Genomic DNA, 144,179 nt, shown 5'->3' on the forward strand with positions numbered 1-144,179 from the left:
TCCCAACTTCCACTCCATCTTCCCAACAATCCATTAACTTCATAGTTGCCCACAATGATCGCTGAAAAAATATGCTTTCCTTCAAAGCCATTGAGTGGTTTTCCATTACAATTAGGTTAAAATATACATCTTTAATCAGCTTAAAATGCCCTGCAGGGATTGGCTCCTGTCGGTTGCTCCAGTCTCCTGCTTTGACTCTTTTCACCTTACAGCACTATTTTTATTTTTCAGGTCCTTGGAGCTCTTTCTCAACTCAAGCCACATACTGTTCCCTCTCTTAGGGGTACTCTTCCCTCCCTATTGTCTATGCCTGACTAACTCCTACTCATTCTTCGTGTTCAATATTACTCCTTCTGATTTGTCTTCCCACAGTTTCCCCAATCTAAATGGTATTTCTCTTTTTGCACTTTTCATTTTTCCTAATAATATGAACACCAAGTATTAATAATCATTTGTCTACTTAGTTACTTAACATTTGTCTCTGCCAGTAGACCAGAAGCTCCATGAGAGGTTCTAGTCACTTAGTGGAAAGGAAATATTATCCAGGATAGAACACCAGGTAAACTTCTAAAGTGTTGAAAGCATTTCATATCTTGATTTGGGTGGTGGTTACGTGATTGTATATATTTTTACATGTGCACAAGCATATGAATTTGTAAAAACGAAGATTTCTGAAGTTTATCATATATGCATGTTATTCTTAACGTTTTATACTACTTTTTTATTCTTTAATTAAAAAGTTGAATGAATTAAATCAAAGATACACATTTAAAAATTTTCATAGTAAGTATCAGATTATCTTTCAAAAGCTGTAACAATTTAGGTTTCCACCAACAGTATATGAAGGTACTCTTTTATCCCCATGCCCTCATCAATAAACTCTTTCCACCAATATGACAAGCAAAAGATTGTATCTCACTGATGTTTAAATTTGCTTCCTTGATTATTAGTAAAACTGAAAATTTTTAATCCATCTTGGATTTATTTTAATGCATGATATAAGAATTAATTTATTTTGCCAATCCTGTTGTCTGAGCGCCATTTATTGAATAATTTTTCCCTTCCTCTTTGGTTTGTTATGCCATTAATCTTTATCATATTTTTGTGATGTCAATGGCCTTTATAATATAATAAATTCTTGTATGTAGTAGGATCTGTGTCTGAGATATCTATTCTCCTCTATTCATTTGTCTCTTTATTGTTGCACCAGTGCCATGCTGATTAAATTAACATAACTTAAAAACAATCATCCTCATTAATCTTCTTTTTCAAATGTAAAAAGGATCCTGATACTCTAAATGATGTCTAAAATGGTTTTGTCAAGTCAAAAATTACCGACTGAGATTTTGATTTGAAATTCACCTTAGGTAGGTTTCCTTGGGGATACAGACATTATGATGGAGATCTGCATGCAGGTAGTTTATTGAGAATGCTTGTGGGAATAACACCTGTGAGGGAGGGAAGGCTGCAGAGGAGAAGTCCAGCTATGATGAAGTTACAACAGAGGCTCCAGACGATCCCATCAGAGGCTATAGGGCTAGGATGATTCTTCCGGATTGACCAGAATTAAAACAAAGGGGCTACATTAACCAGGCAATAGATACAGGTTGAGGGAGGTCTAATGCGCAAAGTCCAAGGCCAGTTCTTAGAGAAGGACTCAGCTATGAGCTGTCAGGCGTCAACACTCAACCTCTGGAAGTGAGAGTCTTGATCCTGAATGGGGGTATGGGCGGTGCACCCACAGCGTCCACTGCACAAGCTTCACAATACTGCTTCCTTTTCCAGGGAAATGATTAGCCTTTCCTTTTATTCAATTTTTTTACATCTTAAATAACTTTTTGAGGCTAAAAATACAAAAGAAGACAATTGGAAAAATTGACTAACTTTTCTGTACAATGACTGCTAGTCAAAAAATAAACTCAGTAGACTGGAATAATGAGCCCAAATCAACAAGGGAACTTAACAGAAATAAACAACCATCTTTTATTCAACATTAGCTAAAAGTATAACGTGGCCATTAAAAAAGACCAATTCTTTCCTTTGCTTCACTTAGGTTTTCTAAACTCTTTGCATCCCCCTTGGGTGACGAAGTAAACGTTAAGAGCTTCCTCTCTTTCTTTTTCCTGCTAAGTCTGCTTCTTTTGATGTAGCTAACAACAAACACCCAGCATTTGCCTGCACAAATATCTGCTGAACATCTCTTTCATCTCAGTATATTCATTATCTTTCTCCCTCCAACCCAGTCCTTCCTTGTGTTTTCTTGGGGCATCTCCAACTGTTCTCCCTCATAGCCTAGTTTCAGTTTGTGGTCAGGATTTACCACGTCTACCTGCCTCTTGTTTTTATTCTCAATGATACGGACAAAGTTCACATCAATGTCATTTGTTGCCCGGACAAATGTTGTAAATTTCTAATTGATTTCTATATCTGCAATTATTCCTGTCTATAACCAATTATGTCAGCGACAACACCATCATCGCCACCTACGCTCAAACTCATTGATGATTTGCTATCATTCGTAGAACAATAAAATCTAAGTGTGTTAATATGGAATTCAAAGCTCTGTGCACTCTTGACCTCACCTAGAATTTTGTTCTACAGCCCCGCTTTATTGTACCACTTGCATTCTCATTCTTCTTGTTGGTACTCCTTTTCTATGTATCGTTATCCATTTATAAATATAATTCTCCCTCTGTCCCTCTCTAAAGACAGTATATTTATCTTCAAGACAGCTCAAATGCTACCTCAGGGAAGTAGTCTTACATTTCCACAGCAGAAATTAATTGTGCATCCTTCTATTTTCCATAGTGGTTTGTTTATGCCACTTTTAACATGCATATTGCTTTATTTATGTTTATAAATATATTTATAATATATTTTATGTGTGTGTGTTTTCCTAACTAGACTGTGTTTTAGAAGGCAGATGTTTATTCATCTCTGTATGCTTCACAAAGCCTAGCCTAGTACGAATCTTCACTGTGCAAAATATATGATTGTGGAATATAATTCTGACATTTAAAACAACAGGGATGCAGTTCTTTCATTCATTTGGTCCTCACTGGACTGCTTCTAGAGCTAAATTGTCCAATATGGTCACCACTAGCAAAATGAGGCTATTTAAATGAATCAAAATGATATGAAATGAAAAATTCAGTTCCTCGGGCATACCAGCCACATTTCACACACACTACAGGCACATGTGACGAATGGCTATTGGACTGCACGGCTATGGAACATTTCCACCATCACAGAGACAGAGTGCTGTTGGACAGCACTGCTCCAGCACGTATGCAACAGAAAGCTTTCAGCTGTAAGTAACAGAATATACAACTTGTCTTAATTTGGGTTCCTCGAAAACAGACCCTAGACAAGGTCTTAGACACATGTGATTTATTTAGAAGGTGATCCCAAGGTCAAGGAAAGCAAATTTGAGGGGGAAAAAAAAGTGAGACAGGAGGCCTCCCTGGTGGCGCAGTGGTTAAGAATCCGCCTGCCAATGCAGGGGACACGGGTTCGAGCCCTGGTCCGGGAAGATCCCACGTGCCCCGGAGCAACTAAGCCCGTGTGCCACAACTACTGAGCCTGCGCTCTAGAGCCTGTGAGCCACAGCTACTGAAGCCCACGCACCTACAGCCTGTGCTCCGCAACAAGAGAAGCCACCGCAATGAGAAGCCCTCGCACCGCAACGAAGAGCAGCCCCCGCTCGCAGCAACTAAAGAAAGCCCACACGCAGCAATGGAAGACCCAACGCAGCCAATAAATAAATAAATAAATAAAATAAATCTATAAAAGAAAAAAGTGAGACAAGGAAGGGAGACAACCCAGCAAAAGGTGAGTTAATAAGTGGGTTTCTGCTGTGGGCAACTTGGAGTCTGTTGGAGCCCTTCGAGAAACCGTGTGGAATGCATTTCAGAGATGGGCCACCAGAGTGGGGGGAGACTTAACACCCCAGCTCCACTAAATCCCATTCCCTATTGATTGAGGCTCAGGGGGAAGGGACTTAAATTCCTCCTCACCTACCACGTTTAGCACAGGACCTTCAAGAAGAGAAGAGGTTCAGGCACCTGAGGTGGAAAACTATCAGAGTGCTGGCTACGAGCAGATCATCTCAGGTGGGCAAAAGGGATGGGCAGGGGCTTCAAAAGACAGTGCTACACTCCTAAATAGGGCTTAGGCAATAACTAAAATGGATTGCCCTACATAAAAATGGCTGCAAAATGGAAAAATGAACTCTTGTTAATTCAGTGGCTTCATGATAAAGGAGCCCTGGGTTGGTGGTTCTACAATAATCTTGGCTTTCCTCCTAGCATCATTTCAGGTCGTCTGCAGCACATCCAAACATCACCCCACGGGTGGGAAGGGGTGAAGCCCGGTCTCGGATCTTTTCTAAAGAGTGAAGAGAACTTTTCTAAAGGCTCTCCTGAAGACTTCCTCTTGTATGTTAGTGGCCAAGATTGCATCACATGAAGGTGGCAGGGTAATAAAATTGTCATGATTGACTTACACTAATCAATATTCACTTCTTGGGTCTGGGGGCGGGGCTGCCTTTCTTGAGCAACTACTACTACACCCTCCAATATCTGAACAAAATAGGCCTCTTCTGGCAAACAGAAGGCGCAATTGGAATGGAGATGTGTATGGGCTAGGTGAGCAGGAGTCTGTCACAGGTATAGGCACCAAGTTTTGAGAAGGATATTAACAAACTCAAAGGAATCTAGAAGAAAAGGACCAGGATTTCCAGGGCTGGAAAATGCATCATATTTTGAGTAGAAAATGGAACGAGGTAAATCCAGATCTTGATGTCATTAAACAACCGAATTAACCAACCCTTGAATTTTCCTCTGTAATATACAGAATAGAAAACTTAAAGGGTATTATGATAACTATCATTATTGAAGAAATACCATTGGATAGTAGATCAAGTTTAATTCTGATGTACCAGGGGATATAGCTTGAATCAGTGTGGGAGTTGTATATTTTTTTCATATATTTTACAGTCTTTTCCCTTTAGCAATTAGAGCTGTTCATAATAATATGATAAAGTAGTAATATCCTCACCAATATTTAAATTGAGCAAAAGTTGAGTGATATTAACAATTTACATTCCAATAATGCTTTATGTTTCTAAGTATAATTTCATTTGACTACTCTTAAAATGCTATAAGGTGGTAGTGTGTAGATACTATTACTTCTATTTTCCTATGGAAGGAATGAAGTTCAGCAAGCTTAATGATTGCTCAAATCGTGCAGCTAATAAATGGCATAGATGTGACACACTCAGATTTTCTGACTCAGAAATATTGACAATTTCTAAAACTTTATAACTGTTAGGCTATTTAAAAAGTCTTATGTAATTAAAAATAATTTCGTAATAGACCTGGATTTGACTCTCGTTCTGCTTTATTTCTTATAACTAGCATTATTTTCCCAGGAATGCCCATCATTAACCACTCCATTTCTCTCTTCCCTTGATAACTTAAACTTACATTTCTTATAGCCCCTGCTGCTATACTTTCATGTCTTACAGATTCTGCCTGTCTTCTCCTTTAGCTGAAGATGCTTTATTTGGTATTACTCATTATGTAGATTTTTCCCCCTTTCCCAGTATTCTATGGGGTCCAGTTTGTGAACAGATAAAAACACAGCTAGAGGAAGTGCCCTTGTTTCTCTCCTTGATCAATCTGAATTTTCTTTCTTTCATGGAGTGGTCTGGTTTATTTCATGATTTGTTGGAACATAATAAACTCTCTCTTTCCCTTCCTTTGTATGACATATGAAGGATTAGAACTGCTGTTCCAGTTACCCTGTCCTCTGTTCTTAACTTCCTTACTGGGTGGAGGTCAGTGCCTCTGTACAGCCAGCACTCATTGAGTTCTCTTCAAATCAATTAGGGAAGTCTAATCTGAGTTGTGGGATCTTTTGATTTAGTTGTGGATGTTGCTTTATGGCTCTAATTTTTATATTAGTGCAAACATACTATTTCTCTAGTTCTGGAGTTGGAATTTTTTAACAATCACCAGAGCTTCAAACTTTGCAGGATTTGAAGCAGCTATAGGTACAGGAAAAAAAAAACTTCCCATCTCCAATATCCTTGATGCAGGGGTTCCTTCAACTTCTTACAGGGGTTACTTTTGAGCTAAGAAGAGTGATTGTTATACTGTACTGGTGATTTTGATATGTGTTATTTGGGGACTAATCCAAAGAGTACCTAAGAATCTTTAACTCCAGGTATTTAGCAAAAAACACATGAAAAGATATAGATTAAGTAAATGACTTTCCAATTACTGCAGTGATGCTTGCTTGTTTCTTAATGTTCACTTTGATCTGCTATTTTCTACTAACTGGTGCTTTATTTTACAGTAGCAGTAACAAAAATAATAGTAAATAACAATAACAGTTACTGAGAGTTTACTATGTCTGAGGCATGATTCTAAACATTTTACATGTATTAGCACAAAAACTTGGTCAACAGCGTACCATTGGTATCCTCATTTTACATATTTGAAAACTGAGGCACAGAAAGATTAAGTAATTGTCCTAAGTCACACAGCTCTAATGGTGAAGCCAAGAGTGCCAGTCAGCCAATCTAGCTCCAGAAAACCGTACACTTATTCACTATACTATTATATTATTATTATTAAATGTACTCACCATGTTGGAATTTTTAGAGGTATGGCAGAAAAGCACAAAAGAAACTTGTGTCTTAGACTGTATTAATGCGTTTTTTATTCCCTTCAAACAAACTCCTGCTGTTTCAACTTGCATGTTTATGCATTGGCCAACTTTATTTCATTTTTATTAATTTCTACACTTTGCTACCTACCTAAAGTGTGTATGTGTATATGTACATATATATAAAATAAATTGTTAAAGGAGATATTCTTGAATAAGTCCTCTGTTTAGACCTCTAAAATCTTTGAGGTTAGAGAGTGTGCCTTGTGAATTTTCTGAAAGGTTGACTTGACCTGTCTTTGAAGGAAGCCCAAACCAGGAAGTAAAAGAGAGTGAGAGGAACAAAAGGAGGATTCTCAGTAGTTGTACGGACAATGAAAGCAAGTGAATAAGTGAGATAAACGGTTTAAAACACAAGTACTAAAAAAAAATAGTTTACATAGTACAAATATTCTTATCTAGGGAGAAAAAATTGGGAATGTTAGGAAATAAAAGCTAGTCTAACGGGATTAGAAATTTAGGATTAATTTTTATAAATCAGAGAAAAAAGAAAAATTAAATTTCTACAAAGAGCTATAGATATATGCAGGAAAGAAATTGGAATCATTACTACGGAGCTTCAGAAAAATGAAGGAGAAAGGAAGGAAAAGTCAAGGAGATGGATAGGAAAAAAATGTGACAAAGCAGTGAAAAAAAAAACAAGAAAGAAAAATATTGAGGGTGCCATATGATCCAGCAATCCCACTACTGGGCATATACCCAGAGAAAACCGTAATTCAAAAAGACACATGCACCCCAATGTTCATTGCAGCACTATTTACAATAGCCAGGTCATGGAAGCAACCTAAACGCCCATCGACAGACGAATGGATAAAGAAGAGGTGGTACATATATACAATGGAATATTACTCAGCCATAAAAAGGAACGAAATTGAGTCATTTGTTGAGACGTGGATGGATCTAGAGACTGTCATACAGAGTGAAGTAAGTCAGAAAGAGAAAAACAAATATCGTATATTAACACATGTATGTGGAACCTAGAAAAATGGTACAGATGAACCAGTTTGCAGGGCAGAAGTTGAGACACAGATGTAGAGAACAAACGTATGGACACCAAGGGGGGAAAACCGCGGTGGGGTTAGGATGGTGGTGTGCTGAATTGGGCGATTGGGGTTGACATGTATACAATGATGTGTATAAAACTGATGACTGATTAAAAAATAATAATAATAATAAAAAAATTGAGGGTGCAATATTTACAAAGACATTCCCGTGATTTTTGATGACTAAAAGCCACAGATATGTAAAATGTGAGAGAAAGGCAGAGTTGAGTCATTCCCACAGCTGGCTGCTGAAGGAAAGGCTGCAATGTTTCTTTATTATGACAATTGACCGGCCAGATAAATGATGATTCAGTAAGTTACAGGTGTGGGAAATGGAGTGGAAACGTACAAGGGACTCAGCAAACTGTAAACCTGCATTGGCTTTATCAGTGGACTCGTGTTGAGTCCATCTACTTGATGAACATCCTTAACAGCCAGCAAATATAAATGACTTATGGGAATAATATTTCAAGGACTAATGACACAGCTATATCTAGTATTCTTCTAAGATCTGGCTTATTAAATATTAAATATCAAAGCTGTAAATTATAGTAGCAGCTTTATATAACTAAATTAAATTCAAACAAAACCTAATTTCCTTAATCATTGGCTGTAATCCTCCAGGAACATATGCTATTAACTCAACTACAAATGGCACTGAAATTGTATGACTTCAGTTAAGTTATTTGATATCAAATTCTAATCCAGGGCACACTGCTCTGTAAATCTCCTATAGGGATTTTAATACTTCTACAATTATATTGGCTTTTTACAGAGTAATCTTTTCATACTCTTATTTCTCAGTCCTTTATCCCATTTCTTTTTATTTTTTCTCTTTTTTTCTCTCAGAGCATATTCTAGGTCAATTTTTCAAAACAAACTTCTGTGGAATTAAAAAAAATTATCCCAAATGATCACCAGAGTTAATATAACCTAAGATTCTGCACAGAGAAATAATTAAACTTAACTTGGAGTATTTATAGATCCAATTAACTGTCTATGGCCATGTATGTTGGGGCAAACCCAAAATAGTAAAAAAAAAAAAAAAAAAAAAGTGATCCATATAATTCGGCTCATTGTCTCCATGGCCAAATGTTTACCTTGGAGTTTGCTCAGTGATGAAGTGCATTGTGTCTACTGTAATTACGAACAAATGGCTTAAGTGAATTTATTTTGTGCTCTTCTTGGACAAATGTTACCCATTTTTTGAATAGTCCATTATGGTCACAGACTAAATAATATATGATTAAGAATCTAAAATTGCTTAAAGTAAAAGATTTTGAGAAGGAGAGAAGAATTAGTTCATACTATGGGGATGTACACAGCAGTACACAGATGAGAATCCTGGCAAAAGTAGATGTCTGGGAGGTTTGGGCTTCTGTTCATAAGCAGTGATGTGATGCATGGGGCGATTGGTCTTGATAGACACTTAGAAGAAGGAGAGTAATTAGTTCAGGTTTTAACCCTAGATGTCAGCCTTCCTCAGCGTGAGGATGGGGCAGTCCAGGACTGCCTTGAATCCAACAAGATGGTAATTCAAGATAGTGGGCGTCAGCAAGAGGAGATGGTTGCCTTCCCAGAGAGCAAGAGGTCATAACTATTCCCCTCTGCATCTAAAGGCTGAAAATTCTTAAATGTTATTTTCTCCAGCTCAGACTTTCCCAGCCTTAAGGTTTTTCCAGACTCATTTTTGCTTGCCTATCTATATCTTCACTTGGATGCCTAATAGGAAGATCAACATGAAGTCGGCTCCTCTGACAGTCAGGGTCTCGTCATGGGATATCTGGCATCCTTGAAGGTTAACTTTTGTCTAAGCAGGCAAGTTTAATGAGAAAACAGTTTACAGAGGTATGGGTAGAACTAATGGAGCCAATAGATGATGCTGAAGCACCCAAGGATTGGTAACATTGGGAAGCTGTTATCTCCTTTAAGCCTGCATGTAGGGACAAGGGCAAGGAGCCCAGAGAAAGATTTGAGCCACAGAACAGAGTCTATTTGATTGAAGCAGTAATCCCAGAAGGCAGTCACTGGCAGAAATGAGGTTAGACAGGAAGGGATAAGAAGGAATAAATTCTCCTATTTTTCTTTTCTCCTGTCTCCTGCTGTTACCTCACATATATACCCATCTATGGAATACACACATTATCTATCTATCTATTGGGGTGGCCAAAAAGTTCGCCTGGGTGGCCTATAGGGTGACCTATCTATCACTTGGGTTTTTCTGTAACATCTTATGGAAAAACCTGAACGAACTTTTTGGGCAACGCAATACCTATCTATCTATCTATCTACCTATCTATCTACCTATCTATCTATATTGATCTCTTATCCATATAAATCATCAAGACAAATTCCTCATTCATATATATTTATATAAGCATATATATATGTATGTATAAGTCAACTTTGGTCTATATTTTAAGTAAACATAAGAATCAATGTCTGTACTGGTTACTGTAGATATCTAGGCTGGTTGATCTTTACATGCGGCAACTGGCTTTGAACTCTTACTTCTAATAGGGTCCCTCCAATGCCTAACAGCGGAGTCCCCAAAGGCTGAGTCCTCAACCCTCAACTCTTTCTCCTTATGTTCTATTCTCAGAATTCAACTACTGCCTTTATGCTACTGTGGGCTCTGACCTCAAGGCAAGTCATAATTCATAGGAACAGTATTTGATTAGGAGTGCAGAATTTAAAATGAGGTCTCTCTTTTGCTATGAAAAGGTGTAGAATTAAAAATTAAATAGACTCACTTTTGCCCTTTCTTGATGAAAACTGAAGCAACCCAGACAAAACAAACAAAAAAGAGAAAGGGAGCAGGTGGTCCCTCAAGCTAGCAGTGAACGTCTAAATTACATTCTTAACACCAGCCTTGGTTTGCTCTGGAATCAGGAGTAAGTCTTGATCGAGTGTGGTTTAAGTCACATGTAACTCAAATGTTCCCAGGTCTCTCCAGCTTGTGGCTCTCCAGCTGATAGTAAAGTCACCAAAGGAGTCTTTCCTCAAGTCTCTGAGGGCCGATGGCTGTCAGGCATGACGGATACTCCCTCCGCCCTGTCTGGGGGTCAGTGCTCTTGAGACAGACGATCATCTCCACAAGTGCCAGGACTGCACTCAGAGCTTCACTGCCACTTGCCTCGGACTCTCTGGTCCTCTTCTTTCAGACAGCAGGAAAACGCCTTTCCTTTCTCACCCCTGTGCTTACAGGGCATGTCCCATGGTGGAGTGGCTTGGCTCCCTCGTGACAGCCGGTTGTAATCCTCACCCAAAGCATATAGGTGACTCAGGGCTGCAGGACTTACCCAACAGCCTCACGGAACCCAGGACCTCTCCTTCCTCCCCTCCTTGGGCTGCTCACCTGAGTCTGACCCACAGAGGCAGAATCCTTCATCCAGCTTGGTAAGCGATTTCTCTCAGGGGCCCTCCTACGCTTTGTCTCCGAATTTAAACTCACGACCTCCAACCCCAAGCCGCATCAGGCTACATCCCTGCTGTGGATGAAATTCAAGTCCTTTGAGACTTACGGGTCCCACAGAAGCCTGGAGCGTGGCTAGGTCTACGAGTTTGGAATGTACAGAGTTGGGGGTGACTGTGGAAAAGAAAGAATGAACAGCCTCTTTCTCTCTGAAGTCAGGAGAGCAAGTTTCAGCAGCTCTGTACAGCGTGGGGCTGGGAGGGGGTGGGGCAGAGGCAGGGGGATAGAGAGGGAGTTGGAGGTGTGCGGGAAAGGGAACATGCTGGCACATTCCGTGCCAGCGTGTCTAAGCCTCAGCTCTGCCCTCAGGATTCCTTGATAGGTTTCTGTGGCCAGCCACGCCGACGTTTCATTCCTTGTAATCACTTTTTAGCTTATTCCATTAAGGATATTTTCATCTGTGACTAAATTTTTCAGCTCTTAGTAGTTTGAGAAAATGGTAAAACTTGTCTTGAATGCCCTTGATTCAAAATTGGATTTGGTTGATTCATAAGAGACTATTTTTGAAACTTAATCTTGAGTTTCTTATAAAAAGTACCACTGTCTATTAACCTACTCCCGACTGTTTCATCATTCATCACTCATTTTACCAACCCATCTCAGGGAATTTGTTGTTGCTGTTAGAAGGGCATCAATTTGATAGGAGTTAGTAACTTAGCAGGAGCTGTGTTGAGATACGATTTTTCTTAAGGCTCTATGGGAAACAAAGGCAGCATTGGTATAATTGTTGGATCTTGGGCTTGTTAAAAAATTCCTTTTTTTCCCCCCTACATTGGGGACTTTTTAAAAATGCAGCAGTAAGAATTGCAGTCAATTTCATGCTCAATACAAAATGTTATGAACTGAAAAGTTCTAGAGGTTTCAAAGAAAAGGAACACACGGCACGTTTTAAAGGCATAAAGCTTACCTATTCCATTAGGTAACTTGGAGAGTATACCTTCAGCCATTGCTGCAAAGTCTCCACAATTTCCTGAAGAAAGTTACTCCTCTTCAAACCACAACTGCTGTTCAATAAAAAGAAAAGATGCCGTAGTCATGGTATTTGCGCAATATTTCTGCATTATCAACTTCTGACTCAGAAAGGAAAACAAAAAACAAGAAACCCTTTAGTTTCCCCAAGGAAAGTCTGTACCAATCTATTAAATGAATCTATCATTGCGCCTACTGGAGAGTTTAGAAATAGTGTCAGAGAAAAATTGTTCTGCTTTTATTTACAGCTTCATAGGTCATCTCCAAAAGCTATGAAGGCAGTACAGTGAAAAACTGAAACAGTGAGGGATGCCGTAGACCCCACTCTGCTTGGCTTTTCTTTAGGACTTACAGCATAAAGGTGGTATATTAACATTGAAAATATTTCAAGAGCTCTCTTCAACTTTGTCAAAAAAGTAGTTTTGCCCAAAGAATGAAAACCAACTCCTTACAAATATAGGAGCCTTGCAACAAATTAGGGTCCTAGAAGTTGTGTGATTAAAAAACACACACATACACAGAGACACCAGACACTGTGTTTGTTAGTCTAGTTTATCTTCTAGGCATGCGTCGATTGCAAACTCCTTAGACCTAAATCAAATCTTCTACAACTCAGCAGGTAGCACAATGTCAAGACATCAGGATAACCAGGCCGTGGCACCTGCTAGCCCTGCCGACAGCCAAAGATGACAAGTGAAAAAGCGTACACTCTCCCCAGTGAGGGAGGAGTAACCTCCAGGTAAGCCTATATGTATAGTTGGGTTTCTGCTAGAACCTCCAAATAAACTTTTTAAAATCAATGTTTTTTGTCATTACAACCCTAAAGATTCAGAGGAAGAAGTCCCCTAGCCCCACCCTGGAACCTAGGTCACTCGCTAGAATACTACCTGCATCTTTTCCCCATTGTGTCGCAAAGGCTCAGCATATGGTAAGCTTTCCATAAAATGGACTGACCTTCTCCTCTCTTTCCCAGTCATCCCCCTACTATTAGCAACTTTGCCATGCTGCCCCTGAAACAGCATGGGAAGATTCAGAAATTTATAATTTATAATCCAGCCCTCAAAATATCAGGAAGGGTATTTTGGGTCTACGCCCAGCCTAGAAGTTTAACAGAATGGATTAGCACATGCAGACAATTATTGGACTGATATACTTTTTTTTTTTTTTAAACATCTTTATTGAAGTATAATTGCTTTACAATGGTGTGTTCGTTTCTGCTTTATAACAAAGTGAATCAGTTATACATATACATATGTTCCCATATCTCTTCCCTCTTGCATCTCCCTCCCTCCCACCCTCCCCATCCCACCCCTCTAGGTGGACATAAAGCACCGAGCTGATCTCCCTGTGCTATGCGGCTGCTTCCCACTAGCTATCTATTTTACATTTGGTAGTGTATATATGTCCATGACACTCTCTCACCCTGTCACATCTCACCCCTCCCCCTCCCCATGGACTGATATACTTTGAATAAATTCCCTCTTCTGTGATAGTAACAAACGTCCTCAGGTAGGGCTGTGGTCATTACAGTAGTCAGCTCAGGACAAGATACCACATACTGGGTGGTTTAAACAACAGCCATTTATATTCTCATAGTTCTGGAGGCTGAAAGTCTAAGATCAAGGTGTCTGCAGGGTTGGTTTCTAGCGAGGCCTCTCTTCCTGGCTTGTGGATGGACACCTTCTTGCTACGTCCTCATATGGGCTTTCCTCTGTGCATGCACAGATTGAGCGAGAGACCGCTGGTGTCTCTTCCTCTTCTTATAAGGACACCTGTTCTATCAGATTAAGGCCCTACCCTTATGACCTCATTTAACCCTAATCACCTTCTTAAAAGCCCTATTTTCAAACACAGTTACGTTGGAGCTTAGGGCTTCAGTATACAAATTTTGAGGGAACACAATTCAGTCCATAACATTCCACCCTCGTAGTACTTAAGTTATGACATATCAGTGAGAAGAGTAAATATCACTCAAGGGTTTTCCGTCCTCTTCTGGCAAAAGGCTTAGTGTGTTTTGGCTGTACACAGGACAATTGTGTCATGTTACGTATAAGGATGACATTGTTATTTACCTTATTTGGAGATTAAATATGGTTTAAGGAGAAGTATATAGATGACAAGTTGACAAGAGGTGGACTTGTGATGATTAATTTTGTGTGTCAACTTGATTGGACCATGGGGTGTCCAGATACTTGGTCAAACATTATTCTGGGTTTTTCTGTGCAGGTGTTTTGGGTTCAGATAACATTTAAATTGGCAGACTGAGTACAGCAGACTGCCCTCCATAATGTGGATGAGCCTCATCTAAGCAGTTGAAGGCATGCATAGAACAAAAGGCTGACACTTCTACAAAAAAGAGAGAATTCTCCTGCTTGAGAGCCTTCAGAGTGGAACCTCTGTTCTTCCCGGTTCTACAGCAGGCTGCCATTCTTCAGACCCCAACTGGGACACGGACTCTGCAGATTTTGGACGTGCCAGCCTCCATAAGCACATGAGTCAATTCTTTATAAGTAATACATACATACACACATAATACGTACATACATAAATCCTTTTTTTCCTGGAGAACTCTGACTAATAGTCATTCATGCATTTCAAAGGCTGGCTATCGCCCACTTGTCACTTAATCATGTATACACACATTTATTGTAAATGTTTCCCGTGTAGTCATGTTCAGCTTTTGTTGTTGCAAAATTTAGGAATCAGACAATCCTAGTCAGAGTTCCCACAGTTCTATGACTCCTAATTTGAGTCAGAAATTTGAGTGGTTACAAAATATTCAGATGACTGCAAAATATTTCCTTAATTCTCTAACTTACCAGCTGCATGAACTACGATGAATTATCTGCTCTGGAATCCAGTTCCTCATTTGGCAATGGGGATAAAAATACATCCCCTTTCTATACTGTGAGATCACTTTAGAATCTCATGGGATGACTCGTAAAAGCTCTTCTAAAGCTACAAAGTGTCATCACATCACTGGGTGTATTACTATTACTGCATGACACGCATATGCATTTGTAACTGTGGGTTTATTTTGAATTAAAAATTCCCAAACCTTAGGAAACAGGTCTTATCTCTTATCATGACAAACACCTTAGGTTAAATGAAGGATGGTTACCAGGTGTCTCATGTGCTGCTACCCTCCCTGCCCACTGCCCTGGCCAGCATCCAAAGTCTACCGGGGATGCACTTTACCACTGAGCTTGGGAAGAGCTTTAGAATTCTTCTAATGCCTTGTATTCCTGGCAGCCACTACCAGTGGACCTGAGTAGGCACACAGGTGGATACCTTGTTGTCATCTCTGAATTAGTTATTAATTAATCAATTCTGTGGGCCCTATGGACCTGCCAAAGGAATGTCTAGATTACTGTTAATTTATAAAATGCAACATAGATCTATGGAAGAGTGAGGAACATGTGTCCAACCTTAATTGCTGCATTTAGCAGCCATCAACTTTGCAGCTGTGTCCCACAGCCTCTGTGACCTTTGTGTTCGTTATATAGACATGTCTGCTCTCCTCTGCAAATTTCTTTACGAATTCTGCAGGTCGTGGGAGCTGTCTTTGTAGAAGAGAGTTTTTTGAAAGGGAACAAGAAATCAGAGACACTGTGGCAAGAGAAGAAAATAGGCTAAGTTATCCACCTTCCTCACCAACCCTTACTCGCCTTCCTCCCCAACTAGAGGCACAACTAGTCCTTCTGGGGCTATTTTCCCAATTCTTCTTCAGATTACACAGAAAAAAGCAGAGTTCTCTGATTAAAGTTAGCCTAAGGTTTTATGTTTCTTTTTTCACTGAGTCATACAAAAGACACAAAACACATTCAGCTCAATCAAAATCTAACCAATCATATAGCGTTATTAAACATAGCGTCGACCGAAAGAAAATATGAACTCCTTGCCCAGGAAAGATGAATGCCAAGAACAGAGTAATTTTCTGGCTTTGTCTTTCATATCTATAAATTTTATTTTTGTGCAAGTCACTACGTTCCTGAATAGCTGTTGATGTTAAACATTGGGGGAAACTTACAAATGGGCAGTGAAATGCATTAGGGATTACCAGACCTTAGCTAGCCACACTCCGTGAGAACCTTACTCACATCTGTTTTTGACCTCCAGAGTACATAAAACACTTTCTTTTCTCTTCTCTTATTCAATCTCCTTATTTTTGTGGCCAAGTATATATTGGATGCAAAAACTTTTCAGACCAAAACTTGGCATGTGAACTCTTGATTTGGCTGCAGTTGGGTTACTACCAATTTGCAAAATAAAGTATGAATAATAATCCAAGCTGTAAGAGTGCAAGTAAAGTAAATCTTTACCATCTTATCAGGGAATATAAATCATTCTGGCACATACGTCAACCTTAATTTCTGTGTAAAAGTTCCAGATGTAGTTATGATTCTATTTTATAAACATAACCAACTTGTTAGGAATAATGAGAGCGAAAGACCCCATGGATCTCATGAATGGCCCTTCCTCATGAACACAATCTGAGCCCAGAGCCTTGGAATTCGATTGAGTTCACTTGACAATGTTGCCTCTATACAGGTTTTCCTGGTCTCTTTGTTCCTGTCCCTTACTCAATTAAACGCCTTTTCCCTCTACTTATTTTCTGCCATGTATATGCCTCCTCTTGACCTACAAACAATAGATTAGCCTTCTGGGGTGCAATCAGGGCCAAAAAGATAATTTTTTTTAGAACACATATCTGCAGTAATGACTTAGGATACCAACCTCCACTACTTTTTGTATTTCAAAGTAGGCTTCAACATGAAACTCTTGCTATGGGTTTTCAAACCTAAGCTCTTGGTCATATCAGACTCCCACTGCAGCTCTGCCTGCCTGGCACCTGGGCATCACCACCTCTCTGTCCACTGTGTGCAGGTCTTGCGTAGACTGGTCAGACCACCTAGGATTCTCAGCCACAGTCAAAGTTGGCTCTCCTTTATTAGGTACCACTTACTGTGGTCCAGGTGCATTACCTTCTCCAGTGCCCCAACAGCCTGTTAGAGCAGAACTCTTAGAATGAGGAAAGGGAGGCCTAGATTCACGTACTTGCCTGTAGTTACATAGTTAGGTCACTTGGTACCTAAGCCCTTCACCGGGAGCTGCTTCTTTCCCGGCCATATTAGAAGCATCAATTCTGACCATTCCTCCCATTTCTGCAATCCTTGGTCATTGAACTAAAGGTATCGCCACTCCATCTCCTCTCCTTGGTGTTTTTTTTTATCCCCTACTGTTCTTCAATTCTGTACCCCTGAACAATCCCAACACCCCAGGTGCATTCTCCTGGCACCCCATCGAGCTTCTGCCTTCAGCTAAGTGTCACCCTCTGTCAAAGTCAATGTCATCTGGGTTGAAGGTCTTCTGCCTCTCTTAACCCTCCATACATCTCCTTTCTTTACTCAGAAGCTTGACACATGGATTGGTTTTCTTTTCTAACAAATTTAGTTTTAAGAGACTGTGACTTTCTCTTATCCTTACAGGAACATCGGCTTTCATGTCACCTTTATTTTCTTCCAGTCTGCTGACTTCTTCCTTTCCCTGTTTGCCCTGCCCGTGACCTTTACAGCTGAGGTCCGAACAGCAAATATTCACCATCCTTGGTTCTCTTAGATCCCCACACTCTGCTCACCCTGTCTGGGAAAACTGAACCCCAGATGAAGGCTACAACCTACTTTCTCTGTACCCTCTCTACAGCTGGACAGCTGAAGGCTGCCAGAGGAAGCTGCATATTCCTGCATGTTGGTGCTAATGCTAGCTTGGAATGTTCATTAACCCTTTACTTGCCTTTGACTAGAGTCCACTCTCTTCTCCCTCAGATACAGGCCCAAGGCTTTACCACACTCCTAAAGATCCCCACCCAGCGCCCTCCCCTCAAGGTCAGCACGCGGCCTCACGCCCTACTTCACTGTGACGACACGTCCTCGACCCTGATCTCTGTCAACTTCCCGTCTCCTTTCAGATTTTGCCTTATCTAAATCCACATGCTTCTTTCCTTCCTTGCAACCTCAGAGGACAAGAGGTCTCTTCTCTTCTCCCTTCCCCCTCTCTCTCCATCTGGCTAACTCCTCCCTCCTCTGTTAAGGCATCTCAGATGGTCACTCTTCCAAGCCGGGCTCCGGCGAGCTGGTCCCACAGTTGGGTCAGGTGACTCCCATCTACCCTCGTGCTTCTGACGTGCTAGTGGAAAGCTGCTTAGGTGTTTGCTGCCTGGACCAGGCTGGGAGGTCCCCAAGGTCAAAGACCTGACCCTGCTCACCTTTAAATCCTCAATATAGTGCAGGCCTGTCACCTAAAAGGGACACAGTTTTACTGATATGTTTTTGTTATCAACTTCCTTCCTTAACTGAGCTGGATGTGTTTCCGTAACAGTCTAGACAAAAAAACCCAAAACAAAACAATCCCCCCCCCCCCCAAAAAAAATCCCACCAGACTAACAGACTCAATAAGGATGTCCTATGCTTTTACATCTCATTTCTATTAAAAAGAAAGATTTTATAGATAATGCAGTATATAACATATATTGTGTGTATATATATATATATATTTATACATATACACATACATATTCATAATTTTTCTAGTACTTTATGTGCAATAAAAAGTATCTTTTGTTTTCCATTCTTAACTCTATTATAAACTTTAAATAAGTCACCGGCCCATTCTGGGCCTCAGTTTGCAAAGTGAGGAGGCCGGACTTGGTAAGCTCAGTGAACTCTTCAGTAATGAGATGATTGTTTGATGACAATGATAATCAAGCAGTGACTCTAGGCCTGGGCGACAGCAGAAAAATAATTGACTCTGCTATTCTAAAAGTATTTTCAAATTATCACATAATAATTCCCTTACCTGACATTTCTAAAGTGAGCTTTTGAATTTATAAGCTGCTTTCAAATTAAATGAAATAATCAGAGAAATTCTTACATTAGTATATCAATTTCCTTTTTGAAAATACACTTTTAAATTTTATAATAATTTTAGATTTATATAAAGTTTGCAAAGATAGTGCAGACAGTTCCTGTATACCCCTCATCTGGTTTCCCTCTTGTTAAAATCTTACATTACTACCAACCAAACTCTAGACCTCATTTGGACTTCACTAGTTTTCCACCGTCCTTTTTCTGTTCCAGGATCTCAATGAGGACACCACATTCATTCATCATGTCTCATTAATTTCCTCTGGGCTGTGAGAGTTTCTCAGTCTTTGCTTGTTTGTCATGACCTTGATGGTTTCGAGAAGTACTGGTAGGGTATCCTGCAAAATGTCCCTCAATTTGAGTTTGTCTGATGTTTTTCTCATGGTTAGACTGGGGTTATGGGTTTTGGGGAGGAAGACCACAGAGATACAGTGCTATTCTCATCGCATCATATCAAGGGAATGTATACCAACATGACTTGTCACTGTAATGTGAACCTTAACCTCAGTGTCCTTTTATTGGGCAATTTCATATTCGTTACCTCATGTGACTCTTTTAAGGATCACGGCGTATGCAAGCCTGGCATCCCCAGCTCCATTTTACAAAGGAAGACCCTGAGTTGGGGGTTGGAGCCAAGGCATTATGACTGTCACCCTATCAATCTCTCCCTAGCCCCCTGACAATCTCTTCTAAGTCACACCTAAAAGAAGCATTTATAGGAAGCATCTTACGATGCTTTCCTGTATACGCTCATTTTAGTGCTCCTGTGGTTAAGAATTTTCATGATTAAATGCTACATGGTATCTTCACGACTATAGCTATAATCCTAGGCTTATTTGGACAAATCCAAATTGGATCAACATGTCCAATCAACCAATCAAGTAACCAACTAATCATTATTTAAATTCACATTTGGAATGAACTTTTTTCGAACGGATTACTTGGTGTTTGCTAGTCATACTTTATTTTCTGAAAGATTCAAGCCTTCTTACCAGACCCCAAAAATCTTTAAAAGAAAGTTGTTTCTTCATCTGTGAAATAGGCTTGTGATTTACAAAGAGATACAATATTTTGGGTGTGTATTTCAATATGATAGGAAGGGGGCCTGATAACTGTCCCTCTGGAGACACTCGTAACAATAATAATCATTGGTATTATAATGATAGCAATAATAATAATAGCTAACATATTTAGCTCTTACTGTGAGGCAGAACCTGTGCTAAATGATAATCTCATTTCATCCTCAAAATCTATGGGTTAAGTGCTACTTAACGCATAGATTTATATCCTCATTTTGCAAATGAGAAAACTGAGGCTCAGAGAGATAAAGAAACACCAAAGTTTACACAGGTCATATTCTTGAAGCATTTACTTTGCTAGGGCTGCCATAATAAAATACCACAGACTGGCTTAAAGAACAGATATTTGGGACTTCCCTGGTGGTCCAGGGGTTAAGACTCCATGCTCCCAATGCAGGGGGCCCGGGTTTAATCCCTGGTCAGGGAACTAGATCCCACATGCCGCAACTAAAATATCCCGCATGCCTCAATTAAGATCCTGCATGTGGAAACGAAGATCTCACATGCCCCAACTAAGACCTGGCACAGCCAAATAAATTTAAAAATATAAAAATAAAAAATAAAAATAAAAAAGAACAGATATTTACTTTCTCACAGTCCTAGATCCCAGAGAGCAGTTTGCTTCTGTCTGAGGCCTCTCTCCTCGGCTTGCAGACGGCCGCCTTCTCGCTGAATCCTCACATGGCCTTTCCTCTGTGCATGTGCACTCCTGCCGTCTCTGTGAACCCAAATTTCCTCTTTTTATAAGGACACCATTCAAATTGGATTAGGACCCACCTTAATGGCTGCATTTTAATTTAATCACCTCTTTAAAGATCTTATCTTGAAATCCACTTACATTCTGAGTTACAGTACTAGGGGTTGGGACTTTAACATATGGATACTGGGAGAACATAATTCAGCCCATAACAGCAATTGTGACTCAAACCCAAGCTGCATGACTCCCAAGCCAAAATCTTAACTATTTAGCTATCCTGGGAGATGAATCTTACACCTTCAGGGTAGCAAAACCACCAGCATTTTTAGACTTACTTATCATCACAGCCAATCATGCAGTGTTTCCACTGATCTGTGATCTCCCTCCATGTGATAGAATGAAGCACTGAGCTCATACCAATAACATTTACTACTTTATGATTTACCCCATCATTTACAAGCAGCTGGCCTTAGAAGAGGACTCAGCTATGATACCAGCTGGGGAATAACATATTTCTGTTTTGGGGTGTTGCTTATTCAGCCCTCACTCGTATCTTCATTTATTTATTCAACAAATATTTACTGAGTGTTTGCTATAAGTTGGGCATTTTTCTAAGCACTTTAGAAATATCAGTCAATTTAATCCTCATAATAGATGAAGGTATTATCATTATTCTTATCTTACAGATGAGAAACCAAGGCTCAAAGAGGTTAAGCAACTTGCCAATCACGTAAGAGGTGGTGACAAGGCTTGAAGAAGGCAACTTGAAGGCAGCCTCACTCCAGACCCTTTGCCTACACTTCAGATTTCTCTTCCTTGCTAGCTGTTCAAGTGTCTGAAGATTGATAATTACCTCTGACTTTTCCTTTTTTTAAAATAAGAGTAATTATTACAGTTATTAGTAACTTAGCAAAGATCTGTTTTTCCTCTACTATTATATATAATGTGAAATAGTTGCAATTAGAGTTCCTATTTAATCCTTATGTTTCAGAACAGTAAATAAATCTGTGAGTTTTCTGGTTCAAATTTGTGATCTAGCAGCTAAGACTTCACCTTTGAAATAAAAGAAAAGATTTTTAAAGCCAGAAAGGATGCAATTAAAACAGTGCTAGAAAGCATGGGGGGACAGACCAAGTATTTTGAAGAATTTCAGGAAGATAGAATACAGATAGGATAGGGTCAATGGAGAAAGTAGAGCAGAAGAAAACAGCCTAAGAGAAAAGAGGTGAGCACAGATCTTTCCATGAGAGCTCCTAAGAAGCTGAAGTCATACCAGCAAGTGTAAAGAGTAGCTGTGCTCAAGGTATTTATTCAATAACTATATTCAGACCGTCTATATGGGGGACCATCGCTACTCCTTACCTAGAGCCCTCAATGATCTCGAGTTAAAATCTGAGAAATGTTCTTTAAATAAAGAGGGGGGTGGGCTGGGTGAGACTCCTAGTAAGGGTGTAAAGCGAATCAGAACACTCTTGGGGGTGGATTTGGCTCTTGCAGCAGCCAGGGCTGGGGGATGGGGTAGAGGAGAGAAGTCAAGGCAGCTCTACCAAGGCCTGAGTGAGACGCACTGAGCACTAGCTCTCAGAGGCTCAGGGGAACCCTCCTTACCCTGACACCACTGCCTGCTTCTGTGTGTGTGCGTGTGTGTGTCAGAGTGATGTCTGAATAGGATCAAAATGGGGCTATGGGAGAAATGAACATTATTAGGAGGTTGTGGCTTCTGAGACCAACCTGAAACGTTGATGGCTCTGGATGCAGACATGACTTTGGATTGCATCACTATTGGGAAGCCATAGGTGGGACCATAATTGCATGCACACTATTTGGATAGTATCAGGCAGGGACATCTCTAGCACTGTAGGTGGAGGAGATTTTTTTAATTGCTCAATGCTTTTTTCTTTTTTAAAGATTATTGGACTATTGGTTTGAAGGTTTCAAAATATTTTTCACAGCTTCCAGTTTTCTAAAACGGGTTTAGGAGACAATTAAAAAGAACTAACCTTAAAGTTCTCGTTAATGACAGTTTTGTTTTTCAGATCCAGAGACAACAGAACCTATACTGAATCTAAACCTTCAAAACAGAGAAAAGCAAAGATGTGGGGAAGATGTCAGATTGACCTCCTTTCTTTTTTGCTCACCTCTTCCCCTGGAGAGCCCTTCTCAGGAGACCTGAGAAAGAGAAAAGCAACCCCCTAAAGCAGGCAACTGGTCTGGCACTGTCAGCCAGGTCTCGGTCTCCTCCTGGTGAGCACAAAAATTTCACAGCACGTCCACATCAAGCAAGGCCACTCTGTGAGCGTGATGGATCAAGACGAAAGTAGGACCACTCTACAATCATGTCTGAACACAGACAAAACATGAACATTGTGCAAACCACAAAGATGACCAAACATCCCCCACCTACCTAAATTACCTTTAAGACACTCAACTGTAGAATTATTAACCCTACTTCCCGATAGCATCCCATTTAGAGTGAAGCCCCACCTTCTTCAGCCCTCTTTAAAATCACCTAACACAAGCCCAGTCCTTTCTAGTAAGTCTTCTCTAAACTTTCTGACAGCTTCTTAGTGAGACACCCCACAGTTCTCCATGGAGTGTGTACTCCCTCCCTAAAAACGTAATAAAACCAACTTGTTCAGCAATAGACGTGTTCCTGGTGGTGTCGGATTTTGACAGGTCTTAGGAATGTCATGTTTCTCTCTGCGCTTTTATTATTACTTGTCTCAGATCATCAAAGAGAAGCTCCCTTGGACTAAGTTTCCTGGTCCAGGCAGTAATTGCCAAGGGTTACCAAGCTCTTAGGACCTGCCAGGAGCTTTATATGAACTTACTCATTTTACACTCACAATGGCCCTACGAGTTGAGAGGCTCAGTACCCCGTTTATAGATGAGGAAACTGAGGTACAAAGGTTACATACAACTAAGTGGCTGAGGCAGGAGTCCAGGACAGCCAGTTGACCCAGTGCTAGGGCTCCAATGTCCACACCACGCTGCTTCCCGCTGTACAGAATCACTGCTGTACAGTCACTGGTCACTGTGCCATCAGCCTACACTGAAGGGCACTATAATAAACAGCCCCAGGATATCACTGCTAGGTTTCCTGTAAGATATGGAAGAATGCAGACCCACAGGAAAAAAAAAATCTCCTTAATCACAGTACCAGAAATAACTGAGTTTCTTTTAAGTAACCGGATTTTTTTCACCTAACGAAGACAGTAATTGTATAATTCAGAGATTTCAACCTAATTTAAGACAGGTATGGGATGATTTTAAACTGCATAAACCTAAGCAAGAAAGATATTCTCTTTGAGTTTTACTTTCAATTTTACTAATGTGGTCAAGAGAGCATTCCTGCTTGGTAGTAAGGGGACTAGCATTCTTTTTTTTTTTGGCCGCATCACGAGGCATGGCGGATCTCAGTTCCCTCATCAGGGATGGGACAGAGCCCCCTGCAGTGGAAGCGCAGAGTCTTAACCACTGGACCGCCAGGAAAGTCCCAGGACTAGCATTTCTTTATTTTCCCAGAAAGAGGGAAGTTGAGGCACAGAGGCTTGGGAGGTAATAATTAATATCTAGCAAGATCTCAATAACTTAGCTTCATTTTATTCTATTTATTTTTGGTAATTACCTTCCATTTATAGCCTACTACACTGATTTTCCATTTACAAGTGATAAAAAGATTTCTTTAGAAATTATTTCAGTAAAAATTTGAGTTGGTTTAAGGAAAAATGTTAATAGTGGTACAGGTGGTAGGAGACCAAACAAGGAAACAAAAATCATGAAGGTGCTTTGGGAAACGCTGACTTCAGTTTCCTCCTTGCCTTGGAGGCTGGCAAGTCGGAGTTTACTTCATGAGTCACTGATGTCAAGGGTACAGTTCCCTGCTCCATGAATTTCTCCATGTAACCTAAACCCAGCTTTATCTTCTGTCTCCTCCTCACTGTTCCCTCTGCCCTCGTCTTGCCACCCTGCTTCCTTTCAGAAAAAATAGTGTGGGCGGGGGGGGAGACATAATAAAGACTATCTCTTTGCTTTAATAACACCTTGTCCAAACAGTGGAAGTGGCCCGGGCTACCCGTCCGCTAAGGGAGGGGCAGGGAGCTCTGGGAAAGCCCAGGGCACCTCATTTCCTCTAGTCCTGGGAAGTTTTAATTCTTCAAACTGGGCTGGAACCGTATTTCTAAACCTGCCTGCGCAGCAGATTCTCCGGCTCTCCTGCATCCCATCTCAGAGTCACCATGAGAGCCTGTTCCTGCAAGAAGTGTGAGTGAATTAAAGCACTTCAGTGGAAAAGTAAGGGAACCCCCCATCCCCCGACGTCCCCCTCCCCCTTTCTGGCTATGCAGCCCCTCGACCTTCAGTCCGCCTCTCTCTTCCCAATTCCTCGGAGCGGCGAGGTTCTCGAGGACCCCACGGAGGCCGGGCAGCGGGGGTCGAGGGCAGGGACGGAGAGACGCCTCCCCACTCCCCGGATTGGACGGGGGATGGGCAAGCGCGGGAGAATACGGCCTGGAAGCCCGAGCGGCGCAGCCCCAGACTCCCCGGAAAGCCCGAAAAGCTGGGTGCAGCATCTCCTCTCTTGCAAGAGTTCTCAGGAAGTTTGGGGGAGGGGCGCTCCGCTCGCTCCTGTTCGCAGGAGGGCGAGGGAGGGCGACAGCAGCGGCAGGTCTCGGAGCCGTCACGTCCCGCCCTCGGGCGGGCTCGGGTGCTCCCGGCGGCGGGGTCTGCGGGGCGCGGGCGCGGGGCGCGGGCAGAGCGCGCCGGGCGGCATGGAGGGACTGGTCCTGCTCAACGCCCTGGCCACCCGGCTGCTCTTCGTGCTGCACTCGCTGGTTGGAGTGTGGCGAGTGACCGAGGTGAAGAAGGAGCCGTGGTACTGGCTGCTGGCGCTGCTCAACCTCTTGCTTTTTCTGGAGACGGCGCTGACCCTCAAATTCAAGCGCGGCAGAGGCTACAAATGGTGAGCGCCCCCTGGGTGAGGGAGGGCACGCCGAGTCCCCGGGTGCTGTCCCCTGCGGCACTCTCAGGCGGCCCAAGAGCCCGTCGCCCCGACGATTCTTTACTGGGATGCGGACCCCCTTTGTCCTCGCTGGGAGCGTCGAAGGAGCGCGGGATGCTTGGGCGTCGCTGGGATACAACGGAGTGCCCGAGGGTCCCAGGGCAACACGGGGAAGGCTCCAGTTGCAGCCACGCGCCACCCAACCCCAGGTCTGGCAACTTGAAAGATGGGAAGAAAGAAGGGAAGCGCTTGCATGCTCTGCAGAAAGTGCTCCAAAGCGGGAGAGTAGTGGGGCGAGGGGGGTGTCATGTGCTATGAGTTCTGAATTTGGGGGGTGGGTGTGCACGGCTTAGCCTGAGTGCATGCAGTTATGGGAATGCCCTTCGCCGGGCATCAGCGACTTGTGTGAGGGCTTGCGCACATCGGGCAGCGCTTTCCGGGGTGAGAAGCCACTCGCAGCACGTCTGTGGTTTCAGCCGCTTCGCCGCACACCAGCCCCGGCATGGCACTAGCTTCAGGTGTCCTCCGGGCTTGGTTGCTTCCGAGCCTTGGTTAATGGTCAGCCCATCTTGTCAAAGATGGGTTACGATGCTGGTGAAGGTACTAGCAGGCAGTGGTTCAGCCTTCACCTCAACGTGCCAAACTGCAGACTCTGCCGTGATGTTTTATTTCCTCGCCAAAGACTTGGATGGCAATCAAAGAATTGAGAAAAAGATTCCCTGCCATTTACAAAGAGACTCTACCTCTATGGCTCCACTCCCAGGAAATTTTCATCCCAAACTTATCCGAGTTAGGCCTCTTTCTGTATTATTTTCTAAAACAATGAGTCTGTGTTTTCATATATGCCATATTTAAGAAGAATACCTACTGCTGTGAGATAGAGGAAAATACTGTTAGCCAATTCAAGAATTATATACATGATGGCATATTAAGAAAAAATAAAAGAAAAAACCCCTCTGGACAGTTTTACATATTAAACTACAAAAGGCTGTGTATTTCACGACAATCCAAGGGCGAGAATGTGTTGTTTCTTAAAATCATGTGAGTCTTGCTTAAATTTTCCACTGTTGAAAAATTTGTAGAATTATCAATGAAGAAATTATTCAAGTAGAATCTTAATTTAATACAACAAGGATTGGAGGAATGTCACTGCCCCTCCCCCCATTAACAGCTTATTAAGCAAGAGAGATCTGAGGTACTTTCCAGTATGCCTTTCGGAAATCTCAAAGAAGAATAGTATTAGTTCCCCAAATAAGTGTTAGGGTTAAAGAAACAAAAGGGAGAAAAGTGTTCACCCAGCAAGCAGATCACATGAGATTGATGTAGTTTTTACTGAGTAGCTTTAACATGCTAGGGTAAAAAATATCTTCAGTAACATGAGGATGAAGTCTGAGGCTTAAATATGTTCCATGGAAAGTAGTCCTGCCACCAGCCATCATCAGAGCTTCTGGGAGAAATGTCAACCTCAGAAGAGGGACCAGCTCACCTGGCCCTGAAATATCCTCCTTCTTCTCCAAGAGTGAGGGCTTAGCTCACATTAAGTCAAAATTGCATGCCAGTTGTGTAGAAATACTGTAGGCAATGGAACCTTCATGTCCGTATCACCATTGACTGCTGATTGACTCAGATTGACATGTAACTTAAAACTGAGAGAGGAAAAAAGGTTAGACCAAAGACTGGTGATGGTCAATATGGCAAATTAAACAGGAAACTGGGGACATGTTTGTATATAGAGCATGGATTCAAAATCAGACAGATAATGGAGTAAAAATCTGGGCTTTCCTACTTACTTGCTGTGAGGCACTGAATAAGTTACTTAACCTTTTTGAGTCTCAGTTTCCACATCTATAAATACTTATCTCATAGGTTGTTGTGAATTAAATGAAATAATATATGTTGATGATCAATGAATACAAAAGAAATGGTCTTCTCTAGATACTAGAGTTTTTCCTATTTTTCTTCTTAATAAAAAATATTCTGTGTCCAGTGGACATATTTTCTGTCTGTAAAAGTCAAAAAACTTTACTTGAGAGACTGGCCAATAAACCATTGGTTCAGAGCCAAAAAGCAGAAAATAATTCTCATCTTTATTTCAGAACAGGCCCATGATGTATATTGTATTTTATAGCACTAATTGAAAAAAATTTTTGCTGGCTCAATATCAAGACTATATTTGAGAGTTAGCAACAAAAAAAAAAAATCCTTGATAGACTTGGCTATTATAAAATTTCAGGAACAAATGAGTCTTTGTAAAATGATCTAAACAGAAATGTGATTAGTAATTCTTTGTTCTACTGATGTTACCAAATAAAACCGAGTCTACAAATATCGTCATTTTCGTGATGGACAAAGGTCACATGCTGTTCTTTCATAAGTTTGAGAAAAAAATCAGAAAGTGGAATGCTAAAAATGTATAGAAAATTATCCCGGATATAACATGGTGACACTTAAAAAGGGTTTGATTTGGGACATACTTCATTTCTGGATTGAAGTTTTCTGAGTAAGGCAAAGCATAATTTTTTGTTGTTCTTGAACATCAAAAAAAGTTGTCATTAGAAAATCAAGGCTGATGGAATAAAAAAAAGATAAAGTAAAAATGATGGCAGTATCTGTACCTCTAAGTAGGAAAATGTTACTACAGAGATCTTTGTGTAGATCTACATAATATAAAGATATATGTATCTTTTTTTTTGGCTGAGTTGGGTCTTTGTTGCTGCGCATGGGCTTTCTCTAGTTGCGGCGAGCGGGGGCTACTCTTCGTTGTGGTGGGCGGGTTTCTCATTGTGGTGGCTTCTCTTGTTGCAGAGCACGGGCTCTAGGTGTGCGGGCTTCAGTAGTTGCAGCATACGGACTCAGTAGTTGCAGCATGCAGGCCCTAGAGTGCATGGGCTTCAGTAGTTGTGGAGCATGGGCTCTAGAGCACAGGCTCAGTAGTTGTGGCGCACGGGCTTAGTTGCTCCGTGGCATGTGGGATCTTCCTGGACCAGGGATCAAACCAGTGTCCCCTGCATTGGCAGGTGGATTCTTAACCACTGTACCACCAAGGAAGTTCCTATATATGTATCTTTCGATCCATTGGTCTTACATTTTTGACTCTACTCTATAGAATCAAAAGTACCCATATGCAAAGTCACACATACAAAAATACTAATTTTCATCTTGTTAGTGGAAAATAAAGCTAAAAGCAACCTGATTATTCACCAATAGATTGGTTGAAAAATTGTAATATACCCATACTATAGAATATTTTGCTGGTATTAAAAATAATGAGCTAGATTTTATCTATTGACTTTGAGGGATGTCCATGATATGTTGTCAGGAGAATAAAGTTACAGACTTATGTATATTATGGCCTCAATTTAAAAAAAAACAGACTTGTCAAAGAACCACCCTTTGTATCAATTGAATACATTGTCTATTTACTAGTCAAGAAGAAGAAGGAGGGGGGAGAGGAGGAGGAGGAGAGGGAGGTGGGGAGGAAGGAGAAGAGAATGAGAAGAAGAAGAAGAAAAAAAAGGAGACGAGAAAGAAGAAGGAGGAGGAGGAGGAAGAGGGACAACCCTCTCACACTGAAAATCAATCAATCAATCAATCAATCAAGGCCTGAATGGTGGACTAAACTCTGTTTACACATGAAGTGAAAATTTCTTTTCTGGAACATCAGATCCATGAAACTCCTTTAGACTGCTCCGGGCTAGTTTGAACATTGTTCTTTTTATTAAAATTTGCACCTGGCCCCAAATAAATCAAATCTATAGAAATCACGGTGCAATAAACAGAGCTATAGAGGAAAATGTGAAAAAAATTTCTTGAAACGTAGCAAACATATTACACGTGTCCAAAGAATGTTTCTTTAGCTATTCTTTGGATAGGAAAAATGGAACTAGAGCTGCTGAGCTCAGCGGTCCAGGGACAGGCAACATTACGTCAACACTAAGAACTTGCCAGTTGGAGGAGCTTAATTTGTTGGAATCCTATAGGATAAAGAGGGTAAGCCAACGACACATTCCTTGTGAAGTCCAACAGATGTGTGCTGGTGGAATTTGGCCCTTTTCCCCTAGTATTTATTAATTTCATCTGCTATTCACTTACATTTCATTAAGATGAAAATTAGTATCACTGCTTTATTTTTTCTTGATTTTGTTTTCTATTGTCTGGGCAACAGCCCAAAGGATCTGTGAATTACCATTTAGGTACAGTCAAACAGAAGATAAGATTTCCAGTGGCTTTCTAGCTAATGCTGATAAAATATTCCTCAGGAGATAGAAAAACGATCAAGATTGTGACAAGTTTGAAGGCTGTTCACTTAAAAGCAGGTGGTATCTGAGAATAAGTAGAAATCTAAGTTGAAGTTATCGATAAAACTGTAGAATTGTAAGCACTGAGTTTTCTTCATCAAAATTTCAAGAATACAAGGTCAATATCATTGAGTTAATAAAACACCTCACTTATATGGTCACTTTTCTGCATTGTCTCTTTCCCTTTTCTTTTTTTTTTTTTTTAATAAATTTATTTATTTATTTTTGGCTGTGTTGGGTCTTCATTGCTGCACGCAGGCTTTCTCTAGTTGCGGCGAGCGGGGGGCTACTCTTCGTTGCGGTGCGCAGGCTTCTCATTGTGGTGGCTTCTCTTGTTGTGGAGCACGGGCTCTAGGCGCACGGGCTCAGTAGTTGTGGCTCCCGGGCTCTAGAGCGCAGGCTCAGTAGTTGTGGCACACGGGCTTAGTTGCTCCGCAGCATGTGGGATCTTCCCGGAACAGGGCTCGAACCCGTGTCCCCTGCATTGGCAGGCGGATTCTTAACCACTGCATCACCAGGGAAGTCCCCTCCCTTCTCTTTTATTAAGTTGAATCAGACAACTACTTGTTGACCTGCCTACTAAGTAAGCATGACACATGCTAGACACTGTGAAGAAACAGAAAACAGACACATTTGAGATTTTAAAATAAAACGTAGCATTTCAATGAAGTGTTCAAATGTGTGGGAATAAGAATAATTCTGAATATTTAGCATTTTGTGATGTTCGGGCTCTTTCAAGTGTTTTACAGAACTTCCCACTTGATCCTGACGGCAGCTGTAGTTATTTTCTGTTTCTGTTTTCTCCCATTTTTAGGTGAGGAAGCTGAGGCACAGAGCTGTTAAACCATTTTAAGATCATTGAGTTGGTGATTGGGAAAGCAGGGATGTTAAGACTCTAACAATTTAGAGGAGAAAAGGCTGTGAGGAGGAGTGATGGGGCAGGGTGGGGACGTGGGCAGGGGATGGTGAGTGGGGAGGGAGAGGGGGCTTTACAGCACTTGAGCTGGAGCAGGAAAAGCAGATATGAGAGAGAAGAGTGCCAAGGCTGGGTAAGTAAAGGACATCCTGAGGGAGGTGAGTGTGGGGCAACGATAACAGATTTCTCTGGAGGAAACACAGAGCCTTATCATTCTTCATTCAGCAGAAATACCTGGAACATCTCAAGTGTGTTAGATGTTTTTTTTTAGTGCCAAGAATACGGAGGTGAGTAAAGCAGGTAAAATCCTGCCCTGAAAGAACTCGTATCTTAGTCAAGGGACTCAGAAAATAAAGGAGTAAATAATAAACAAGTGTGCTGAGGGGCAACTGGATAAAGGCAGTCAAAAGGTACAAACTTCCAGTTATAAGATAAGTAAGTACGAGGGATGTAATGTACAACATGATTAATATGATTAACACTGCTGTATGTTATATATGAACATTACTGAGAGTAAATCCTAAGAATTCTCATCACAAGGAAAAAATATTTCTTCCTATTTCTTTTATTTTGTATCTGTATGAGATGGAGGTTCACTAAATTTACTGTGATAATCATTTCATGATGTATGTAAGTCAAATCATTAATGCTGTACACCTTAAACTCACACAGTGCTGTATGTCAATTGCACCTCAGTGAAACTGGAAGAAAAAAACCAGGTGTGCTGATGAGTAACAATAAGCAGGTAAACAAATGAGTGATCAGAACTATGAAGGCCTAAGTGGGATGGGTTATAGAGGGATGGAGGACCGGGGGAAGGTTCCACTGGGTGGAAAGAGAGATGTCTAGCTGGGGAGGCGACACGTGAGCTGAGTCTGGTAGAGAGAGAAGGAGCCAGGCAAGGGGAGAGCCAGGGAGACGATGAAAGAAGTGAGAGGAAGAAGAGCTATGCGTGCTTTGGGACACTTCTGACATCCTCCCAGAAGACAGAGAAATACTGACTTTCTCTTCTAGTCTTCATTGTCTCTTCTCCCCATGTTCCCTGCCTCCAAGTGAGAAATTCCTTCTAAATTTTATATTTTACCATATCTCATTTTAGAACATTGAAGTATAGTTGATTTATAATGTTTTAGGCGTACGGCAAAGTGATCCAGTTATACACACATACATACATACATACATACACATATATGTGTATATACATAGTCTTTTTCAGATTCTTTTCCATTATAGGTTATTACAAGATATTGAATAGAGTTCCCTGAACTATACAGTAGGTCCTTGTTGTTTATCTATTTTATACACAATAGTGTGTATCTGTTACCATATCTCATTTGAAACATCATGTGTTTGAAAATGTCTGGCTGGCCCCCAACTAAAAACAGGAAAGATAAATTAAGCATCAAAAGAGATTCCATCCTAAATTGATTGCAAATTCAAACCAATTGTGTAAAAAAACTCAGTGAAATCTGATTTGATTAATCAATTGTATTTAGACGGTTCAACAGCAGAAATGAAAAACCTAGACTTGACAGGTATCATATGAAGTCTGATCTTGAACAAGTTTTGAGCAGTGTAGAAGAGCTCTGTAGGATTATAATGCTGTAGTATTTGATAATATGTATCTTCCTCTACCAAAACTGCTTACAAAAACGCCACAGAGGACGTTGGGAAATAAAAGCACCCTTCTCCTGATCTTGTTGGGTATCAGACAGGATGAAATGAAGGCATTTAGAAGGAGACCCTATGATTTCCATATGGCCAGCGTGGGCACCGGAAATCCTCTCAGCAGATAAACTGTTTCTCTTCTTATTCACATTTGCTGTCCAGATTTCCTGATATCTCTCCTTAACTTTTTAGTTATTCCAATAACACTTTCCACTGTGCACTGGACTTATCAGCACTGCCTGCAGTGTACATCCAGAGCTTTATAATATTCATTACCTTCACATGTGTTTGTGTGTATGCGTTTTCTATCCTGAGCCTTGAGCTCAACGCAAAAGGGTGAATTAAATTTGCATCCTTTTTGTAGGCATACACTGAATGTTACCAGCAAATGACTTTGCTTTTAGTGATCCAAGCCATGGTTTAGGAGGAAGAGTCTTAACCTATCTTGAGTTAGTACTATGCTTCGCTCCCAAGAAGAAGTCATATTTTCTTCCTTTATTTCACAATGAACTTGGGATCAAATCAATAATTATGGCTGCATTTAGAATGGGACCCCCAGGAAATTGAACCATTGAATGATGCACATGTCTTTCTCCACCAGTATGTTCAAGTGAGACATTTAAAAGTGAAAATTAAGGCTATAATATTTTGTAACTTCGTGTACTTGACTGGGAGAAAAAACAAAGTACAAATTAGTGTGGGCAGCTCCTATGAGTCAGTGTATATGTGTATATCCCTACTTCTAAATTTCAAGCATTTCTCCTTCTCATAGCAGTGACATTATTATGCATACAGCATCAGGACGAATCTCAATAGCTTCACTTTTACAACAATGGAAAATTCACCTTTACATAGAGGTTTATTTTCCCCATGTGCATTTCCCTCCCTACTCCGGAAGTTCCTCTAAAGTACCAATATCAGGCGTGTTAGACCTGGAGTGTATAAATCATTTTGTTAAAGAAAACCCGTGGTTTTTAAAAAATAAAATAGTTTTTTTTAATATGCAGGTATGAAAAAATGAACTTTCTTTGAAAGTCACATTAATGATTGTTAACAGTCCACAATTTTAATATAAAATGCCAAGGTGGGCTTCCCTGGTGGCGCAGTGGTTAAGAATCCGCCTGCCAATGCAGGGGACACGGGTTCAAGCCCTGGTCCAGGAAGATCCCACATGCCGCGGAGCAACTAAGCCCGTGCGCCACAACTACTGAGCCTGCGCTCTAGAGCCCGCGAGCCACAACTGCTAAGCCCGCGTGCTACAACTGCTGAAGCCCACACTCCTACAGCCCATGCTCTGCAACAAGAGAAGCCACCGCAACGAGAAGCCTGTGCACCGCAACAAAGAGTAGCTCCCGCTCGCCGCAACTAGAGAAAGCCTGCACGCAGCAACAAAGACCCAATGCAGCCAAAAAATAAATAAATAATTAAATAATTAAAAAAAAAAGCCAAGGTGGGGCTGATTTCATTTATTTTTTCTGAATATAAACTTAACCACCCATAGTTGTTCAGGGAGAGGGGTTATATTTTATCTTTGGGTTGTCTGACCTCCAAGAGGTAGCTGGTGTATGACTGACTTAATGTTGTATGCTTATTAGAATAAAAATTAGTAATTCTTAGAAAGAAAAGAAGTCCTCTCTATGGTGGATGCCTCTGACAGCCTTGGTTGGGTCCTACAAGAGTCCTTTGCTATCTTATTTCCCTGATTGAGCCTCCTATTCCACACACCTATTTTATTATTAGGAATAATAGCCTCTTAATAAATTGGCTGTGCCATTTTCTGACAGTCTGCTAATAATGGGGATGAGGATGATGATGAAAGTGATGGTGATGGTGATAATGCAGGTGGTAACAGTTATTCATTATTGAGTACTGACGATGCTCCTAGCCTGCTTTACATCCGTTATCTCATGTAATCCTCACGATGACCCAATGAATCCGTTTTCATCTTTATTACTATTTTATGATGAGGACGCTGCTGCATAGCAAGGCTAGATCACTTACCTGAGGTCACGACTAGTCATAATAAATCACAAAAACAAGTCCTAGCATATGGTGAGCCCTCACTTTTATCGAGCCAGGCTTTTGAGCTGAATGGATTACCTCGTTCACTCCTCACAATAGCCCTTGTGCTACTATTCTAGCTCCTACTTGCAAAGGAGGAAGCCAAACTCAGAGGAGTATTCCCATGCTCGGATTCAACTCCATCAGCCTGTTTGCTGTGCTCTGCATTCAGTAACCAAAGTGGGTTTTGCCTGTGGACAGTACAACTACATACATTTTTGGGGTCAAGGATTCCCTACAGTAGAGAAAGGGTCAAAGTATTTACTCTGTTTCAAAACTGGGTAGGTAAATCTCAGGTGACTTGCTAATGAGTACTAGGATGGTTTTGCTTAGAATGCAGAAAATTTCAGACTGCACATGGCCATGACTCAGAGACACTTGCACAAGCAGACATCCCTGTAAAATCAAAGCAGATGCAAAAGAAAACGGAAGAGGGGAAAAATTCTAGAGTGTCTTCATTTTTGGTCCTGAAGTGAAGAACCAATCTCTTCCACAGAACAGAAATAAATGCCATTGTCTTTTATAGAGTGAAATAAATTAAAGTATTATACAAATAACATCCATAATGCATTTAATCCTCTGAGAGACCATTAAAATTCCTGTAGTCATTAGTGCTTAAGTTCGCTTGTTCATTAAACAATCATTTATTACAGTGGGTGCTATGATGGTGTTCTTGAAGGAATATAAAACATACGCAGTTATATGAGGACAAGACAAAACAATACTCTGAGAACCAAATAATTTTCCACAAATTAAGTCCAAGAGTGCAGAAAGGCTTCAGAATAAAGATACGGTCTGTATGGTAGACTTGTTGGACATGGAAAATTTCTCAGGTATGTGCTTTATGTCCTAGCCTTTAAAGTGGCTGGTGGTTTTACAAGAGTGGAGAGAAGAGAGAAAGGCTCTTCAGGTTGAGGGAATATCATGATGGTAATACACAGGGTTTCAGTTGGAACCAGTTCATTTATGAAGATGTCACGATTTTCTTTGCCTCAGAAATTCTATGAGAAAAACAGTAATGCAGATCCTAAAATCGATGCATATTTTGTCCCTATAGCTCGTTTAGTCATCCTGAAGCATTTTGCTGAGGTTTGAATGTGAGCAACTTCAATTTTAACAGAGTTTGTTCTTGCTTTAGATACCCTCTTGGAAATTCTTAAGTGAAGTGAAGTATGTAATACTAATTTTGCTAGTGGTTGATATTATAATTTGAGAATGTTACCTTATTGAAAAAACAATCAGCAACAATGAACAAAGAAAGTTATAATTAAGAGCCCTAGTATTCAGCTTCAGAAGTATTCTCCTTTTTACAAAACCCAGATGTGGGCATTCTTCAAGGGCTTTGGAAATCTAAAGACTGATTCCACTGTCATAGGTATTCCTAACCCATTTGAAGTTCCTCCCTGTCTCTTCTGTTCTCGTTATTAGTCTGCTCCTCCATAAGATCCTGGACAAAACAAACCCATCATCTGATCTTGGTACCTACTGAAACATACACACTCCATATTCAACTTTCCATTTGTGGGGAGTTCTCACCAGCTTACGGCCATTTGGTTGTGGCCTCCCCTCCACCTGCTCCTCCCTTATGGGCAGGCACCGGCAACGGGCTCTAGGAGGGAGGTGACAGATTAGTGATTTCCCAGGCGTTTGGGGGTCGTGTGTTCTAGAGGAGCGCTGGGTGCATTTTGAGGGGTGGCAGAGAGGTGGGTGCTATCTGGAGGCTGTCGTATTGGCCACCCTTCCCCCCTGTGCTAACAGAAAGCCCTCCTGAGCAGCCCAGATGGAAACCGTGGCTGTTAAGGCCCACTTCAAGAAACCAGTCTACAAGTAAGGAGGCCAGACAGTCCTTAAGTTGTTAGACACGGTTTAGGGGCTCATGACAGGATATCTTGACCAGTTTCTTGATTTCTATGAAAATAAGCCTATTAATATAAAGTGCTCCAGAAATTTTGAAGACCCTTGAGGCTGTTTAACATGAGATTTTGAAACTTGGGTCTAGTATATCCTGACAACTCCACGCTGCCTTTGTAGAGTAGGAAATACTGAGAAGTGAAATATAAGTAAAATTGCAGTTTGCATCAAAGTAATTTTGGAACATTATTTTTGCTCCATTTAAATATTATCTATCTTCAGATTTATGCGTATAATCATAAGATTAGAGTCCTCAGTGTTTGCAGAGAGAAAAGCTACACAGGGTAGTGGGTGATATTATGGTTAATTTTTCTTGTATTTGCCTACTTCTATTGTTGTATGTTTCTAAAGTGAATAAATGTTACTTTTTCAATAAGAAAACAATAATAAATATCATTTTGGGGAAGAGGAAAATGGAATCCTAATTCTAGACTAATGGTGAGGTGAAGTAAATATCCATTGCAGGGCTAAATTGCTAAATGTCATGACATAATCATTTTGTGAAAAACACTGTCATGTTGAAATGACAACTTTGTATGACAAATGATATTTTATATTTGGATGAACTGAACTGAAAATAAAGCAATGTGTATAGCTCTTTAAGAGCTCAGAGCAGTGTCTAGCATGTAGCAAGACCTACAAACATATTAGTGAACAAATAAGTAGGTAAACAAATAGAGAAAAACATCCTTTAAGATGGTGCTCCTGCTGTGTATTTAGAGAGAATTGGTGTGTTGGCTAAGGGCTGTGAAATAAAAAACAAACAAACAAATAAACAAAAATTTCTGTGGAGAAAAATTATCTTTAGGAAGGCTTGAATTTAGAAAAACTAGCTGAGCAAAGGGAAAGCAATTTGGCATTAAAGTATTAATGTTGGGCATCTTCTATACTGTGATAGGGTAGTGATAATTGGAACTGTAATAACTCTGAGTTTCCAAGGGCAGATAGCTCATCAGTAATCAGGTATTATCAATTTTGTAAAAATATCCCACCTGGACATGTCTTATTCATTTAATCATATATTTATCAGTTTTTGTCAGTCTATGAATAATGTAACATAATTTTATAAACAAGCAACCAGAAACCTGATTTATTTCTGAGATGGCTAGACCCCTCTCTGGTATTAGTGCTCGTGGTTGGCATCTACTTACTTTTGATACAATTAAGACATGAAAACTGGAGTAAAATGATTTGTAGCCCCTAAGAAAGGGCATGCAATTTGGTTAATTACCCAGAAAAAGGTGGGATCAGGCTTAGTTTTTAATTTTTAGAATTCACAGTCTCCTTGGTTCCAAAAATGAATTGCACTGACAATGAACTATCAAGAATATGACAAACCTTCAAAATAATAAGTAACAGCTAAATGTCATCTTGAAATATTAAAATACTTCACAGTGGCAAAAAATACCAAATTCATACAAGAACAGAATAATTAGTTTCCTTCAGAAAAACTTCCGATAAGAATCAATTTATGATGATATTTCAAAAAGAGATATCTAGTCAAACCAGCAACAGAGTGTCAAGAAAGTCGGAATTATAAATCAACTAGGACCTTATGAAATCACTAACTGTTTGGGGGAGTCCACCATGTGCCAAGCGCTGTGGAAGGAGCTGAGGGCATAATGTTGAGCAGACCAGACACAGTTCTGTGCTTGTGCTGGGTTGGCCAAAACGTTCGTTCATTTAGCAAATACGTTGTTCAACAAAGGTCTTCATGAAAATGAAAAATGTCCTTTATTTTTACTTAAAACCGAACGAACTTTTTGGCCAATCCAGTATTACTCAGAATTGCTGGGAGACAATTAGTGACCACAGACACACATGCATATATATACATATACATATATATATAGTTATAAAATTTGAAACTGTATGGGGTGAAAGTGAAGAGTGCTACATATAGGACAAGCGTAACAAGGAGATCTAATTTAGGCTGGAAGGACAAGGAAGGTTTTTCTGTGGAGTCCTATAGAGCTGACATGAATTTTGAGGAGATAATCAGGTGAAAACTGAGGGAAAGAGGTATTTCAAGGGGGAGAAATACACATGTGAAGCCCTGAGTTAGGAACTCACTTAGCTTTTTTCCAGAACTGAAAGAAAACACCATTATAGGAGCACAGTGAGGAAGAATGAGAGCAACAGAGACCAAGAGGCAGGCAGGGCCCTGATGGTACAGCATTTTATAAGTCACGATGAGCAAACAGCCCACGCCAACCATGACTGTGTGACAGTGACTGCCTTAACCTTGAACGTGAAGTTAGACATAATGATGTCCACAGCATTGCAAACAACTTCCCTTGATTCAAGGAGTCTTAAGTAGGTTTGGTTTTGAGAAGCATAGTTTAAAAATGGGATTGATGTTATTTGAAGAAACAATCTTCTAACCAGGTACCCCGTGGGTCAGCTTTAAGTGTAGGTGCTGAATATGTGGCCATGAGTGTATCTGCAGAGCTGAGCTGGGGTGAGGCAGCAACTCACATGTATTGAGCATGTACAGTATCAAGCTCATAACGCTGTCTTATTTAATCCTCACAACCACCCTATGAGGTGGATATTATTATACCCATTTCCATAGACAAGGACATTGAGTCTCAGGAAAGGTAGCGACTTTCCAAAGATGAATGAATGGAAGAGGCAAGATTCAAGTTTGGGTCTCTCAAGTTCATGAAAATTCTACCACAGTGTCACAGTTCCTCAAGGGACACAACAAGAGAAGCATACTTGTTACCAGACCCGCTGAGATGGGAATAAAATGTCCTTGTAGATGCCAGCAGCCTCCATTCACTTCATTTGCTCAATCCTCCCTTTATTTATAAATTCAGGCATTCAAGCATTTAAGTATTTGCTCAATAAACATTAATTAAAGACTTAAAAAGACACCTGAGACCACTGAGGAGGGGAAAAAATGAAGGAGAGGGAAGAGGGAAGGGACATAAAGATATATACGACTCAGGATCTGTCTTCAAGGAACTTATATTAGGAAAGCGAAGTCATATATACACATAACAAGAAAACAGTGGAGAATGTGTTGGGTCACAAGAGAAATACAAGTTAAGATTAATTGCTGCCATTAATTCCTATATTTCAAAATACAGGAAGGATGTTGATGGGTAGAGATGTAAGAGGAGGGCTTTCCAAAACAGGTCGTCATAATTTGAAGGGACGTTTGCTCCAAAAAACCATGTCAGAACCTCTCTTCTCAGACAGACCAAGCTGAAGGGGCAATAGAGCCCTTTGTTCTTAACAGGGACCCATGGTCCAATAAAACATATGCGACATACGGTTGAAATGTCTTCTTCATGTCCCAAATAAAACCTGTCATACATGTTTTAATACTTCTCTAGATGATAGAGAATTTTATTTTCTCCATAATTAAAAAAAAAAGAAATTTCAGTTGTACAACTACTACAGCCTGCTACTGGAGAGAGAGAGAGAGAGAGAGAGAGAGAGGGAGAGAGAGAGGAAGTAGGGAAGGAAGCTCCTGATTCTCATTTGCTATTGACCACTTTGCGGACTAGGCGTTTCGTTGGTAATTCTACCTGGAAGCCTTTGGAAATTCCAGCAAATCCTCTTCGGTGTAGGGTTAAGAGGGTGGGAAATAGGGGGAGACAGACTATGGACTCATATGCTCTTGAGCTGAATATGATTAATTCTCGGGCGTTCCATGTGATTCCCTCTTCCCACCCCCTTTTCACTTACATCAAATAGGTCTGATGAAGAGGGGCTGAAGTGAGGGAAACTATCCAAAACATTTTGTTTTGTTTCATTTTAAATACACAGCAGGTTGAAACTACTGAGTTGCTCAGCTTGATAGGATGTGGTAAAGGAAGAGGAAGGGGAAGGAGAGATAAGATTAGATAAGGGAGGCTTTGAATATCAGATAGGGAATTTAGATTTTCTGTAGTAAGCAGCACAGAAAATCCTGGATTTGGAAGTTTTTTGTTTTCTAATATAACTAGATTCCTAGTTAGAGGAAATATGTTGAAACAGGATAGTATTTTTTTCCAGTTATAGAAATAAATCTTATGCATAGAAGATGTTAAGGGTTACTGTTTTTTTTTATTCTTAACCTCTTTCAAGAGCTGTTATGTTCAGTCTATAGCTTCCCTAGATTATTATTGTAACAGTATTGTTAGGGGAGTTAGTCCCAAAATTAATTCCAAGAGAGTCAACAAAACTGCAGTCCAGCCAACGTCTGATGTATCCAAACAGACATTTACATATTCCGACTGTCCCTCCAACCAGAATTCATTTCCTTTCCCAATTTCACAAAGGAAATATTCTCTCCTGATGTTTCCCTTGATATGGAAGGTCAAAGCATTAAGTGTTCCTTTTCTTTTTGAAAGCATGTTCAACATGGGGGCTTTTGATATCTTGCTGCAGCCCAGCCATCGTCTAAATCAGATTTTAATAATATCATGACCCATACCCCTTTGTTTCAAAATTATTTTTTGCAGGAATTCAAAGGTAGGGTAGTGTCCAGTTAAATACTGATTTTTTTTAACATCTTTATTGGAGTATAATTGCTTTACAATGGTGTGTTAGTTTCTGCTTTATAACAAAAGTGAATCAGCTATACATACTAAGTACTGATTTTTTTAACAGACTCTCTTTCTTTTGCCCTTTCTCCCTTCTTCTCCTCAGAAGTTGAAAGGAGATATTAATGAAAGGGTTAACAGCCTTTAAAAAGTCCATTCTAAAAATTTTCCTGCATTTAGGTTTGTTCACTTTTTCACCCACTGGATTATAAGAGTATGAATTTCGTAGCATTTCATCTCAAACAAATCTATTTTTGAGCAATTAACATTTCTGTTTTTCAGGTCATTTTAAACCATCACATATGTGTACTAACAGTATTTTAATAAAATTATATTGACTTACAATTTTGACTTTAAGATGATTCATAAAGCAAGATTCCAATCTAAATTAAATGCAATCGGAAGAAATAAATTTGGAAAGTATGTAATTTTCATCTTCTTTCAAATTTTTAAGGACATGTTTTCATTGCACAATGTTCCATAATTATACTAGTAGTAGCTACTTGTTATTGAATGCCCAACTCTGCCAGGCGCTGCTTTATAGAAAGTACAGTTGACCCTTGAACAGTATGGGTTGGAACTGTGCAAGTCCACTTATATACATATTATTTTCAATAAATACATACTATAGTACTACATGTCCCATGTTGCTTGAATCTGCGGATGTGGAACTGTGGATACAGAGGACCAACTACAGAGTTATATGTGGATTTTCAACTGTGCAGAAAGTCAGTGATCCTAACCTCCATGTTGTTCAAGGGTCAACTGTGTAATAAAAATTCCTGTGAGATAAATGTGACAGCTGCGGACTGAACTGTGTTCCCCCCAGATTCATATGTTGAAGCCCTAACCCCCAATGTAACTGTATTTAGAGACAGAGCTTTTAGGAAGTCAGTAAGGTTAAATGAGGTTCATAAGGGTAGGGTCCTAAAATAATAAGATTAGTGGCCTCATAAGAAGAGAAGAGAGGGACTTCCCTGGTGGCGCAGTGATTAAGGATCTGCCTGCCAATGCAGGAGACACGGGTTCGAGCCCTGGTCCGGGAAGATTCCACATGCCACGGAGCAACTAAGCCGGTGCACCACAACTACTGAGCCTGCGCTCTAGAGCCCGCGAGCCACAACTACTGAGCCCGCATGCCACAACTACTGAAGCCCACACTCCTACAGCCCATGCTCTGCAACAAGAGAAGCCACTGCCATGAGAAGCCCGCACACCGCAAAGAAGAGTGGCCCCCGCTCATAGCAACTAGAGAAAGCCCGCGTGCAGCAACGAAGACCCAATGCAACCAAAAGATAAATTAAAAAAAAAAAAGAAAGAAGAGGAGAGAGAGAGAAATCTCTTTCTCTCCTTGTGCTGTGTATGCACTTAGAAAAGGACATGTGAGGATCTGGAACTTCTGACCTCCAGAACTGTGAGAAAATAAATTTCTGTTGTTGAAGGCATGCAGTCTGTGGTATTTTGTTATGGCAGCCTAAGCTAATGTATGACTGTTCCCATTTTGTGGATTAGGAAACAAACAGAAGTCAGTGGCAACACTAGCATTTGAACCTGATGTGTCTGACTACAAACAAAAGCACTCTCTTTGAATTGCCCTCTGAATTTTGAGTCTGAAAATAATTAATATAGATAGCTCTTTAAAAAAATACCAAACCCTTCATCTGTTGTTTGTTCGTCTGGGAATACCTTGGAGATACTGTAGGTTCAGTTCCAGACCACTGCAATAAAGCAAGTCACATGAATTTTTTGGTTTCCCGGTGCATTTAAAAGTTATGTTTACACTATACTGTAGTCTTTTAAGTGTGCATTGTTTTAAAAATCAATGCACATATCCTTAATTAAAAAATGCTTCATTGTTAAAAAATGCTAACTATCATCTGAGCCTTCAGTGAGTCTTGGAAGTAACATCAATGATCACTGATCACACATCACCATAACAAATATAATAATAATGAAAAAGTTTGAAAGACACAAAGTGAGCAAATACTGTTGGAGAAATTGCGCTGATAGACTTCCTTCACGCAGAGTAGCCACCAACCTTCACTTTGTAAAAACACAATATCTGTGAAGTGCAATAAAGCAAAGCGTAATAAAATGAGATGTGCCTGTATTTTCATTTGCACTAGGTTTAGCAGAAACACACAAAGCCAGTTGATTTCGTTCAGTCCATATCATCTGATTTTTGTCTTTTTGTACGTTATTATTTGAGCTCTCAGAATTTCAGGTTAATGTTGAAGAATGTAGCCAATCTTCCTGAAAGTACAATGTTCAAAAATCCAAGATTTACTATTGCTGTATTTGCTTTTTGTAAAATGTATTAAATACAAAATATCCAGTTTGGGGCCTGAAACTAATTGGCACTATCCCATTAAACTATATTAAAATTAACATCTATTAATTGGATTAGAAATTCAGTGAGAATGAGAGCTGCTACTGCCTTTTACAGTTACTTTGTTTCTCTATAATCCATATGGCAGGAATCACATAATGCTTTTTCCCCCTTAGAAATAGACACTTGAGATAAAATGATCTGACTCAGTGTGGTCAGGATATGTGCACTTGTTTTCTTTTTAAAAAATTTTGTAAAAGCTGAGCTATCTTTTTTTTCCTCTTTTACAGGTTTTCACCAGCCATATTTTTATATCTGATTAGCATTGTTCCATCATTATGGCTTCTTGAAATGCACCATGAGACCCAGGTATGTCCTTTTGGAAAGTAGGGAAGTGGAACGCTCAGCAATAAAGTACGTTCATATTATAATCCAATTTCTGTCAGAAATGCACTTTTCTAAGGAACTGGAGTTATCAAGATTTGAATAAGTAAGAGGCCTCAGCAAAAAGGAAGTGAATCCATGATCTGTAAAACCCCATGAAAATGTTGCATTCATTTAAGATTTAAGACTATATCATTCATTAACAATTTGGGTTAGAGATCTTGTTCTTAAGACTTCCCCTCCAATATGCTACAGTTCACATGGGGATATACAATTTCGGTTTTAACCCTTGCAGCTTCAACGAGTTATTGTGCTAAGAACGCGCAGGGCTCAGTCATCTAACATCCTATAAAATGACATTTTTAGGAACAACAAAAACAAAAAAGAAACCCCATCATCTGTACTCAGCTATACAAATACAATCAAACTTGGAGGGGCTATTTGAAATAGTCTGTCTTAAAATACAGGCTTTGCAGGTTACAGGAGATTCACTTTTGAGGGTCCTATGAACTGTCTTAGTAAAATAGGAATTTCACCCTAGGGACCCGAAATAAGGGTAAAGGAGAGGAGCCAGGGGACCCACCGTCAGGAAGGGTGGGCTCTCTGTATTAAGACCACACTGACCTAGAAAGCAAACAGTGGCTTCCAATAAGAGTCCCTAAGCTATATTAGGGAGATACAGAGGGAGGTACTGATTTTTAAGTGAGTTGCTTCTTGCCTGGGCAACCCGAGGTAGCAGGCTCTAGGCTGGATTCGGTCATTGATTGTTGTAAATGCTCTTGTACAACACTGGGAGGGCCAGTTGGCGAAGTCCATCGGACTGCAGCCTGGACTTCACATCTTCAGGGTGCAGGTTACAGGTTCATATGTTTTACAGTAGTTATAATATTATTTTAGGACGTTTACTGGTAAAATCTGTGAGACTGTTTCACAGATTTCTTTGCTACAGTTGGTCATTTTATAGCAAAGTTAAGCCTCTGATATATGTTTCAGATATTCAAACCTTATCTGGAAAATGCTCGCCCAAATTTTAGGCACACAGAGGGGAATTTAGTTCTGTAGACTATTTCTGAATTCCACAAGCATGTACCAATGATGTAGGCATGAAGAAAACATCTATCTGTCTGCCTAAATCTCCTGTTTAAAAAACACTGAAGTCAAAGACTCTCTCTATGTTTGTAGCAAAAGTATTTTTGTCACAGTAGATTGGCTGGTTCAAGTGATCATAGCTTTTAAAAACTGTACCATAAGGATTAGGGGACTGTTTCAATTTCCTTACTACTTACTGCTTTCAGAGGTATGAAAATAAGCTCTGGTGATTTGAATCATTTTTTTCCTTCACATCTATTTCTATGACGTGGCTATCATCCACGATAACAATTCATTTCCCCAAATGCTTTTATAATATAAATGCGTTGCACAGTTAACTGATATACAGGTCCAATCCTATTACAACAAATAGCATGCAACCAAAAGCTCTCTTTTTAAGAAAAAAAAGATTTTTGAGCCCTGGGCAGTACCTCTCTAATTTTCATACTACAAAAGAAATTGGACCTTTAGTAGTAATGGATTTGACTCATTTTGACACTGAGAATTAAAACAAATGCCCAGTAATTGAACTGGGCAGGGTGGGCAGAGACAGAAGTAGAAAAAAGTGAGAGGGAGACAAAAAAGTATTGGAATTGCGTTTAAAGAAATAAGAAATGGCAGAATAACGGGAGGTACAGAAAATCTTAGTCCATTCATGTAGGAAATTTTCGTTATGATAATAATCACTTTTTTCATATAGTCCCTTTATTTCGAAGTATTTTCGGATACATTTTCTCATTTATACACCCAGCAACTCTTTAAGTTAGACATGGTATATGGATTTCTATTTTATAGAAGAGGACCCTGAGACTAAGAAGGGTTAAGTAATTTTCCCAAGGCCACACAGCTAATCAACCACAGTTCTGGGGCTTAGAACCTGAGTCTTGACCCCTAGTGCATTAAACCACACTGCCTTTCTCAATTATGTGTTCTATGTTTTACAGGAATTTGTGTCAAAATCATCTGGATTTTTCATGATGGGAAAGGATAATTGAATTTCCTTTCACATTTTCCCTTTACTCTACACCCTAAATGCCCTATGACTTGGCATTAGAAAAACATCCTGACCTATTTCATGAAAACATTTCTCCTAGATGGTCAATTCTGTACCTTCATTTCTGAATCTGGCTGGGTCTACCTGAATGGAAACAAAATGCTTATGACAACAATTATGACCTTAACTCTTAGTCAAGTCTATTTATGAAGTGGCACAATTAAAGCAATGGAAATTTTCTGGTCTTGATGGTGTCACAGCCTGGTTGACCCAACGGAGGATTTTTGAAGCTATTAAAAGTTTTAAGACATACCCAATGAAAAAGTGACTTGTTGGTACCCAGATCATCCACATAACTCACTTATACAATGCTGAATGTAAACAATATTACCATAAAAACAATACAAGTCAGGTTAGGTCTTAGGAGTCAAACCCACTGTTCTTTGCAGTCCTAAGGCAGCTGCCACTTAAAGGAAAGTCGCATCAATTTATAATAAATAGAGTTCTAAGAATAAAGAGGGACTCAGGTCTTTATACCAACGTAACATGAACTACAAAACTATTTGCTATCAAGTTATCTTACGCTGCAGTATAGATGATGATTTTTTAAAAATAACAAGATGTCTATGGATTTTTAGTGATAAGAATGTAAAAAAACATATCAGGGTCACCATTTTTAATATACAATCTGCTTTCATGCCTGTAAAAGAAGTGGTCAAATTTGTTTCCTATTGCACATTAGGTTCTTAGATAGAGTCACAAAACTCCTCTGCAATGAGGATTTGTTGCTTGGTTCAAAGATTTAATTTGTTATCTTTATTATCTTTTCTCAGAGCCTTAGCTGTACAAAAAAAAAAGGGTACAAACAACTGCATTTTTGTTTTTAGAGTTATGGAACATGGCCATTTTTCTTAATTATTCTTGTCATTTCACCTGTAACACTAGTTGTTTTGATGGAAGGGAGGAAAAAAATAGCTTCTTGACAGACTTTCTTTTCTCCTTTTCCAAGTAGCTCATAGAATGATTGATGAAGTATCCAGAATAATTAAGAAAAATACACTTCTCACAGTGTTAGCATTTAAAAAGTAATAATTTCTCTCTAAATCCAAATGTGTGATCGTGTGTGTGTGTGTGTTTGCGTATGTGTTTCAAAAGTATGTTTGCTCTGCAGATGTTTTAAAAAAAATCAACTTTTTTTTTTTTTTTTTTTTACCCATTTGTGAAATAATCATTGGCTACAGTTACATTTTCAAGTGCCACCCCGTTCCTCTCTTACGTACTTTTTTCTTCCTTTCTGTACCTCAGATTCCCAGCATCTGGCTAGATAAAAATCACCTACAGTTCACTTGTAGAAATTTGCATGCAAAATGAAAGAACAAGAAGGGGAAAAAATGCCATTTATTTTAGGGCTATTGCTAAATTTTCTATAAACCTAAACTGACTTCTAAAGTGACACAAGATGTATATGTTGGTGCGTGAATATGTTAATTTATTATTATTTTGGGGGGGTTGTTACAGTGCTTAACAGGCATGATTGAAAGTAATTGAATTATCTATATTAGCAAAATGGTATTTTAGATAAAGAGGCTCTGGACAAGAAACAAAATCTTAGCATGAATGCTTTGACCAGGATCATACATGCTTTCATTGGTTGTTGGTTTGTTTTATAATTGTTCCAGGGTTCAAGGAAGGGATCACAGTGATCAATCCATAAATTCTACGGCTCTCCACAATGAACTCAGAGCATCTACATCCTCATAGACTTGTGGAAAAATAAGACATGTACAGTTGACTCTTTTCTCATATTAACTGAAAAGTGGTTTTCTATCTCAAGCCTATATTCTGATTTTCAGAAATGTTTATGCATACTATAGAAATGTCACATATTTGCTCATAATCTCTTAGACACATTGAAGCCATCTTAAACTCTACCTACTGTGATATTTTTTGACATATTGCCTTTTAAAACACTTCTTAGTATTGCAGTAGCCAATCTGAAGGAATGTCAAAGAACACCAGCACCAAAGAAGACTTCAATCAAACTCTGTTGTCAACTGAACAAACCAACAGAGCGGATGATCTCATTGAGACGGTGAGAGCTTTCTCACTGTATATTAAAGGATCTAGCAGATCACCTTTTCACTTGGTGAGGATAACATACTCTATACCTTTCAGCTCATTCTTTCCTAGGGAAATTTGCCAATTGTTTGGCTCAGGAATTCACAAGATAATTTGTATTCAAACATATTATTAAACATATTTAACTTGCATAATAGGCATATATGTCTTACATACATTAATAAATATATTTAACCTGCAGTATTAAGGAACCTTTAACACTTAGATCAGACAATCTATGTACAAAGAGAGATACATACATTTGTGAAGGAATGATATAATGGAAAGATTGGGATCTGCCCTATATATTTTTTAGGTGTTTATGTTAATAAATCAGGGAAGGTTTCCAGCCAAAATAGAATCACTTGTTTGTTCTTCTCATGCTTGATATTTGGCAAACTAACCATGACCTATTAGAAAATGATATACTGGAGAGACTCAAGGCCAAGGCCCCTACCACTGAACCATGTTGTCAACAATAAGACAGGCTACTGATTCTGTGAGGTTTAATAGAACTACTTCAAGCTTCAATCACAGCTTACCCATATCACTTTGAACAAATCAATCTCACTGTCTCTCAGTTTATCATCTGACAATTGAAAATATTAACCCTGCTAGTATGCTTCCTCCAAGAATTAAATAAAATGTGTGAGAAGTCTCACAGAAGATATACAAAGAAGTGTGCAAATGAAAGGTTATTGATCTTCATTCATGGCTTCAATAAGGTTAGCATCCTGCCTTGTCTTTTATCCTCCCTTAACCTTTACACTTGACATCAGCACGTGATCAAGAGGGGTAAATAAATTTTGCACAAATATAGTTAAGTCACTTGTATACATCAGTTGGAATCACTATCCAATCCACTTGAGATCTACACCCTTGCAGTCTTTAGAAGATCATAACTGATAGGGCCAATAATATACTTTAAAAGTTATTTAGAAGTTAAGTGGGCAAGAGATGGCATCCAGAATACATGAATGGGATGTAAATTTTTCTCGGAGTCCAAGAATAAGGGCAGAATAAAATTTGGTTGCTAGCTTATGAATTTTTGAATAATATGTTAAATGTTCAGAATAAAAATAACCTTATAGTTATTCTCTTTCTTTACTTTTAGGTAATGAATAAACACTATTTTATATTTTCTCCTTTGATATAGTGTTTCATAGCAATAAAAATCGGAAGAGAAGATTTGTACCATGCTAAAAATATTACCCGATTAGTAAATTCCGATTTGAAATCTATAAAAGAAAAATACAGGAATTTTAAAATTTTAATATGGAATTTTTTAAATGTTGCTATGTGTTATACTGGTTACAGAGACTGATGAAATGATAAACTATCTATAAAACACTGCAAAACTGGTTTTTAAAATATCATATAGTACAATGCCCCTAGTAAGCGAAAGGTTTAAATTACTTTCAGTTATAAGGTTGCCCCATTTTAAGGACCACATTAGCTTTTTTTTTTTTTTTTAGAGTGTTCAGTTGAAAAGAGTTTTACTTTCTTTATTAAGTGAAGAATCATTTTCTGAAAATGACCTTCCACAAAAGCTAACTCTTGATTGACAGCCATGGTGAAGAAGGCCTCTCTCTCTAAGGTGGTAGCTCATAATCCTTCTGTCTGTATGACATTTCTGTTAAACAGGCCAAAGTCTTTGTAAATAACTTATCTACAGTATGCGAGAAAGTCTGGACTTTGGGACTCCATCAGACATTCCTGCTAATGCTGATAATTGGAAGATGGCTTCTACCCATTGGAGGCGGGATTACTCGGGATCAACTCTCTCAACTTCTCCTTATGTTTGTGGGGACCGCTGCTGACATACTGGAATTTACAAGTGAGACCCTGGAAGAAGCGAATGTGAGGTAAGAAGGCCCTGCAATGAAAAGACCTTCTTTTCAAGGTCAGACCCACACACCTTTCTTTTTGTTCTATTATTTATATTCTGCATGAATACGGACTTTCAGTAGATCATATATCCAGTGATAGAACCATAGCATTTGCTGCTGTTCAGGTACATGTTAGGTACCAGCCCCCTAACACACACACACACACACATATACATATGTATATATATATATACACATATGCATGTATACATACATGTATATACATATATATGTATATACCATATATATATAAAAACCTTATATATGAATATGTAAAGGATGTTGCTGCTAGACAAAAGGGGCAAATAATATTACCCATGGGTAAGAACAGAGAAGCTCTGCCTGTTTGCCTGACCACAGATTAGGTGAAGCCGTGGTTATCCGAAAACCTTCTGGGGGTGGAATGACCATCCCTAGCTTCTCTTTCACATGCTCAAGTGTCCAGGAATGTAGCCAATCATAAGAGTCTCTTCTAGAGCAGAGCAAAGCTACCATTCCAGGGAAGAACCTAGAGGTGACATGGAGAAATCACTCCTCTAGCCAGTTGGGGAATTTATATTCCCCGACGTGAATGCAGAATGGGGCAGATTAGGTTTTATTTTACTAAATTTTATTTTTAGTCAGTTTTGTTCGAAGTGCCCAAAGGCTATCTGGTGTAGATGCCTATAAATTAAAACTTACTGAGTTGGTACTTTTATTTTTGCCACAAGCAAATAAACTCAGAATTCCTGATCACAGCTGCTTATGGAACTACTTTCCTACCTTTAGGGATTTAAGTCTCAGTGCCTAAATGTACTTTCAGCTTTGGTTGTTTTGCACTATGCTATAAAAACAAATTGCAATGAGGCTGGCTTTTAATTCTACACTTTATGCTGTGTTTCTCAAACAACGAAACATAAAGCTGAGCAAAATACACTAACTTACTGAGTAAACTTAATACCCCAATTGTAGTACAAAGTGTATCTGTAATCATAGCTTACCTTCACATGATCATTTCCTGTTCCATTTCTCCTAAGTTTTCTTATACCGTAAGTAGATGTAGAATTTTAGAAAGAATCCAATCCAAGTTGACCCATTGTCCTCAAAATGTTGACTTTAGCTTTGTAGCTTTAATACCAAATATTTGGTCAGTGCTTCACATTGTATAACACATTTTCAGATACGTTAGAATGCTTACAGTACAATGAGGTTACAAGAAAATCATGAAGAGGGCTTCCCTGGTGGCTCAGTGGTTAAGAATCTGCCTGCCAATGCAGGGGACACGGGTTTGAGCCCTGGTCTGGGAAGATCCCACATGCCGCGGAGCAACTAAGCCCATGCGCCACAACTGCTGAGCCTGCGCTCTAGAGCCCGCGAGCCACAACTACTGAGCCCGTGTGCCACAACTACTGAAGCCCACGTGCCTAGAGCCCATACTCCACAACAAGAGAAGCCACTGCAATGAGAAGCCAGCACACCGCAACCAAGAGTAGCCCCCACTCGCTGAAACTAGGGAAAGCCCACGTGCAGCAACGAAGAACCAATGCAGACAAAAATAAATATAAATAAATAAATAAATAAATAAATTTATTAAAAAAAAAAAAAGAAAATCATGAAGAAATCATGACCGAGCACATAAGAATGATAAATAACTATAGGCACAGTGATATGGACATGACAATATAAGGATGACTAATTCTACCTAAATAGAAGTAGACACATAAATGCCAAGTATCTAGTGAGATGCATGGGAAATAGGGTAGGAGAGGGGGTGCAGGAGGAATATGTTTTGAGGGGCTGGTTATAAAAATGTGAGAAATGCCAAACTCAGCTACCTTAATGGCCTGTTTATGAGGCCCATCCACAAGTGACACCAAGAGGCATTTTATAGATCAGTGTTTCCCAACAGATGTTGAATATTAGATAAGTTAATGATTAAAATATCAATCACCCGGGGGGGAAATACCTTGAAAATTATGAGGGCTCATTCATGCACCAACTCTTGACTGATCATCTAGTGTGGGCCAGGCAGTGTGCTTGTGCTAGTGGAGATTGGGGAGCAAATGGTGAGCAAGTGATGAAATAAAGGACACACAATCCTATCCCAACCCAGGTAATTTCAGTTCAGCAATTTCTTCACCCACCAATACATTAATCTGAGTGTTTTATAAATCTTTTTTTCTCATTTTAAACTTATACCATGTCCTGAGAATAGAACTGAATAAACTCTGCCCAGGTTATTGGTTTAAAGTTTCTTTTCAGGTTTCATGATCTCAGATGAAATCATTTTATTTTTAATATAACTGCATTGTGTCAGTGACCTTCTGTGGTCTCCACTAGACTTCTGCATGTCTCCATCATGACCCAAAGACTCCAAAATCAAGGCCCAGAGAGAACTGAGAGTTTTTAATTCCCTTCTAAGGCCCACCTCCCAAGTTCTGATTTCATCTCAGGCCCCATCTATACTGCAAGAATTAACACTGCAAATTTCCATCTCTTCAAAGGAAATATTAAACCCCTCTCACTGTAGTGTAGCTTTCCTCTTTGGCCTCAAAAAGACAATCATGAAGCATAAATTTAATATACATGTAAAATATGTTTACATGTAATATAGCAAAGGGGGTTACTTCATTATAACCTACTTAGCATCACTTATTATTAAAACATTTTCTTTTCCTTTTAATTTTATTCCATAATTTGAGCTGATAGGTTTAGGAGAAAACCTGCAATAATGTCTACATCACAATGATGTCTACATCTTTCTCCTGCATCCTGGTTAATACCTCAAATCCAGTTTTGTTTTGTTTTGTTTTCTTTTAACCTAAATCAACTTCCTTCCGCATGCCCACATGAAGTTCATCTTCCTAATTCTTATGAATTTACATGCACTTGTGAGATATGGCAAATTTTTTGTAACAGCTTCACTTTACACACCATATAATTCATCTATTGTAATTCTACGGTTCAATGATATTTAATAAATTTATAGATTTGTGTAACTATCACCAGAATCCAGATTCCTTGTGTCTGTTTGCAGTCAATTCTCACTGCCACTGCCAACCCTAGGCAAACCACTGATATGCTTTATGTCTCTATAGAAATTCCTTTTCTAGAAATTTCATGCAAATGGGATTGTAAAGTATGTGGTCTTTGTGTCTGGTCTTTTCACGTAGCGTAATGTTTTTTTGGTTCATTCCCATTGTTGCATGTGTGGGTAGTTAGCTCCTTTTTAATTGCTGAATAGTATCCCATGCATATACCACATTTTATTTATCTATTCAGTAGTCAATATACATGTGTATTTCAATTTTCTTGCTATTGAGAATGATATTGCTATGAACACTCAGTTACAAGCCTTTGTATAGATCTGTTTTCATTTCTCTTGTATAGATACCTAAAAGTAGAATGACTGGGTTTTATGTTAAGAAAACTGCCGAACTGTTTTCCGAAGTGGCTATACCTTTTTATATTCCAATCAGCAATGTGTGAGAGTTCCATTTTCTCAACATCCTCACCAACACATTTTTTTTTTCAGTCTTTTTGATTATAACCATTCTAGTGGGCTCACAGTAGCATCATATTGTGGTTTTAACTTGCAATTCCCTAATGACTAATGACGTGTAGCATCTTTCCATGTGCTGATTAGCTATTCATATATCTTCCTTGGTGAAGTATCTGTTCAAATTTTTGCCCATTTTTCATTGGATTAATTTTTATTGAGTTGTAAGAGTTCTTTACATATTCTGGATACAAGTCTGGTATTAGATACATAATGTAAATATTTTCTCCCAGTATATAATTTTTCATTTTTTTAATGTTGTCATTTGAATAACAATTTTTTTTTTAATTTTGATAAAATCCCATGTATCATTTTTTCTTCTATGTAGTGCTTTGGGAATCATAGATTCTAAGAAGTATTTTCCTCATCAAAAATTAGAAATATTTTCCTCTGTAATGTTTTCACTTAATTTTTGTGTAGCATGAGGTAAGGGTCTAAGTTCATGTTTTGTCTTGTTTCATTTTGTGTTTTGGCATTATCCCAGCAGTATTTCTTGTCCCAGCTAGGACCAACTGTCTCAGCACCATTTGTTGAAAAGACTATCCTTTCCCTATTAAATTGCCTTGGTATCTTTGTCAAAAATCAATTGACCACATATGTAAGGAGTTTTTCTGGACTTTCTATTGTGTTTCATTGCTCTGTGTGTCTATCTTATGCCAGTACTATGTTTTTGAGATTACTGGAATTTTATGGTAAGTTTTGAAGCTGGATACTGTAAGCCCTCTAACATTATTCTTTTTTCAAAAATTGTTCTGATTTTTCTAGATCCTTTGCATTTCCATGTAAGTTTTGTAATTAGCTTGTCAAATTCTACCAAAAAAATCCTGCTGGAGTTTTGATAAGGATTAAATTAAATCTATTAAATCTAAGCATCAATTTGTGAAGAAGTGGCATCTTAATAATATTAAGTCTTTCAATTCATGAACATAAACTATCTCATCTTTTATTCAGATGTTCCTTAATTTCTCACAGCAATGTTTTGTAATTTTCAATGTATAGGTCTTGCACCACTTTTCCTAAATTTATTCCTAAATATTTTTCTTTTTGATAGAATCATTTTCTTAATTTCTTAATATCATTTTCATGTTTTTTATTACCACTGTGTAGAAATACAATTGACTTTTGTGTGACAATCTTGTACCCAGAAACCATGCTAAACTTGTTTATTAGTTCTGTAGACTCCTTAGGGCTTTCTACATATGGGATAATGTCATTTGAAAGCAAAGATATTTTTGATTCTTTCTAATCTGTACACCTTTTATTTCTTTTTCTTGCCTATTGCACCAGCTAGAATTTCTTGTGCAATGTTCAACAGAAGTGTTAAGAGTGGACCTTTCAATCTCAAAGGATAAGCATTCTGTCTTTCACTATTAAGGATGATGTTAGCTGTAGGTTTTGCACAGATATTTTTAATAGATGCCCTTGATCTGTTGGAGGAAATCCCTATCTAGGTTACTGAGAGTTCTTTCTTTTCTCTCTCTTTTTCTATGGACACTGAATGTTGTTAAATGTTTTTCTGTTTTTCTTATGATCATTGTGTTGTGGCTATCTTTTATTCTATTAATATGGTGTATTACATTAATAAATTTTCAGATGTTAAATCAACCTTGACTTCCTGGGATAAATATCACTTGGTTATGGTGTATAATCCTTTCTATATGTTGCTGAATTTGGTTTGCTAACATTTTGTTAATAATTTTTACATCTATACTCATAGAGCATATTGATTTTTAGTAATATTTTCAAATGATATTTTTCCTGGCTTTGATGTCAGGGTAATATCCTTCAATGAATACCTCAGGAAGCATTCCTTCTTTATTTTCTGAAAGACTTTGTATAAGACTGGTGTTAGTTCTCCTTTAAATATTTTATAGAATTCACTTAGGAAGCTATCTAAGCCTAGGTTTTTCTTTATGGGAAGATATTACTAATTCAATATCATTATTTCTTATAAGTCTATTCAGTTATTCTATTTCCTCTTGGGTCAGTTTTGATTATATTTTTCTTTCTAGGAATTCTTACATTTTATCTAATTTTATTTTTTATATAAAGTTGTCCATAATATTATTCCTTTATACTTGTGTCAGTTTCTATAGGGTCACTTATTATGCCCCCTCCCCCTTTTCATTCTGAGTTTGGTCATTTGTGTCTCCTGTATTTTTTCTTAGAATTCTCAATTTAGTCAGTCTTTTAAAATAACTAATTTTCAGTTTCATTGATTTTCTCTATTATTCTGTTTTACATTTCATTGCTTTGTGTTCTGATGTTTAATTTTTCCTTCCTTCTGCTTGCTTTGGATTTAATTTGCACTTCTTTTTTCTAGTTTCCTAAGATGAAAGCTAATTGATTTGAAACCTTTCTTCTTTTCTAATATGGTATTCAGAGTTATAAGTTTCCTTCTAAACACTGCTTTATCTGCATATCATAAGCTTTGATATGTTATCTTTTTGTTTAATACAGTTCAAATTATTTTCCAGTTTCTCCTGTGAGTTCTCCTTTGATCTATGAATTGTTTAGAAGTAAGCTGTTTAATTTCCATATGGGGATTGCCCAAATTTCTCCCTGTTGTTTTCTATTTTAGTTCTGTTGTAGTCTGAGAACATACAAAATTATTTTAACCCTTTTAAAATATTGAGACTGATGGCCTAGCATATGGCCTATCCTCGAGAATATTCCATGTGGGCTTGAAAAGAATGTGTTGTTTGGTTGAGTGTTCTGTAAATGTAAGTTATGTCAAGTTGGCTTATAGGGTTGTTCAAGTCTTCTATACCCTTACTGATTTTCTGTCTAGTTGTTCTATCAATTATTGAGAGTGAGGCATTGAAATCTTCAGCTCTAATTGTTGAATTGTCTATTTCTTTTTTCAGTATTGTCAGTTTTTGCTTCATGTATTTTGAGGCTCTGTTTTTAGATGTGCAAACATTAATTTTTTAAACTTCTTCCTCATGTAGTAACTGTTTTTCATCATGAAATGCCACTTTTTCTCTAGTAATATTTCTTGTCTGAAAGTCTATTTTGTCTCATATGAATCTAGGCACTCTATTTTATGACGACTATTGACATGGGATATCTTTTTCAAACTCTGTATCTTTACATCTAAACTGTATTCCTTATATACCACATATAGTTGGATCTTGCATTTTCCTCTCAGTTAGACAATCTTTGTCTTTTAATTGGAGTGTATATTAATTTCCCAGGGCTGCCATAACAAAATACCACAAACTGAGTGGCTCAATACAACAGAAATTTATACTCTCTTAGTCCTCAAGGCTGAAAGTCCAAATCAATGTACCAGCAGGGTTGGTTTCTGTTAGAGGCTCTGAGGGAGAATCTGTTCCCTCTTGTGGCTGTCTTGTGGCCTCTGGTGGTTGCTGGCAGTTCTGGTGTCCTTCAGCTTGTGGACACATCACTCCCATCTCTGCCTCTGTCTTCACATGGCATTCTCCCCCGTGTGTCTGTCAGTGTCTCCAATTTTTCCCCTTCTTATAGGGACACCAGTCACTGGATTAGGACACAGGTTAATCTATTAAGACCTCATCTTACCTTGACTACTTCTGCAAAGACCCTACTTCCAAATAAGATCACATTCTGAAGTCTACGCAGACATGAATTTGGGGGGACAATTTCCAAGCTTTTGCAATGTGTTTAATCCATTAATATTTAATGTAATTATTGATTTGGTTTGTTTGTTTGTTTATTTATTTATTTATGGCTGCATTGGGTCTTTGTTGCTGTGCGTGGGCTTTCTCTACTTGCAGCAAGTGGGGGCTACTCTTTGCTGTGGTGCATGGGCTTTTCATTGCAGTGGCTTCTCTTATTATGGAGCACGGGCTCTAGGTGCACGTGCTTCAGTAGTTGTGTCATGCAGGCTCAGTAGTTGTGCGGGCTCTAGAGCGCAGGCTCAGTAGTTGTGGCTCACGGGCTTAGTTGCTCCATGGCATGTGGGATCTCCCCAGACCAGGGCTCGAACCCATGTCCCCTGCATTGGCAGGCAGATTCTTAATCACTGAGCCACCAGGGAAGTCCTGATTTGGTTGAATTTATATCTGCCATTTTGCTATTTGTTTTTCTCTATGTCTCATTTCCTTTTTGCTCTTGTGTTAATTATTTACTGCTTTAAAAATATTTTTAATGAACAATTTTAATTCCTCTATTGATTTGTGTATTGTTTTATTACAGTGGTTACTGTAGGGAATACAATATGATTTTAGATCTTCACACTCTATTACAAGTTAATAGCTCCATTCCCTCCCCCTTTTTTGCAATTATTGTCATATACATTACATCTTTATATGTTACAAGCCAAACAGTACAGTTTTATAATTATTGTTTTATAGACTTGTGCTTTTTTTAAGAAATTAAGAGAAGAAAAGATATGACTGTATATTTATATGTTCTCTTATATTTACTTACATATTTGAAGATGCTCTTTATTCCTTCTTGTGGATTTGAGTTACTTTCTGGTGTCATTTTCTTTCAGCCTGAAAGACTTCCTTTATCGTTTCTTCTAAGGCAAATGTGCTAGCAACAAATTCTCCTAATCTTTGTGGAGAAATGTGTGTACTTTTCCTTCATGTTTGGAAAAATAGTTTTGTTGTATGAAGAATTCTTGCTCCATAGTTTTTACTTCAGCATTTTATACGTATCATTCCGCTTTCTTCTGGCCTTCATTATTTCTGATGAGATGTTAGCCATTGTTTTGTCATTACCCTGTACAAATGAGTTGTTTTTCTTTTGCTGTTTTCAAGATTTTCTCTTTCTCTTTGACTTTCAGTAGTCTGTGATGTGTCTAGGTGTGGATCTCTTTGTCTTAAACTTACTACAACTTTGTTGATCTAGGATCTGTAAATTAATGTTTTTCCTCAAATTGAGGAATTTTCAGCCATCATTTCTTCAAACACTTTTTCTGACCCATTGTCTTTTCTTCCTTCTGGGACTGCTATTACAAATAGAAATGCTTAATTGCGTTCCACAGGTCTCTGAGACTCTGTTCATTTTTCTCCTATCTGTTTTACCTACTAGTCTTCAGACTGGATAGTTTTCACTGATTTATTTTCCAGGTCACTGATTCTTCTACTATCTCAAATCCATATGTAGAGTCAAATTGTACAGTTCACCTAGTGAATTTTTCATTTCGGTTCCCATATTTTCAAATCTAGAATTTGTTTAATTCTCTTTTTAGTTTATATTTCTTATTTCAGTTATTTATTTGTTGAGTCCCTGTCATCATATTTTTCTTTAGTTTATGGAACATCATTTTCTTTCATTCTTTGAAAATATTTAAGATAGTTGCTTTGATGTCTTTATCTGCTAAATCCAGTATCTGGACCCCATTAGAGTCAGTTTCTATTGATTAATTGATTGTTGTTGTTTTCTCCTGAGCACGGGTCATGCATTCCTGTTTCTTTGTATGTCTCATACTTTTTTGCTGAAAACTGAACATTTTGTATTATGTTTTGTAGCAATATATTATCCTCAGGCTTCCCCACATGCCTCAGGAGTCTTTTTGTCGTCTTTGTTGTCTCAATAAATCGCCTGAACTTAATCTGAGGACTCTATCTTCCCTTGGATTGCAGTCATTGATGTTTCTGCTCGGACTTGTTTTTTGTTTGTTTTTTTAATTCTTATTTTTGTCTTTAGCATGGCTATTAGGGTCACACCTATAATTACACTGTTTAATGGTCAGCCAATGATTTGAGCAGGGTTTGTGATCAAACACTCTGAGCCCTTTTGACTTCCACCCCCTGCTGATGGATCTGTGTATGAGCTGGATCGCACATTCAAGTTCAGAAAGTTTTCATATATAACCAGTTTTAAATTTCTACTGGGCCTTCTTGGATTGTCCCTGCACATGTCTGGCATACTTGGAGACATTATCTAGCCCTTCTATGGCTCTCTTATTTTTGGACTCTCTCCATTAAATTTTAAGTTAGTCTGCCCCTCACCCACCTGGGACCGCAACCTCAAAGCAGGAAAGCCATGGGCTTTCCCATTCATTTCCAACTAAATGTGTTATTTTTACTGACCACACCTTTAACCATGGATTTCACACTCCACTCCAAATCAAGTCAGCATACTCTGGTCACAAGGGGCCTCTGGTTTTCATTGCTAAGCTCTCCCTGGTAAAACCACCACTCTGACTGACCAAGGCAGCCTTAACACTCCCCTCAGCTTGGTTAAACTTTAAAAAAGTTTATTCCTGAATATAAGCCTCTGCTCCCCCTTTCCTCAGAGCATTTATTTTAGAAAACTTGCAACTGTAAATTCTTTTTATGTCCCTTTGAGATGCAAGTCTTCTCTTAGACTCTTTCCAGCTTTACAGCACAGGAATATCTTTCTCAAGGATGTGAGAGCCATCCCTTTGAAATGTGATCATCAAGAAAGATAACACTCCTATCTCCTAGTCTCTCTGGGACAACAGGAACCTAACTTATATCAGTGCCAATTAGCAAACATAGATGGCCTAATCACATTGACCAACTTTCCTCTCTAACAACCTCTAGTACTGTTCCACTAGCTCACCCCAGTGTTTAAAAACTCTTCTGCTTTTTGTTTCAGTGGGGGTGAATTCAGTCTCTCTCTCCCTTACTGTAGACTTCAATAAAGTCTTCATTGCCTATTTAACTGTCTGGTGCAATTTTTCCTTCAAACAGCAAAGCTGGAGGTTTAAGGGAACATCCCATGGGCAAGAATGCCTTAGACGCTCACTGTTCTTAACTGAAGTTCTACCAGGTTTTCATGAATAAATGTTACTCAATTTGTTATTTGCCTTTGGTTTATTTCCAGAGATCTGAAGTGGTTGTTTTTGACAATTTGTCCAGTGTTATGTATGTTTGCTGGGGAGAGGATTTGCTGACCATTTCATTCTGCTACAGCCACCCTCCAACATTTTAACAAGTCTGAATTTCAGTATAATTGCCAGGAAGAGTTAAGTAGTTACTTACACCTTTGGAGATCACTCTCTGTAGTCTTTTTTTGAACACAGATCATTTACTAAAAAGAAAAAACACACTTGGTAAAATGTTCCCCTAGCATTACTGCTACTTCACTGTGAGTATCTGACCAAACAAAGGAGAGTTTTTCTATGTTTACACTGTGTGTTCTTTTAGTTTAGCTCTTTTTGCTTGATGAAGCATTTCTTCCAGGTTAGCTTAATAGCTCATTTGCTTTCTTTCTTTCCTTTTCTCTCTCTCTCCTTAATTTTTTCGCTCCTCTGAAGAGGTTTGTTGGATGCTTTTTAAAAAGCTAGAGCAACTCTATCCACTGATTATCTCTTATTTATAGGAGTATTTACACTTTCAAAAAGAAACAGTTAAGCAAATTAGCAATGCATGAGAACACACCCTCACACCATGCACAAAAATAAACTCAGACTGGCTTAAAAACTTAAATATAAGACAAGACACCATAAAACTCCTAGAGAACATAGACAAAAAATAAATCTTACCAATGTTTTCTTAGGTCAGTCTCCCAAGGCAACGGAAATAAAAACAAAAATAAACAAATGGGATCTAATCAAACTTACAAGCTTTTTCACAGCAAAGGAAACCATAAACAAAATGAAAAGACAACCTATGGAATGGGAGAAAATATTTGCAAACGATGTGACTGACAAGGGCTTAATTTCCAAAATATACAAACAGCCGATACAACTCAACAACAAAAAAACAACCCAATCAAAAAGTGGGCAGAAGATCTAAATAAACATTTCCCCAAAGAAGACATACAGATGGCCAATATGCACATGAAAAGATGCTCAACATGGCTAATTATTAGAGAAATGCAAATCTAAACTACAATGAGGTACCACCTCACACTGGTCAGAATGGCCATCATTAAAAAGTCTACAAGTAACAAATGCTGGAGAGGGTATGGAGAAAAGGGAACCCTCCTACACTATTGGTGGGAATGTAAGGTGGTGTAGCCACTATGGAAAACAGTCTGGAGGTTCCTCAGAAAACTAAAAACAGAATTACCATATGATCCAGCAATCCCTCTCCTGGGCATGTATCTGGACAAAACTATAAACAAAAAGATACATGCGCCCCTATGTTCATATCAGCACTATTCACAATAGCCAAGACATGGAAACAACCTGAATGTCCAGAGACAGATGAATGGATAAAGAAGATGTGGTACAAATGTACACTGGAATACTACTCAGCCATAAAAAAAGAACAAAATAATGCCATTTGCAGCAACATGGATGCAACTAGAGATTATCATACTAAGTGAAGTAAGTCAGAAAGAGAAACAAATACCATATGGTATCACTTATATGTGGAATCTAAAATATGACACAAATGAACCTATCTATGAAGCAGAAACAGACTCACAGACATAGAGAACAGACTTATGGTTGCCAAGGTGGGGGGGGGGGCGGGGTGGGATGGACAGGGCATTTGGGATTAGTAGATGCAAACTATTATATACAGAATGGATGGACAAAAGGTTCTACTGTACAGCACAGGGAACTATATTCAATGTCCTGGGATAAACCGTAATGGAAAAGAATATAAAAAAGAATGTATATTTATGTATAACTGAGTCATTTTGCTGTACAGCAGAAATTAACACACTTAAAATCAACTACACTTTAATTAAAAAATTAGCAATTTATGACTTTATTTTTACTTTTCACCCAATAGTTGTGGTGTACTGATTTACCAAATGCCAGTCTTTTATCCTCCTAGTTTTCCAAGCAGAGAAGTGATACTCACATCTATAATTATACTTCAAATGATCTTTTGTCTCTGTATGAATAGAGCCCATTGTCTGCTTACATGCTTCTCAGTTGACATTTATGAAGACAGATTACACATGAGAAAATGGGGCAAGACAAGTTGGGGAGACAATTACACAATAGAGACAATGCTGGAGAAATTCACTCTAAAATTCCTTCACAAATTTGGAGTGTTTGTCATTTAAGCTCAGTGACTTATTTATATTCCAGCGTTTAACCTTCCTGGGTAAATTTTACTGTCTGAATTAATAATACAAATTTGTCTGCTCCAAAGATTTTCTGGCCATCTTTTCCAAAGTTATTTTTGATAACTTTAGTAATATGTTTCTCAACACCCACATTCTCCCATATTGTGTGTGTTCAGATAATAATACTTGTGAATGCAAAAGACATATATTTGGTATTAGAGGGTTAGAGTTTGACTTACTTAGGGCTAAGGTCAGTTTATTATTTATCCCTGTTTTGTATAATAATAAAATTAAAACACAAAGAGTTTAAGAAATATGTTCACATAATAAAAATAAAAATACTATTACTACTACTAACAGTAGTAGTGGATAATATTTATTTATCTCTTGCTGTGTTCCAAGCACTGTTCTAAGGGTTTTAGTTGTGATAAGTTATTTAGTCTTTACAACACCACCATGAGGTAGATACTGTCATTACCACGATATTATAAGCTGAACAATGGCAGGCAAAAGAAGTTGCAAAAGTCTCAAGGTTACGTGGTAAAAAATAAGAATACTTAACTTGTGGTAGTCTACCATGCTTAGTCTTTATCCAGTGCTGTTCTAAGAGCTTTATATGTTTAACATATTTAAACAATATATTTAATAAAAATTATCATATAAAATCCAATAGCTATTATTACTGTCATCCTCACATTGAAGGAGGGTAAACTAAAGCACATAGGTATTAAATTACTTGTTCATATTCGTGTAGCTGGTAAATGATTAGTCTGGGACTGGAAACCCACATCCTATCTGTCTGGTGAGGGTTAGAGCTGGTATTTAAACTCTGGCAACCTAGCACCAGAGCTCATGCTTTACCACTTCTTTCTGCTGCCTTGCAGACAAATTGCACATGAGTTTTTCGTAGAATTACTGAAGTTTGAGATGAGAAGAAACTTCAAAAGTGACCATCTATTGAGAAACCTATTTTACATCTGTTACAAAATCCTCTCCAAAATTTTCTCAAGTTTTTGTCCAGACTTTCTTTGAAAACTTTCACTAATAGAGAATATACTAACCCCAGGGGCAACGTGTTCTATTTTGAATTAATATTATTAGAAAGTACTTTCCTCTATTGTGATGAAATTTGGATTCTTACAGGTGCAACTCAAATCCTCTGAACCTGAATTGGCCCTCTGAAGTCATAAGAAATAAGTTTAATTCCTTCTCCGCATGATAACCCTTTAAATGTATGAAATAAAGTTTTAAAGCAATCTTCTCTAGTTTTTAGTTCCTTGAACTATGCCATGTCTAACATGGCTCTGAGTCCTCTCACCACCCTAGTCTCTCTTTTGGACCAAAAATGTTTTCAGTGTTCCTCCTAAAACATGAAGAACAACACATAATATGTCAGATACACTCTGAATATTGTAGAATAGAGCAGGGCTAAAACTTTCCATTTCCTTCATGGAAATACTATCGTGGATAGGTTAAAAAGATGGATGCTGAAATCACTGGCCAAATAGGGATAATAAGTGTACGTACTTTGTCGAGCTGGTATGAGGATTAAGTGTGATCGCAGAGTTAAACACTTAGAAAGCTGCCTGGCACATAGTATGAGCTCAGAAACTGCAGGTAAGATTATTTAAAAATTCAGGCACTTATTGAAGGTCTACTATATATAGACATTGACTTTGCAAAGAGGGAAAAGTTATAGACTGCATTCCCTAAGCATTTTTTTTTTAAGGAATTCCTTTATTTTTTATTATTTATTTATTTATTTATTTATTTTTGGCTGTGTTGGGTCTTCGTTTCTGTACCAGGGCTTTCTCTAGTTGCGGCAAGCGGGGGCCACTCTTCATCGCGGTGTGCGGGCCTCTCACTATCGCGGCCTCTCTAGTTGCGGAGCACAGGCTCCAGACGCGCAGGCTCAGTAGTTGTGGCTCACGGGCCTAGCTGCTCCGCGGCACGTGGGATCTTCCCAGACCAGGGCTCGAACCCGTGTCCCCTGCATTGGCAGGCAGATTCTCAACCACTGCGCCACCAGGGAAGCCCCACTAGGCATTTTCACTTAAAATTCTAGACTTCAAACTTCTCGGGAAGCGACCTACGATTGCATTTGATTTGGGAAAATCATAAATCATGTCACACCGTGGACTCATAATTAGATAACAGGAAGGGAAAATCCTTGAGCCTTTTTAATGGCTGCTGCTGTCAAGTGCTACCTCTTCCATCCTATTCTAGGTCATCCAGTTACATCCTGTCAAGATCTTTGGGGATCCTGATTATGTCTTCTCGGGTATTGGTTTCTCATCCAGCCCCTAATGTCATATGTTCATATGAGAAGCCTTCCATCAATGTCGGCAACCAACTCAGTGATGAAATGTGAAGTAGAACAGAATCAAAGGCAGAGCCTGCAGCGACCCTTGGAGAGCTCCCTTTACAAACCCCTGAGTCATTTACACAGTTAGGAATCCACCTAACTGTACTCACACTCAGAACATTTCTTAATCTTGCTAATAAGAACACTATGGGAGGCTTTTTTTGTGAGCTTTGTTTAAATCCAGTGTCTATTATTATGTATGTATCATTACCTGTTTAGTAATCCTAACTCTATTTTAAAAAAAAGGTGGGGGGGAGAGAGAAAATAATCCTAGCTGAGTGCTGTTGTTCTCAGGTAACCTGTGCTGATTCCTAGTAATTACTGTCTTCTTCAATAAGGGCTCTCAGAAATCTTTCAAATAATCAGTTATATAATCTAACTAGGGATTAATAGTAAATGTGCCTTTATAGTTGAAGATCTACTTCTGCTTCATTTTGAAAGTTAAGACTCCATTTTTTTGTCACCAACCTTGTCTTCACCATTAACTGCCAGGACAGATAATGATGGCTTAGAAATCTCATTTACAAATTCTCTCAGAGTTTGTAAGATCTAATTTTTCAGGGCCTCAATACTCAAAGCATTTAAAGATATCCCTTTCAATCACCTCATTGAGTTTGGTTTCAATTACTCTTCCCTGATGTTTTTCTATCCCTCTCCATTCTGGAAATCCCTCTTGACAGAGAAGTTGGCAACAAAATCTGTTATTATGCCACTAACCTCAAATTGATAATTTCCTTTGGGTTTTTGCTGTAAAAAAGTGACTTTGAGACTTCTTTTGGATCCTTTGCATTTTTGTAACCTCTCTTCTTTCTGACTTTAGTCTTCAAGATCATTTTCCTAGGTCTAGGACATTTGTATTTCTTCCAAGTACAGATCCTTCATTTATTCGTTCAGCAATTCCTTCCACAAATATTTGTTGAGTGACTGTTATATGCCAGGCACTGTTATAGGCACTGGGGAAATCCAATGGTGAATGAAACAATCACATTCTTTGATTTATATCCTAGTGTCCAATGTATATCTTTGATTATTGGATTTATCTCCCTACTTTGTTTTCAACTGAGGATAGCTTTCTTTTACATGCTAAGCTCTTAATTGTTGAGCCCCATCTAGCCCTTTTGAGATGTACTTTTAAGCTAGAGTCTTGGGATCTTGGAACAATTTTCACTTTCCCTCCTTGAAGTTTCTTGAAATCAGTCCTCTGAATTTCCAGGTTAATGTCTAACTTTTGTCCTAGCATTTCCCTCCCATAATGTTTCCATGATTCTGTAAAACTAAATACAGCATTATAGGACCAAGAGGCTTTGCCATAATTCACACAGATGTTGGCACATGTGGAAGTTGGGTTTTAAGTCCCAGAATTTTTTAAACTTCTTTTTCATTATTCCATTTTAATCATGCATGAATTTTTCATGGATATCTTATATTACCAAGATATTCTGACAACTCTCAAGAGGTTTATTAGGATATAGTCAAATATGAGAACAAAAAGAGACAAAATTCTTCTGCATGTGTTCGTATTTTTCATCACTAATTTAAAATTCTGTCTGCATTCTAGGAATAGCCCTGCTCTGGTCTATGCCATCCTTGTTATATGGACCTGGAGCATGCTGCAGTTTCCACTTGACCTGGCAGGTAAGTGTCTGATGTTTGCTCAAAGAAACAGAAAATTACAGCTCTTGATTATGAACTGCAGTGAAGCTAAAGAAACATTTGAGAGGATTATCATTTTTTTTTTATCACTTCGATATCTCAGTGTTAGTTCCAGTTCAGTTTAGAAGAAAACTAGGTTGAAACTTAGGAAAGCCATGATCCACTCTGGTACATGGTGAGCCTGACACAATTAAGTCGATAAGAGCACAGCTTTATGTTCATTTCATACAGTGGTTCCGTCACTGGCAATTTGTAAAAGCTTCTGCAAATTGGTTAACACATCAGCGCCTCAGTTTTTCATCCATGCAATGGGGATGATAATTATTGTAGCGAGGATTGAGGGTCCTTGTGATGACAAAAATAAGACATAGGTTGTAGCGATTGTGCTTCAGCACACTTACTGGCATATAAATGTTATCTCCTGATTTTTTAAGGGGCCATTTTCATTCCTTTGTCAGACCCTTGTATTAGAACTTCAAAGGGAATAAGAGCAGTTTCAGGGCCACATGGGAAATTAGATTTTTCCTCGGTATTGGCTCTTATACTCCCATTGGGCTTATTTTAATAGAGACATAAACCCCCAAGACTTTGCAAGAAGTAAACGGTCTTCTGGGCATTTCATACTGATGATCTAGAGCTGCATTATCCAGTACAGTACCCACGAGTCACATGTGGCTATTTAGATTAAGATTAATTAAAACTAAATAAAATTTAAAGCTCAGTTCCTCAGTCACACTAGCCTGCTCCGTGGCTGCATATGGCTACGGTGTCAGACAGCACAGATACAGAACGTTTTTCCTAACACAGGTGGTTCTATTGGACTGCACTGACCTGGAGTTATCCCATAACTTCTGGGAGCCCTGGAATTTTGATTTGGAAATTCTCCTGGATGCCACTTTACTCTGAAGAAATTCTAGGATTGAATAGTTACGTTTTCCTGAAGTCTGACTCCTTTCTTATGGTACCCTACCTGATGGCCTCAGGGTTAGAATTAATCTTTGTACAGAGATATTTAATTTTTTTCTGCATCATCTTTTTTTGGTCCACTTTGATAGGCCCAGAGGTTTTAGAGGCCATTTTAGACCTCAGCATCCACTTTGCAAAACAAAATTGTCAACAGAAGGAAAGAGTGGCTGTGGCTTTTTGGAAATGCCCCAAACCTAATTACTAGTTAATAATTGCAAACAAATGTATGCCAATCACACACACACACACACACACACACACACACACAGATTTTGTCGTAATGTGCCCCAGAAGGTACTCTATACCATTAATCAGCTGGTGTCCTCTGAGAGAATATTAGGCGCCTTCAGTTTAGATGTCGAATAATACTTTTAGGAGGTCCTCTGGGAGCCATTTCCCGATCCTAACTTCTTAGGAACGGTGACTATTGATCTTATGTTGGTTTTTCTTTTGTCATTCCCTCCGCTGGTCCTCACCCTCCCATATCTTGTGGTTTACCGCCTTGCTTAGCAAATTTTTATTTAAGAAAGAAATTCTGTAAACTTTCAGGGGTGATAATGTTATGCAGCTGTTTGAAAAACAAAGACCAAATGTTCCTTCTGACTAAATCACTATTGTATTTTCCAACAAACGGTACATTATGTGCGCCCATATCAAAGCAGCTTCATAATATTTGCAGGCTCCAGCAGACGAAGGCATTCTTTGTTTGAAAACTCCAAATGGAAGTCTTCATTATTATAAAAGGATTATTTTCTGCCCTTGACCCTGAATTAAATTTACATTTTAGAAATTAAAACAAAAAAGGTTCATTTGTGGATTGGACCTCCTTTTGTTCAACTGGAAAATCAGTAATTATATCCAGCCTTTCTTGTAAACTGTGAAACAAAACCATAAGGAATTAGACAAAATAAAATAACAATGGCATTTATTTGGGCTTTTTTTCCCCACCCCTGTTACAGAAATATGTTTTACGTGACTTCAGTTTGAATTTGAAGATAAGTGCTTGAATTTTCACAACACAATTTACATAGAGGGCCAAGTGAGTCAACCGGTAAATTGGCAGGTACCAAACAGAGGATGCAGACAGCTCTGGGCCACCGACACTCTTGTTTCACCTCCCAAATTTAGCAGCCAGGCAAGTCATGAATTATCCTCAGGGAAAGACAGTGAGAAAGGAGAGGTGCCAGGGGTGTTAGTCTAATGGAAACAAAAACAGTCAGGGAATAGGGGCCCCTCTCCTCAAAGATGTCATTGTTCTCCAGCTTTCAAAGGAGGAAACTGAGGCCCAGGCAGCCTAAGTAACTTGGCCTGCATCTCGCTGTTAGAAAACGAGGAAGCCAGGAGAGGAAGGCAGGCTCCCTGCCTTGAGGCTCAGAGCGCCCTGCTGGGCTGCCTTCGGACTCTGCAGACTTCAGAGACAGACAGGGCGGCCTCCTCTGCCCTTTATCCTTTCTAGCCTGGTTAATTGTGCTTTCCCCAGTGTGAGTGAGGACTTGAAGATGAGCTGATTTTTTTTTTTTACGTGGATGGAAACTAGAGGCTGGCTTTTTCTCATGTGTTTCATTGGACTTCTAACAGATGATCCATTTTGAATATAAAATGACCACGGATGTAAAATGGCAGGGTAGTTTCACTTGTTTCCCTCCAGAATGAAATTACAGAATCACTCCCCATTGTGAACGAGCGTGTGACCCCCATGGTTGATGACTTGTCCCCGCTTCACTCTGTCTTACTTTTCCGCATTTCAGAGAGCTACGGTAACTGGTCTCTCTTGCGTTTGCAGTACAGCATGTTGTGTGCCCTGTGTCTATGACAACAAGGGGGTTCCCCAGCCGGTTCTTTTGCCAATACAGTGCCGACCTGTGGAACATTGGAATCAGCATCTTCATACAAGACGGTCCCTTCCTTGTTGTGCGACTCATACTGATGACCTATTTCAAAGTGATCAACCAGATGCTGGTGTTCTTTGCTGCCAAGAACTTCCTGGTGGTGGTGTTACAGCTCTACCGCCTGGTGGCGTTGGCCTTGGTTGTCCATGCTTCCTTGCGAAGTCAGCAAGAACGCCTGAAAGGAGAGCACAGACGCCCAGGTGTTCCAGCTGAGAGTGGGGTCTCACCTGGGGCCTGGGCAGGTGGTTCGAAGGAGGGCTTGGCTCTTCCTTTACAGGCCTTGCCGGTCACCTGCGACGACTCTCCCCTGACCCCATAGTTAGTCACCGAGAGCAGCGTGCCGCCAGAAGGCTTGACTTTCCAGTTCCTACAGACAGAATCTTCTCTCTCTCTCTCTTTTTTTTTAACCTTGGCATATAATAATTTTCAAAAGAACAACATAAAAAATGATCTTAAACCAAAGCCGAGGAACTTCTTTTTCAACGGAATGAAAAGAACTTTGATTAGTGGCTGTCGCTACAACGTGTGTGTGATGGCATCAGATGCTACAGTTGTTCAACCGCTAAGTGATTTGTTTGTCTTGAACTGTTTGAAAAGCTGTGGACAGGGTTACAGTGACACATGCCCTCAAGACATTTAATGCAGACAAACTGTCCCGGCTGTTACCTGAGAACAGAGAAGCTTTGAACTTTGGCTCTATTGTCAGACTATCTCATCTGATCTTTTCTGCAATGTCCCTCTGACATCAAAAAATGTACATTCAGTGAATGCAGAATAAATGAAGGGAAAAGTGCCTTTAAAATTACCTCACTGTGGGCTGGAAGCAGTGAAAATCTCTGCCCAGCTGCCATAGCATCAAGAGCCCTATTCATCGCTGCACAGACCTTCCCAGGAAAAATCATTTTTCTGGGCTGCTGTAGTCTTCTGTCATGGCGCATATGCTCTTACGGAAGTGTTACTGCTTTGGCTTGGGTGCTGCAAAATTCACAGCAAGCCATTCTGGTTACGGATCTATTGGTTGGGAGGCAGGAAATACTTGTAATGCTAGCAAAGTCACAATTTCCATTCTAAACATGATTTGCAGTATTCGTTAGCATTTTCCTTAACTCCACTTTACCATTTTCTATATTGCCAAGTCGAATTGCGTGGGTTGATGCAAGAAAGCACTGCAGCAGTGACTAAAGGTGTTTCAGGCCCTTTAAGTGTTACCACAGTCGCTGGTGTCTGCCAGCTGTCAAGGTAGCTCCTCTGAACTGCCACATCTGGAGCCGGCCTTTGGTCTCAGGGAAGATGTTGGTGATGGAGACTTGCATTAGCCCTACTCACGGCCAACAGCCCTGGATTAGTGATGGGGATCAGAAAATGCCCCAGCATCGTGGAAATCAGGAAATGCGCTTTTCTTCCCTGCATTACGACCACATTTCCCCAGTATTGAAATAGCCATACGTCCCCTTTATATGCCTCTGTACTTTCCAGATGGAGGCGATTCAGAACCTTTTAAAATGATTTTTTGCTTTTAAAGACACAGTGTGAAAATCTACCTGGCTTTATAGCAGTAATTATGTAAAGCAAACAGCTCCAAAACTGTTCCTTTAGGGTTCAAAGCATAATTCCTCCTTGCTATTATGCTCAGGAAGTGAAAGGGACATTAAAGATAAGGCAGGGTATGACCTTAAATTGGGTGTGACCTACCGACAACCAGTTGGACAATTTCAACTATAAATCTGTGTGAGAGGATATCTGTTCAAACCATTTAATAAAGAGTTGCATAGGCAAACTCTGTTTTTATACAGAAATATTAATATTTTCCAATTAATAGCTTCTCCAGTGCCTGATAATGTTTCTATTTCTTTCTTTTTCTTCCTTGTGCTTCTCATTTTAACAATACGATGATTGTAAAATTACACGTGAAGCTAAAGGAATACATTTATAATTTTTCATAATAATTTTATGAAAGTTAAGATCAGGAAATTATATTTATATAAACAACTTGACAACTTTTAAGGGCATGCTATTTAAAACGCTTAGCAATTGAAAGCAAAATAATAACTGCTATTTATAAAGACGCCTCAGCAGAATCTGTTTTTATGTTGACTGTCTTATGTTGAATGTTTTCCTCCACAACATGTATGTGCTGCTTATTATTGCAGATTTGCTCCTGGGCATACTTTTTATGTTCCAATTTTTTTCTTCCAGCCAAACAAATATTGGGCCTCTAAAAATAGATAAAGTATAAAGTAGTATGGCTGTTACAAGGATATTTTTTAAATGCTTTCACATCCGAGACTGGGCTTGGCTCTGTGAATGAGTTCCTAGTATTTAAGTATTTTGTAATTAGCACTCCTCCAAAGGCCTGGGAAATAGAAAGTTCAGAGTCTAGCTTTACTATAGTGCCAGGAAGGCAAAGAGTGTCCAAGACCATCTCAGCAAGTACTGGTGGCAAAACAGACACGTGCTTTGCAAGGTTTTCCAGGAAAATCTGCTAAGGGCAGCATTTGTTAACCCCACTGCCAGTACTGCCACTCTCTTGGACCCTTTTTATAGCTGAAAAAAAAATCTATATTCATTTAGTTTATTGAAAAATAAAACCTAAGTCCAGGTTGTATGCCTAGGACCCCTGATGAAAGGCTCAAAATCGATTCAGTTAACTGTATGTTTTTATTGTAGATTGCTAAATATTGTAATGTTTGAAAGCCTCCAAGTGTTTGCTATAAAGTGCCCTGGACAGCTGTTACTTCCCAGAGGCTGACATTCTGGGACTGGCTTCTATTTTACCTGTAATAACATAACGGACTTAGATCATCTATAGAATGTGATGCGGGCCATACCTCTCTTCCAGCCTCCACAGACACAGAACACGCATATCCCCAACCACTGAAGAAAGTGGCTTATTTGTGGTTGCTGGTGCTATTGTTATTATTATTGTTACTGTTGTTATTTAATTGCTTGATTAAAGCTCAATCAAATGTGCTTCCTAAAAACCTATTGTTCCATTTGTGAGAAAACACAGTGTGCATGTTTTAGTGATGCTGTGTAGAAACACATCTCATAACCATCTTGTGGGCTTTCTTTACTTATTAGAGGAGTCTCCAAGGACGTGACTTGACACTGCAAGATTAGTGAACCGTCTTTCTCTTTGACTATTCTGTTAATTTTTATTTAAACTGGAACAGGTAACATAAGAAAATGGAAATTTTTATTGGCCAATAACATTCTTTCTAATCTTCCAAAATGAAGATTGTTACACGAATTCATCAATTGGCTCTGTTGTAGTTCCGCTAACATGTAATAGCACTTCAGGCCTTTTAAGACCAAAAAGATGTGGCCAATAACTATCAAGATTCACTATCATAATATTAATTGTTAACTTGTTATTTCATAGACTTTTCAAAGCCCTGGGAAGGCATGCATTTCAGTGCATGTTTTAGGATTTCCGTACAGGTTTCAGAGATCCACACTGACTCTTATTATCTTTGGCATTTGATCTCAATGACTCAATCATCTCTCCTGTTAAAAGAGAGAAAGGATTGCATAGGGCCACTGCCCACCTTCACTCTACTCCAGTGCCAGGAATGTGACATACATGCTGACGTACATCTAGAGCCTCAGAGATGTAAATGAAAAATCAAACCGTCTAGAATGAGAAGAACAGAAGAGACTGTTACTTTTTTTCCCCTAATTTCAGACTTTGCTTTTTACTTAATGGACATCCTGATCCACTCTCAGAAACATCTGATTTGGGGTTAAACTAGGCAGCTGGACGATGTTTATGGCTTTGAGGCTTAAATAACTTTCCATAGGATGGGAGTAACTCTAAACAATGTTTGAATAATCAACTCCTGCAGTCTTATATTTCATGGGCGTCCATCCTCTGAATCTTTCTTACAAAAGTATTGTATAAGAAAATTTTCTCTGAATTATTTATATTTATACTATTTTGCTATGAATGACATTTGTATTATATTATATACATTAAATAGTTTGTGTACAACTTTATCTTAATGTCTGTTTTTTGCCTGCATTTCCTGTCTTTGTTCTCTACTGTAATTCAGTTTATTTATTTTTTAAGCTCTGGTTTAAAAAGAAAACTGATCTACTTAGAATATGACTAAAGTGGCATTTCAAACTAGTGAGGAAAGACTGACCAATTTTATAAATGATGTTGGGATATTCGGCAAACCATCTGGAAAAAATGAAGTTAGATTTTTATCTCATGCAATACATAGAGATAAATTCCAGATGGATCGAAGATCTAAGTGTAAAAGTGAAAACTATAAAATATTAGAAGAAAATATGGAATGTGTCTTTAGCATTTGGGGAGTGGGAAATATCTTCCAAATCAAGATATAAACCCCAGAAGCTATCAAAGAAAAGAATGACAGATTTTCTTATGTAAAGATTTAAAATTTCTAAATGGCAAAAGGTATCAGGAATACACCACTATTATCTACTTTTCTGGAGAAAGGTGTCAGTGCACTCAGACAAGAGAAATGAGAGGTAAAGAAATTAGGAAGGAGGAGCCAAATTTATCATTTACTTCTAGAAGACTGAGTCTTGAATATGCAGGAAAAGCATAGAAAAACCTAAGAAACTATTACAAATAATCTGAAATCACACAATAATCAATAGCTTTTCTATACACAAACCAACATCACATAGAATATATATCTGAATAAGAGATTTCCATTATAATATGAACTAGGATCATAAACTACATAGGAATAAACTGAATAAGAAATGTGCAAGATTCGTGTGAAGAAAACTTTAAAATGATTTTGAGGACCATCAACGAATAATTTAACAAACAGAAAGACATATTCTATTGGGGAGTGGTAAGAAGCCTTGATATTTTAAAAATTATCAATTTTTCCTAAACTGATCTATAAATTTAATACCATCTCCATAATGAATCAATAAGATTTTAATTTTTAATGACTACACAAGCTGATTCTACATATATTATGATTAAATAAGCATGAAAGAATAGCCAGAAAATACTAAAAGGAAGAAAAAAATTAGAGTGCTTTCAGCATATTTAAACATATTAAAGAGCTACAATAAGCAAGAGAATCTGATTCTGTCAAGGAGAAAAATGGAACAGAATAAGGTCAAGAAATAAATTGAAATACATAAGGATTTTGATACATGGTAAATCATGGGGCTGGGGTTGATAGACTATTATAAGTGGTTTCAGGTCTGAAAAATATCAAACTGGATCCCTACTTCAATCCTTGTATCCAAAACATTTCCAGATGGATCAAAGAATTAAACATTAAAAATAAAAAACACAGAGAACTTTGCTTTTACAATTGCAATGGTGAGAATGTTTTCAAAGCAAGATATAAAACTAGTAACCGTAGATGATTCATATATTTCAACTTGTAAAACTAAAAATTTTACATCTCGAAAATACTGTAAGTGAATTCAAAAGTTGAACAACAAACACAGTAAATATTTTTGCAACAAATGTAACAAAGCATTAGTTTTCAGAGCAAACAGTACTTACAAATAAGAAGAAAAAAAATACCCACCGGAAAAAGGAGCAAAAGAGGTTACATATATGATTTACTGCAAAAGATATAGTTAAGAAAATGGAAATCAAACCACAATGAAATACCATTTTTCAAATCCAGACTAAACCACAAGATACCATTTTTCAACTAGCAGGTTGGCAAAGATTCAAAAAACTTTTAGAATGCTGTATTAGAGGGGATCAAGGGAAGCAGGCATACTTATTCATTGGTGGTGAGGATGTAAATTGGAACAATCCTTTGGAAGACAATTTGGCAATATCAGTCAGAATTAAAGATACATTTATCATTTGACCCAGCAATTCAACTTCTAAGAATGTATCCTGCAGATAAATGTGTGCAAAAATATGTATACAAGCCTGTTCAGAGCAGTATTTTCTCAGTATTTTCTACAATAGCAGCATAGTCTCCATCAATAGGGTCATTATTAAATTACGGAACATCTATACTCCATAATACTATGTAGCTTTTAAAGAGACTGAAGTAGGTCCATAAATGCTGTTAAGGAACAATCACTTAGATACTTTATTACATCAAAGTAAAAGAGAAAACCATGAGGTGAGCTCTTTTTATAAATGTTATACGTGCTTTGTCCGATGGCTAGAAATAGAGGAAATGATGCTTGAATTTCCAATGATCATGGACAGCCCCACATTTTTTTTTACCTTAATGCTTTCTATAATTTGAAAGTTTTAAGTATGCATTACTTTTGTAATTTTAAAGACAATTATTAACAAAAAGAAATCTCACCAACTTATAGAGCCTGCTGCTATGTACAGATACTCTGATACCATTTTACAAATAAAGGAAAAGCACACCATTCTTTTTCACCCAAGAAGATAAAGGACTTTGCCATTATAACTAAGGATGCTTTAGATAAATCAAAGGTTTAAAACATATCAAATTCTGCTTGCCTTACAAAGTGTTAAACCTTAGGAAATGAAATAATGAATAGATCTAAAAGAACCTGGAAAAATCAAACTGACCAAAATGATTCACTGGGTCTTGATGAACACCATGGAGACCACTTTACAAGAGGCAGTCTGACACTTTCACACTCCACAGAGTGTGAAAACCATAGAGGAAGACAAACCATAGTGGAATTTCACATTGAATTACATAGTCAAGCTGATTTCCCCAGGAGAGAGAGAGAACTAAAGGAACCCTGAAAGAGAAAACTTCAGAAAGAATCTGTGCATCTGTTTCCCAGTCAATATTTACAGCCCATCTAATTTGTTTATGTAAACTTTTTAGATTTTTGCCAAATATTTACTAAATTTATAATTGATTGTGATAAGTGATCAAATGGATCATATGCAAATCTGATCAAATTAGTGAGGAAAACAAAAATTCCTAAACCAACTATATGTCAGATATCATATAGTCTTTGTATCTAAACTAAGAATTTCGGGCAAGGAAAATTGGATCTGCAAGACAAAATATGTTTTCTCTGTGGAAGGTGTTGTTCAGTTTCTACCAAGTGCGTAGCTGGAGAATTCAGATGGTTGTGGTTCTGGGATCTTGGGGGTTGTTTCTACCTTCTGGCAACGAGTGTTCTTCCCTAGTATTCAAGGGCTCCCATATGACCTGAGTGACAGCTAACAGCTGGGTCAAAAGCTATAATTATTTCATCAGCTCTCTTGGTTTCAACTAACTCCTACCAATACCTAGTTATTGGCCTCTAACGTCAACCTCTTTCCTGGACTCCGTGCCTGGATTTGCATCTCCCTCCGCCCCCCGATATCCTGCAAGCATCGTGCACTCAGTATACATGGAGTACAAGTTGTACCACACTTAACACGCAATATGCCCCCCTCCCTGGGTTCCATATAATGGCTAGTAGCACCACTAGCCTCTCAGGCACCCATGTTAAAACCAGAGATATCCTTGACCCTTGGTTCTTCTTGCTTATCCTTCCTACCTAAGTGATCTCCAAATTCTTTCAGTTATGTTGCTTATCATTCCTTTCCATTTTTAACCTGCCCTCTCTATTTCAACTGCTACCATCCTAATTTAGTGTCTCATCATTTCTTGCCTCACTGACTGCAGTCATTTCCCAACTGGTCATTCAACCTCCTGGTTTAATCCCCCATAATAATATCCCAAACTGAATTCAGAGCTGTTCTAAAATGCACAATTTATCATATGTCTCTTCTATTTAACACTTCGGTGATGCCTTGCTTTCAACAAAACCAAGCATAAAGTCCCAAGGAAATCATTTAAGACCTTTCAGAAGCTGGCCCTAACCTGACTTTTCAGTCTTTTTTCCCATCAATCACTGCACTCATACACACACACACACACACACACACACACACACACACACACACACACACCTGCCACCATAACATACTACTCATGCCCCCCTAAACTTGCCATTATCCTTTACATTGCTATGCATTTGTGCACCATGCTATTTCTTTTTTTCAGTGATGCTCTCCATTGCCAGCACTCCATTACTGACACCTTGGTCCACTCACTCCTCACTTCTCACGGGCAGCCCATTTCCCCATCCCGAGTTCATGGTTAGGGGAGGAAGAAGAATCCCATCAGCCAAGATTATTCTGTACCCTAAGGGCACCCAGGAAAGTGAGCACAGACCTGCTCTGGGAGCAGAGACATCCCCCAGTCCTGGGTCACTGATTTCTGGGGTTTCCTCTGAAGCAGCAGAGCTGATGAGGACACCAGGTACGACAACATGGACGCAGAGCGATGGGATGTGTCACTTGTCATGATTGCGAAGAAGAATCTACAGGAGAAGCGATGGGTCAGTGGTCCCCAGAAGTTTTCCCCTCTTCTTCTCAGATCTGGCTGAACTAGTCAGTTTCTCCTGTATTTACTAATCTAACAGCTTCTATTTATATTGCCTCAGTGATGTCTTCCCCTGCTCCTTATGAAGAGTCCCCCTTCTAGCAGTATTTCTCACCTAGCGATCGCCAACCATGGCAGAAACCCACAAAAGCTTCAGAAGGCTTAGCTCAAAGATCACATTTGCCTGCTTCCCAGATTGAGTGACTCTCCTCCTTTACTGTGTATTTACAGCACTTTGTACTTGTGTCTGTCCCAGTGGTTACAATAATATATGCAATGATTCGTTTATGTGTCTATGAGCTGTCCGAGGAGGGCACTGGCCATGTCTTAGACTCTATTATAATAACCACGCAGATCCAGACACACTGAAAGTTTGTCTGTTCCCAGAACTCACCAAGCTTCTTTCTGTCTTGGGGACTTCGTTCCCTCTGGTGCTTTTTCCTGGGACAACTCCTGCTCCCACCTCCCATTTTCCCAGAGCCGGCTCCTTCTTTTCATGTGGATTCCAGCTTAAGTGCAAGGTCCTCAGAGAGGCCATCACTTTTTCCCTTTGCCAATAATCTCCATCACAACTATCTTTACTTTATTCCTAGCATTTATCATTAGTGGAAATTATCTCTACTTTATATGTTTATTTGTTTACTGTCTATCCTACCTATAATGAAAATGTAAAGGTCAAGGGTACCTATCTTGTTCAGCTCTGTGTCCCAAGCGGGTAGCACATAGTAGCTGTTCAAAAACTATTGTTGAGTACATTATTTTTCTGTGCTTATTTATACCTATAATTTTTTATAAAACTAAACTACATATTTACGTGTATATTCTGCTTTGTTCATTTATTATCATTTCTTGGGGTTTTCCTAATGTTAATTATTCTTTGAGAATATAATGCCCAGCTACTCTTTTGTGTGAATGTAGAAAAAGTTCTAAACACCATTTTTTTAGATTCCACATAAAAGTGATATCACTGTCTTTTTCACAGAGAACTCTACTCAGTACTCTGTAATGAGCTATATGCGAACAGAATCTAAAAGAGTGGATATATGTATATGTATAACTGATTCACTTTGCTGTACAGGAGAAACTAACATAGCATTGTAAACCAACTATACTCCAATAAAATTAATTTTTAAAAAAGACCTCATCACCAAATACCAAGGCTTTCCCAGCCATCCTCCTCCTCAGCACTCTGCTTTGGGTGCCTGGAATCCCTTTTCTTTGTGGCCACCACCATGGTAATATGAAAATCCTCACCTCTTGGTTCTCATCTTCTCTCACTATTGGTTCCTTCTAACCGTGGGTCTGCCTACTCCTTCACTTTCTAAATGTACAAGTTCCATCTCGTCCATCTGGGCTAATCTCTCCCTTTGCAATTCCACTCCCATCAATGATCCCTTACGTCTAGAGCACCAGCTGTTCTCCAAGCGGCTCCTCCACGTTTCCATGGTGATGGTCTCCTGGCACTCCCAGCCCACCATGTCCAAAACTGGATTCAAAACGTGTCCTCTCCCAAATCTGCTCCTTTTCTTGAACGCTCAATGCCTACAAAACCACCGTCCTTCCAGTCGTTTTGGCTCAAGCTAAGTTGTCATCTTTGACTGACTCTACTCATTCACACATTTGCTGAATCTTATTTCATTTTTTTTTGTATACTGAATATAATTTTGTTGCTTTTCTCTGATTACACAAGTCATATGTGTTCAATGCAATGATTTCAAACATATAGAAAAGAGGGTAAAAATTACATGGGATCCCACCTTACTGCAATGTTCATCATTAATAATAATCATTCTTTCATGAATCTTTTACTTCAGATAGAAAAATGATAGACAAATAGATAGATGACAGCTAGCTAGCTAGCTAGCTAGGTAGATAGATGAGTTCATAGAAATAGGATAATATATTAATTAAATCTTTAAAGGTAAAAAAACATCAAAAGAGTTGCAAAAACTGTGGGTTAATCTAAATTTGTATGATGAATAATGTCAGCTCTCAATCCTGTCAGTATTACCTTTATGAAGGCATATATAATATCATGTGGAGAAATGAAGAGTGTCTGTTTTAGGGTTTTTGTGAATTTGAAGCCTGGACCAAATGGTGCCCCTGCGGAAGTTCTGGAATTGGGACCTTGTTTTATTCATCTTTCTATGCTCCATGGAGACTCTCATGGTATATGTAGAATAATATTTTGCTCTATGAATGATCAATGGCCTCAACAAATATCTTTTAATACCTACCACATACAAGCCACTGCTAGCTATGTGAGAGATACACAAATGAATAAGACATTGCCCTTGCTTTTGAGGAAATTTATATCTATGGTTTTTAAAAAAAAATGTTTATAAACTCCATAAACTTCACTCCCTACCACCTGTCTTCAAGCCTGTGAAGAGCTCATTTTGGTTCTCTCTGGGTTTTGTGTAGGACCTGAAGTTTCCAGCCTTGTTCCCAACATACACTTTGACATATAAGAGGGGATGCAAAAAAAAAAAGGAGATCTGAGAGGGCTGATTTAAAAGAAATGAAAGTTGTTTATTTTTTGAAAACACGTTTTGTAGGTGATGGCTCTTGATCACTGTGGGACGGCCACTGTAGGATCCCTCAAACATTGCAAGATCTCATCCTGGACCTGTAATCATTTTGGCTATAATCTGCTGTCTTCTTTTCAAAGGATGCAGCTATTCTGGAGAGGCTTCTGTCTGAACTCAGCCATATTTCTAGGCTCAAAGTGGTGGGACACTGCTCATGTGAAAGCACCGTGGAAGACTTGAAAGCACGATATGGACCTTCAGAATAATCTAAAGTGTGTTCCCAGTACATGTCCAGGACAGAAGATGCTCATTTGTCACATGTGAGGGAGCAGTGAAATTTATTTTTACAGATTCACTGGGCTGAAAGGAAGACTACGTGGGCCCATCACATTCTAGCAATTTCCATCACAGCAAAAACAATCTTAGAAGGAAGACATACTTGATCTCTACTTGAAGATTACAACCTCTTTCATTAACTCTTTGCAAGTACTTTTCAAAAAATTTAAGATTATACTTCAGCAATATATGGCATTAAAGCATTAGAGAAAAAGCTAGGTGAAAATGTCAGTCATATCTAAGAGCAGATGTCCACCATTTCTCTCTGGGGAAGCAGCCCATTAAGCTGTATGCTGCTGAATCAGATGTGACAAAAAAGTTCATTCAGGGCTTCCCTGGTGGCGCAGCGGTTGAGAGTTTGCCTGCCAATGCAGGGGACACGGGTTCGAGCCCTGGTCTGGGAGGATCCCACATGCCGCGGAGCAGCTGGGCCCGTGAGCCACAACTACTGAGCCTGCGTGTCTGGAGCCTGTGCTCCACAACAAGAGGCCACGATAGTGAGAGGCCCGCGCACCATGATGAAGAGTGGCCCCCGCTTGCCACAACTGGAGAAAGCCCTTGCGCAGAAACGAAGACCCAACACAGCCATAAAAATTAATTAATTAATTAATTAAAAACTTAAAAAAAAAAAAAAAAGTTCATTCAGCCCGGTTTATTTTGCCTTGAGAGTCAGAAGCATGAGTGGCAATGGCTGGTCTTTCTGGATCTGCTGTTTCTTCCACTTTCGAGACTGTTGAGTCGGACCTGACTGAGCTCACAGACATCTCAGGTTCTGCTGCACATATGCGCCTCTTCACAGCCTGAGTGCCGGTGATCTATAGCATCCTGGTAATTTGTGTTTTAAAACTGCACACCTACCTGCCCAGATGTAAAATCAGCACCAAGCAGAATCAGCTTCCCCTCGAATCTGTGTGTCCTGTGCTCTTCCACAGAAGACGAAACACCGCAGTGCTGATCTGGGGTGCATGTTATACGGGCCATGACACCTCTGGGGGTGACAGCCACATTCATCAAAGCTCCAGTCCCTCGAAAGGGATAATGTGCAGGAGCTGTGTGAGCAGCTATTAGAGAATTCATCCTTGCCTTATGGCTTTTCTAAAACTTAATAAAAATCCTCTTTTCAATCAGAATCTTCCAAAGAATACAGACCTCATTTCTCCAACTTCTTGGAGAAGCCAAAGCAAACATCAACTACTATAATTTCTATTTTTCAGTTTCAAGGGCCTCAAAGATGCTCTTTCACTTAGTGTCATGCTGTTGATCTCCTTTCAGATTTGCCTACACAAGGATTTTACTCAGGACAGATTCGGCTCTTTATTTGTACTTTGAGTCACATACCTTTGGAGCCTTTGAGCTTGAAGGGATGTTAGATCTCCTTACCTCTTTGAAGGCGAAGAGATGAAAGCTGGAAGAAGAGAAGGGGCGTCCTAGTTTTACTCTAGTGAATGGCACAATCAAGCCCGAAATGACCTGTGCACAAAAGCAAAAAACATACAACAGAACAAAAATTAAACATGTTTAGTTTTCTGCCAATAACATAGTATCTATAATACCCTTAAGATAATCTTCCTTGCTCAACATTTTAGAGTTTATGCAATGCTTTCACATAAATTGTTTTAATCCTCACAACCACTCTGGATGCAAGTTTTTTTTTCTTAAACAAATGAGGAAATGAGCACTCAGGGTGGCCAAAAGACTGGCAAAGATCATGTCTTTGGGTCTGAACAGGGGCTCAAGTCCAAAGGTTCAGATCCCCAGGCAGGAATGCATTATGAAATGATTCTACCCATCAGCGAGCAGCAATTTAAACATCTAAATAGATTTGCTTTTTCCCATTGGTCTGAAATTTTCCAAACTTAGCTTTGACCAGCAAAATTGTCCTGCCGTACCCAGAAGTGGGTCCAAAGCCGCTTCCATAAGATGACAACAATATCTGTCAGAATAATCAGAATGGGATTAAATTACCACTCTATTTCTCTGGGCCTTAAACTGGTTTGTCCCCAACAGTTTCGATCCTCAGGAATATTAAAGTAATTTGACAGCTTCTTCCCAAAGAGAGATTTATATTGTGCAGATTTGTTCAAAGAAAACTCTTGCCATTGTTTCTGTGGTACTGGGATTAATTATGCCAGACTGTTTTCGTTTATTGTCTCCTTTTCTATATTTAATGGAGCTAGGAAAAATAAAACTCATTTTTCTTCCTTCCCACGTTGAAACCCCTACAATATTTTCTTAGGCAAATTAATAAAAGACACCGTTACAGGGAAGATGTGGGCTTCTTCTACAGAAGACCTTCTGAGTTTCCCTGACACAGACTTCTTCCCTTCCCTTCCAAGCTCTTCCTCTTTCATAGAAGCACTTTAAGTCATGGGGGTCAGGAGTCTGCAGCAAGTAAACGTGAAGCGAAAACACTAAGTTTCCTTTTTCTTCTTTCTCTGATTTCTTCATCTGCATAAATTAAAACCTATTCTAGACTGGCTTCTTTGCTTTGGCACGAAAATAAGTTCTTCAAGTGCTCATGAAGTGCCCAGTCACCTCATCCTGGGCCTTCTGCTTCCTTAACTTTTTGTTCCTCAACTTCTCAGGCATATCTCTTGTCAGACCAGTATAATTTTTTTCTGTAAAACCTGAATTGGTAACCTTGGAAAGTCTGAATTGCATCCAAAAGGAATTCATTACTGAGTGGCGGTGACTTTGACTTTCATGAAAATGAATGCTCCGAAACCATCAGCTTTGGAAAATAATTCATTACACTTCTTTTTTTTTTTTTTTTTGGTGGTGGGGTGGATAAAAGTGCCTTTCATAAAAGTACCTCTTGTATGAGTATCCTGTGTGACCTATCTCTTATGAAAGAAAATGTTAGGACAGTCAGCTATTTGGAAACATTGTACATGCAAGCTTTTATGCTGACTTTCACTGAGAACAAGATGAATCATGAATACTTAAAATTATTTCCCCATGGTCCTGCTTAAATCCTAGTTTAACTGTTTCAGAGTATGCACCTGGGGGAAGCCGTATGCAATATGGGTTTGGGAGTTGGCGCTTCCAAGAACTGTCCAGCTCTGTGGCCGGTGGGAATGATGCTCCCTGGAATTTTCATCTCAGTCCCCTCTTGTCTCATTATTTGGGCAGATACATTCAGGTCTCTCTTTCTCTTGAGACCAAAGAATACATACCACTAGCCCGAGTATTTTGTAGGTTGGCAAAAGTTATGAGATTTTTCCTTAACTTAGAAAAATTACATAAAAGAACAGAGTAAAAGATTCATACATCGAAGACCCAGATTTTTAAAATTTAATATTATAGCATATCTGCTTCAGAAATTTTTCATATTAAATACATAAATAAAATAGGAATTAAGGAAAAATCTGCTTTGTACATCTACTCAATGGTATTCTTTCTCCCTCCCTAGAGGCACACACTCCCATCAATTTGGGATATATTCTCCCAGACCATGTTTTTACATCTTTACTACCCACCTTTAAACATTTTATACTATTTGAGGCAGACGATTCTGTTTGCCCACCTCATCATTGTCATTCCCCTCTTCCCTTCTATCAGGACCCTGCTCTTGTTCAGGAAGCAGTGAGCGAGAAGTCTATTCATTCACCCCTCCCAGGCTCTGGTGCAGCTAAAGAGTGGAGGGGTGGGTAGGGAACGATGTGACCTAGATTTGACCAAGGAGGTAGAAGCAGAAGTTCAGAAGATGAGGCTTCTGTAAAAACCATCATTTTCTTGGTAAGAGGGGGTATATTCAGATTAGGTTCAGATTCATCTTCTACCCTTTGTCTCTATGGACCTGACGCATGGATGCATTGTGTGGTGTGGAAGCTCTCAGCTTGTCGAGGATGAAAGAGAGAAAGATAGAATGAGCTTTGGGGAAGGAACCCTGGTTGCAGGTTTGAGGACCCCTAAAAACAATTTTCAAGCTCTCCACCAGAGATGGACTAATTAAACATATTCACATGTTATATACCCTGTCCCCTTTCTGGACCACCAGACCTGGTTAATTGTACAAGTGGCCCATCCCTCGCTTTGTGGGACCTGACTGATGGCTTCTTGGAGCCACCTTCATCTGGATTACCTTCAGCTGAACTCTTACAGGACAAAATTATAAACCTCTATTTGCTTAAGCCACTGTCATTAAATTTCTTCGAATGCGACCAAACACAATCCTAACTGCTGATATATTGTTGTTTTTTTTTTTCAGTCTCCACACCGTTTATTTCTCCGTCCCGGTGGGTGGGGTCGCTGGGGCGGGGCGGGCAGAAAACCGCGCGCAGGCTGCAGGCCGCGGGCAGGGGAGTCCGGGGCGCGACACTCAGGCGAAGGTGGAGCCGTTCCAGCCCACGTTGGCCGCGTTCACGTCGTAGTAGTTGATGTAGATCCTGCCCGGGCTGACTGACGCGCAGGCGTCACAGCAGCTTGCTGTCTGTCGAGCGGTTCTGCGCGCCGCCGACCTTGCCGATGCTGTGCAGGCTGGAGAGCGCGCACGGCTCGCTGCAGCCCCCGAAGGCCGTGAGCTGGTCCGGCACCACGTGCACCGCGATGTACGGCGCGGGCTCGCCCGTGGCCTGCGCCAGCTGCTGGGTGAGCTCGGAGAGGAGCCCGTCCGGCACAGAGGCGCGGGGCACGTTGGTGTTCACCAGGAATATCGGCATGACGGCGAGGGACGGCGAGGACAGGGGTACAGGAACCAACCGACTCCTGATACATTGTTTTCAAGATTTTTTAAATGGTGGTATCCTAACAAGCTGTTTTACAACTTGTTTTTTTCTTACTCAAATTATGTTTGACCTCTATCCACTCTGATACATATCTAGTTCACTTACTTTTAAATTTATTTCCTCGATTCATTTCTTTTTGATGGCCCTTTAGATTGTCTCTAACTTTTCACCATTACCAAAATATTGTTCTGCGCAGCCCCGCAGGCTCACACACACAAGAGTTTCTCTAGGATGTGTGCTAGATGTGGACTCTGACAGATCTTTCTGAGATTCTTAATTTGGGTCTAAGTTACTTTTTGAAAATAGAACTATTTGTACATTTAGAGGCAAGTGGGCAGTGGCAGTCTCCAGGGCTCTTTAAACTACACCATGTCACATTTCCTAATTTTCTTACCATATTTGTTAGGCTTCTGACAAATTGAAAACTAAAATCTGGGGGGGAAATGCAGAAACAGCAGCAACTAAGTAAGAAAGATTTTTGATTTCCACCAGTTCTCTAACCATTCCTTCTGTTATTCCCTTTTTGGCCATGAAACTCTATACCAGGAGTTTTCAACCACGGTACTATGGACATTTAGGGCTAGGTCACTTTTTGCTGTGGGACCTGTCCTGTGTATTCTGGGATGTTTAGCAGCCTCTCTGGCCTCTACTCACTAGATGCCATGAGCACACCCCCTCCAGTTGCGACAACCAAAATGACTCCAGACATTGCCGAATGCACCCTGAACATGATACAAATTAAAACTGATATTTACTATCAAAGTTATTTAGCATTAGGGAGTGGGGGGGGTCAAAATCACCCAGTTGAGAACCACCGCTCTACAGTCGCTAATCTTATGGTATTTAGGACCAATATGAACAGAGAATCCCACGGAGGCATTGGCAGACCATGTGATTTTTTTTGAAATGGCCATTTTAAGCCCATTTAAGAAGGCTACTATGGATTCAGTTTCAGTAAACCAATATTTCCAACACTTAAGTTGGGGAAATTAATTTTGGATATTTATAAAACCTTTGTAAAATAAAAATATAAGAAATAATAACAATAATAATAATAGCATTTATACTGTATTAGGAATTTTCCTAAACATGTTACTGTGCCTGCTTGTTTAATCCTCACAACCTAGCTGTGATATAGGTACTATTTTATACCCCTTTCACAGATGAAAACACTGAGGTACAAGAAGGTTAAGACTTGTTCTTCATAGAGATTCTTTTTAATTCTCACAATAAGCCTTCAAGGTACACACAATTACTGCCATTTTGCAGATGAATAAATTGAAACAGAGATTAACAAACCTATTAAGCAACTATCCCACAGTATTAAACTCTGAGGTAATATTCAATGTGGATTAATGTGTTTATACCCATGAACATGGTATAAATGAAAATTGATATTTACTATCAGAGTTATTTATTATTCAGCATTAGAGATATGAATCCCTTAAGATGAATTTAATTACCTCTTTTGTAAATACAGAAAAATTAGATTTTATAATTTGTAATAGAAAATTATATTTATGTCTAAGTTTAAAATTTTCAACTTTCTCCTTGTTTCTCTTCCTCCCTAAGCCCCACATTCTTTTCAGTAAGGATTTAGGTAAGGCAGCTAACCAGATGTATAAAGCTAACTAAACATAATAAAACGTGTTATAGTAACATAAAGTGAATTCAGAAATCACGAGAAAACACTTCCTATATGGACTTATACACTGCTATGGGAAGGCTACAAATGAGAATTCTGCTCTCTCACTGCCATTATGAAAAGGGAAATGTGGTCAATTACGTCGTTCCCAGGGCCCATTAAATAAAAAACAAACCCATTACTCAGAAGTACCACAGTGGTTGGTACTAAGATCAGACAGGAATTTCTCCCATTGCACCTGACAAAGTTACACCGTACGCAGTGTTAGGAACAGCATCCTCTACAGCATGCAAACAATAAATGCAGTGAGGAGTTTCATAAGTCTGGGTGGGCTGCAAGCCCAATTCAGGGAAAGCGTGATTATCACTTGTGAGTTGTCCTTTTTATCCTGACTGCAATTGGATTCTCTGATGAACATTTCGGAAGTCATCAAAATATCATCAAACTATACATGAATTTTAAACATCACCCTGATCTTATTGGTTTTTGCTGATTCTTTGGGCTCTCCATTAATCTCCATTTGACACTGCCTTTATAAATCAACAGACAGATTTACATATTTTAAAATATACTTTCTTTTTTAGATTTTCAAAAATTCCTGGTTGTACCTGTTCTCCAAAACTACTGTAGTGAGCCACCGTAGGGTCACTGTGGTTTATGCTACTAACTTAATAGTGAGTTATGTAACTTTATTCCCCCAGCCTGCTCAGTTGCTTATATTCTGTAAGGCTCAGGGCACTTTATAAATTAATAATTTTTAAAAAGCCCACAATAATATTTGCACAGGTCTATTAGCAACCAGAACAATGGTGAGGATTATAATGGTTTTTCTTGCATTACATCTTTAAAAGAAGATTCAGCAGAGTAGGTCAAAGTGAAAATAGCTGAAACTTCTAGTTCCTATTGTAATTCAGAAAGTACTGATATTTATTATTATTATTAATAATATTATTATCATCATTATCATTACAAATAGTGAAGGTAGGGATGAATAAATAAAGCCTGCCCTAGGGGCAGCCTGAAGCTATCCAGCAAGTTACTGTGCTTCAGAATTATGAGAATTTTTATCCATCATCAATAAAAAATGAGCATAGCAGTTATTATGGCAGTTTCCACAGTCAAGACTGTTTCTGCTATTACATCTCTTAGTAAAAGGGGTAATGCGCTCTCCATTATACGATGTCAACTCATCCACCTTTCTGCCATTAAAGTATAGTGTACAACCTTTTACGTGGATTCTTCCGTAGTGAAGTCACATTTCCATGCAATTGGGGCAAGGACACAATGGGGCTAAATTAACTGGGGGCAGAAAGTAAAGTAAATTACATTTTTTATAAACCAATAGGGGTACTGAGCTGCCTCCATTCTTTATTTCGAAAGGAATGAAGTTGAAATAAATTTGATAAAATAAATATTTTACAGAGCAGGCCTACGTTCACCAGTGGTGGAATTACGCCAGACCAGTGCCCTCGATGCTCCACTGGGCACACTCCCCGGCAACACAAAAGAAGCACGTACTTCTCTACCCCTACGCTCTCCAGCACCATGGATACGAATAGCAGCCTGCGCAGCTGCCTGGCGTTGCGGCCATCTTTCCAGCAACATGGTAGTTGGCGTTGGGCTCTCAGAATACCAGAGTTCCCATCCCTATATGCTAATTTTTTCTCCCCCAAGCCCTTTTTATTTTATTTTGTCTTTTTTTTAAATTATTTATTTGTTTATTTAGGCTGCGCCAGGTCACAGTTGTGGCACGCGGGATCTTTGTTGCGGCATGCGGACTCTTATTTGCAGCATGCACACGGGATCCAGTTCCCCGACCAGGGATCGAAGCCAGGCCCCCTGCATTGGGAGCGCGGAGTCTTACCCACTGGACTACCAGGGAAGTCCCTATTTTGTCTTTCTTTTTTAAGCCTAACTACTCTTGCTTATGATTATCAAAGGGATATAGTAGTTTCATGGGTAACTCGCTAAAGAGTATGTGTGGAGAAGCCTGAGAAGCACAAGATTTGGAAGAGAAGACCCCACTTCAAGTCCAGCCTCTACTTTCCTTTGATGTTTTAATTTGGGAAAATGCCTTTCCCACTTCTTAACAGATATTTTTAAGGATATATGACCAGCTCAAAATGATTGCCACTTCTCTGGGAAACTATGTCCATCCTGTCTGCATACTCCTCACCCACCACGAACTAGACCTTACCCATCAGATTTTCTCCCCCAACAGGGTTGATAAAACGTAAGCTATGGAAAGCTTCATTCTGTCATGTGGACAAAAGAGCAGAAAAAGTTAATCTGCAGGTAGCAAATAATGTGATAGAAAGGAAGAGAAGAGGCAATACAGGAAAGGGAGACTGAGTCTTGTGTATTCTTAAGCCATCCTAGGAAAGAAGCCAGAGTCACCTTGGCAGTGTTCCCATCCCACCACCTCCACTGAGACCCTACTTGACATCTGGCTGCACATCTACACTCTGGTTCTGTGAGACCCCCTAAGTCATGACACTTGGAGCGCTTTCTATTGTTTTTTTAGATTTTTGTGGGTCTTTGTTCCCTGCAACCGCAAGAATTCTAAAGACACTCTTGAAGTCTTGGTTTTTCTTTTTCTACCACAGAAATAAGAATTCCTGACCCACTATTATCATGGGCTCACTGGGAGGGGCAAGTGAGTTGATGGACAAGGACGTTCTTTGTTAATCATTTTCAAGCTCATTCATTTTCTCAACACATGTTTACCTGGCATCTGCTATGTCCAATGCTCTGGATGTGAGTATAAAGCACAGAGAAAAAGAAATTATTACCAAATAGAATTTATGTTCTAAGGGAGGGAAATAGACAATAATTTTTTTTTTATAAAGCTAGTAAATATATTGTATGACAGATAATAAAAGGAAGTAAAAATGTAGTGTAAAGGTGGCAGGGAGTGATGGAGGTGAAGGAGTTGTTATTTTAGGTGGACTGGTTAAAGAAAGCCTCAATAATGCAATAACACCTGAGACATGATGCAAATTAGGGAGTGAGATAGGGGGACGTCTGGAGAACAGCATTCTAACAGAGGGAAGGTCAATGCAAAAGCTCCGAGGCAGGAGTGGGCATGTTGTGTTTGAGGAACAGGAAGAAGACAAGAGTGACACCACAGAAAAGGAGATCCTCCAGTGGCTGATATCCTATGGTAACAACTTTGAATTTTACTGTGGATGAGATGGAAAGCTATTGGAAGCTTTTGAGCAGAGATAAGATGTGATTTGACTTCCATTTGAAAAGGAATATTGAGATGTTGTGTTAAGAATAGACAATAGAGGGGAAAGGTAAAGCCAGGAAACCTGCTGGGCAGCCAATGAGTGGTCCAGGTGAGAGATTTTGGTGGCTTGGGTAAGAATGGTGGCTGTAGAGGGACAAGGAAGTGCCGGATTCTCATTTAATTTGAAGGTAGAAGCTATCAGGGTTGCTGATGGTTTAGAGATGGTTTTGAGAGAAGACAGGAGTAGAGAAAGAGTAAAGATTTTGGGTCAGAGAGAAAGATGAAGCTGTTGTTGATGAGATGGCAGATGGTTGCAGGATCATAAGTTATTGAAGTAGGGAAAATGAAAAGTTTCATTTTTGGATATGGGAAATTTCAAACGACTGTTAGACATGCAAGTAGAAAAATCAAGTAAGAATTTGTATATGCAAGTTTGGAGGTCAGGAGAGAGCTCAAGACTAGAGATCTGGTTTATGTTCCTGCCTTTCTATTCCCCTTTCCCCTCCATAGAAACATCCCACTTGGACCTGCTAGAAGATTGATATTTTCAGTCAGTGGGATTAAGAAGTAAGGCGATTACAGACAGTATGATACTTTAAGATCAAAGTGTTTGTAAGGGAAGCAAGAGAATTTTTTAAAGCCCCAGTTGACTTTCTTGGCTTTCTGTAATTAATTTGGGTCAACATATCTTTTATCTTTGAATAAAATACCATCAGCAGCAAAACATATCTATAAATATATTTATTGGAAACACTGGGGATTCCGAGTCAGAAAACAAATATAGAGATCACTATAATAATAATTAACAAATTATTCTTTGATGTGTGAACTGTTGGATGAGCATGTCAGTCATTGAACATTTATCAAGCACTGACTCTGTGCTGCTGAGAACAGCCTAAGAGTGTAAGTAACACTAATAAAACTCAGTCCCTGCCTTAAGGGGCTTAGAGCAGAAAGCCTGAAATCTGGCATAATCCCAAGGTCAACTCACAGCAAACGGTAAATTTGCAAAATTTGTCTTTGGTCCTCTTCTACCACCGTATTCAGAATTTAACTTATGCTATAGCACATCCACTTTCCAAACCAATCTGTAAACCAGAGAGATTGTATCCCACCGTATACCCTGGAAATACATGCAAATAAAAAGAACCCATATTTGAGATGTGAAATAAAGCTGAGAACCACGAAGGCAACACAGTTTGGTGTAAAGAGCGCAAGGATAGAGCCAACTTCTTAATCCTACTCAGCATGTCACTTACCAACTGGGGCATATACGATAAATTCATTGATATGGAACACTTCAATGCCTCACTTATGTGAGAGAGCAATTATTCTCCACTAAAGCCTTCAGGATTTCTATCTCCAATCTTTCAAACCTTCTTCATTGTTTTACATAGCTTTGTTTTTTAATCCTCATTTTAGTGGGGTTTACCTACCCAACTCCAAAATATTTTATTGTGTAATTATCACACATGGCACTCATGAGCCCAGTAAACATTAATTGGGCACCTACTGTGCTACAAACTGGTGACACGAAGAATGAGATGCACAACTTCTTTTCAAGCAGAGAGGAAAAAACCACATAAACATAATGCATTACAAAAACTGCAAAGGTGGATCTTTGCATGAGATATTACGAGAGCCCAGAAAAAGGCACTTATCAACCCAAGAAGGTCAGCAAAGCCTTGCTCGGGGAGTTTTGTTTTTATTTTATTTTTATTTTTTGGCAGCGCCACACAGCATGTGGGATGCGGGATGTTAGTTCCCCGACCAGGGATCGAACCCACGGCCCCTGCAGTGGACGTGAGGAATCTTAACCACCGGACCTCCAGGGAAGTCCCTAACCTTGCTTAGGGAGATTTAGAATTCAAGTGGGAGTTCACCAGGCCAAGGGACAAGCAGGCCGTGGTTAGGAAGAGAGACCATTCCTGCAGGTGGAGAAATAAGACCCAACAATGAGTCAGTTGCATGAGATTAAGTGCTGTTGGAATATAAACTTCAAGACAGAGTCATGAGAGCTGCAACTGGAGGGCAAAGTTAGGGTCAGATCATGGGGGCGTCTGATGTCCAAACTTAATTCTGCTTTTGCTAGGGAGCCATTCTTCCCTAAGCTAGCTCAAATCCTTCTCTCTTTTTTTGGAGATAGGGGAGGTGTAGGTGGGCTGAGCATGTTAAACAACTGAGAATGAAATAAATGACTTCATACAACTGTAGAGGTTTCTTCTTTTACGTTTTTCTGATGCCTGGGGAGAAATGATGCAAAAGGCAGGAAAATAAATATTATGGAGATTAATTAATTAGAATATTGCTTGCTATGTTTAAAATTCATCAGAAATAATGATACAGGCTACAAGCATCTTTTAAATGATTATTACCGATTACAATCAGAAAGCATAATTATTAAGTCAATGACCTCTGGGGTCCCTTATAACAGTTGTAAGATTCCAAAATTACGACCTTGTTTTTTAGCTTGTGTCTGCAGAATTGCCAGAGGGGAAGTATCTCTAAAGAAGGAATTAAGAACTCAGTCTCAGCTTGTGGTGCAATATCTCTGTTCTCAGAGCTCACTTCATAGCAAACAATGAGGATATTTACCAAGGGTTTCTCAGAAATGATTTCAGATTTCAAGAAAGTGCATTATAGGAACTCAAGAGATTAGCCAGATAGAAGATTATAAGAAAGATACAAATGATATAAAAATATTAATTTAAGTAATATAGCAAACTAAGCTTACTATAAGCTTAGTTTATAAGCTTATAGTAAGCTTACTATCCTTATATAAGGATATAGATGTAAATATACAAACTATACCTCATTAGTGCTTTTTATGACATGTGTCTGACGCTACGACTAAAAATATTATCCACTAATACACATATTTTTGATCCAGTACACTTTCATTTTAAAAATCATTCCCCAAATCCTATAATTACTGAGAATGCTGACCAGTGCTATTTGAAAATTCTTTGTAATCCAGGTTACTTATCATCATGTTGGATAAAAATAGGCAAATGACATCTGCTCCCTTTTAAGAAATAGAGGTCCTGGCTTCATCTAACCTAATTAACTGGTTAGAGTAGCCATCCATAAGAACAGAAGCTAGCACTTCAGGGCCCATTAGCATCACCCCATGAAGCTGTTCTCCTTAGCTGGCTGATTTCTCTCTTTCCAAGCCTAAGGATCCTGACCCTGAATTTGTGGTAGGTCCCATTCAAGTTTCCTTTTACCTTTAATTCTGTAAGTGACTAGAGCAGGATGCTAATGAGGTTAAACAATGGGCTGAAGTCCTAGGCAGAGGTTTTTTGTCATTATTGTTCTTTGAGTTCATACCTTGACCCAGTCAGTTCCACCAAAATTAAGATGACAGGCAGTCAGTTGTGTTTATATCAATATGTTCTCTTCTAGAAAGCACACTCTAACTTAAAAAAAAAAAATCAAACACTGAATTTTAAACATTTGTTTCATAGAACACTAATTCTCAAAAAAAAGAAAGTATTCCTTAAAAAGCAAAGGAAGGGAGGCTCCAAGGCTAACACTTACATGTTTCATGTTGACCTTGCATTTCAAGGTCAACACTTGAAGTGTTGCATGGATGGCTCGCTCAGGAAGACTCCCAACTATGAGCACATTAAAGGTTCTGAGACTTTCAGCAGTAAAGAAACTGTTTCCCTTCATTTAAACAGAATTATCAAGCCTATCTGATCAAGGAAGGTTTGTTTTTCTTGTAAAATATGTTAATATTTCATGGAATTCCACAATGTCGTAAATGAGAGATATTAAATCAGAATTTTGGAGTCCGCAGTGTTCAAAATTTATTCATTTTATACATCTACAACAATTCCCATTTGACAGATAATTTGAGGGTCACAGATATCATTCCAAGGTTGCCTGGCTCTTAAGGCCAGAACTGTTAAGTGGCAATAAGGTTTCCTTATTTCCATTCCAAATCATCTCATTGTTACCAAGAATTCTTGGTTACTTGCCTGAAGATATTCTCCACTAATTTATCTGGGGGCATAACACACATCCTACCAGACTTGGAGTAGGAGCATATTTATAATTTTCAATCTAATAACAAATTTCCAAACATGTGCAAAATGGAGCAGAGTCTACATTTTTACCACATGTACAGTTCCAAAACTACAGCAATAAGAGGTAAAATATAATACTAGGCATTACAACTGTCATAATAAGGCTCACCAAGATAAACTCTTAAAGAGATAAGAAATAGAAGAAAAGGAAAATGGTAAACAAGACTGAATCCATGAGTCCACATTCAGGTTGTAGCAGCTACTGATGGGAAATTAAGAGTTCTAGATGATATTAGGACCAAAGCCAGACTCACTACCTGAAAATAGGGGCCAGGGTGTTCTCCTGCTCATGAAAAAATAAAGCTGGGAGAAAAAAAAACCCCCAACTACTGCTGACTTGCTACCTGGAACTAGGGCATTGTAGAGATGAGGGAAGGCAATGACACAGTCTGAAATGAAAGAATAATTAATAATTCCTATTTGCCAAGAGCAAAAATCTATAAAACATAAAATAAATATATATAAATAAAACATAAGTACATTAATACATTCATAAATAAAACAAGCCCGGGGAAGATGAAACAGACTGAATCACAGACTCTGGAAGTGAAAAATACAGTCATTGAAATTAAAGAAAAAAACGCAATACTCATTAGGTGAAACAATTCTAAAGGTGAAGCAACATGGTAGAAAAGAGAGAATTAATGAATTATACGATTATACTGAAGAATTAACAAAGAATTCATCACAAAGAGCAAAATAAATTTCTAAGGGATAAGGAAAAGCATCAAAGAAATATGGATGAGTGATTTGAGAGGCTCCAGAATCAGAGAACAGAAGATATGGTGAACGAACAATATCTGAACAGATATAACTGGCAATTTCCCAAAAGTGAAGAAAGACAAAAATGTTCATAACAAATTACTGAATTCTGAGGAGTGTGCAAGATAAACCATAAAACTAGAACTGAAACATTGAAGACATTCAAAATAATCCTAAAAGCTGGAATCAAAACCTTATCTGAAGAAAAATGGCACTTAGTCAGGAGATTTCTCCTTAGCAATAAGAAACCCCAAAAGACAATGGATTTATTTAAGGTGCTGAGGCCAATACCTGTGACCTAGAATTTTATACCTAGTTAAACTAAAACAATGAAAGCAAAACGAAGACATTTTCAAATATACAAATACTAAGATTGTTAACTACCACAGATACTCAGCTTAAAAAAATTAGATTGTCATCAAGCAGAGAAGTGAACTCAGACATTGATAAAATATGTCACTAAATTTAATTATTTATTGACTGCAAAAACAATTTACTGTTTTATACGTTTTTAGAAATGTGAAATGTAACTGAAAATAATGAGATGACAGACTAAAATGATTAGTTCATAGCTGTAGTATGATAGGTTCTGTGTTATGTATGAGAGAAGGGAAAAAATGTTGTGCAGCTGTAGAATTTGCTAGAAAATAAAATTAACCTTATATGTTTTTAAAAATTCCAGAATACCTGGTGAAATAATAATATAATTGAGCTTCTAGGCCTTGAGGAGAAAACAAAGTAGATTAAAATTTTTATTAATTCAAAAGAAAATAGTAGAAGGACTTCCCTGGTGGTCCAGTGGGTAAGACTCCACACTCCCAATGCAGGGGCCCGGGTTCGATACCTGGTCAGTGAACTAGATCCCACATGCCGCAACTAAGAGTCCGCATACCACAACTAAGAAGTCCATATGCCGCAACTAAGAAGCCTACATGCCGCAACTAAGAATCCGCATGCCTCAACTAAAGATCCCGCATGCCTCAATGAAGATCCCGTGTGCCGTAACTAAGACATGGCACAGCCTAAATAAATAAAATAGGAGAAAAAAGGAACAAAGGAAAAGAATGTGAACAGAAAATACATAATGAGATGATAAGAATAAGACTAAACAGATGAATAAATATAATAAATGTAATAGATTTAACATTTAACAAAGCTAACAATGAACAAAAGACTATGATTTATTAATTAGGTTTAGAAAACAAAATCCATCTAAGACAAAACTACCCTGAGAAATTTAAAATATAAATATGGGTATCTCATAAATTATAAATCATACTGTGTCATCCTACCTTTTTTTTTAACTTAACCTTATGTTTTTGGTATTTATTAATCTTGATATGTGTAGCTGTAGTTCATTTTTCTAGAAAGTTTTATACTTAATCAAAGTTTTCAATTTTTTAAAACTTTATAGTGTTCTCTTATGATTTTAAAAACTGATATATCTGTGGTTGTGTTTCCTTAGTTCATGATATTTAAAAATATTTTTGTTTTTCTTGATCACCTGGAAGTGTCACTATTTTACTAGTTCACTAAACAAACATATTTAGTTTTGTTGATCTTTTCTTTTGCTTCTTTGACTCATTTTACATTAATTTCTTATCTTACTTTTGAAATGTTCTTCTCCCTAATTAAGAGTTTGTTTTTTGTTACTTTTCTAGCTTCTTGCATTGAAAGCGAAACTCAGTTATTTTCAAATATTCTTGTTTTTTTAACTAAAGGCATTTAAGCCTATGAATTTATTCAAATTATAATCTTAGATATTATACATTTTATTTTTTAATACTTTTATTTTTCAACTCAAAATATTTTTAAATTTCTATTAGAAATTTAGAAGAACCATCTTAAATTTCTAAATTTTCTAATATTAATTATCAATTTGTTGTTGAATTATTCAATTTTATATTAGAGAGTGTGGAATGTATGAACTCAATTTTAATAAATGTTTACTGTGTACTTGAATGAAAGTATACTTGCTATTTCTTTGATGTAAAGTTCTTTCTCTCTCTCTCTGTCTTCCCCACCCAACCCCTGCCCTGCTATTTGTAAATGTCTCATTCAAAACATCTATATCTATCTTAACTACTTTACTGTTGGCTGTTTGACCTATGTAGTTTCTTACAAGCTTGAGTTTAAATATCTCATCGTGATTGTGAACAATCTGTCAGTTTCTGCTTTATACAAGATGACATTTTTAGTAGCACACAAACTCATGATTCCTATGTATCCCTTATGAATTATTCTTTTTTTATTACTTTTTGTTCTTACTAAGTCCTTCTTGCCTTAAGTTCTGTTTTATCTGATACTAATAATTCCCTGCCTGTTAACTTCTGATTAATGTTTATTTGACATCTTATATAAATATAAACTTATATACACAAATATAAATTTGAAAGTGCACAGAAAAACATCATATATTGTTTATGGATCCACACATATACAGAAATAGTCAAAAACAGTCAGAGAGAATGCTGTTGCTGATAATAGCAGACTAGCAATTTAGATAAATACACCCATAAGGAAAATCTGTATGTATGTTTGCATGTATTCTGGAAGAGGCAGTTGAGAAGCTGTGGGTGAAAGAAAAAAATCAAAAGGAAAAGTAGAATTTTTAATGTATTTTGAATTGATGATATTGAAAAGACTACATATCAAAGCTTGTTTGCTGCAGCTAAAGTCATGTCATAGGGACATTTTTAGCATTAAATATGTTTATCAGAAAAGAAGAAAAACTAAACAACCATGAGCTAAGCACTCATCTCAAGAATTTAGGAAAGTAAATTAAATTCATAGAAAGCACAGGAAAGGAAATAATAAAAGCAGAAACTTTAATGAAACTAGAAAAAAGGAAAACACTCTTCAAATCATTATTTGAGGCCAAGAAAACTGTGATTTTTGAAAAAAAAAAACTAAGACATCAAAAGAGAAAAATTACAGGCCAATTTTACTTAAGAAGATAGATGCAAAAATACTGAGTAAAATATCAGCAAATAGAATCTAGCAATTTATAAATGGAGTAGCACAACACAATGAAACTGAGTTATTCTAGGAATGAAGGTCGTTTAACATGAGAATGTTAGAAGTGAAGTCACCACATGTATAGCCTAAAAAAGAAGATAGTATGATCATCTCAGCTGATGCAGAAAATTTATTTAATAACATTTATTATTTGTGGTAGGCTGAACGTACATATCTTACTCCCCAGAACCTATGAATACAATGCCTTAAATTGTAAAAGGGACCTTGTAGATGTAATTAGTTTAAGGATCTTAATATGGGCATATTATCCTGGATTATCAGGATTGGGCCAATGTAATCACAAGAATCCTTACAAAAGGGGGGCAGGAAGGTCAGTGTCAGAGAAAAAAATGTGACAACAAAAACAGAAGTTGGCATAATGCAAGGTAATGAACAAAGGAGTGTGGACAACCTCTGGATCCTGAAAAAGGCAAGGAAACATATTCTCTCATAGAGCCTTGAAAAGCAATGCACCCCTGCTGACTCATTTTTGGGCTTCTGACCTCCAGGACTGTAAGATAATACATCTGTACTGTTTTAAGCCACTAAGTTTACGGCAATTTGTTACAACAGCAATAGGAAACTAATATATTATCATTTATGGTTAAGAAACCTTAGCAATCAGGAAAAGCAGGGAATTTTTTTAATCTTAAGGGAAACTACAAAAAATACAGTGTGAACATCATCCTTAAAGGTGGAATGTTGGAAGATTTCTCTCTGAAATCAGAAATGAGACAAGGATGCCCAATATGACTTTTTCTATTAAACATTGTACTGGACGTCCTACCCAATGCCATAAGGCAAGAAAAATAAATGATAAAAGGATTGTAAAGAAAGAAAACCACCATCATTTGCACATCTCATGATTATATATTTTAAGATCCAAAAGAATCTGTAATAAATTTTAGAATAAAAAAGTTAATTTAATTTAGCAAACTGAGGAAACAAGTCTCCTTGAAGATCTGGCTAATCCCAAAGTCATTACAGTAAAAGCAACAGATGAGTCTGGAACATTTTGTTATGTTGAAAAGACAAAAGTGCTCCCAAAATGAAGAAGACATGTCAAAATTATACAGAACCAACTTGAAGACACTCCCCACTGGCCATACTAGGGGCAAATTTACCCTCAAAATGAATAATGACAGTCATTACCATTGAATAAAATAATAATCCTTGACTCCATGCTGAAAGGAAATAAACAAATATATAAAGGAGAATTGAAAGTTTTTTTAACAGTACAATGATTATATAATTAATTCAGGCAAGAATCATAAATGAATGTTTAAATTATTGGGTGAATATTTGGAAAGAAACAGAATATTTACTTAATCTCAAAGTATCTCTCCTTAGTTAACTTAATTAAAAATAGAAATAAATGGTAAAGAGAAATAAATGGTAAGCGTAAAGTGGACCACAGCTGGCGGACACCATCTTAGTCAAGTGATCAGAGGTAACATCACTAAAATGGAAAAAACTTACAGTATGTGCCTTCTGATGTAATACACTGGGAAGGAGAGATTAGATAGATAGATAGATAGATAGATAATACATAAATACTTATGTCTGTCTCTGTGTGTGTGTCTGGGAAATACTAAAAACTGGTAAATCTGGGTGAAGAGTAAATGGGAATTATTTGTACTAATTTAATGAAATATGTGAAATATTTGTACATGGAAAATTTGGAAAAATTTAGAAAAATTAAAGACCTAAATAAATGAAGAAGTATAACATAATCGTGAATTAGAATACTCAATACTGTAAAATTTTAAATTATCTTCAAGTATACCAATTTGTTCCATACATTTCCAAACAAAATTCTAGCAGATTTTTTCTGTGGAAATTAATAGGGATAGTCTAAAATGTACATATAAATACAAGTGCTGAGAATAACCAAAACACTCATGAAGAGTGAGTTCTCTCATCCTTTTCTCTTCTACAAGAAGCAATAAATGTGAGGGAAATTTCTCCATCAGGTATCAAGGCTACAAGATTACAAGGTATAAAGCTACAATAGCTAACTAAACAGTCTGGTATTAATACAAAGATGGACAAATGGTTCATAATAAAGAAAGCAAATCCTCTTGTCTATGATTTATGTTAAACACACACTGAATAGCATTGGGTAAATAATGGCCTTTTTATTAAATGTTTCTGAATCAACTGGATATCCATATGGGGGAAAAAAATGAAACTATACCCCTACCACACCCTGTATACAAAAATCAATTCTAAGTAGTTTGAAGAACTTAATGTGAAAGGAAAAGCAATAAAGGTTCTAGAAGAAAACATGGGAGAATATCTTCATGACTATGGGGTGGGGAAATATTTCTTAAATGAGATTTTTAAAAGGCATATCCATAAGGGAAAATACTATAAGATATACACATTAAAATTAAGAACTTCTATTTATCAAATGAAAAATTATATGAATGAAAAGGCAAGTTGGGAATATATATCTAACATACATAAATCGACAAACAGCTCAGGCACATAACAGAGAGTTCCTACAAACTAATAAGAGAAAAAACAAACAACTCAGTTGAACACTGGGCAAGATGCTTGAATAGGCACTTCACCCGAATGGGCCAATAAACATAGAAGAAAAATGTTTAATCTCATTCATCATCAGGAAAATGCAAATAAAAATCCTGGTAACACTTTATATTTATCAAAATGGCTAAAAGTTAAAAGGCTGATAATGCCAAGCTTTGCAAGGATGCAGAGTGATGGCAACTCTCAAACCCTGCTGGTGGGAGTGTGATCATTAGAGTCACTTTGGAAACTATTTGGTATCATTCATTAATTCTACAATTTCCTTCTTTGATATATGGCCAATAAAAATCTATGGAGATGAACGTCCATAGCAATATTTATTTGTATTTGGAAACTAGGCACAATCCAAATGGCATTAGCAATAGAGTGATTAAATCAATTCTGGTATACTAATACAACTGAATACTATACAGCAATGAAAATGAACAATTAAAGCCACATGCAAGAACAAGATGAATCTCACAAACACCACTTTGAGCAAAAGAAACCAAGGTGAAGGAGATATACATTTTGATTCCTAATATATCAAGTTCAAAACCAGGTAAAACTGATCTATGGTTGTAGAAGAAAGAATACTGGTTACTTTTTGAGAAGGGTAGGGGGATAGTGGTTATAGGAGGTACAAGTTTGGGTGGGGAGGGGCTTGAAAATGTTCTATTTTCTAAACTAGTGTTTGCATGAGCCTTTTTACTTTATGAAAGTTAATTGAGCTGTACACTTAACATTTATATACTTCTTCTTTAACATGTATTTAAAATTCAACTAACGAGTAAAAATTGTTTTAACGCATGGGAATAACAAATAGCAAAATCATAACAGTGGTTACTTCTGGAGAAAGAGGGTGGAAATTAAGACTTGGGAGGGGTTGATGGTGGGGCTGGGAAGAGTTCAACTCTATGTTTTATTTCATTTTAAAAGAATATATATATATAATGCAAACATAGCAAAGAATTAAGATGTAATTAAGCTGAGAGTTTGTTACATAGCTGTTTGTTATCCTACCATTAATCTGTATATATTTCTGTAAATTCAAAATCCTTCCCACACCAACAAAAACCAATCAGTGAGGTTATCCTAAGTAGTATGTTGGTCGATGCAAGAGACACTTCCAGGATCATGCCATGATGATCTCCAAATTGCTCTCAGAGTCTAAAAGTGTAGCATTTCACAGTGTTCTTTATTAAGCCTTGGGAGAAACTTCTCCCTGGCGTGAGTACTGGGAATGTTAGGGTTTTCCTTCCTTTGAGGGAAATAATAGACATCTGGAATTATCATATAATTGGTTTATTTTAACTTTTGTATTATTAATTAGAAACCTCAGAGCCAAGTTTGGGGTCCGTTCCTTATAGAATGAGTTTTTAGTATTAATCTAAATCTTAGACTAATTTTACATATTTTAACATTAATTACTGTTTGTCCCTATCTACTTTTAAATTTAATCTTGAATCACTTGTTAAAGCCCTCCTGGAATTTGACAAGTTAAAAATTATTAAACACAGGGTTGAATTTGACCCAATAATTTTTTTTTTGGCACGTACTTTAAATTTATTAATTTATGTATTTATTTTTGGGTGTGTTGGGTCTTCGTTTCTGTGCGAGGGCTTTCTCTCTAGTTGCAGCGAGCGGGGGCCACTCTTCATCGCGGCGCGCGGGGCCTCTCACTATCGCGGCCTCTCTTGTTGCGGAGCACAGGCTCCAGACGCGCAGGCTCAGTAGTTGTGGCTCACGGGCCCAGTTGCTCCGCGGCATGTGGGATCTTCCCAGACCAGGGCTCGAACCCGTGTCCCCTGCATTGGCAGGCAGACTCTCAACCACTGCGCCACCAGGGAAGCCCCGACCCAATAATTTTTTAAATGTCCTTTTCATCATGTATCTTCTGTGTTTGTATCCATGAAGAGATTTGCAGGACAGAAGAACTGGTTGAAGAGCAAGTGGCTCAAATGATATACGATTCTGTAGCCTAATATACTATTCTGTTCTCTGTAGGGAAATGTGAAATCTTGGTGACTTTTCCTAGGATAAACACCTTTATGAACTCTTCATGGGACCCACAAGCCCTTCCACATGGAGAAAATTTACATATTCACATGTAGTTCATAGGGAAGGCAAAACTAGTTTTGTGACTCTCTTTGCTGAATATCTTGTATTGATGTCATATTTGCAGTTTTATTACATTTGTGTTATATTTTATTTTGTTAAGATTATTTTATTTTAGTTTATAATTAAAAGATACTCTGGTTTATCCTGTTCCCCCATATCCCTTTCATCTACATACACACATGCAAACACACACACATGTGTGCGCACACACACACATCTTTTAAATGATCATGGATGATTTGTAAACTACTTCTCACCCCATTTTCCATTTCAGTCTCATTAAAACTTCCAAAGTCCACCCTTGAGTTCAAGCTTTCTCAAAAGATCAGTGCAGACTTAACTTACCATTGGGTTTTGTTGATCCATCCTTCAGGAAGCTAATTTAAATCTCTCCCCACTAGGTAATATGGAAAGTCACTACCCTATGTCAATATTTGCTTTAAGTTCTTTCCCACTTGATGGAGTTCATGAAACATGTAAAGCATTTTCCTGGCTCTTCAAGAGTGGGTTATATATGTATGTAAAAATAGAAAGGAAACGAGTGTAAACTTTTCCAAAAGGACTTTCTGAAATAAATGATCATTTTACTATTTTTCTCAGATAAAATTAGTCACTTGAAAGAAATACAACACTCATATTTAATGCAAAGTATTGAGATGAGAGAATGAAATATATCTATACTTATAATTCATCATAACATTTTATATTCAATTTTCACTTCGCCAAAATGCATCCATCACTGTATTTAGAAAAATAGGGGAATTCTTAATTCTTCACGAATGTTAGTCTGAAGGGGAGGAATTCCCTCTGGCTGCAGTTTTATTTCAATACAAGTTGTATCTTCAATTCTCTGATGCGGGCAAATACCCCGAAGAAAACGTTTAAATGTTACAACGTCCTCTTACTATTTAAAATATAAGAAGTAACTTCCTAGACTTAGAAACACAGCTACAATAGCAACCTCCCACCTCTGAGCCCATCAACTGTAAGTTCTGACTGTAGGATGACGGGAGTTGGCCAGTGAAAGAATAACATTTCTGAGAGTTCATTTTACCCTTGACTCACTTGTGCATGAAATGATAGCATCTTTTGGGGGCTGGCCTCAATGCCTCTCTCTGTAAATTACTTACCACGTCATCAGTCTTGATTCAACAGACTATAATATATAGGTGCTCTTTTATTGGCAAGAACTTAGGACATTTTTACAATGGAAAATAATGCTCCCCAGCAGGAAAACTTGAAAGAATTAAGAGTTATGGGACTTCAAGGAGAAACCGACCACTACATCTCTTGAAAATTCCCTTCCCATATCTTCTTTTCTAGATCTCCCAAGTACCGCCTTCTAATTCTTCTGCCAAAGAAGACTAAAGTTGTAAAAAGAATTTCAACTCAACCTTCTTTGATTCAATTCACATAATTAATTTAACAGTAGCTCAAGGTTTCTTCTTTTCCTTAAACCACTCTTTTTTTCCTAATTGCCTGATTTTCTAATAGGAACTGGAATCTTTTCTGTCCTCTCAGAGCCTGATTTAATCTACATCATAACACTGGGAGACCAGAAAACTGGATTGCATATTAAGCTTATTCTATTCTATTTTAAAGCTTCTTGAATTTGGTTCCTCTTGGATATTAAATTTCTTTAGTAGCTGAGAAACCATGGAAATGATAGTACAGAATGCTTTGATATAATCAAGAAGGATTTGTGTCTCCATCTTTAGCCATTATAAAGCATTTCTCTCTGAAATAAAACTGTATTATCTGGAGCACAATTCTGAGTTTTTAAAAAAATTTAATTGCTGTGTTTAGTTTAGATGTTGTTTAAAAGGTTCAAAATAAAAAGTGGGCTCAACCGTTAAGGAAACTGTGGCATAAACCCAGGTACACACACACACACACACACACATACACACACACAGGCAAATCCAAATAGAGGTTTGACGAACAGCCATTTAGTGCAAATGAACTCTTAATAAGGTATAAATATGAATTCAGTTTGGAAAGAAAAAACAGTAGTGTGGTTCCCAAAGGAAAATCTTCACTATTGGAAAAAGATCATCATGTAAGAGTCACACTGCTACCCAAGGTGCTTAGCCTCAGCCTCTATTTTCCTTTTTTGTTTTTCCTCTTGCCAAGAAGGGAAAAGAAAACAAGCAGACACCAAGTAAGAAATAAACAAGGCTGGGGAACGTAAAATCGTAAGAGAAATGAAGAAAGGTAGAATCCCCAAAACCGGAAAATGAGACAAGATGTTAAGGCAAATATGAGTTACTCAATATCTCCATGCTAGCAAGCTCAACTTCAGGCAATACACTGCCTGGAGCTATGAATAAAATGTGTGACTCTAAAGAAGATAAAGTTAAAACTTTTCATTTCATACATGAAAAACAAGGCTGAATTTACTAAAAAGGCACCAATGACAGAAAACTCTTTCACAGGTCCAATCAGTTTATTACAAGAGAAAACTGGGAGTCAGAGGAATTCAGTGACATGTCCAAGTTTATATATCTTGCTGATGATGGGACCAGCACTAGAACTAACATCTCCTGGAATTTCCACTGGCACCCTTAATACTGAATACCTCAAAGGTTGTGTGTGTCTTTAAAATTTTCATTAATTTGCACTCATTCCACATCTATTTGCTCAGCATTTCCTGTGTGCCAGGAACTACGTCCAGTCCTAAGGACACAAAACAGAGAAGTAGTATACAAAAGGTACAGTCTTTGTACTCAGGGGGCTTATAGTTTTGGAAGGAAAGCAACATCGGGCCATTAATTATGAAATGAATTAGAGCTGAAATGAGTGCTATAAAGAAGTGGAGGATAATACAAAAATTCTGGAAGTATCAGCTATTTATTTAGGACTTTTAGTTCTACTGCTCTGCCAAAATCTCTCATGAAGGTCATTAAGACATATTTCTTTCCTCATTTTACCTGAACTCTCTTCAATTTCTGACGTTGCTAACAGTTTCTTCCTTCTTGAAGCTCCCTGCTCCCTTGACAGGACCTTTGTTTTGGGTGGCGTTTCATCTGCCTTCCAAACAAAGTAATACAAGGGGTTTTGGGATGCAGGCCGAGTTAGAGAATTACTGCAGGAGAGGCTTGTGGTTGCAAACCTTGGACAACACAGGAGCTAAAACACAGCTCTGGGGCTGAGGCTTCAATGGAGTCAAATGGTTGGCATAAACAACTTGGGGAACATGAGTATAGGCCAGGTGGACCCAGTGGGAATTTTCCCAAAGAGCTTCATTTTTCTAGAATTATCTAAAAATGCATATAATTTTTCTTATAGTACAAGAATTCCCAAAGCAAAAGTGAATGTAAAATAACCAGTTAATTAAGGGATGTGATTTGCATTACATAGACTGCTATTAGACATGAAAAGAGGATAATTTAATACTAAAATTATTAAACATATATATTTCCATTTCCCCCTAAATCAGATTGCCCTGCAGCCCTTCTGCCATTATAGTTACAAGAAAGAAGGGCAAATAACACCTCATGAAAGAATAAGATATGATGTAATGGAAATCCCTTCCAGTTATGGAAGGAGAAAAAGAGGCAAAGGAAGGATAACAAGTCTAGGGGAAATGTCCTATCCTTTTCGGAGTTGAAACAACCTACCAGGTGAGAAGAGTAGAAATACCCGACAGGCTATGTGTGCGTGTATTTGTATGTAGGGCGGATGGGAGCGTAATAAGAAAAAAAAAAAACAACCTGTTAGAATCTTCAGAGATGGAAGGAGAATATGAGAATATCCAAGTAGATGTTTTGTCTTCCCAGCACAGCCAACAAGGCTCAGGGGTGACAATATGGCATAGAAGGAGGGAGATGAGGTATGGGCTGCAGGGTGTCCTGCTGGCTTTGTATCCCTACATGTGGTACATAACAGATTCAGAAATTTCTGAGGGCCTCTCCTCATCCAGAAAGCAGAGTTGCAAACTTGCAGGTCTGCCAGGAAGCTTTCTGTAATGAGAGGCAAAGTGTCCCCAGCATGGAAACTGTGGGGTGGACATCATTAACTAAGGGTGAGGCGAAGGGAAGTGGCTGAGAATGAGAGGATCTGCACGCCAGCAAAGGTAGAAGTGGGTAAATACAGAATGACCACATGACTCAGCAATTCCATTCCTAGGTGTAGACCCAAAAGAATTAAAAAAAAAATCTTCAAATAGAAACATGGACATGATTATTTATAGCAGCTCTATTCACAATAGCCAAAAGGTGGAAACAACCCAAAGTTCCATTAAGAGATGAATGGATAAACAAAAAGCAATATATCCACAAAACAGAATATTATTCAGCCGTTAACAAGGAATGAAGCGTTGATACATGTAATGACATGGATGAACTTTGAAAACATGATGCACAAAAGGTCACATGTTGTATGATTCCATTCACACGAAACACACAGAACAGACAAATTCATAGAGACACAAAGTATATTGGTGGCTGTCAGGAGGTGGGGGTAAGAGGGAATGGGGAGAACTGCTTATTAAGTACATGGATTCCATTTGGTGTGACAAAAAAACTTCAGAAACTAGAGTGTTTGCAGAGTCTTGTAAGTGTACTTAATGATACTTACTTGTATATTTAAATGGTTACAATGATAAATTTTATGATATGTGTATTTTACCACCACCACCACCATCATCATCATCATCACCATCATCACAGAAGTAGGGCCTTGTCAGCAAGGAGTGATGGCTAACTCCCCAGTGGAACACTCACCAAGCTTTATACATTCCGAAGAATATGAATTTCACTAACATTATGACTTCACTAAACAAGCTCTTCATTTTTGGACACCAGAGCTGGATACCCACAGGTGGTCAGTGGAGATCCAGAAAAGACTATGAGGACCCTGGGTCCCAACTATCTCACCATGAGGATAGAAGAGTAGCCCTGGAAACCAGAAGCTGCCTTGGGGAGAGAGAGGAAAGAGTTAGATTGGATAGGACTTGAACTTCGAGTTGCCTTAATAATTTCTGAAACGAGACTATTCCGACCAAAAGAAATTATTTGAAACTGGAAGGGCCCGAGGTACTGTAATTTGCAAGTTTTGAAGTATTTTTTTCTGCCATCAGCAAGCATGGTGCCTCAGTGTGAGATGAAAATAGTTAAAGAAAATGAAAAGATCATTCTTTTGCTGCATATTTGAGAACAGTGGGTGTATTTCAGGTTCTAATGAGATGGAAATCAGAAGCAACCAATGCAAAATGCAGTTGTGTTTATACCCATCTCTTTTGTTTGAGTGACTTTATGATTTGTTTATCTTAACAGTGATGAGGAGAGTAATGGAAAAGTAAGAAGTTCTGTATCAGCGATGGTGCTTGTGGTGAGAGAAGATGTTGATCTTGGGCAGAAGTCTACGAGATGTCAACACTCCGTGATGCTCAGGTATTACAGCTCCACACTTATATGGCGATAAAAACCACCATCACTGTAAAACTCCTACAGGATGAAGACTCATGTTATAGAGAGTCTGAAACTCTCGAGCATGGAATCTCCACTTTCCCATTGAAATAACTGTTCTCATAAGGCACTTTTTGACAATGTGAGACTTCCAGTAGCTCAATTATCATGTCCCAGCACAGAGGTCTTTCTCAGAGTTCTCAAAATAGCTTGATTACTATTTTTAAAAATTGGGGTATTTTATGTATACGTGTACAGATTTTAAGTTTTCCTTAAAATGTTTGTAGAGCTTCCTCTTGGGCTTGAGTCACCACGTGGCAACAATGAGAACTGAGTCTCCGGCTGCCCTTATTGTCTCAACAACGAGTTTCACTTCACTCACTTTACATATCTTGACCCGTGGACATTGGCGGTCACACTCCGTGCTGTAGCCAAATGTGTGTTATTATAGCCAACGAAGAAGCATATGCTGCTGAATCGTATCATTTGGCTTCAGTGGCAAAATCCCAGAAATTTTCTATCTCTGGATGACAAACCATCAACTCCCTAGCTCCAAAGGACTGAAGTCACAGCAAGTGTACCATCACCCTTAAAGCAGAACTCTTTACTAGTCAAGAAAGCATTATGTAAATTCGACTGTAAAGTGCAAAGTGGTCTGCATATAGAAGGCACGGTTATAGTGTGGTCATTAATAAGCATCCTGGAGTTTAGCCAAAGTAGCTAGAAGACTGCGTGATGGTGAGGATAACTTTGGTACGGAGAATACAGCCCACGAGACCCTAGATTAGCTAAAAACCAAACTAGGAAAACTAAAAAAGCCTGAAGACATTCATTTTAAACAAGTAGCATTTGAAATCTCTACATCTGTATTAGAGAGCATGCAACCTTCCCAGCACACAGGTAAGTTAAAGCATTAATTCTGAAATACAGATTTTTAATTTTAGTGCATGAATCTGTGTTTCTCAATAGCTGTAGGTACTTTCAGGAACGTGATGTCTTTAGTCCTTCTGGCATCTCTGCTGATTTTGTAGTTTAACTCTCATTTTCACACAAGGTAAAAATGAAACAGAGATTAAGTAACTGGTTGAAGGTCACACAGTGACTCGATTCAGAGAAAAAATGAACTGTGTCTCTTGATTCCCACACCAGTTTTATATTGTGACCTAATTCTTCCCAGGTACCAAGACTCAGTGAAATAAGCTTTTCATTTTTCATTTAATAGAAATTGATTAAATAATGGTTTAAGATTGTCATTGAACTTTTATTATTTTAATTGCATAGCTATCAATATTTATGTTGAGATTCATCAAAGATTGTTCTTGATGTGATGTAAGAACTGATTTTCTTTCAGACAACTGATCACTCAGAATTTTGAATGTGGAATTCTTTTAGAACTGTTCTTTGACTTCTTAATAGGATTATGGTTAATCTCTTGATGAATGATAATGCTTCCTTTATACTTGGCTTTATGTTTTTTAATAGTTCATTTTGTTATACTCTCTGATTACATGTTTTCTTCGGCTCTGTCAATAAGTACAAATATTGAACAGCCTAAGAATCTCTTTTACTGGCCTGCTGTCTCCCTGAAAAGTATTAGAAATAAAATGAGAAGATAAAAACCGTTTGCTATTTGGTATAAAATAAACTCACCGTGGGAGATAAAGAGAGACAATTTGCAAGATTTACTTGAAAAAAATCTACTTTCCTAGACATTTTTGTCCAGGGATAGGTATGTAATCATTTACGATCTCTGTATCCCGTACATAAATTACAAATTTCTGGTAAGAAACAAAAATGGGACAGTGGGAAACACTGTAATTGAGACAGCGATAAAAACTGAAATTTGGGGCTGTGGCTTCCCTTTGTTTCAGCTGAGACACAGCTGAGGTTTTCTGCTAAGTGTAGTGGAAAATAAGGGAAAGGAATTATTGCCAAAAAAGTAAACACAATGATGGCTGAATATATATATTAGATTATTTCCCAAGGAGCTTTTGTGTGAGAGCCTGTCTGATAGTGCACTTCAATACATTTACATCTTGGAATTTTAAAGGGTCTGTCTATCAGTGTGCTTTCTGAATGGGTTTTCAATTGCACAAATGGTCTCTATCACATGAAAAGCAATACTGTTTTTTGAAAGGCAATGCACTTATTGTGCTACTCACATGGGACTATCAGTGCCTATTGGCTACCAACAATTACCTTTGAAATGAAAAATATTGTTTGTATCAAAGAACTGTTTGAGTCTAAAGAAAAAGCTTTGCAGCCTGCCAATCATCCCCATATCCTGAGGATTATATTGTTGGGAGTTTTATACAATTTACATGCAGAACCTGAAAATGACTCCAGTGAGTTATATAACCCCATGGGGTGTTTTCACCCTGGTTAGGTTGCATTTCCTGACACTGTTGACATCAGATTCTTTTTGTGGCAGTAGGAACCAATGTCCTTCTATTTTTAGACATCTGGAGTCTGTCCGGCAATTGTTATCATCAGTGACTACTTGGAATGCCTCTTGCCTCCTGATTTCAGAAAATCACCTTTATCAGTTCAGCTGGGGATTAAGGAAAACAGTTATTATAAACATGTCCCTGGATTACTGGTTTGGCAAAGCAGCAAACAGAATAATGAGTGTCACCTAGATTACCAGAATAATTTACCAAGGCTACTAAATTTCCAGTAACCAAAACAAGTTCAGGGATCTTTGTAAATCAGTATTTTAGAACTAATTTTTTAGCCAAGGTTTTTTGAAAAGCTTTATCATTCATTTTTAAATCATGGAGCGGAGCCAGGCTGTCATTCCAAAATTCATTCCTTGCTCAAAAAAATGCATCTGTAATTTCTTTATAGTGTGTGGATGCCATGGTAGGAAACTTCTCTGGAGACAGAAGACATGCCAATGTCATTAAACAATCCATATGTCTGCCTAATGCATGAGAGTGAGTTATTGTAAAGCTTGATATAAACAGATATGTTACTTGATAAATATATAATAGGGTATTTAGTGAAGGTTTAAGTGTTACCAGACACTCATGGGGTCTCCCTAGGCATATTTCCAAAGAAACTGCAGCCTTAGCCTTGTCTGAAATTAATTCTGATTATTAACAGAAAGAGATTTTTTACTTTAATCAAAAACACACAGACTTTATATTTCAAATACTAAAAGGCAAAAACAGGTAAAGGAGAAAAGGATTAAGGAGATGTTATATGAGAATATTATTGCTCTCACTTATAAATTAAAGCATACTGGAGTTATAAATATTCACTAACAGAAGGAATCACACCATGAGTAATACCTCTCTGTGTGTATGCATGTGTGTGTGTGTGTGCAGATGTATTTATTTATATTTTGTATATATATAATCATGACCACAAGTGTGTATGTGTGTGTGTGTGTGTATATATAACACAGAATATATATTATATATATACTTTTAGTAGATATACTTACTATATATATATAGTATAGCATATATGTAGTAGAGATATATAGTAGTTATTTTATATTTAGTTTTATTATTATTGTATCAGATTCCCAAATTATCAAGAGACCACAGAGCAAGCATAAAAATCCCCCAAACCCTTTACTCTTGGAAATTTTCCCTATTTTCACATAAATCCCAAACCACAAACTGGTGAAGTCAAATCAATGAATATTTACTCACTGGCTGTTTGAGTGTTTAGGCTTTTGCTGTGTGCTATGACTAGTAGAAGTACAAAATGGTATTAGAATGAGAAATTTTCAAGCCATTCACTTAATTTTCCTGTGTCACAGAAAAAGATTCCCATTATTTGTAGTTTGCAGTGGAGCACCTGGCCACCAGCGAGAGTCAAGCATCATTTGAGAGCCACTGTGTTAAGCAGTTGAATTCTGCGGATTCTTAAGTGGAGAGGAGATAAAGTGATGAAAGCAGATCTTTCTGGCAGCAAGCGGGCGTGGATGCTGCAGACCTTGGGCGGCTGCGAGAGGAAGAGAAGGTGGCTGGTAGGTCAAGTGCGAGTCAAGGTCTGAAGCAGAATCATCCAGGAGAGTAGGAGTCAGCAACAGGTAGGTTAACTCTGAATCAGCATGTACGTAACAGGAACAGAGTCTGTCCTACTCTCTTTCCTTATTGACTTCTATTTTTTATTTATCTACGCTTGACCATCCTAATTCCTGAAAGAAATTAAGGTGTCTACAAAAGCCATGAGGTCAAAACAATTTCTGGGGCAGAGATGAATGAAAAAACTGGGAACATTTGAGTTCTGTGTTCAAAGTGATAATAGGCAGGGAAATTTGGTTTGGGGTCAGGGTATTGGTAACCAGGTAGATGGCAAGAGTAGGAAGAACAGAAATGGACAAGAAAAACCACTGAGATTATTAATCTGGCATTTAGAAACCTATACAAAGAGGCTGGACCCAAAGGTGATACGAAAGAAGACTGGACTGCAAGAATGTGACAACTCTCACTCTGATCTCTTCTTGGCAAGAAGGAAGTCTGAAGCTTAAGCAATGTGATGGCTCAGTCCAGAATATTTGATATGCTTCCTGTTATGTCTTGAACAAAACCCCAAGCCTGTTGGGACTTGCAGGGGAGAGAGATAGAGAAGTACCTGAAAGAAGCAGAGAAGAAGAGGGATGTGAATAAAGGTATTCCTAGGAGGAAGATAGACGGGTACAGGAAGAGATTGAAGTCAAGGATACAGGTATGAAATGATAAGAGTATAAACTAAGGGGAGAGCAGTAGGAATGGAGTGGAAAGGAAAAGGGAATCTCAATGAGAACGCGATATTGGCACTGAAATATAACTCTATTAATCTAGAAACGGCAGGTGCATGTCTATTCCATCTTTTGCTTTCTTTCAACACCCTTAACTTGTATTCTTACTAGGGTTGTCCTAGAAGTACTTGTTCTGTTCCTTTCTCTTCTGTCACTTTGTTCTCTTGTCCTGTTGTTGCTTAGGACCTTCTGTGACAATCTCAGAGCTGCTGGCATTTTAACATCAGAATACCCAATTTGTGATGCCTATATATCACAAATGCTAGGATTATACTACAAAATGATAGTTTTCAAGATCCTAACCATGAATCAATGTTTTACGTGTCTTCACATGCGGTGACATTAGAAAGAAAAACAATACAGCTTTGCTTTTATTGATAGGAAGGAAATGTTTTACGGTAGTACCGTTTCTTTATTCTCCATCAATGTTGCTTCTTCCTGGTGGCCCACAGAACTTGTTTCTATGTTTTTCTATATATACATCATAATTTGAATGAAACCAGAACATTCTAAGCTAATTAAAAGAAATACAAGCTATTTCATGTTTAGAGCCATCTCAGAAATCGAAATTGAAGATATTTTCCCATTCTTTTCCACCCCACTCTCTCACTTTCTTTCTTTCTCTTGGAATTTACTGATTTCTTACAGTTTTCCAGGCCCTCTGTGAGGTATTGGGGAAATTTTACTAAAACCACCTAGTATCTTCTCCCTTGGAATGTACAATATACAACTCAATATAAGTGCTATCAAAGGACCAATAGAGGGTGCTAAACTGGCGAGTCTAGGAGTGGACAGTATCAAGATAGATTTTCCTGGAAAAAGGGTTGCTTCAGTTAAGGGTAGTAGATTATAATTTAATAAAGTTGGTGTGTTGGGAGAAAGAGAAGCCTGGAAGACTGTGCTGGGGAGAAAAAAACATCATGTATGATGTGTGAAAGTAAATTTATTAAAAGAACTGAAAAAAATTCAAACAGAACCATACTGTTGACTGTGAATATTAGGGGAACTGGCAAGTGAAACTGGAGAGAGAAGCAAGGGCCAACACTATACCAGGAATGTAAGGATGGTTTGATCTCTGAAAGTGGATTAATGTAATACACAATTTTTTACAGAATAAAAAAGAAAATTCAGTATGTTCATATCAACAGATGCAGAAAAAAGAATTCGGTAAAAGTAAACACTGATTCAAAAATTTCCATGCAAACTGGTATCAGAAGGACACTTCCTTAACTTTATGAGTTTCTCCCAGTAAACCTAAAGAAACAGCTTATTTAATACTAAAACATAAGAAACATCTCCTTTAAAGTCAGAAACAATGTACTTTCTATCACCACTTTTCTTTTACATTATAATGGCAGTTGTAGCCAAGTAAATAAAAACAAAAAGGAAATAAGATATAAGTAGGAGCCATGCTTTGCTTAGGAAATTTCCTTTTCAGCTAATAAATAAATTATTGGATTGTGAAGAGTTAATCTAACTTTTATACAAACTGAGACACTGATTAAAGCAAATAATTTCAACCCACCAAACACTCCAGTTGATGATATAACTTAAATGTAGCAAGAGCTTTGTGTCAGTGAATTACTACCTAAGTAAATGGTCCATGTTTGTCTGTCCTTAGTATCTTTTACTAACCAACTGTCTTCAATTTCCTTGCCAGTTACATTTCAATTGTCACTTGATGTGTGCAAGCAAACTGTAAGGACTGTGGGAACATGCCCTGTCAGGGTTATTTTTTTGTAATGTGCCCAGAATCTGGTTGAAAATTATGATAACCACAAGATTTTATTTTAAAAGAGTCTTCTAGGAGTTGCAAAAGAAATTTTTTAACAATGTCCTCCTTTAGTTGCAAAAAAAACCAAAACCCAAACAAAACAAACCCAAAACATACTAAATGACAGTTTTGAATATTAACAACTATCTTGACTATGTAAATACCACAAAGGATATTTCTCTAGGCATCACTGGCTCTTTGGCCTCTAATTACTTTTCTTCACCTTGTTAACTCTGTTTGCTGGCATCTGTCATAGTGAGGCCAAACTTCACCAGAAACATTGTAAATCTTAATGTCACAGGTACTCTACATTTTACATAAATAATCTTCAGCTTATAAAAATTACGTTATGGGAACAAATGTAGTATTATATGAAATCCACGGGTTTATGCATTTCAACTCCATGCTATACTGCTTATAAAATCTGTAACCTAAGTAATATTTACTTAAGGTCCTTAAGGCTTAGTTTATCTGTGCAATGTGCATGATAACAGCTATTTTACAAGAATCTGGTGAGGATTAAATGAGATAAGTATGGTCGAGTCCACAGTGACTGCTACTTGGGGCTGAGTAAATGATAGTCCCTTCCCTTTATTCTTCCTGTCTAAAGTATCAAATAGTAACTCATGCCATAGCATCAAACCCTTAGCATGCTTTCCAACCTTCAAACTACTCATCGACTTAGAGGGAATAGATATAATACCCTAACCCAGGGGCACCATTAGAAAGGCAAGCTCCAAAGATACAATTTTAGTGAGGTTAGGGACCATGTCTTTTTTATTCATTGTGTCCTCACAGGAGAACATATTGCCTGTTATATAGTGGAGGCTTCATAGAAATTTACTGAATAAGTCAATGAATGAATGAACAAACTATCAGGGATCTTCAATATCATCCAGTACAGTCACCTTATAATTTTTATTGAGATAAAATTCACATAATATAAAATTCACCACTTTAACAATGTTAAAGTGTACAATTCGGTAGCTTTTAGTACATTCACAGTGTTGTACAACCAACACCACATCATTTTCATCACCACCACTGCCCACCTCCGCCAAAATACCCTGTACCCACTGAACAGTCACTTCCCACCCCCCTCAGTCCCTGTCAGTCTCTAACCTGCTTTTTGCCTCTATTAGCCACCTTATTTTTAAATGAAGGGAAGCTCGGGTCCAGAGACATCACGTGACTTCTCAAGTTACACAGTCAGTAAACCTCACAGCTGGGGCATCAATTCAAGTTTGATTTCCTTTCTAGAGCATCATTGCGCATTGCTTCACATACAGGTCATTTGAGCAGCTTCTACATTAAGAAGTGTCACTCACTTTTGCCCTCTTTTTCAGGGATGCATAAGACAATAATTCATCCTGATTTTCTTTCTCCGCTTAAGTGAGTGATTGAAGGAAGGTTCTCCATTTTCCAGAATGTGTTCCAAGACTAACTAACACATTGTCTCAGGCACTGTTCTAAGTGCATTACAGACATCTAACTCATTTCATCCTCACTACACCTACAAGATAGAGACAGATATCCCATTTTTCAGGTGAGGAAATGGCAGTACAAAGAATTTAAATGACTCATGCATTATCACACAGCTAATAAATTCATAATCCAACTATGTTAATAGGATTTAATTTTTCAAATGGGAGGATTTGGAAATAACACAGATTTAGGGAATGTGGAGATCAACAATTAATCAGTGTTGTACACCGCAGTATTGCTCAGGGCTTTTAATGATTCAATTGCCTTTAATGGATTAAGAGTCTTTAATTGATTAACCATGAATTCGTGAGAGGAGAGTACAGGATATAATATTTCTCAAACATATTTGAGCAAAGGAATCTTTAAAACCAACTTACTGAGTTATATCTTACATGCGGTAAGTAAACTCATTTTGGAGTCACCACCATAATCAAGGTAGGGAGGCATTCCATCACCCCCTCCCAGAGGATTTCCCCATGTCTGGCCTCAGACAACTACAGGTACTTATGGACTCTTTTGGAGAAGCAGAAACCAGAGACTCTCGCAGACAATAATTCTCTTGGTTATGTGGTAGCTGTGACATGGAAGGAAAAAAATACAGCTGGGAGCACCTCCTTCATGTCTGACATTTTGTTGAGCGTTTAACATACCTTACTTCATCAAATCCTGGAACGTTAGGAAGTCATTCTGAGGACCACAGTCAGAAAGTACTTTGTGGAAAGGATGCGTGCATGCGTGCGTGTGTGTGTACACACTGTGTTAAATACAACAGAGAAGTAAAAGAAATCTTAACCTCTTTCTGGATGAACTGAGCAGGTTTTTGTGACAGAATATTAATCTAGTTTCAGAGTGTAGACTGTTGGCAAGTGCTTTGTTGAATGTAATTAATAAATACGAAGGATTAGATGTTGAGTCTGATATCTGTTGACCTTGTAATTCTCCAGAGCTTACGGGCAATAAAATGTCCCTGTACGTTGTACTGAATCTGTGTCTTGTTTTTACAATTATCTTTGTAACTGGTCTTACTCAGTTACCATTCCAGAGAGCTCCTCTTCCCTATTACAGCACTAATAAATTAGGGGTTCCATAAGTGCCTTTGTTCAGATTCATTTTCTTCTTTCAGTTAATGAACATCTGCAGCTGCTCCTCGATCTTAATCCATCTGCATGGAGATGCCATTGTTATATAGAGACTTCTATAAATATTGCTATGTTGACAAGCTGACTGCAGATGCGGGGGGGGATATTTTTATTATTATTATCCCTGATTAAGAGAGAGGCCAGACTGACAACACAAGGGCTCTGAGGTCCCTTCTCTTCTGTAAATTGTCTGTTCACATAATTATATTTCTAGTAACAATATTACGGTATGCATTACAATCATCATTGTGGTTGTTATTTGTTATTCGCTGAGTACCACTTCTGCACTCTGCAGTGTGCAAGGCACAGCATATAGGAAGACAGAGTTCAGACTTGAAAGGATTAAATATTCATGTTGTAAAAAGGAATCTTAGCAGCCTAACAGAACTGAGCTGTTAAAGCAGACACAGTGTCCTGTGCCACATTTACATGCCATGGACTAGAGCAAAGGAGTTGTGTTACACCCTCTGTTATGTCAACCCTTCTCTTACACGATGAGATTGGTCTGAAGTTCCTAAGGTAAAGCAATGCATTAGAAGAGAAATGGCTTCATTTAAATTCAGAATATGAATGCTTTTTTAATGAGACAGCTTGAGAGATGACAAGTTCACAATTAGTGGGAAGAACTTTCATTACCAATGACTTAGGCTGTTTCTACTCAGCAAAGTGGAACAGAAAGAAATGATCTAGTTGGTTTGGGAGAGAAAAAAAATCCACTTATTGTGTACCTAATATATGCTGGGTGCTGGGAACACAGCTGTAAACAAGACAGCAGGAGGTTGTGCTCTAGTGGACCAAGATAGACACTGAACAAGTGATCACAACTGTAATCACGCAGAAGAGCAAGGGGCTGTGCAGTATGTAACGGAAGGACCCATGGGAAGAAAGGCATTCAAGCAGTTGACCTGTAGTAGTTTGGATGGTGGCCCCCAAAAGCTATGTTCACCTTAATCCCCAGAACCTGTGGATGCTGCCTTATTTAGAAAAAGGATCTTCTGGAATAGAATAAGAATCTTGAGATACAGAGATCATTCTGGATTATTGGGTGAGCCCTAAATCCAATAACAAGAGCCCTTATGAGAAAAATGCAGAGGGAGATTTGAGATGGACAAAAGAGGAGAAGACACAAAAAAGAGGGAGAAGCACTGTGGCCGTGGAGACAGAGATTGGAGAGGTGTGGCCACAAGTCAAGGAATGCCGACCGCCACCGGAAGATGAAAGTGGCAAAGAACAGACTCTCTGTCAGGAACTGGATGGTGCCTCTGTGGGTTTGGAAGGAGATTGTTCCCTATTCCCCAAGTGAGAATGCAGCTCTTTTGACACCTTGACTGCAGTCTGGTGAGGCCCTCAAGAAGGGATCTAGCTGCCTGGAGTCCTGACCCACAGAAACTGTGAGATGCTAAATGTGCGTCATTTCATACTGCTAAGTTCGTGGTAAATTGTTACATTGCAGTAAAAAGCTAATACACCCAATGAAAGAGTGTTGAGGTGTGGCAGGGTGCTCCAGCCAAAAGGAGCTGTAAGTACAAGAACCTAATGCAAAAGAGGCTTGGCATGGTCCAAAAACGGTCTGGCATAACTGGGGTGTGCTGTCTGAGGAGGAGTGTTTGCAATGAGGGTGAAAAGGCAGATCTTACAGGGCTCTGGAATTCAGGTAAAGGATTTTAGACTCTGTCAGTGCGACGGCAAGCCTTTGAGGGTTTTAAAGCAGTAAGTGATATGTCAAACTTGAGATTTCACAAGATCATTGTAAGAGCTGGCTAGAGCAACGATAACAAATTACCACAAATAGTGGCTTAAAACAGCACAAATTTATTTTCTTATAGTTCTATGGTTTAGAAGTCTGCCACGGTTCACAGCGGACTAAAATCAAGGTCATAACAGGGGTGCGTTCCTGTCTGGAGATTCTAGGGGAGAATCTGTTTCCTTGCCCTCTTGAGCTTCAGAGGCCACTTGTCTTCCTTGCCTAAGGACTCCCATTCCTAGTCTGCAAAGCCAGGAATGTGACATGTCTCTGACCATTCTTCTGTAGTCACATTTGCCTCTACTTCCAAGCAGCAGAAACTCAGGATTAGGTTGGTCCACCAATGCAACATAATCTCCCATCTCAAAAGCCCTTAACTCAATTACATCGGCCAAGTCCCTTCTGCCATATGAAGTAAGATATTCACAGGTTCCAAGGATTAGAACGTGGACTTTTGGGAAGACCGTGATTCTGCCTGCCACAACTGCTCTGACGGCCTGTGGAGAACGGAAGAGAGAGAGGCCGAAGTGAATGAGGGAGCCAGGGCAGAAGGCTATTCCAGTAGCCCGGGAGAGACGTCATGGGAGTTCAAACCGGGTGGTGGTAGTAGTGATGGAGAGACCTCGTCAAATCTGTAAGCTATGTGGGTTGTGTTTGTACTTGCTGTGGATGTAGGAGCAGCAGGAAAGAGAGATCCAGGAGAACTCTCAGGATTTTGGCTTCAGGATCTGTGTGGATGACGGGGACACTTGCTGAGCTAGGAAATATTGGAGATGGAGTTGGTTTGCGCTTCCAGCTTTCTGTACCGGAGAGCTTCCTTTGACTCTTCCACACTTAATCTCCTCTCCTCACCATCCTGCTCTCTGCCCCAGGAGGCTGATCTTTATGTCCTACTCAACAGATGACTTTGCCCTCTCACTTCCAATTGGGTTCAGTGAATGACTTTGCCCTCTCACTTCCAATTGGGTTCAATGAATGACTTTGCCTTCTCACTTCCAATTGGGTTCAATGAATGACTTTGCCCTCTCACTTCCAACTGGGTTCAATGAATGGGGCAGAGGAAAGAGATCAAAGAAAGAGAGGAGAGTGAGGACTGGATATTTATTTCCACTGGGTCTTTTCCTACTGGGTTTTCCTCGGTTGACTTTGTCCCACCATCTATCAGACATTCCTCTCCATACAGCTCTCTCGTGCTCTCTGTCTCTCTCCCTGTCTCTCTCTCTCTGGGTTCTTGTAACCACTTCCTTCTCTTGCCCTACAGACTCAGAGGGCTAACAGCTTCCTGCTGTTACTAGGTCTACAGTAAAGCATCAACCCACGGTGCTTTTTCTAAATCTTGTCCACCATTTTGCAAATAGCTTCTTTATTAAAATTTCTTCTGTTTCCTGCCAGAAGCCTGGCTGATACACGTTCAGTTTTAGACATACTGGTGACTGTAAGACATCCCAGTGGAAATTTAGATGCATGGGTTTGGAGCTCAGAAGCAAACTGTGACTTGATGGTATAAATGTGGACGCTACTGGCACAGAGATATTAACTGGAACTTTGGCAACTAATTAGATTATCTAAGAAGCAAGAACAGAGTTAAAATAGAAAAAAAAGTCTTAGGAGAGAACACGGAGGCGTTTTAATATCTAAAGGCTGGTGGGAAAGCAAAGGAGACTGAGTAGCATTAGCCAGTGAGATAAAAGAGAAACAAAAAGAAAAAGATGTCATAAGAAAGGACAAAAGGGATTTGTATTAATCTGCTTGGCTGCCATAACAAAATGCCATAGACTTGGTGGCTTAACCAACAGAAATCTGTTTTTCACAGTTCTGGAGACTGGAAAATCCAAGATCAAGGCACCAGTGAGAGCAGTTTCTGGCGAGAGCTCTTTCTGGCTTGCAGACGGCTTCCTTTTCATAGTGTTCTCATATGGTATAGAAAGAAATAAAGAAAGAGCTCCCTGGTGTCTCTCTTTATAAAGGCACTAATCCCACCATGACGGCCCCACCCTCATGACTTCATCTAAACCTAATTACTGCACAAAGGCCCAATTTCCAAATTACATCACCCTGGGGTTAGGGCTTCAATATGTGAATTTTGGGGAACACAATTCAGCCCAGAGCAGGATTTAAAATGGGAAAGTAGTCAACTGTGTCAAATGGTGCTGAGAAGTAAGTTCCAGGGGACACTGAAAAGTGACCACTGGATTGTGCAAAGCAGATTATGCATTCGATAAGTACGGATTTTAATAACTTAACTTTATATAGTAATTTACTAGGTGCTAACGGCATGTAAAGTATAACTCAGTCGCTGAGCTCATGAAGTTTCCCGCCCAGCTGCAGTGTCAAGTCATAAATATATATCAAATTAAATACAGCAGTAAAATAAAGAATTAGTACAGCACTCTACGAAGGTCTGAAAGAAAGAAAATAATTTCAACTCCCATTTACTGAGGTATATTTTAGTAGTCAGACACTGTGCTAAGAGCGATACATATATTATTCATTCTAATCTTTGTAAAGATGCCACAAGGTAGGTATTATTATTATTCCCATGATTATATTTTAACAGGAAAGGAAATTGAGACTTGGCAACAATAAGTTATTTTTCATGACCTGTGGCTGCTAAATAAAGAGCTGAGATTCAAGGCTACTTGACACCAGAACCCAGGCTCTTAACATGCATTTTAGGGCATAAATTCATTAAAACAATGTTTTTCACCTTGTTAAGAATAACTAATATTATAGTCTATGGATTCCACATAACTCCGGGAGGATTTTAAAAATACTTTTTGTGTTAAAATAATTATACAGGAAGTTGCAGAAGTACAGAAAGTTCCTAGGTACCCTTCACCCAGTTTCCTCCAATGGGTACATTTTACATAATTATAGTACAATATCAAAACCAGGAAGTTAATATTGATACATATGCCTGGAAATTCTATGTCATTGTTTTTTTAACTTGTGAGTTTTTTTGTTTGTTTGCTTTGCTTTCTCCCCCTTTTCTTTCATTTATTTATTTATTTTTGGCGGCACCGGGTCTCCGTTGCAGTACACAGGATCTTTAGTTGTGGCATGCAGACTCTTAGCTGCGGCATGAGGGATCCAGTTCCCTCACCAGGGATTGAACCTGGGCCCCCTGCATTGGGAGCGTGGAGTCTTACTCACCAGACCACCAGGGAAGTCCCAAATTCTATGTCATTTTATCACATCTGTAGATTCAGGTAACCATCACGACAATCAAGACACAGAACTATTCCATCACCAGGAAGATCTCCCTTGTGCTACCTCTTTAGAGTCACGTCCACCCCCATTCTCCTACCATCCCTAACCCCTAGCAAGCACTATTATCTATCTCTATAATTCTGTCGCTTTGAAAATGTTAAACGGAATCATAGAGTATAGGACCTTAGGGGACTGGCTTTTTTCAGGGGCATAATGTCCTTGAGACCTATCCCAGCTGTTGCCTGTATCAACGGTCTACTCCTTTCTATTGCCTAGTAGTATTCCATGTTCGATATACCACGGTTTCTTTAACTATCACCTATTGAAGGACCTTTTGGTTGTTTCCAAGTTGGGGCTATTACAAATAAAGCAGCTACAAACAATCATGTACAGATTTTTGTGTGGACACAAGTTTTTATTTCTCCAACACAAATGTCCAGAAGAGCAATGGCTGGCTTGTATGGTAAGTATATGTTTAGCTTTTTAAGAAACTGCTAAACTATTTCCCAGAGTGGCTGTACAATCTTACATTCCTATCAACAATGTACGAGAAACCCAGTTCCTCAGCATCTTCAGCAGCATTTGGTATTCTCACTACTTTGTATTTTAGCTGTTCTAATAGGTATACAGTGATATCTCACGATGGACTTAATCTGATTTTCCCTAATAGCTAGTGATGTTAAACATCTTTTCATTTGCTTAGTTGCCATGCTATCTGTATCTCTTTTTTGATGAAATGCCTCTTCATATCTTTTATCCATTTTCTAATTGGATTTAGTTTTTTTTACTGTTGAGTTTTGAGAGTTCTTTACATATTTTAGATACAAATTCTTTGGTCAGATATGTGATTTATAAATATTTTCTCCCGGTCTGTAGCTTGTCTTTTCATTCTCCTAACAGAGTCCTTCACAGAGCAAAAGTTTTTAACTGCATATATATGCGCGTATATATGTGCAATTAATTTAAAGTAATAATTAAATAATTTAAAATAATGTATACATACATTAAACATATACATGTTATATATATGTATACATGTCTATATATTAAACATATACATATTACATATACAATATGTATATATAACTTTATCTATAAAACTGCAACGATATCAACTTGGAAGTCTTTCCAAATGACACTGTCATTTGCATCAGAAATTCTGCTAGTGTTTACAAGTCGTGTCTTGGCAATAGCACACAAAACAGCAAATATCATGGCTTATTCTATATCAGGCACTTTACATAAATATGCATCCAAAACACAGACAAGCATGTGGGCAAGCTGCTACTAATCCACGTAAATCGTACATTAAGACAGCTTATACTTTATAAGATTTTCAAAACACTTTCATTCAGGATAGTAACTGTTTCATAAGCAGCATGAGAGGAATTTTCAGAGTCTGAGATTCAGAAAATTGGAAGGTGGCATTCAGGAAGACAGAAATTATACAATATAACTTAATACAATTTCTTTAGGTAGCAAAGTTTGTAGGAAATAGGTGTATTATATTTCACAGCTGATTAATCTAAATATATATATAGTAGAAAGAAAAATCTAAACTTTCAAAGATTTGATTCTATAATGTACATTCGAGAAATAGGCTTTGAAAGAGTAACTCTATGGGGTGACTAGGTTTATTGAAGTAGTAAAGTGAAAATGGAGACAATCGTCCAGCTTTTCAAATTGTCTAGACTTTATTTATTTTTCTGGATTGATTTAAATCTCTTTAGAAGTATTAACATAAAACAAGAGGATGAGTATCTTTCCTTCTAAGTATTAGATTCAGTGTTATTAATTCTAGGTTTTAACCAATAGATGAAATGTATATTGTAACTATAAATGGTATTGTTTTAATTGTTGTCTGGCTAGAGAAGCAGGTAATTTAAAAGTCTATGAATGTCTAATCTCTTAATCTGTATTAGCTGAGGGGCAACAGTTTTCCTTGGCAATTGTTTTTATATAATCACAAAGACTAATTCCAGAAATAACAAAATATTCTAAATTCTAAAATAAGTTTGTCTCCATAATGTAACTTCAATATTTTATTTGAAATATCTTCTTAATATGCATCTAGAAAAGATATCCGAATTTTTAATTTAATAATATATCCTAAAGTATTCAGAGCTCTCTTGTCAGGAAATTTTTTTTTACAAGATGATTGTTTGAACTAGAAAAAAGCATCAGTTTCGAAATTAATGGATTGGTAGCATGTAAACTATCTGACATAGCTTCTCTGCTTTTTTTCCCCACTCTATGAGCTGCCAGCTTTGGACAAAGAAACTTTTATGGCGGCGACTGACTTGCAGAAGCATCCAAGACCACCCTTTTCATGAGGAAGAGGTCTGCAATTAGATAAGGTGCTGGCAGATTGACCTGAACACCAGGGGCTGTCCAGCTGGGGCTCAGTGTTCATTCTGTCCTTTCAGTTAAACTCCTAACAGATTCTTGAGGAAATCAGGGGGGAAAGGGCAAACTGGCTTGAGAATCAGAATATATAACAGAGCGTAAGAAGCACAGGAACAAAAATGTATTCCAGATAACTCTTTCCAAAGTCAGCAAACCAAAGAGTCATGGAAAGGGCAGACTTACAAATGACCAAACAATACCCTCGCAGCCCCATGATAGAGCTATTTACTTTGGTGAGTGGCAATGAACTCCAGGAATATATTTTATAAATTAAATACATATAATAAAACATCAACCTCATGTATCCCAAGAATGTCTGTTGAATTTCTCTCTTTCTCTCTTTCTAGAAAAAGTGAAGCTAATGGCACTTTGCCATGGTTATGTGATATCCTGGCAAGAAAACTCCTCATTTTATATCACAAACATATGGTCTGGTAATGGTTTTATATTATACTCCTTTACTGCTTTATTCCCATTTTTAGGAGACCTCTTCTAGGCAAGAGCAATATGTTTTCTTGTCCACCTATCACATCGACTATTAACACGTCTCTACTTTTAGAGTTCATAATGGTTAAAAAGTTAAAACTTAACCTTATGTTACACGTGACCTAAATTTTCTTTGCGCAGGAAACTGGAGCTCTAGCGCTCATCTGTGTTGAAGTTACTGTTTCTCTGTTTTCCTTTCAATTAAGGAATTCTCTCCCTCTTTTCAACGGTTAATGTTCCTCAAGTTACAACTGACTAAATTGAAATGTGTACAAAATGTGGCAACCAGGATGGTAAAATGACTCTGGATTTAAGGTTGCACAAGCCAAATCTGGACCACAGATGTGTTGTGTTTGGCTTACAGAGTGTTTAAACATTTTCAAAAAATGAGTTGCCAACATTTAAAAGTTGGGAGGTTTTCAATAGAAATCTGGATCCTCAGGTTTTCTGAAATCTCACTGTCAGCCTTGGTCCACACCATGACACAGCAACAACTAGTAGATCGCAGGTAGCATCTGTCTCTTCCCTTGGGTCCCCTCTCTGGTTCACCTCAGTCCCAGCCAACGAGCTTTCACCTGTTTATACTCAATCTCTCACCCCCGATGACGTCTGAGTTTGAGACTCCTTTCCCAACTATGTTATAGTAGGACCTTGGAAAGAATTGGTCATGTGTGGCTTTGACAAATAAATAATCATGAAAGACAAGCAGCTATCCTCTATCCTCAAATATATGAAGGCTTTTTCCGGGGAGGGCGGCGATTAGATGAATAAAGTACTGCTGCCCCAAAGGCAGAAAAAATCCAGAGGAAGGCAAATGTTGCCTCAATGTAGCAATAACATCTTTTTTAAAAAAATTTATTTTGAACATCTTTATTGGGATATAATTGCTTTACAATGGTGTGTTAGTTTCTGCTTTATAACAAAGTGAATCAGCTATACATATACATATATCCCCATATCTCCTCCCTCTTGCCTCTCCCTCCCACTCTCCCTAACCCACCCCTCTAGGTGTTCACAAAGCACCGAGCTGATCTCCCTGTGCTATGTGGCTGCTTCCCACTAGCTATCTATTTTACTTTTGGTAGTGTGCATATGTCCATGCCACTCACAATGTTCACTGCAGCTCTATTTACAATAGCCAGGACATGGAAGCAATAACACCTTGAATGACAATGAGCCAACCAGAAAGTGCAGGCACCGCCCTGGGGCAGAAAGAGACTCCAATTACTGAATGTGTACAAGCAGGTGTGGGTGAGGCAGGATGTCCAATGGATGCACTGTTGCCGAGTTGACCAGTGATCTCCCTAGCTCCCTCCAGCTCCATGAATCTGTGAAATTGACTTTTTAAAACCGTGCTCTGTGGAGCTGTAGAGTGAGCACTATGCTAAGTGGAAAACAAGTTTGAAATTGAAAACATTATATGAACGTAGAGGTCTTTGACTTATATTTGGATAAGGCTTAGTGAATACCAACATTATCCTTCCAAATGAATCACAGGCAGTGCCCTAATTACATTTGTTTCAGAGTGCTAGTCTCTAGTCATAGGGCATTTGATTTCTTTTCTAATAACACATGGCAATCAGAGGTATACTTTTTCTTCTGGGGAAAAACATTGATTATTCTTAAAAGAGTAACATCAGAACAACTGTCAGGAAGGGGGAAAAAAGCACAATGGTTTTGAAAATCACTTGAAGTTTTTCTTTGCTGAAGGGATTAAAGAAAGAATATACAATGCCCCTAAAGTCTTTACAAACCGCTGAAAAATTACAATTGCTTTGCAAAGAAACAGTTACTGGGAAAGCATAACACTGGTGTGAGCGTCAATAGGTTTCAGCCTTTTCTTCTATTAAAGTTTCGCATTTTTACATAGGTCAGGGATTAGCAAACTAACAGCCTATAGGCCAAATCCATCCCATGCCCTGCCTTTGTAAATAAAGTTGTATTAGAACAAGCCACACCCATTTATTTGCATATTGTCTCCGGCAATATGTCTCTCTGCTTTTCTGTTACAGAGACAGTTGAGTAGTTCTAACACAGACAGCCTGGCCCGCAAAGCCCAAAGTATTTACTATTTCGCCCTTAACAGAAAAAGTTTGCTGACCTCCTGACACAGACTAGTTAACTCACACCATATCACTATTTCTTGTCAGTATTTTTAAAAAAAGCCAAGCGAAATCTTGATGTTGCTATAAAAGAAAATACCATATTTTCCTGCTTTGGTGGTAAACAAAAGACAGTTTTTCTTTCAACTTCTGACTGCTGTCTCTGTTTTCACCTTGCACCCACTGAGACAAAAAACTCAACATTTTTTTTTTGTTTCTCACAAAGAACTCATCACACAGAAGTATCAGCAAGCAATGCTGACTTTCATTCAAGTGTTTGGGGGCTGGGGGCCTGTGGAAACAATTTTAAAATCCCTTTTTCCAAATTGGAAAAGAAGAAGTAAAACTGTCACTGTTTGCAGATGACATGATACCATACGTAGAAAATCCTAAAGATGCCACCAGAAAACTAGTTGAACTAATCAATGAATTTGGTAAGGTTGCAGGATACAAAATCAATACACAGAAATCTCTTGCATTCCTATACGCTAACAACGAAAGATCAGAGAGAGAAATTAAGGAAACAATCCCATTTACCATCGCAACAAAAAGAATAAAATACCTAGGAATAAACCTACCTAAGAAGACAAAAGACCTGTACTCAGAAAACTATAAAACACTCATGAAAGAAATCAAAGATGACACAAACAGATGGAGAAATATACCATGTTCTTGGATTGGAATAATCAGTATTGTGAAAATGACTATACTACCCAAAGCAATCTACAGATTCAATGCAATCCCTATCAAATTACCAATGACATTTTCCACAGATTTTAGAACAAAAAATTTTACAATTTGTATGCAAATACAAAAGACCCCAAATAGCCAAAGCGATCTTGAGAAAGAAAAACAGCTAGAGGAATCAGGCTCCCTGATTTCAGACTATGCTACAAAGCTACTGTAATCAAAACAGTATGGTACTAGCACAAAAAAAGAAATATAGACCAGTGGAACAGGATAGAAAGCCCGGAAATAAACCCATGCACCTATGGCCAGTTAATCTATGACAAAGAAGGCAAGAATATACAATGGAGAAAAGAGAGTCTCTTCAATAAGAGGTGCTGGGAAAACTGGACAGCTACATGTAAAAGGATGAGATTAAAACATTCTCTAACACCATACACAAAAGTAAACTCAAAACGGATCAAAGACCTAAATGTAAGGCAAGACCCTGTAAAACTCCTAGAGGAAAATATAGGCAGAACACTCTTTGGCATAAATTGCAGCAATATCTTCTTTGATGCAGCTCCTAGAGTAATGAAAATAAAAACAAAAATAAACAAATGGGACCTAATTAAACTTAAAAACTTCTGCTCAGCAAAGGAAACCATAAACAAAATGAAAAGACAACCCTCAAAATGGGAGAAAATATTTGCAAATGAAGTGACTGACAAGGGATTAATTTCTGAAATATAGAAACAGCTCATGAAGCTCAATATCAAAGAAACAAACAACCCAATCAAAAAGTGGGCAGAGGGGCTTCCCTGGTGGCGCAGTGGTTGAGAATCTGCCTGCCAATGCAGGAGACACGGGTTCGAGCCCTGGTCTGGGAAGATCCCACATGCCGCGGAGCAACTAGGCCCGTGAGCCACAATTACTGAGCCTGCGCGTCTGGAGCCTGTGGTCCGCAACAAGAGAGGCCGCGATAATGAGAGGCCCGTGCACCGCAATGAAGAGTGGCCCCCACTTGCCGCAACTAGAGAAAGCCCTCGCACAGAAACGAAGACCCAACACAGCCATAAATAAATAAATTAATTAATTAATTAAAAAAAAAAAAAAGGCAGGAACACTATTTAAAAAAAAAAAAAAAAAAAGTGGGCCGAGATCTAAATAGATATTTCTCCAAAGAAGACATACAGATGGCCAAAAAGGACATGAAAAGATGCTTGACATCACTAATTATCAGAGAAATGCAAATCAAAACTACAGTGAGGTTTCATCTCACACTGGGCAGAATGGCCATCATTAAAAAGTCTACAAACAATAAATGCTGGAGAGGGCGGACCCTCCTACACTGCTGGTGGGAATGTAAACTGGTACAACCACTATGGAGAACAGTATGAAGTTTCCTTAAAAAACTAAAAATAGAGCTACCATATGATCCAGCAATCCCACTCCTGGGCATATATCTGGAGAAAACCATAATTTGAAGAGACATGTACCCCAATGCTCACTGTAGCACTATTTACAATAGCCAAGACATGGAAGCAATGTAAATGTCCATTGACAGAGGAATGGATAAAGAAGATGTGGTACATATATACAATGAATACTATTCAGCCATAAAAAAGAAAGAAATGATGCCATTTTCAGCAACGTGGATAGACCTAGAGATTATCATACTAAGTGAAGTCAGACAGAGAAAGACAATATCATATGATATCACTCATATGTGGAATCTAATTTTTTAAAAAATAATACAAATGAACTTATCTATAAAACAGTAACAGACTTACAGATATCAAAAGCAAACTTATGGTTACCAAACGGGAAACGTGTGGGGGAAGGATAAATCGGGAGCTTGGGATTAACATACACACACTACTATATATAAGATAGATAACCAGCAAGGACCTACTGTATAGCAAAGGGAACTCTACTCGATATTCTGTGAGCACCTATATGAGAAAAGAATCTGAAAAAGAATGGATACAGGTATATGTGTGACCGAATCACTTTGCTATACATCTGAACCTAACACAGCACTGTAAATCAACTATACTCCAAAAAAAAAAAAAACCTGCCATCCAGTAAGAAACACATTATACATGATACATACACACACAAAAAAATTAAACAAAAAAGTTGCTGTAAGCAATACTGACAATCGTCATGTACAAGTCACTCTCAACTTTTCTAATCCCTTCTTTTTCAGTTTTTAAAAGTGCTAGTCATGACCCTTTAAATTGATTTCATAACCTACTTATGAATTGTAACCTACAGTTTGAAAAACCCTGCCCTAGGGCACTTCATAATCATAAGATGCAAATGAGTATTAAATGTGTTTAAACTCTGCCTTCGCTCGTCTGTCTCTGTATGTCACAGAATTTAGACGAAATATTTTTTGTAGGTGCAGCAAAATACTTGTCAAGGGCTCCAAGACTCCTTAAATGAACATTCAGCTGGCAACGCCCCACTGTGGGTACTTACAGGCAGAGGGCGCTGTGGGGAAGATTGCCCAGCATGCCAAAGTCCACTGTGTCCTAAGGTGATAATTTACTTGTAGGAAGGGCAATTTACCTGACGTTCTGACTGTACATTTATAATTAGATTTGGATTTCTTGCCCAGTTTAACTACATCAGACTAACATAAGCTGTGCTACAGATGGAAGTCCCAGGTTATTTAACATCAGGGACCCTGGGGTCTTGTGATTCCAAATTAAACTTGGGTGTGCATATAAACCATGCAGATTAGGCTATGGCCACATGCTCAGCTGAAAAGAAAGTAGGCAACAAGTCTAGAAGCAAAACTCATCAAGGGCTGTGTCCCCTTGCTGGAAGAGTTTTTATTAGGGGTTTTGAAAGTAAACACTCAATTCAAATTGCCCTGACCAGATGCATGTGTTTCCTTGGCCACCAAAACAGGCGTGTAGGCTGCACATGCTGTACAATGCTCATCCCTGTCAGAAGAGTGAGACTAAACTTAGTTAATTGACCAGAATTCTTGTGGACTCAGCATCTAGGAAGCATTACACATGTGGATGACTGGAGTGGAATTCTCCTACGGGTGGTGCTGCATCCGTGCGAGGAAGGCTCTCCGTTCTCCCTCTTGCCTGGGTGACGCACAGGTAGCCTAAGACCTCTCTGCCCAGAGGTCATCCCAGCACTGGGCTCATTTGAAAGGGCTCACACTTTCATAGCTCAAGGCTGCCTGCAGGGAGATGAGCGTGGACCTAGCACACAGGGTAATAGGATGTCTCTTCTCTATGGTGTCTTTCCTCTTCCTGGGTGTCATACCTTAAATTTGTGAGAGCAAACTTGGCACTGAAAAGTAAATCTGGTAAGTACACTTTGTACAGCAAAGTGCAGAAACAAGTGCAGTTCAATAAATTTTACAAAGTGAACATACCTATCTAACCGGCACTCACAGCAAGACACAAAACACTTCTAGTTAGACCAGAAGCACAGTCCATGCCTCTTTCCAATCATTATCTGTTCCCCAAGGGTAACTAGTATCCCTCCATCTACTATGATGGATAACTTTTTCTCATTTTCGAATTTTATATAAATGGACTCCTGTAGACTTATATAAATGGACTCCTGTACTTCTTTAAATCTGGCTTCTGTCATTCTACTTTATGTTTATGAGGTTCATCCATGCGGTTGACTGTAGTTGTTGATTCATTCTTACAGTTGTATGGTACTCTGCTGGATGGATATAACACAATTTTTATATCCATTCTACTGATGATGGACATTTTGGTTGTTTCCGGTTTGGGACAATCATAAATAATGCTGCTTTGAACATTTTTGTACATGTCTTTTGGTAAATCTATGTACATATTTCTGTTGCTATATCTAGGAGCAGAATTGTGGAAACATAAAATATGAGGATATTCAGCTTTAACTGAAATCTCTGAATAGTTCTCCAAAGTGGTTGTACCAGTTTATATTCCCACCAGCAGGTTATGAAGGCCCAACTGCTCGGGTTCTCATATTGTTCACCTTTTAAATTTTATCCGCTCTGGTGGGGATTTTTAATTTGAAGAGTATGATTGGAATTAGACAGACATGACTTGTATTATTGTTGTGGCATATTCTAGCAGCTTATGTGGTCTCAAGCAAGTCACATTTCCTCTCTGAATTTTGTGTTCCTCATATGCAACACGGTAATAAAAATAATTATCACATAAAACAGTTGCAAATGATAAACGAAATAATGTGTGTGAAATAATAACTACAATTTCTTAAGCATCTACCATATACCACTATGTTAAGTATTTACCCATACTGGTGAGTGTAAGACACAGTATCAATACTTATGAGCAAAGGCAGTAATAACAGCTACTTCCCTACCATCAGACTTGTAAACACATAGCCTTCTGTAGAGCAGAGGCCCTGGGTCAGTTTTGCCATTGTTCCCAGAGAGCTGAACAGCTCCACTTCCGTCCAATGGAGGTGGCTATTGGCTAAGGCTACGGAGTTGGCATCTAGTGCTTTATAATCATTCAAAAAGTATATCAGGATGTCGCTGGTGCAGACGTGATTTGCTTATTTCTGTCTGCTATTTCAGGGTTCAAAGTCCCAATATCACATCACAATGCCATGACAGAAATGGCTTAGAGGACACTAAGGCACTAGCAGGTGAAGACACAAACTTATTTTTTCACCAAATTAAGAACCAAAAAGGACTGCTTGGGGCCATCAATCATGCTTTCTAAATGCTTTTATTAGAGTCCATGTATGAATGTACTCATTTGTCAAAACTTCACCACATCTTCTGCAAAGAGGTGCCGTGTTGCCTTAAGCACTGAACAGTAAAGTTGTATACAGTCTGTCTTCCTGCCCAAGTTATAGATGCTAAAAAAGCCTTCAGTTTCAGAGGAATGAGCCCACGATTTTCAGGAGACATGGAGAAACCTTGAGGTTGGTAGATCTCTTTCAGCAATTGGTATCAATCCAAAAGCTCTTCACTAGGACTTTGTCTACACGTTAGGAAAATCAACATTTAAGCAGCAAATAAAATCTCACTGAGACTTGCTGTTGCAAGTTAAAAGTATACCGCTTGTTCTCCCCTGTTACTGCTGGATTATTGGAGAGGGAGAAGGAGGCGACTCTCATGCTTTCTTGCCGGCTGTTTTCCACTCCCATATGGGCTCCCAAACATAACCCTTTTGGTTCTTACCGAACCGTGTTCTGTGTTCTCACTTGTCTTTAAGTCTAACAAATAACTGTAGTATCCCTCCAATACAAGGCTATTTAGAAACCATGGAAGACTGATTGCTGCGTTAATAAACCTAAAACACATTTGCCCAACATAGTTCCTTTAATTTTTAAAGGCTTGTATAATTTAAGGGAATTTAAATCCATGTGTTTTTTATTCACTTGCACTGACATCATCAAAATAGCCTTTTAAACAGCTGGTCGAGTCTTTTTTTTAATAAAGTTCTTTTACGACTTGTTTCTTTTTGAAAACAAGATTTATTTTTTTTTTTTGCCAAAGGCAAATGAACTTAAATGCCAAAAGATTTGGATTTTGATCAAAATTCCAAACCTGTAAATTTTGACGCTGAAATTTTTGAAAATGAGCTGCTGACTCCGCATTGAAATTAGTTGCAAAGAAGGAAAAAGTGCCATCTGAATGAAGTTCACGGTCAAAACTGGTGTCAGAAGACTAAAGAAATGTCTATATTTGCTGCTTAATTTTGTGCCAGAGCTGAAACGAATCAAAGTAAATGTGTATTGGCTTATTACAGAAATGTGATCCACTGCCAAGCAGTTAACTTTTCCACCATTTCTGGTTATCATGAGTCAACCACAATGCCGTGCTCTCCAGAGGTTAGAAACCCAGCACACTGGCTGTCTGAGATTTGTGAGATGTGATTGCTTTAACGGAGTCATTTTGGATAAAAATCCTTTCCTAAACAGTGTGTGTGTGTGTGTGTGTGTGTGTATAGGAAAAATATGTATAAATAGGAAATATATACATATAAATATATTTTATATATATGTGTATTGTGTGTGTGTGTTCATGTATATATATCTCTCCATCCCTAGGGATTTTTCTTTTTTAATAGGAATACTCTCCTCTAAAGGTATGCTTAATGATTTAGCAAGTGAAATTAAAATCCAAGCACAAAATATGTAAAGGATTTGCCTTTAAATATATCCATATGCTGCAGCTGAAACAAAACTCTTAGAGCTTTTCGGTACTAACAATTCGAGACCATTTTTCTCCTTGTCCAAATGTATATAGCTAAGCAGTAGTCAGAGAGATGTATGACTGGGAGAAGTTGAATTTTACGGGAATCTGTGAAACAAACGGGCATTGCGATCTCCTCCAGCCCTCCAGCAGAACTGCAAAAACCAACGCTCCATTTGAGAAACAAATTCGTCTGCCAGTCATGGAACTCCTCAAAGGATAATTCCCCAGGAATAGGGAAATTAAAAGAGAGAAAGAGAGAAGAAAAAAGGGATGAGTCCTCTGATTCTATTTCACAATTGCGATTCTTAAAGGACAAGCTTTACACATACACACTTACATGAAGGTGCATAAATATTAATAGATCCAGGCTCCTGATAAAAATAGAAATCAGAATTTTTATCATTGTATTATTGCTAACAGATTTAATTGCATCCTTCTCTTTAAGGATAGCTCCACAGTTTCCTCTAGGGTGGAATTTGTTTGCTGTCAAAAACTTCAGAATCTTCAAAACCAATTTTCAAAATCCAGTTTGGGGGCTTCCCTGGTGGCGCAGTGGTTAAGAATCTGCCTGCCAATGCAGGGGACACGGGTTTGAGCCCCGGTCCAGGAAGATCCCACATGCCGCGGAGCAACTAAGCCCGTGAGCCACAACTACTGAGCCTGAGCTCTAGAGCCCACGAGCCAAAACTACTGAGACCACGCTCCACAACTACTGAAGCCCCCGTGCCTAGAGCCTGTGCTCGGCAACAAGAGAAGCCACTGCAACGAGAAGCCTGCACACTGCAACGAAGAGTAGCCCCCGCTTGCTGCAACTAGAGAAAACCCGTGCTCAGCAATGCAGACCCAATGCAGCCAAAAATAAATAAATTAATTAATTAATTAATTTTTAAAAAAAAAGAAAACTTTAAAAAAAAATCCAGTTTGTATGATAGAAAAAGAACATTCATGTGTTTACAAAAAGACTTTTTAAGAAACTTTAATAAACAAAAATTCATATTTACAAATGAGATGATGATTCCTATGTAATTATTCTGGTCTAAGCTTTGTCACATATATGTGACAAGGAGGAGACCACTGTCCCCAGCTGATAAATACAGAAACTTTGGCATTAGAGGTATAGCAGAATGAATGAACTTTGTTATGAATATGTAGTCACAGAATTTTTAGTGGATTCACTGCAGAGTCAATTTAAATATGAACTTCTACTATGCTCTGAATAACTGAATAAAGGCTGGAGACAAAGTATAAGAAATAAGGCAGGAGAAAAATCTAAAGGAGATACTACCCATTGAAGAGTTGCCAGCACAAGTAGGGTTTGATTTAAAGACATCTGATTTGTATCTTTCAAATAACTCTTTGATTGCGTAACATGAAGTACATCACTATTTGCATTATTAAGCAATAGAGGTTTTCAGAAGTGCTTTATATACTGACTTTTCTGCCTAATCCAGAGAATGCTGTTTTATATTGGCAGTAAAATTGCTCGATTTTATGACTTAGCTATGTGACCTTGGCAAGTTACAAACTTTGTATAATGCAATTTCTTCATTTATAAAATGATGGTGGTGATATATAGTTATATTTTACAAGAACGAATGTACTGAATTATGTTAAAGGGTTTTGACATCCTTATAAGCTACAAAGGTACCACTGTGTTCAATTAGAATTATGCATTGAAGTTTCTTGTCTCATCCATCTCTCTCTGTTCTCCCTCTTCCTCTCTCTCTCCCTTTCCCTCCCTCCCAAATACATTCTCTCCTTATAGAATTATAGGTTGTCATAACTGGAAAAAGCCATAGAGATCATGAAATTCTATCAAATGAAAAAATAAAGTTTCAAAGAAATAAAATAATTTCTCTGAGGTCACAAAGCTACAAAGTGAGTTAATGGCATAAGTAAAGTTCCAAGCTACTGCATCTCCTGAACCCAACCTCCTAGGGAGGCATTCTAACAGAGTCACTAAGAGCATTAAGACTGGGTAGCAGACCAATTGGGGTTGAAGCTCTACCACTGATCAACTCTCTGAACCTGTAAAATGGGATTAAAAACAATGTCTAACTTCTGGCATTACTGTGAGATATTAAGCACTTAGAAGAATGCCTGGAACTGGTTAGCCCTGAATCATTGATCTGTAGCATTTTCTCACTGCATTTCTCTGCTTCTTTTGAGATAATGCAAGCTTCATCCACCTCCACTTTTCTGAGAGGGACCCAAGAGTCATGAATCGCCTCCTCAACGGCTCAGGCGGTTCTACTACAGAATGTTAATAGCTAACTTGCACGCTTGCGACATGACACTTTGAGATAGGCAGTAACAGGAAAACCTTATTACAGATGAGGAAACTGAGGCACAGAGAAGTAACTTGTTCAAGAGCACATGACTACTAGGTGTCTCCAGAGCCCGCATCGTTTATCATTGTGATATGCTGCAGCCAAGGCAACAGAGATCACTCAGCCTCCCCAGGTCCACGTGGGCAGGGATGGGAAGTCAGGAAATGTGTCCATTCTCTGTCAACATCTATAGAGAACTGCCCTCTGGCGAATGCTGTGCACATAACTCCCAGGGTGCAAAGGCAATGGACTCCACAATTGTATCATGGCAGAATCATGGTTGGCCTGGAGACCTAAGTCAAATCTCCAAGGAGTGAAAACAAGTCCCCAGGGGTGCTTGTCAAAGTCCAAGTGACTCAGGACACTCTCTCTGCTGGGGGCAGAATCCTGACAATCCTGCATCCGAGGTGCTGCAGCTCAAGGTCAACGTGGTTAAATTCTAGGGAAAAAACCTGCCCACTGACATTGTCACTCTTGGAAGCTGCATTCATCCCTCCTTTCTGGGAGCATTAGATTCGTGAGCATGCTGGTGTTAAAAAGCTCATTTAAAAACGGAGACGGATGTTTAATTATTGTTTGATTTGGGGTTATAGCCTTTTATTTTTCAAACATCTTAAAAGCAGAGAATGAACACTGTTACCTAAGAAACTACTGAAATTCTCTTAACTCTTCTGGGTATGTATTATGTATTCCATGAGTTCTCTGCCAAGGATGTAAGTCAGAAACTCTCCCGCTGGTTTTGATTACAGCTGCAAAGTCACAGATTTGAACAGCTCTAGACAATCACTCTTCTGAACCTACACATAAATATAAAACATTTCCTTTATCCTTATCACATAAACCTTCATCGAGGTTTGCTTCAAAGTAAATTCCAGTTTTCTTCCGTTTTTTTTCTCATTTATCCTTTTAACAATTAGCAAACCACATTTTTTTGGCAACAAAGCTGCCCTATTTGCATATTCAAAGGTCACTGTACAGGTTTAAGCTATTCAATATCAAAGTGATGATAATTTAACAATCGCTTCCTCTGGATTCAGATAAAATGCAAAATTACCTCTGGCTTTTTAATTCTGCACATTTACAGACACATGATAAAAATATGAGATTAAGATAATGGCATGAGCAATATAATGAACCATCAGTTAAGCTATGGCAAACTTTCTTCACATCCAGCTTCAGGTCTTTGCATTGTTAACTTTATTATTTAAAATGAAGCCGTCGCATTTCAGTAAACAATATCAAGAACATAATTTGCTAAGACACCTCTTTATTTGAGGCGCTGTCAAGACTACCAATGAGAAATGACACAATCCCTCAGTTGTAAGTGACAGGCGCCACTATATTAGTCCAGCGCGTGTGTATTTCTCTGCTGTTTTTGAAAAATTGCATTTCCTTTGTGTAAGCAGAACAAAAAGAAATAGAAATCAGTTCCATGTGAATTCTGTGGTCCTCTATATTAAACTGTAATTGTTTCCTGGTAAAAAACCAAGCTTGCAGGATTTCCTGAAAAATAATTTACAAGGATGGGTACTGGGTCCAGCTTGCTTTTCTTCCTGTGCTTCTGTGATTGATGACACTGCAAGGAGCTGATAGATTTGTTGCTGGTGCATCTCCAGAAAGTTGTTTTGCTTCAAACAAACTGCAATCTTCCCTCCAAAATACCTTTACATGGCATTCACTTTCCTGGCTTCTTGGTTGGTAGTTGCTTTTCAATTCAGGCACTGCTCTGAGGGACACAGTTAATGGCTTCAGTTGCATCAAGAGAACCATGAAGACAGCTTGAATGAATTACTTAAGGTAATGGCTAGGCAGAAATTTGTAATTCGATCTAGTTAGCTCAGTATGAGCTATGATCTTTAGAGGGGTAATGTGTTGAGAATGCTGGCTTAGGGGTCCTGCACACCTGAGTTCAGACCCTTCCTCTCCCACTGCATAACTCGTACACATTATTTAAACTTTACGAGCTATAATTTCCTCTTATGCAAAACTGGGGAATGATGAAACCTATTTTTCAGAAGAGGAAGCAACAAGCTGCTTGTGAGGCCCCAGTGAGTTAAAGGTTGGAAAACACTCTGTAAATCATAGATAGTTTTACAAATAACAAAGCCTAAAGATGGTAAATCAGAGCCTTGGACCCCATTCTTTGTGGATCCTCGTGTGGTTTTAATAGCAAGCACTACGGAAGAAAAGCTAACTATCCTTCAGCCTTACTTACTATGCACCAGGCATGATGCCAGACACATGACACACATTCTCATTTAGTCTTGTAAGGGATGCGTCATTTTTCTCTTTACAATACTCATTATGTCTAATGATTACTTACTGCACGATACACGCCATATACCGTGCTGAGTCATTTACACACATAATTTCATGTAACCCTTAAAATAATCCTATGAAGAAGGTACAGTTGCTAATCCTGCCAGGGAAATAAACGCTTAGAGAAATTAACTTGCCCAAAGTCATAAGGCTGGGACTCATTAAACCGCCTCCCACCAAAAATATCAATGCCAGCTCTTCTTATATACCCTCTGACCTTCTGGTTTTTGACTTTTAGATCTCTTCAAGCCTTGGGTACACTTTGATCTGATTTTATTTATAAAAATGGGCAGTGGGGCTAGGGGGCGGGGGAACAGGAGTATACAGTGTGATTTGCTCTGAGATCCTCAAACCTTCTTTCACCCCTCCCATCTCACTGAATAGTCCTGAATACTCTTTAGGATCATGCAAAAGCCCCGAAGCCTATAAGTTTCCTCTCTCATGTCCCTTGGTATGCTTCTAGGTAAGGTTTAGCAGCACAAAAGGAATAAAGATCCAGGCATACTATGTCATATAGAATGACGTTAGAATAATGACATAAGCTTTCTAATAAACACCACTTGTGATAGCTTGACTATACGTCCAGCATGGACCATCATACGGTCCTTTATTATTGGAAACCATGCCGTCATGCTTTAGAAGGCAAATACCAAATAAGTTCCACAAATGTGTCTTCCATTCATTCCTAATACTTGAGTCACAGGCACAGATAATGGCGCTCTGGACGTGTTGCATCACAAGGAGAAAAGTCATAATCCTTCAAACCTGCCCTGCTGGGGCAGATGGATCAAGGAAATGTACGGCTGGCAAATCCCCTATCATTTTAGAATAGCCTGAGGAAGCAGAAGAAAGCACTGAGTGAGAACCTGAGGGCCTCAAAGGTCTGCCAACGATCAGACCAAGTAAACACTCACACCTAGAAGTTTAATTATCAGAAGTATTTTGTAGTCAAGGACTTATGCTATTGCTGCATTTAGGGAACCTCTTTCACCGCCACATGTTAGATCAGCAGACCCCAACCTTTTTGGCGCCAGGGACCGGTTTCATGGAAGACAGTTTTTCCACGGACGGGGGTGGGGGATGGTTCAGGCGGTAAAGGGCGCGATGGGGAGTGATGGGGAGCGGCACATGAAGCTCCGCTCGCTCGCCCGCCGCTCACCTCCTACTGTGCTGCTCGGGGGTTGGGGACCCCTGTGTTAGATGACTTCTCAGTGAATACTCAGCTTTGCTACTTGCCATGTGTTCAGTGTAGTAAAGAGCAAAGGAAGAAACAGGAGGAGATTTCTGCTCCCATGAGGCAATTACTTGTATTAGCTCTTAAATCCTGTCCTGAGAATTAAATGACATAATCTATTCCAAGCACAAAGTATGTGTCAGCACAAAGCAGGACTGTGTCTGGCACAAGGTAAGCTGTCGGGAGGTGGTAGTTATTGTTGGTGTTGTCATTGTCTTCATCATACCCTCACCTTGTCTTTCCAGACATTCTTCATCGACTCAGGCCATGTCCTACCCATTCATCTACCATTGTCGAGACAAAGAGAGAAGACGAAAGTAAGAGGAAGAATTAAAGAAGCACTACTTAGGGCTTCCCTGGTGGCGCAGTGGTTGAGAATCTGCCTGCCAATGCAGGGGACACGGGTTCGAGCCCTGGTCTGGAAGGATCCCACATGCCGCGGAGCGGCTAGGCCCGTGAGCCACAACTACTGAGCCTGTGCGTCTGGAGCCTGTGCTCCGCAACAAGAGAGGCCGCGATAGTGAGAGGCCCGCGCACCGCGATGAAGAGTGGCCCCCACTTGCCGCAACTAGAGAAAGCGCTCGCACAGAAACGAAGACCCAACACAGCCAAAAATAAATAAATAAATAAATAAAAATTTAAAAAAAAAAAAAAAAAGAAGCACTACTTAGAAATAGGGGAGCAGGGATGGTTGCTCCCAGATCTGATGAACCTCTCTGACTCTCCCACCTCAAGTATTTGCAGGGGAGCTCAGGTAGAATCTTTTACCTCAGTGTGCTTATCCATAAAATGGGAGGATGGGTAATATGCACGCAAGGGCCTCCTCCACGGAAGATCCAATGTTTGACAAGCTGTAGGGTAACTGAGCACCAATGTACACCAAGGAACAAAGGACCCAGATTTCTGCTGAATCCCTGATCGTCCATGGGAGGCGCCGTGTGTACGTGTAAGATCTCATTCATTACACTTCCTTCTTTACCAGAAATAGAGGCTAAATTTGCCTTAAACATAACTGTTCTCACTGGGTATTGACCATTCTGCTGTGAATAAGGAAGTTCTGAAAAGTCTTGCGAGGGTCAAGCAACATGTGATATGTTCATCTTAAATTCCCAGTATGAGGAGACTCAAAGCACAATGTAGGCCACTCTCTTGGGCTCTCTATGTGTGTATGCATATATCTCTATATAGGTATACACACATTATATATACACATTATATATGTGTCTCGTTTTATATTGTGTATATATATATATACACACACAGACACACACACACATATATACACATACATACACACCTTTGTGCTTAAAATATTTTTGTTCATGATGCACCGTTACTATTGATTTGCACAGACCTTATTTTCTTTGTTTGTTTTAGTAATATATTTGGGTTGGCCAAAAAGTTCGTTTGCGTTTTTCCATAAGACGTTTCCAAAAAACCACCTCCATCATGGAAACTAGAACATTGGTGATTACTTACATTTATTCCCTCTGTATTACCTCATCGCTTCCCTATTCTCCCCTGAAAATAACCATATCCTAAATTATGGGTCCATTATAAGTTTGCTTTTCATTTATATCATTTTACCATGTCTGAAAATTATATTCTGCTGTTTTAGTTGTTTTTAAAAGTACTGTATGTAATATCCTGGGAATGACTGTTTTTATTTAAAAGCATTGCTAAAATGAATGCATTTTGTCTTATATAGCTATATTTCATTCTTTTTTGATGCTTACGTTGTATTCCATTGCATAAATACACCACGCTTTATTGATCCATCCTTCTGTCAATGGGCCTTTAGATTATTTTCACATTTTGCAGCCTGCATGGCCTGAAACCTGTATGCTTATTAATCAATAGTGATTCAATGAACACCTGGTGCTTTTCCTTACACACTTCCATCATTCAGACAGGTAGTCATGAAACCAATCAAAAGGGAAGGAGTGAGGTTTGAGTGCATTTCAGTAAGGACTGCTGTTTATTTACTAACCCCAATGGATGCATTTCTATAAAGATTTCATTTATCATCCCCTGAACGAGTCATTTTCAATGAATAATAATAGCTTTGCTATCTTAAGCGAGTCGTGCTTCAGTTTCCTTCTCTGTGAAAACAGCCAGGCTGATCTTAAAAATCTGAAAGAGTCCTGTCAACCACTAAGATTCTATGGCCTGAAGGAGAGAGATGGATCAAGGTGTAGCAGGAAAACCTAATAGTTATTATGCAACTATGAAGTACATGACACACTATATTCTATACACCATATTTTATTTAATGTTCACAACAACCTGATGAGGTAGTTACCATTATTATTCCCATTTTGGAGATAAAGAAAGTGAGGCATAGCTAAATTAAAGAAAAAAAAACCCCCAAAAAACCAACAAAACCCACACATACCTATGGTTTTACAAAGCTAGCCTAGTGAGTCAGGGAATGAAGACAGAAATCCATGCAGCCTAAAGCAAAAACCTACTCTCCTAGCCGGATACTCTGGACCTCTGGCCTCCTCAAAGTCAGCTTCCAATTTCCCTAAAGTTCGAAGAGCAATCGTTGTTAAATTCAATCACACAACTTTCCTTTCTAACTCGAAGACCTTCATCCCACAAACCAAAGAATGAAATTGATGCCTTTCCTGGAATAGAGGTTCTTTTCATCAGTATCTAATTTATTTTTTAAAAAATCACATATGCATTTTTTGGTTTGTTATCGTGACCATTCATAAATGAACACAGCAGAATGAAAGTTGCTAAGACTGACGATGTGATAATGACTTGTGATGAAGAACTTTTGTGTCACCGGTCATCTAAACTGTCATGTGATGTCATATCCTTATGTCATTTTATATACTTATTTCCTAGACATGTCCCCATAATATGACTGTAACCCCATGGAAAAATTAAATTAATTCAAAATGTACAAGTCAGTGCAAAACTTGAATATTTTTGCCAACATTCAAAGTTGCAGTTATTTTCAGTTTGTTAAATATTATCAGTATATGAAAGCTTCAGCTCATTAGGAAGCTGAAAGAATACAGTGTTACCAACTTATAATCAGTCAGTGAACATTCATGTTGGTGTTGTGTGCAGAATACTGAATTAGGCAGATGGGGCACAATAAAAGAAGACTCTTTCTGCATCAAATGATTTTATAATTTAATTGAGGAAATTATCTAAACTTAAGAGCAGCTTATTAAATATCAAATACACATTTAAATGGTATGAATTGAATTTATATATACTGAGGGAACACAGAGGAAAAGAGGTTTTACAGATTTATCAGAGACAAGCTCTAAAGGAAATTATATCGGCACTAAAAGTCCTAACTTTGATTGAATACCTACTACGTGCAAGCCCCCGTGCTTTGTGCTGCACAAGCAGTGTCTCATTTGATCTTCACAGCCGTCTTTTAACAAGTATTAATTTTGCTCCCATTTTAAAGATGAGGAAACCAAGGACTAGAAAGCCAATACAATATACCTAAAGTCCCCTAGCTAATGACAGACTGGGTCAGGATTTAGGCTCAAGGCGGTCTGACACCAAAGCTGATATGCCACCCATTCTGTATACTGTGTTTAAAGAAGCTACGTTAATAGTACCATTTGCAGAGACATGGATGGACCTAGAGAGTGTCATACAGAGCGAAGTAAGTCAGAAGGGACCTAGAGACTGTCATACAGAGTGAAATAAGTCAGGAGAAAAAATATCGTATAATATCACTTATGCGGAATCTAGAAAAATGGTACAGATGAACTTATTTGCAAAGCAGAAATAGAGACACAGAGGTAGAGAACAAACTTATGGTTGGTTACCAAGGGGGGAAGGCAGGGGTGGGATGATTTGGGAGACTGGGATTAACATATATACACTACTATGTATAAAACAGATAACTAATGAGGACCTGCTGTATAGCACAGGGAACTCTACTCAATGCTCTGTGGTGACCTAAATGGGAAGGAAATCTAAAAAAGAGGGAATATATGCATACGTATAACTGATTCACTTTGCTGTACAGCAGAAACTAATACAACACTGTACAGCAACTATACTCCAGTAAAAAATTTTGAAAAATAAAAATAAGCTGCATTAAGATGGATGTTGACTCTAGAGAAATGGACAAATAAAGGTAAGCA

The 144,179-nt window shown here is 38.5% G+C and overlaps 1 protein-coding gene and 1 pseudogene across 1 annotated transcript; one reads left to right on the forward strand and one right to left on the reverse strand.

Moving 5' to 3' along the window:
- The first annotated feature begins 25,606 nt into the window (after nucleotides 1-25,606).
- Nucleotides 25,607-70,200, forward strand: TMEM26 (transmembrane protein 26). Its single transcript, XM_036828855.1, has 6 exons — nucleotides 25,607-25,878; nucleotides 43,929-44,007; nucleotides 48,084-48,197; nucleotides 49,868-50,088; nucleotides 66,505-66,581; nucleotides 69,349-70,200. Exons 1-6 carry the CDS (start codon nucleotides 25,688-25,690, stop codon nucleotides 69,771-69,773), a joined length of 1,107 nt encoding a protein of 368 aa, XP_036684750.1. The 5' UTR covers nucleotides 25,607-25,687; the 3' UTR covers nucleotides 69,774-70,200.
- Nucleotides 70,201-84,961: 14,761 nt separating this feature from the next.
- On the reverse strand, nucleotides 84,962-85,342 carry LOC118882829 (annotated as a pseudogene).
- Nucleotides 85,343-144,179: the final 58,837 nt, after the last annotated feature.

This window comes from Balaenoptera musculus, chromosome 16 (assembly GCF_009873245.2).
Source record: "Balaenoptera musculus isolate JJ_BM4_2016_0621 chromosome 16, mBalMus1.pri.v3, whole genome shotgun sequence".
NCBI classification, from domain to species: Eukaryota; Metazoa; Chordata; class Mammalia; order Artiodactyla; family Balaenopteridae; genus Balaenoptera; species Balaenoptera musculus.

Coding starts and splice junctions, on each gene's coding strand:
- TMEM26 (XM_036828855.1), top strand. CDS start 25,688: ATGGAGGGACTGGTCCTGCTCAACGCCCTGGCCACCCGGCTGCTCTTC. Junction 25,879..43,928: donor CGCGGCAGAGGCTACAAATG/GTGAGCGCCCCC, acceptor CCTCTTTTACAG/GTTTTCACCAGCCATATTTT. Junction 50,089..66,504: donor CTGGAAGAAGCGAATGTGAG/GTAAGAAGGCCC, acceptor TCTGCATTCTAG/GAATAGCCCTGCTCTGGTCT.